At 39.7% G+C, this 144179-nt stretch overlaps 3 protein-coding genes across 5 annotated transcripts; 1 reads left to right on the forward strand and 2 right to left on the reverse strand.

Moving 5' to 3' along the window:
- Positions 1-2276: 2276 nt before the first annotated feature.
- On the forward strand, positions 2277-73504 carry SRFR1 (Tetratricopeptide repeat (TPR)-like superfamily protein). Of its 2 annotated transcripts, XM_088887186.1 has the most exons (24): positions 2277-2523; positions 2663-2772; positions 16497-16984; positions 18392-18436; positions 18554-18655; positions 18742-18822; positions 37611-37677; positions 43672-43772; positions 44072-44179; positions 46033-46103; positions 46182-46238; positions 49585-49693; positions 49796-49876; positions 52197-52283; positions 59131-59337; positions 62543-62865; positions 65674-65760; positions 65833-65932; positions 69970-70061; positions 70275-70313; positions 70404-70494; positions 72263-72360; positions 72448-72759; positions 73209-73504. In XM_088887186.1, the coding sequence occupies exons 1-23, from the start codon at positions 2402-2404 to the stop codon at positions 72734-72736; spliced, it is 2955 nt and encodes a 984-aa protein (XP_088743312.1). In that variant the 5' UTR covers positions 2277-2401; the 3' UTR covers positions 72737-72759; positions 73209-73504. The 2 variants fall into 2 exon arrangements, with proteins under 2 accessions (XP_088743312.1, XP_010271758.1); XM_010273456.3 differs by having other exon boundaries at positions 72448-73504.
- A 7638-nt stretch (positions 73505-81142) lies between these two features.
- Positions 81143-88684, reverse strand: LOC104607754 (glycine-rich protein). Of its 2 annotated transcripts, none has more exons than XM_010273453.3 (6): positions 88391-88684; positions 88238-88279; positions 88011-88093; positions 87855-87899; positions 81642-81674; positions 81143-81560 (listed from the first exon to the last, which is right to left on the reverse strand). In XM_010273453.3, exons 3-6 carry the CDS (start codon positions 88048-88050, stop codon positions 81391-81393), a joined length of 288 nt encoding a protein of 95 aa, XP_010271755.1. In that variant the 5' UTR covers positions 88051-88093; positions 88238-88279; positions 88391-88684; the 3' UTR covers positions 81143-81390. The 2 variants fall into 2 exon arrangements, with proteins under 2 accessions (XP_010271755.1, XP_010271752.1); XM_010273450.3 differs by having other exon boundaries at positions 88011-88125; positions 88391-88680.
- A 14133-nt stretch (positions 88685-102817) lies between these two features.
- LOC104607744 (3-oxo-Delta(4,5)-steroid 5-beta-reductase-like) lies at positions 102818-104902 on the reverse strand. Its single transcript, XM_010273442.3, has 2 exons — positions 104523-104902; positions 102818-104412 (listed from the first exon to the last, which is right to left on the reverse strand). The coding sequence occupies exons 1-2, from the start codon at positions 104559-104561 to the stop codon at positions 103282-103284; spliced, it is 1170 nt and encodes a 389-aa protein (XP_010271744.1). The 5' UTR covers positions 104562-104902; the 3' UTR covers positions 102818-103281.
- Between the last annotated feature and the right edge of the window lie 39277 nt (positions 104903-144179).

The raw sequence follows: 144179 nt of genomic DNA on the forward strand, positions 1-144179 counted from the left end.
GCAATTCCAGCTATAAAAGGGGCTCACACATTGAGGTAAACACACAGATTTAAGCTCTAATGAGTTTTCTTTTTTGCTTGGTCTGATCCCTCACAGCTCTCGACTAACTTGACTGCTAGAGTTTATGCCCCTGAGATAACTCTTGGGGTCTTTAACGCCTTCTTTCTCTCAACAAGTTGGACCCATCGGCTTTGAACATCAGAAATTATATTATTGCCCTTGACTTCATATTTAACACTAACAAGCATATACGGATCAAGTAATGAAACCAAGAGAAGATGACAATGCCAATGATCACAATCCTCAAAACAGCCAGCAGTACTAACATTATAACATACCTGTGCCTTGGATAACATCGAAGGATATGTCACGGTTGGATGTTTTGTAAGAAATTGTTTTAGGGCGTATTCATGGGGTCCATGCCCGTTGACACCCAGATTTCCTACTCACTTTATCTGCATTTCAATGCGAATAGAATGTAGGTAGAGACTAGAGAGTAGTGAGGCAGGAAATCAGATTTGAGCCTTGAGCGATAAAAGAGATGGCAATTATTCATAAAAAAAAGAGATGGCAATTAGATATTTGGATTAAATGCAAGAAATTATTAGGTGCCGCTGCCCAAGTTGCAAATGTGGATCCGGATTTGCTAGAAACAACATTTTACACACCTGTCTGGAAATCAATCATGAGTAGTGACTAATGAACACGCCAGTATTTCATCAAATTAACTGAAATTCATTATATAATATATAATATACAATAAATAACATTTAATATATAATATGTTATATATTTATATAGTTATATATTATATATAATGTATTATAATGAAATTCAATTTTATAATATATATTATAGGTTATAATATATAATATTTTATATATATTAATTAAATTCGATTTTTAATCAAAATAACCAAAAATCGAATCGAAAATTTCGGTTTTGATTATTTTAGTTTTTTTGTAATTCGATTTCAGTTTTTTAAAATTTCAATTTATTTGATTCGATTTTTAACTGAATAAACTAAATACTCACCCCTAAATTTGATCAATTTTTGTTATTTATCAGAAAACAAGAAAAAAGAGAAGACATCCCTCTTTTAGGTATACTTTAGGATGCCAGTATTTCTTTACTGCTGTTGAGTAGCTATTACCATTTAAAGAGGTCCGGTGGTGGTCCTGATAGAGTGATAGTAGTGGTCCAGTAGGTGGAACTTGGAAGCTAGGTTTTAGCTTTATCGTGACATGGTGTAGAGATCTCGACCTGCTAGTCACACAAAACGCTAGGCACTTCACAGTTCTGTGCCATACTGCCATTTCTACTCAACAAATGAATATCATGAATTTTTTGCAAATTATCTTCCTGAAAATTTTCTATAGATATGGCTAGAGGTGTAAACCGGGCCGTGCTGTCCGTGGCCCATCACGAATTTGAACTGGTCTGGCATGACGGTCCGTGGGCCGTGTTGGGCCTAGGATTTTAGGTCCATGGGCCATGCTGCCCGCGGCCTGTGGGCCGGCACAACCCACATATATATATTATATATAATTATATAAATTATACATATATAATAATATATAATATATAATATATTAATAAAATAAATATTTTTTTAATGTTATTATATTAATTTATTTAATTATTGCATATATAAGCAATTTTATACACAAAATTCATATAAAATTAAAATTTTAAGTTTTTTGTCAATTTTTTTTTTAAATAAATAACTTTGGCCTAATGCACGGCCCGACCTGGCCCAAGGTTTGGCCCATGGGCCAGCCCGACCCATATCACGGCACGGCTCAGGTCGACCCTCGAATTTTTCATCGAGGAAGGTGGCATGGCTCGTAATGGTCTGCAGACCAGAACAGCTCAGCCCGCAAAAAATATAGACCGCCCACGGGAGCATGACCCACTTTACACCTCTAGATATGGCGCAAAACTATTATTTGGACCAAATGAGATGTTTACGGTTACAGGTGACCGAGGGAAACGGTGTCTAAGTTGTATTTGTTGTGGTGGGCGTATGTATCGTATTGGTAAGACTGTTAGAAGTAGGTAAGAGGAGTAGTGCTGCTGGGGCCACCGTATCCTTTGGACAGCTTCCACGAACAAGATTTACAGGCACGGTCGCTACCCGGTGACACTGAGAAACAGATAAAAAGAAAAAAGAAAAAAGAAAAAGAAAAAGGAAAACGAAGGAAAAAAAGAATTGAGAAAGAAAGACGGCATTAACCTACTTAAAACCTTTTCTTTTTTAATTTTATACCTCTTTGGCTCTTCTTCTATTTCTTTTATCTATCTATCCATCTATCCATCTCTTCTTAATCGAAGAAGAGCAGCAAAAAGACGGGAGAGTAATAATAAACGGAGAGTGGGGGAGAGGGATCCGATCCGTACGATGGGATCACCCGTCTCCCAGAGGGTCGAGATTGCCAGGTTCTGCACCTCTCGGAACTGGTCTAAGGCCATTCGCGTTCTCGATTCTCTCCTTTCTCAATCTTGTACCATCCAAGACCTTTGGTAATCCTCTGCCTTCTTTTCCGTCTCCATTCTGCCTCTTTTCTCACTGATATATTATAATAATGATTTCGTCTTTCTGGTCTCTACTGATGCTGAAATCTTGGATTGACTGAATTATGACTGCAAATGTTGGTTTCAGCAATCGAGCCTTCTGTTATAGTCAACTTGAGCTGCACAAGCACGTGATCAAGGACTGCGACAAAGCACTTCAGCTCGATCCCACACTTCTGCAGGCATTTATCCTCAAAGGTCTGTTTGATCCAATCAACCCACCCTTCCTCTTTGTTTCCACTAGTTCTCGGCATCTCGCTTCTATATTCCGCTTCAGATAATTGAGTTTCACGGTTTTGTTTGATGAAATGACTTAAGGCAATCGCGTCAACCTGGTTTTCTGAATCCCTGGTTTTTTGCATGAATAGTTCTGTGGAATCGAGTCATAGCTTTGGGCAGTGGCAGTTTGGTCTAATTGTTTGAGCTTATTATCGGATTCTTACATCTGTTTGTTTTGAATTTGGATAAGTAACGTTACTGCGTTGAGACCATAGGGCATGCGGATCACATTCTGGTTGAACTTCCTGAAGTCCTCAATGTTGAATCATGTTTATCTAATTGCCACAGAGCTTTCTATGTAACAGTACTGTCCTCAATACTTAGAAGAGTATTTATCTCAAATCCACTGAAATTTTAATATTGAACTCATACCACTGTTACTATGCGATGGTTCTTTTGTTTAAATTTCTTGTTAATAACCCACATTCCTCGTAGTACCATTTATGAGTGAACGACAACTTATTGGTATTAAACATTGATGCATAATTTGGCTTGTAATCTCTTCTTCACCTGCATTGGTTAGGTTTCTTTTTGAAATCTTCTTTTGTAGTTTTCTGTTTACAATTAGGTCATTTTTTTTTCTTTTTTTTTTTCCTGCTCTAAGCCAATTGAGTCATACACAATCAGGTGTTTAGGACAGAGCAGACATATGTTGATGAATGCAGATAAACCTATACCTTTCCTATTGTAGTTTAAGGCATTGCCACTTTGGATGATAGGTCCTGCCTGTTTGCCAGTTGATGCCTGGGTAGTAGTTTAGAGTTTAGACTACTTTTCATGTTAAATTAAAACGATTGTTTTTTTTTTATATATATTTTTTTATATATGAAACCCTTGTTCAGTTGCATCCCTAGATTCATCAACTCTCCAGATGATATACTCGGGGAGGATGCTTTTTGTCTTTTTTTTTGCAGACCTGATAGTGACCATTTTGTATCATGGATTCTTTTTTTCCCCTTTGTAAGGAGTCTATGAGCTAAAAAATTCCTATACTTTTTACATTTTTTATTGGTTAGATCTTTACATTAATCAATGCATTACATTTAAAGTTGCTGATGAAAAAAAGACATTGATCCACTTTCTTACCATTTTTTTTTTGATCAATAACAGATTCATTAAATTCATTGAAATATCAAACTATTTACAGCAAGGAAGACAAAAACTCTTATCTTCCGAATACAACTTAAACCCTCTAAAGAAAGAAAAAGAGAAAAAGAAACAATTAAGTTACAGCTTAGCCCAAAACATTGCTTCCTTTTCTATCCCTTGTTTAGCTAAGCCATCAGCTAAGGAATTAGCTGATCTCTTAACCCAACTCATCATGATTTCCATCTCCCGTACCAGCCACCTGAATTTCCTCTTCTCATTTCTGTAGTTCCATAAACCGCAGTTGTCTTTAATCAGCCACCCTATCACCGCCTCTGAGTCTCCTTCAATTATGAGTTTCCTGACATTCATCTCCTTGGCTTTCTGAACTCCTTCCATAACTACCAAGATCTCAGCTCTAAGGGAATCCCCCACACCAATTGGGCCTGAGAACAGGGCAGAAATGACCCCGTTCTCATCCCTAAAAACACCTCCAATCCCTGATTGTCCCGGATTCCCCCTACAATTCCCATCAAAATTTAACTTTAAGAAGCCAGCAGGTGGGGGAGTCCAAGATACCCTTATTATTGGTTTGATCTGAGTGCAATTTGCAATCTCACCTCACTTTCTCAACATGTCTTCCATTGTGTAGTCTGTAAATAGCTATAGTGATTTCAGCCACTGTACTGCCCTTATGTGGATCACAACCCTCAATTCTTCAGCCCCTCTCTCATTTTCTGAGAAGATCCTAGTATTTCTTTCTTCCCATAATGTCCAACATACTGCAGCCCTCAAACCTCTCTACATAGTCCTTCCCCTTTTCATGTGCCTCCTGAAAAAGGAAAGGGAAAATAGGCTCTTCAAGTCTGATGGAGGGTTCCACCTATACCTAAAGAGAGAAAAAGCCCACTCCCAAATTGACTTAGCAAATTGGCAAGACACCAGTAAGTGAAAACCAGTCTCCCCATCCGCTTTGCAAAGAACACACCAATGAGGTGACAAACAAGTATTGGGTCTCTTCTTTTGGAGCAAATCCCCAATGTTGAATCTTTCCAAATAGGCTTCCCAACAAAAGCTACTAACCCTAGGAGGAATCGGTCTGCACCAAACCTCACTAACCGGGAAAGGGGAGGTTGCAGGATTGGTGGACTAGCAAAGGACTTTGAAGAAGGAAGCGCAAGAAAAATAGCCCGTGGGGGTAGGGGTCCAAATTCTAGAGTCCATCTTAGAAGGGTCCAAGAAAACATTATGAAGTTCAAAGAGGCTCGAAATACTATCAAGGTCTGAGTCCCTCACAACCCTCCTCAGACCTAGGTTCCACCCAAACCTCGAACTGGAAGAGGAAGGGGTGATGAAAGAAGAAACTGACTCATTTTTAAATTCAGAAAGATAATACAAAGAAGGAAACTATTCCTTAAGAGGAACATTCCCCACCCAAATTTGTTCCCAGAATTTTATGGAATTACCTGAATTCAAATCATACCTGACATGAGGGGAGAAGACTAGAAGCAAATCATGAATGGCTTTCCAAGGTGAAGTGCTTGTGGTCTTTGCTCTGATTCCAACATCCCATCCATCTTGTTCCAGCCCATGTATGCTTGCCACTATTCTAGCCCATAGCTTCTCCTGCTCCAGAGGGAACCTCCACAACCATTTCCCCAGAAGGGCCGAATTCCTCATCCCAATGTTCCCAAGCCCCAAACCCCCATAAATTTTACTTCTGGTCACCACCTTCTAGCTAACCCTGTGGTCCCTCTTCTCCTCTCCCTGGTCCCAAAGGAAATCTCTCATCAACCTCTCCAACCTACTACAAACCTTCCTTGGAATCTTAAACACTGAAAGAAAATAAATGGGTAAGTTTGCTAACGTGGTGACCAAAAGTGTAAAGAAAGCATTCAATCTTAAACACTTTCTTACCATTATTACCCAGAAAGCATTCAATCTGCATTAATTACATCATGGCATTCATAAACATTCTAGAAATGGAACTTGGACACTAGTTATTAATAAACAAAATCAATAATAAATGAAACTATATTTACGTGAAGATTTATTATGTCTATAAGTGTAAAGAAAGCATATAAACAAGTTAAGAAAATCATGACCTCCATTTCAATCCTCAAAGTCAGGAACCCCAATTACAAAGGTTATCAAGGCCAGCTGCAGAAATTGAGACATTGAAGAGATGGACAGTAATATAAAATTCAGTAGAACTGACGTGTTTGAGGGTTAGTTAAGTTATATTCATTGGAGACTTGTGTCAGCTATAGCCTATAGGTTATAACATTTGTTTTTTTGCTTTACTTGCGTCTTGGTTTATTTCTAGGGCCTAGATATTGCTAGGAAACAGAAATCATTCTAACGGAAGAAATAAGTTGGAGACAGAAATCAAGGGCCATTTGGCTCAAAGAGGGGGATAAGAATTCAACATATTTTCACATGTTTGCAAGTGTGAGAAAGATAAGAAAACTGATCACAGGAGTCAAAGTAGGAGATGAGTTGTTGGAAACTTGGGAGGGGATTCAGAGGAGGATAATGGAGTTTTACAAAAGTCTGTACAGGCTACAGGGGGAGAAGGTGGAGTTGGGTGTCCTTTAGGGGATTGGAACCAAAAAAATTAAGTGATTTTTCTGCAAACTGGTTGGAAAGGGAGATTGGGATTGAAGAAATTAGGGAAGCTTTTAATAAGATAAATGGGGACAAAGCACCAGGGCTGGATGGATTCGATTTCAATTTCATAAAGGTTGGGAGTTTTTTGGAGGAGGATTTTGCTCAGATGATAAAGGAGTTTTATGATTCAAAAATTTTGGAAAAGGCTCAATGCAACTTTCATTACTTTGATTCAAAAGAAGGATGGGGCAGTGGACAAAAAAGATTTCAGACCAATAAGTCTGATTAGCAGTCCTTACAAACTGTTGTCCAAGGTGTTATCTAGGAGGTTAAAGGGAGTAATTCATGAAGTAGTAGGAGAAACCCAAATGGCCTTCATGTTTGTGGAAGGCAGGCAAATCTTAGATGGGGTCTTGGTGGCCAATGAATGTATTGATTCCAGGTTAAGAAGTGATAGACTGGGGCTGGTTTGCAAAATTGACATCGTGAAAGCGTACAATCATGTGAAGTGGGGTTTTTTTGGAAGAAATGCAAAGATTAATGGGGTTTGGGGAGAAGTGGAGAAGATGGATGTTCGCATGTGTTTCATCTGTCTCCTTCTCCTTACTTATTAATCGAATTTCTTTGGAATTCTTCCATGCCTCTAGGGGTCTCTGACAAGGAGATCCAATAGCACTGTTGTTGTTTGTACTAGTAATGGAAGTATTGAAATTGCTCATGGTTAAGGCCTCACAACAGGGTTGGATTGAAGGTTTCAAAGTGGGGATGGAGGGTCCTAACATTTCACACCTCCAGTATGCTGATGACTCGCTATTTTTCTTGGATGCTTTAGTGGATCAGGTGCTGAATCTGTTAATCTATGAGAGAGAGAGAGAGAGAGAGAGAGAGTACAGGGAGAAAGCCAGGAGTTCAAATCTGTTAGAGTTGATCGGTATATTCGAAGCAACCCAGAAAGAAAGAATTTATATTAAGTAAGAGAATGGACAAGATTGTCCTTACAAAAGAAATAAAGGTACGATGCTGTACAAGACAAAACACTAATGTGCACGCCTACTAGATTACAATAAAGAAAAAGTAAAATTACAGAACTACCTTCCATCTTCTTTGCACTTCCCCTCAAACCGATGTTGGGGAACAAGCATTAGTTTGCCCATAAGAAAATTATGCTGGGCTTTGGTCATAGCTTTGGTGAAGAGATTTGCAAGCTGCAAACCCGAGGAGACATGTGGGAGAGAGATGTGACCTGCAAGGAGAAGGTCACGGATGAAGTGACAGTCCACCTCAATATGTTTAGTATGCTCATGAAATACCGGGTTGGATGCAATCTTGATAGCACTCATGTTGTCAGCAAACAAAGGGATGGTGGATGAGTGATCAATGTCCATATCATGAAGTAAAGCCTTGAACCAAACTATTTCACTGCATACAAAGGACATTGCTCTATATTTTACTTCAGTAGATGACTTGGAAAACGTTTGTTGTTTCTTGCATTTCCAAGAAATCAGAGTATCACCGAGAAATATACACCAGACAGTAGTAGAAGTATAGAACGATGAGTGTCAAGGCAACCTGCCCAATTAGCATCGGCATAAGCTCGAAGATGAGTAGAGGAAGAAGATGAGAAAAATAAGAAATGGGGCTGATGTGGAGCAGATAGAAACTGACTCACAAGCTGGACATCATAAGAAATATCTAGTCTAGTCATAGTTAGGTAGATAAGACTACCTACAAGTTATCAATATAAAGTAGCATCAGGAAGGAGCTCACCCTCATCCTTACTCAGCTTACGATTATTCTCTAGAGGTGTATCCACTTGTTTGGAATTAGTCAAGCGAGCTAGTGCAATTAAATCAGAGGCATATTTGTGTTGGTTGACAAAATAACCTTGAGGACATCACTGGATTTCAAGACCAAGAAAATAGGTGATCGGCCCAAGATATTCATTTTGAAGGAGTTGTTGAGAAGGAGCTTCAAGTTATTAATACCGTCCACATCATCTCCAGTGATAAGGATATCATCAACATATACCAAGAGGAGAGTCAACCCTTGTGCTTGCTTGAGGGTAAAAAGAAAGTAATCTGAAGCACTTTGCTAAAAACTAGCCTCCAACACCACTATACAGAAGTGGTCAAACTAGGCTCGTGGGGCTTGTTTAAGACCATATAATGATTTCTTCAGTTTACACACCAAAAGAGGATTGTCACAGTATCCAGGAGGTGGTTTCATATAGACTGTCTCTTGTAAATGCCCATGGAGGAAGGCATTCTTAACATCCATTCAATGAATTGTCCGTTGTCTAAGAGCAGTGATGGCCAAAAGTAAACGAACAATTGTCATTTTATCCACTGGAGCAAAAGTTTCTCATAGTCAATCCCATATTCTTGCTTGTAGCCTTGAGCAATCAAGCAAACCTTATATCTGTCTAGAGTACTGTTTGATTTTTCACTGAGTAAACCCATTGGCTATCAATGATGGAGGCATCTGGGGGAGGAGAGACAAGATCCTAGGTATCATTCTCCAATAAGGCTTGAACCTCTAAGTCCATGGCATCTTTCCAATGCTTAACTACTACAGCCTGGTTGTAAGACTTAGGAATGTTTGTGGAGGACAAAAACAACAGAAAAAGAGCTATGATCGGAAAAGAAGCCATAGCGGTCAGGTGGGCGAGAAATACGAGATGATCAACACAAAGGAACAGATGAAGGCAAATCAACAAGAAGAGAAGAGGAACTTACAGTAGTGATGGACGGAGAAGAATGGCCAGTCATTGGTGCTGGAGGTGGAGGAGGCATAGGCAATGAGTGAGCTAGATGTTTCCTGAAATAAACCTGAAGTTGTTGAGAGATAGGAGGAGGATCACCTGCAGAGCCAAAATGATGCAAAATAGAGAAGGATGGTGTAGGCAATTTACTAATATGTTCAAAGAAGGAAAGGTTCTAAAGAAAAATGACATTACGGGGTATGTGCAGTCTACAGACTTTGGGATAATAATAGAGAAATCCCTTGTGTTCCATACTATATCCCATGAATGCACACATAGATGATTGAGTTGTTAGCTTTGTGCATTCACAGGGAGGAAGATAGACAAAGCAGACACAACCAAAGACACGAAGCGTGGACAAATTTGGTGAATGATGAAACAAGGACTGATAGGGAGAGGAATTTCCAAGGACAGAAGTGGGAAGAATGTTAATGAGGTGTACAATAGTGTGAGCCGCCTCCACCAAGAAGGTAATGGGAACATGGGAGTCTTGTAACAAGGATTGCACCATACTAGCAATGTGACGATTATAGTGCTTAGATACCCCATTTTGTTGAGGTGTACCTGGACAAGATCTCTGGGACTGAATGCCATATTGTTTGAGATAGGTTTTAAACTCACCATATTCATCATCAAAGTACTCTCCCCTTGAATCTGACCTCAAGATGCTTATAGTATTTTTAAATTGGGTCATAACCATAGCATGAAAGCTCTTAAGTGTGGAAAAGACTTTTGATTTATTTCGAAGAAAGTAAACCCATGTGTATCTAGTGCAATCATCAATATACAACACAGAATATCTGTAACCCAAGTGTCAAATAACTGGAGACGACCAAACATCATTGTGAATAAGGTAAAAAGGTGTAGAAGCATGTTCAGTAGAAGATGGAAAAGGCAAAACATGACTTTTACTATAGCAGCAAGTTAAGCAAGATTTATCAACATTCTTAAATGAAGCAACAGTCATAGGCAAACAACCAGAAGAAAACAAATAGTCCAAGTTTTAGCATGAGTGTGGCCCAAATTTCTATGCCATAAGTGCCACACATTATTACAAGAAGTAGAAGAAACACTAGTAATAGACAACAAACAAGAGTTTGATGAAGCTTGCTTATTTTCAAATTCCAAGCAGACAGTCTCCCAAGCTTACACCCCTTCCCCTTCAGCTCCCGGTGTGTTGGTCCTGGATAAAACAACTATCACGAGTAAACAGAACATTATTGCCATCATCAACAAGTTGTCCAACGGAAATAAGACTAGTAGTCAACTTAGGCACAAAAAAGGTTTTGGAAAGATGTAAGGGTGTAGACTTAGAAGTGGAAAGAAATAAATCATCACACCCACATATAGGAAGAGAATCACCATTAGCAGTAATAATATGGTTAACAGAGGTATAGGGTTTAGAAGATTAACCAAAGGAAGCCCCAATCATGTGGTTCGAGGCCCAGAGTCAATAATACACGTGTGAAGGAGAAGAATACAAGCAAGCATACTTACTAGCCGGTCCAATAGCAGAAAAAATAGAGGAAATAGCCGAGGACATAAAGCTCATGAACCTTATCTTCAGTCAAGTTTCATTGTGAATCAGTTTTGTTAGCTAATGAGGAGGAAGCAGTATTAGTTAGAGTTGGTTCAGCTGAGGCTTGATAAGCCTTATGTTGTCCTTTCTTGGGGGGCCTAATTGGGCATTCCACTATAATGTGTCTTTGCTGTTTACAGTAGGTGCAGAAAATTTTCCTCTTGTAGTGGGATGCCACATGCCCAAATTCCTTGCATTCATAGCATTGAATCTTTGAAAAGTCCTTCTTCCCCTTCTGTTTGGTAGCCAGGAAGACGGTATCTATTCCATGTTCCTTCTTTTGATCAAGAGCAGTCTGAGTGAGAATACGGGTTTCCTCTCTTAATAACTCTCCAAATATTATGTCAAGATCAGGTGTAGGTTCTCTGCTGAGTATGCTAGATCGCAATGTTTCATAATCAGGTCTAAGGTGCATAAAAAAATGCATGGTCTTTCTCTTATTAAGGTGTTTCTTCATAGTTTTCACACAACAATCTGTAGAAAGATCCCCAAAGTGAGCCAGTTCATATTCAATCCAGAGGTTCACAAAGCCAACATAATATTCTTGAATTCGTTTCTCTCCTTGAACATACGAAAAAATATCAACTTCAATCTGATATTGCTTAGACATGTTTGATTGCTGATACACCTTGTCAAGGCATTCAAACATGTCATGGGAAGATTTGAGTCCCCCCATTGGAATACTAACATCCATTGTGATAGAACCAAGAATCCATGAAACAACCTGTGCATTCTTAATTTTCCATTGTTTCAGTCCTTTGATGTCACCAACATTGGGTATGGATGTGGAACCATCAATATAGCCCCACATACCCTTCCTTCAACAAAATATTGGATGTGAAACTTCCAAAGTGCATAGTTGCTTCCATCTAATTTGATTGAGATAATTTCACTCTTTTCAAAACCCATGTTGAGTAAAACACAAAACATAACTAGCTGAAGCAAGCAATATAAACTGAGAACCAATCCAAGAGAGTCAATAAATAAGAAAACAAACCTCTTACAGTCAAGAGAAAGTGTCCAAAGCACAGCAAGACTGAGATTTGAGAACACAGTCCAAAAAAGGAAAGATTGACTGCTGCTGCCTAGAAGAGATGTATAGAAACTTTCACTCTTCTTTTTTCTTTTCTTCTTTTCCTATATCAAAAATAAGGGTTCAGCCCCTATATTTTTAAAATTTTCTTTTCCTTCTTTTTCTTCTCATGAATATGTTGCTTTTCTATACTTCAGCATGAACTCTATACTTTTCTGATGAAACTTATGAATAATTATTAAGGAAATCTGGTTATGGTACCTAGGGAATTACCCTATGCTTTATACATAAAAAAAGGTGCCCCCCTGTCGCCTAGCCTCGCCTTGGCGCCTTGAAAACTATGCTTGGAATAGAGAACATTTTAGGAGGCTAGGGGAAACCAAGGAGAGGATATCAACTAAGATTGAGGAATTGGGTAAAAAAGAAGCCCAAAGAGAAATTTCAAGAGAGAAAAGAGAAGAGAGGTGGAAATTAAAGGTCAAAGTGGAAGAGATTTTGAGAAAAGAGGAAATTTCTTGGAAATAGAAATCTAGACGTAAGTGGCTTGCGGAGGGAGATGGTAATACATTTTTTTTTCACTCCTTAGCATATGGAAGAAGCATAAAAAACCTCATAACCAGCATAGAAGTGAATGGATAAGAAATAAGAAGGGAACAGGAAATCATTAAAGCTTTTCTGGACTATTTTAAGGGTATTTTTGCTAACATAGGAGGAATAAGATTAGAAATCCCAGACTTAGAGTGGGATAGAGTGGAAAGTGTTCAGTCTGTAGCCTTGGAGAACAATTTCAGTCTTGGGGAAATTAAAGAGGTTGTGTTTTCAATGGAGAGATCTAAGGCTCCAGGACTGGATTTTTTTATGGCATTTTATCAAGACTGTTGGGAGATATTAAAAGGAGACTTGTTGGAAGTCTTTAATGAATTTCACCAAAGAGGAGACATTTCCCCATGAGCGAATGCCACTTTTATGGCTTTGGTGTTGAAAAATAAGGAAGTTGAGATCCTAAAGGATTTTAGACCCATTAGTCTAGTGGGGAGTCTTTACAAAATCATAGAAAAGGTCCTCTTTGGAAGATTTCAAGAAGTCTTACCCTTGGTGATTTCCCAATTTCAGGGTGCTTTTGTTGAGGGACAACAAATTATTAATCAAATTTTGGTTGTAAATAAATGTGTGACAGAGAAGAAGATGCTAGGAAGAAAAGGCAACATATGCAAATTGGACTTAGAAAAGGCTTATGATTTATTGGATTGACCATTCCTCCTAGAGATTCTAGAGAAGATAGGTTTGGATGATTGATGGAGGATGTGGATCAAAGGAGGTATAAGCTCAGTGCACTATTTGATTATGATCAATGGTGTTGATAGAGATTTTTTCTCGGAAAAAAGAGGTTTGAGGCAAGGAGACCCACTATCACCTTGTTCACCTTGATTTTTGCAGTCCTAAGCAAAATGATTATTAAGGCTAATATGGATAACTCGATTAGAGGTTGGAGGGGGTTTGGGAGGAATGAGGTAGTAGTAACTCATTTACAATTTGCAGACGACATAATTTTATTCTTTGAGGAAGCCAATCAAGATAATTTGAGGAATTTGAAGGAGCTCATTAACACCTTTGATATTGTCCCTAATCTATAGGTGAAGATGGAAAAAAATTGGGTAGCAAGGATCTACTTGGGAGAGGAAGAAGTTCAAACAATGGCAAAGATTTTGGGTTGTGAGGTTAGAGATTGGCCATTAGAGTATTAGGACTGCTATTGGGAGGGAACCCGGGGGTTGAAAGCTTCTAGAAACTTTCAGTGGAGAGATTTGCCAAAAAGCTGGTCCTTTGGGCAAAGGATTTATGTCTCATTGGGAAGAAGAATAACCTTAATAATTTGTCAAAAAAACAAAGAATAACCTTAATTAAAGCCACAATGGCTAATCTACTCATCTATTTCCTATCTATCTTTCATATTCCGGTTAGAATGGCCAGGCAACTAGAGAAGTTTATGAGAGATTTTTTGTGGGAACAAGGGGAAGAAAGGAACACTTGGTGAAATGGGAATAGTTTAGCAAACCTAAGGAGCTGGATGGGCTAGGAATTGGACACCTGATTCATTGGAATGCAACTCTCTTAGGCAAATGGTTGTGGAGATTTCCCCTTGAAAGAGATAGATTGTAGCATACGATTATTGCAAGCACTCATGGTGTGCAAGACAATGACTAGGATGCAAAGGTAGCTCCTTTCTCCATTTTAGCATCTCCTTGGAAAGCAATACAAGAACTATACCCAAATTTCCTCATTTTTACTTGTTTTGATGTGGAAGTGGGAACAAGTTCTCTTTGGGAGGACCTCTAGTTGGGTGAGACTCCTCCTAAACTGCAGTTTCCTCTACTTTATACTCTTTCAAATTACAAACTTAAACCTATCTCAACTTTTGAGACCTTTTCCCAGGTGGGGTTAAATTGGGATTTTGGGTTTAGCTGTTTAGGGGGAAGCCTTAGAGATAATGAATGTCATTCCCTTGCTCAACTACTAGCTAAACTGGATTTAGCCTTTTTCGTTCAAAAAACATCAGCTTCTCCTGATTTTTTTTTATTATTTTTTTTAATTTTGTACTTGTGCTTTTTTCTTTAATACCCTTTTACAATCCAATACTTTGGGGGAGAACTTCCTAGTGAAAGAGATTTGGAGTAAGACTGTTGGGAAGTATTCCTTGGAAAGATAAATACCTGTGACATGCTCTAGAAAAGAAGGCCAAATAAATGCCTATCTCCTTATATGTGCTTCCTATGCAAAGCAAGTAGTGAAACTATCTCCCATTTACTAATCTCCTGCCTTTTTGTACTTTCTATTTGGGAATACTTTTGCTCTCTCTTTTTGTGCATGTGGGTCCCTCCTCCAGATGTGGTAAGTCTCTTTAGCTCAAGTTTTTTTGAGGCAGCCGAAGAAAAGAGGGAGAGCTATTTTGAGTTTTGTTTTCCTCTTGGGGAGGGTTAAGAGAGTTTACCTTTCCCTCTAGCTTGCTTTGTACTTTATCTTTAATTCTTTAATAAGAGGTTCTGTTATTGATAGAAAAAAGTGGGAGTGTTATGTAGAAGACGGTTAGAGCAGCAATGGTGTGGACTATATGGGAAGAAAGGAATGGGAGAATTTTCAATGAAATTAGTAGATCCAAGGAGAAATTAATATACACTATAAAGATCAAAGTGGCATGTTTGGTAAAGACAATGGAAAATTTCCTAGCTTTCTCGGTGAATGATATAATAAGAATGTGGGCTGAAGTGACACAATCATCTAAGGAAAAAGACAGGTTGGTTATGGAATGGAAATCTCTGCTAAGCAATATGTTAAAGCTGAAATTTGATGGGAGTTCTATGGCAATCCAGGGCCGGCGGGTATAGGGGGGTGTTCAGAGATTTCTGAGGAAGGGTGGTGGCTACACACTCAGGACCTATTGGAGTGGGAGACTCTTTGAAAGCTGAATTGATGGCCTTACTACAAGGCCTAAGATTAGCAAAGCAATCTGGCTTCCGCTGCTTGGAAGTAGTGGGGGACTCAAAGCTGATCATCACTTGGGAAAAGGCATTTGCCAAGTCCCTTGGATCTACAGGCATGTCTTCAGGGAAATAGAATGTCTCTCGAAATAGTTGAACACCTACATTTGGGTTAGAAGAAACTGCAAATGGGATAGCGGACCCATTAGCAAAACAATGGGTTAATAGACATCAGCTGTTTTGGGATTTGGTGTGAATCTTTTATTATCCTGGGTTGTTGGAATATCTCAATCTGATGTACTAAACTTCTTTCATATATTCAATAAAATATTCTTTACTGATAGAAAAATTAGGTTGTAGTTCTATTCATATCCCACCAACTATCCTTGGGCTGTCCTTTAACTAAATTATTAGATCCATTTAAATCGCATCCACTATTTTCGTTACACTTCCCAAAACAAATCTAAGATCATTCATGCTGAATACTGTAAATTGGTTTGATTTCACTGAAACTTGTGACAATGGTTTTGATATAAAATGTAAATTGTTTTTTTACCAAATAAAAACCCAACATCTGGGCATTTGGGCCTTGCATTTGGTATGATAGGCCAAAGTACTCATCAGGTTGACGGCATATGTCTCATTTGGTATGATAGGCCAAAGTACTCATCTGGGCATTTCCTATTCAACTTCTCGATATGCTTAATTATTTCTACAATCGGGCATATGTCTCATTATCTTGCATGTTTCTATCCTACCTAGTTCCCATTTCCCAGTAAAAACTCCAAAAAGTAAAGATTTTGACAGGACTTTCTTTGTGAAGAAATCCCTTGAGTGATAGTTGGTAAAAGTTCCTTTTGCAACCCAACACAAGAGCCATTATTCTTCATCCAGCTGAAACTCATGTGTCTCTTATTGATGTTCAGGACTGTTTCAAGTGTTTTTTTTTTTTTTTTTTTCAGTTGGTTATATGGTTTTACTGATTTAAAAACCTTGATCATTTTCCTTGAATCTAAATTATGAATTGAACTGTTATCACTTTTTATTCTTACTAACTTTTGTCTTCATCTTAGTTTTAACTGTCATTTTGTAATTCAGGTCGTGCGCTATCAGCTTTAGGAAGAAAAGATGATGCTCTTTTGGCTTGGGAGAAAGGTTATGAATGTGCTGTTCATCAATCTGCAGATTTGAAGCAATTGATGGAGCTAGAAGAGCTAATTACTTGTGCAAAACAAACAAAAACTATCATTTCTGAGGATCATGTTATGGAGTCCTCCAATCAAACTGTCCCTCTTTCTGATTCAGGACTTCAGAAATTTAGTGAAAACAATAAATCAAGTGATACATCTGAACTAAGCAGAAAGTTGAATGATACACATGAAATGTACAACAAATCAAGCGAAACATCTGAAATACACACCAAATCAAGTGATACAAATGAGATACACAAAAAGTCAAGAGATGCACCTGAACAACGGTGCAAATTGAGTGAGGAACCCAAGAGGAATAGTAAAATCTTTGTAACTGGCATTCCCAAAACCAAATCGATAAGCTTGGATTTTCGATTATCAAGAGGAATAGCACAGGTTTGTGTCAATTTCTCCTTTCTTGCATGCCTAAAACCTCAAAGCTTAGTGGTTTTTCTAAATTAAAATTTTAAATTCAGACTTACTGACCATTGTGTTAGTCTCTCCAGATCCTTTATTGAATCCTTTCTTATTTCTCTTAGATCATTTTGTTGTTGTTTGTAGTTATTTCTCCATATTCTAATTTCTTATCAGCACATATTTTGATTTTCATTCCAGCATATTATCTATATGTTGCATCCCTATTCAACACCTCTATCCTTGGCTAAGCATCTGTTATGCCCATTCTAAATCTATGCCCATAAACCCTGTTAGGCCATCCACAGTTAAATGATTACTTCTTATAATCCCTCTTTTCCACCTGATAGCTGTCAGACTCACCAAGGCATTTGATAGACTTATGCTATACGAATTAGATTTTTTTTTTAGTAGAAGATCAAGACTGTAATCAGTCTTGAATCCTAATAGGTTTTAGGTTTACAAAATAGAAGAAAAGTGAGAGAAAGAAGAGAGAATAGAAGAGGAACAGGAGAACACAAGTGGTTGAAAGGAGGAACAGATTCTAACAGTTCTGCTGCCGCCACTTTCTTATTATTTATAGGTTATGTTTAGTACACAATGGAAAGGACACATCTGCCTTTAGTACTTACATAATAAATAAAGTAAATAAGGCTGAAATAAATAACAACTGAATTAACAAACTGACTCAAACTGACACTACTATAACTGGAACAAATAAGTACACATGCTGTCCTACGAACACAGTGGGGACCACTGCAGTGGGGCCCACATCAGTGTTCTCTACACTTTTTTTCAGTAGACTTTTTTTCCCTTTTGATGCATTTTCTGGTTAAAATTTGATGGATGGGGAAAATTTGTATATTGAAAGAGTTTCACACCATGAACTTCTGTATCGACTGCATGCTACCTCCTCCCTATTTTCTTCCTGTGTGTTACATTGTGGTTCTGTTGGAATTGCAAACTTCTACTTTTTTTTTGGGGGGGGGGGACAACAATGTTCTCAACCCATCTTGTACCGGCCAGTCAGACTGGTGACCTGACAATCTGGTAATAATCCCAGTTTGTGTCAACCTCTAACCTGCCATATTACAGAAAATTGTTGGCTCGGTCAACAACTCAATCGAATGGTTGAACCATTGACCTGTTTAATGGGTTTCTGTTTTTTTGTAGTATTTTAGTTTTTTGATATTTTTTTATAATGATGACATCTTGGGTTGACTGTTGATCCGGACAGTTGAACTGCTGAACTGTCAACCTGGAGGGAAAAGTGATTCAACCTCCAGGCTAGGTTTTTAAAACACTCATGGACAACTCAACCAAGCCTTACCCCAACTATACTGTTTTGATGAATTCCTATTTGTAACAATGCAAGAGTGTTTTTTCCAGGTAAATGAAGGGAAATATGCAAGTGCTGTTTCTATCTTTGACCAGGTTATACTTTCTAGATACGTGTCTCATCATGCTTCTTTCAATTTTCATCCGTTTTTGAATTTGTCCATTTATGCTGTTTTTTGGTTCCTCTGATTATCATCAAAACTATGCATACAGATATTGAGAGAGAATCCTACTTATCCTGAGGCATTGATAGGAAGGGGAACAGCATATGCATTCCAGCGAGAACTTGATGCTGCTATTTCTGACTTTACAAAGGTACAAACCACCTGAATTCTGTCACAACTTGTTTTTGCAGATTTCTTCCTCCTAGTTATAACTGCATTGCATATTGTATTTTCTAGGCCATAGAATCAAACCCATCAGCTGGAGAGGCATGGAAACGACGGGGGCAGGCTCAGGCTGCCTTGGGGAAATCTGTAGAGGCAAGATTTCACTGCTTCTTCCTCGAATTCAGCTGCCTTTTTACTAATAACTTGGAAAAATTTACTAATGCTTTCTCTGGTCACCTAAAATTTGTTGCTTCTTGTTTTTTGGATCTGAGATAAAATTTAACTCTAATGAAATGGTTAAGAAGGGGAAAACAAAATGAGGAAGGAAAAAGAAAGGGACCATAGGAGAAGTTTATAATGATGATGGCAAATTGCAATACAAATTACCCCTTGGGACCAGTCATCCAACATGATAATCCTTCTCACTAATCAACGTTAATCAGGGGAGAACTAGGATTTTGTTTGGATAAGCTTTTGCTTTTGTGTTTTTCAGAGGACAAAAACACGAAATATATTTCATACTTTTACTGTGTAGTTTTGCAGTTTGGTAAATATTGTTTTCAAAACAAGGTTTTGAAAGTGAAAGCATAAATAAGCGTTTGGTTGTGACATATTGCTTTACCACAATCGACATGAAAAATTCTACATGTCAGCATATTATTTGTGCCGTGTTCATCTTGCCACGTGGCAAATCCACATGTTTTCAAAGAGCCTATCTCTTTTAAGCTGCAATGTGCCATCAAATCAGCCAGGCCATGTGCTGTGGTTTGTAAAACAGTTGTTAAAAATGACAATGGTTATGACATGCTGTACAAATTAATACCACGTGGCACAATTTTTTGCCATGTATCAACTATGAAATTCTTTCCAACTGAAAACTTTCATGACCTAGAGACATGACATAAGAGTGTCATGTGGCACAAAAGTGCAGCATGGCAATTCTAAATATGTGGCATAAAAGTGTCACATGGCATGCCATGTCTTTACAGTATATATAAATATGGCATGAGGGAAGGCTTTACATGCTCACGTCTTCCGTTTGGCTTTTTGCGAAAAAGAAAAAATGACCCAAGCTGGCAGCCAATGCATGAAGCATCCTATTCTTCATCATGCTTTTTATTGCAGAAGTGTTTTTGCGTTGAACAACACATGTTACCAAACTTTGAAGCAGTTTTTTGCTGCCTAAAGCACAAAGGTACTTTCAGAAAGCTTATCCAACACAATCCTAGCTTGAAGCTGACTCGTGGATATGGTCAAGTGTGAGATTATTCAATGAAGTATTTCTCTTTCATGAAGCTGAATTAGTCAAATATATACTGAAAGAAAATGGGTATGGATGGAGAGTCACAAGAAAGTATTGTAACCATGTAAACACATTGCAACACATGTCAGGCTACCTTGACAATTCTTGATTGTCATAATAAGGTAGTAGATGTTAGAGGTAGTCTCTATTTTTCATATTGTAGAGATGCAGTAAATTAGTTTGTTGTTCCGTTGGTTATTATATTTTTTATTGTTGTCTTGTTATTTTTATTAGAATGTTACTTTTCTTTCTTTCTTACTGGGCAGCAGGGGTATTCCTGTCATTGTATACGGCTTTTAAGTGATAAATATAAATTGTCTTAGGGGCGGTAGGTAGTTAGATTTTTGCACTTTTTTTATCATTCTTCTTCTCTTCTACCATCTTCTTCTCCTTCTCTTCTGTTTTCTCTGTTCTTTTTCTTTTACTGTTTTTTTCTTTACTAAAATGGGTCTGGGTACCATTGGTTACATCCAACTCATATATTAGTGGATTGTTTTGTATCATTTGGGGTAGGAAAAAGGCATGCACTCACAGAGTGATTTGATTTTTTATTTGATTGTTGGCAATTTTTGTGTTTTATTGTAGGGTTGCAAGAAAGTGTTGTGACCATGTGAACTCATCAAAACCATAGCCTAACATGTTGAGCAATTAGCTCAAACAACCATGGAACTTACATGCAACCCTCGAATAAAGCACACACATGCTATCAATCAAATGAAAAACCAAACCACCCATGAATGCACTCATTGGGTGATTTGTTTTTTCATTTGATTGATGGCATGTTTATGTTTTATTGAAAGATTGCATGAAGGTATTGTGGTCATAGTAAGGTAGTAGACCCTAGAGTCAATCTCTATCTTTTTATATGTTAGTGTGTCATTTGAGATAGCAATATCAGGATGCACTCATTGGATAATTTGTTTTTTCATTTGATTAATAGCATGTCTGTTTTATTAGAGGATTGCAAGCAAGTGTTGTGACCACGTGAAAACATCAAACCAAATCATCCAGGAAAACACTCACCGGGTGATTTTGTTTTTCATTTGGTTGATAGCATGTTGTGTTTTATTGGAAGGTCATGAGATCTCATTGCTCCACATGTTAAATTATGTTTGTATTTCTTGATTGTGAAAGTAAGGTAATGGACCCTAGAGGCATAGTTTTCAAGGCATCAAGGTGAGGCTAGGTAATGTCTTTTTTTTTTCCCTGAATAAAAGGATAAAAACCATGAATCATAGGGTATTTCCTTAGGTTCCATAGCAATCAACAACTATCTCTTTTATGGTAGTAAATTAAAAATAAAATTTATTAAAAACCATCTTTTGCTATTAATTGTCTATAATATTCATAAAAAATTTATAAGCTTAATTTGAAACATAGAAACTCAACGTATTCATGATAAAAATGGAAAAAAGAAAAGAAATTTCAGAAAATAGAGGGGTTGAGCCTCTACTTTTGTCCTAGGAAAAGAAGAAAACAAAACAAAGGGTAAAAGAAGAAGAAGAAGATGATGATCATGATGAAAATAATTGATATGTGTTGCTTGGATAAAATTTTGAGTTCTTCTGTGCTTATTGGTTCAAGTTTTGATGTGTTCGAGGGTTCAAGGCAGTATAAATGTTGATTGAGCCCTAACAAAAGAGAAGAATAATAAAAAGAAACTAGTATTTTAACTTAAACTGAATAATTTAGTTTAATAATGTCTATTTTATTAATATAATTTCAAAAAAGCTAAGAATATAAAAGTATCAATAGGACCATGTAAAATCATCTTAGCGATTATGCAAGCCGACCTTCCATGAGTGTCTTATTGCCTACCTGTGTCTTCTTCGCCTGTACTGGGTGACTCTAGTAAGGAAACATTCCAGTGTTAAGTGCTAGGATTGATCAACGACATTGGGTGTATAATAGGAAGAGAAGAATCTCTATACATGTTGGTGGAGGGGTTGGTGTTGAAGGGGGAGAAGTGTATGAACAGGGGGAGTCAAGGGAGGAAGATAGGGGGGCAAGGAGGTGATAGAGGTTCCTGAGGGAGATGAATGCTCAGGTAAGGGGAACATTAATGGGGGAAGGGTGGACATTGATCAACTAGTTGAGAGACAAGTGGTAGTGGGGAAGTCTCTTGGTCTATTCTTCTTGGGTGGGAAGAATGTGGTTAGGAAAGCAATTTATTTTAATCCCCAAACTTTACTCCAGGTGGAGGGGTGCCACCGAAAATTGTATTAAAAGATATAAAAAAAAGTACCTTTGAGGGCGAACATAAAAGCCTAATCCCTCTAAAGAAGCTATACATGGGGATAATCGGCTTATAAAAAACAACAAGAAAGCATCCAAGATACTCTAAAATCAATGTGAACGAAGAAAAGGGATCCCACACCCATCAACCCTGATCAGAGTGCTGACGTGAGAAGGGAGATCCTCCAGACTTGTAAAGAACTTTTGCTGCGTGTGAGAACATCTTAGCTTAGAGAGAGCACCAGCCGGCTGGTTTGCTTCCCTATAAATATAAATATGTAAAAAATTAGTCTCTAAGGCTCAGTTTGAAAGGAGTACAAATACAAATATGTAGAATGCAAAACCTTATATTTTGTATGTATTTGCACTGTACATATTTGTATTTGTACTCCTTCCAAACTGTGCCTAAGGTATTCACCATATCTGTAATCCGTATATGCTGTACCACAGTTTCTAAGGAGGTGAAGCTCTGCCCATGATGATATGAAGTAAAACCAAGGAGTCTGACTCCACCAAAATCCTATACAATCTCCCAAAGCTTATGCCAAAAGGAGCCCATCCAACAGAGCATTTGCCTCTGCCATTAAATATGTGTCAACTCCATATTGGTTATGAAAAGCTCTGATAAATCCATTGTGACCATCCCTTAGAAGCCACCTCCACCACATAGCCCTGGATTTCCTTGTGACGCACCATCAACATTCAGCTTCACAAATCTGCCACAAACTGGATTTAGGTAAAACTGTAGACCACCTTCATTCTTTTTGGCTTGACACGACAGGAGAAATATCAAGACCCATGGCTAAGATTGAGGTACATTGGCTATGACTAGCTGGGCACTGGAAGTTAATCAAAGGAGATATCTCATGAGCCCACCTCAAAATTAACCAAATCACCACCTGTGAACATCTATATCTGCCTTTTGACTGCTGTTGGTTTCTCTCTTTCCATATTTCCCACATAGTAAAACAATCCACCATGCCCAAAAGGGTTGCCCATTGGTTTGCCACTTCAGAAGCAATCTGGAACCAGCCAAGCAAGAGCTCCCTTGCTGATTCAGTACCCCTAAATTCCACACCCAGAATTCTACTGAAGTGACCCCATTACTTCTTCTCCAGGAAACCATGCACCAGAAGATGATCCATATCTTCCACACTAGGTTCTCTACGACAGTTATATTGAGAGACTAAAGCAATATCCAGTCTTTGGATATCCACATCTACTCCCAATGTACCCATCAATATTTTCCAGACAAAGAAACTGATTTTCGTTGGAATCCCCTTATTCCACACAAATTTATACCAATCCACTGTTGGCCTGGGGGTTTGAAGCATATTCCAAGCTGATTTAGTTGAGAAATCTCCTTTGGAATCCCTAGTCCAAACAATAGTATCCTTCCTATTGGAAATTGTAATATGGGAATTGCAAATCATCTCAATCACCCCCTGGCTCAAAATATTTGTGACACCCACTAGATTCCAGTCACCATTTTCATTAAGAGCATCATGAACTAGAATGCCCACGTCCAAGCCCTCTACATGCGTAACCTGATTAATTAATGGTCCCACTTCCAACCATTTGTTGAGCCAAAAATCGACATGACCCTCTCCAATCATCCAAATAGAAGAGTCAACAAGGTCCTGTATCATGTTAAAATTTCTCTTTCAAGTCCAGGTGGCATAAAAATGACAAGAAGCAATATAAAAGTGATTATGGGTGGAGGAACTTAGCCTTAAAGAATTCTGACCAAAGAGTAGAATGGAACAATACCTTCCAAAGGGCTTTCAGTCGAAGATTTATGCACATCTGCCAACTTCTTGATCTGCAAACCCCCTCTTGGTAAGGTCTCGTAATTCTTTCCCAGGAAATCCAGCAATGCTTCTTCTCTAAATCCATACTGGACCATAGAAAGGATGCAAGCATATTTTCAATTCTTCGAAGCACAGTACATGGGGTGTGCACTGCTGTGATAATATGGAGTGGAATGCTATTCAACACATGCCTTATCAACATCAACTTAACCCCGGCTGAGAGCAGCTTCCCCTTCAATCCAGCAATTCTAGCACCAATTCTGTCCACAAACTCATCAAAATGAGCTATTTTCAATCTTCATTTTGTAACTGGAACTCCAAAGTACACAAATGGCATTTTCTTGTGGGCATAACCAACGGCATTCTCAATCACCTGAATTCTGGTCCAGGTTGCCTTACATGACGTGAAAAAAAAAAACAACTTTTGGATGTGTTCACCAACTGTCCAGAGCAGGCCTCATATCTGTGGATCACCTCCTGAGGAGGGGGGTGAGGTGTGGGAGGAAGGAGAAGGATGAGAAGAAGGGTTTGTGGAGGAAGAGTGAAAGAAGCTGGTTGTAAGGTGAAGGTGAGTGGGCTGGGGGAGGTTTGCAGTTGAGGATGAAATTCTTGACATGAAATGTTAGGGAGTTGAGAGAGGGAAGAAGGACATTGGTGAGGAATGTGCTGCGGAAACACGTATAAAAAAAAAGAATGTGCTGAGAAAACATAACTTGGATGTAGTGTTGTTGCAGGAAACAAATCTGGAATTCTCTATTTGAAGACAAGACTTGGAGTTTGGAATTTGGATAGGTTGGTAGCATCTATTTGCAGGTCTTACCAGAGTGGGTTTTGGTTCTTTCAGATTTTGTTCTAGTTAATAAAGAGGATTTTGGGGATAGACTTTGGGAAGTGTTGGAATTTCAATTATGTAATGTTAGTGATTTATTTTAATTTGGTTTTGTGTTTGAAGCTGTTGTCTTAACACCTTTTCAGCTTGTAATGTTTTTCTAATAAATTTTTTCCTTTTACTATACTTGAAACACAGCTGCAGCAGTCCTAGGTTAGTTCGAAATCTGTTCAAGAGAAGAAAGGAAGAAGAAAGAAGAAAAGAAGAAGAAGAGGAGAGGAGAAGGAATGAGAGAAAGAGAGAGCAGAATGAATTAGTTCTGCTGCCCCCTCATTGGCTTTTATGTTAGTTGAGAAAAATAAGATACAATGACAAAAATACCCCTGTCGGCTGTGACAGAGAGAAAAAAACAAGTACAGCAGTCTGAAACAAAACAAATAAGGTATCCCTAGAACATATAGAACCAACTAGGTATCCCTAACTACATCTCTACACTCCCCCTCAGTTGGGAATAGATATTGAGCATTTCCAACTTGCATAAATCTGTTTCCAGCTTGACTTTAGGGACGGCCTTGGTGAAGATATCAGCCAGTTGCATATCAGAGGCAATATATGGCAAGCACACTTATTGAGAGGCTACTCTCTCCCTAATAAAGTGTCGATCCACTTTAATGTGTTTTGTCCTGTAATGCTGTATTGGGTTATGGGCAATATTAATAGCAACTTGATTGTCACAATAAAACATTAAGGGCTTCTCATGCTCAATTTCAAGTTCTTCAAGTAAGGATCTCAGCCATAGAACTTTTGCCACTCTATGAGCCATAAATTTGTATTCTGTTTCAGCACTTAAACGAGCTACTACATTTTGTTTCTTACTTTGCCATGAAACCAGATTTCCTCCATTAAAGGCATAGTACCCGGAGGTAGATCTCCTGTCATCTACACATCTAGCCCAATCTGCATTAGTATACACCTCAATCTTCATATGACCACTATTCTTGAGGAGTATTCTATGACCTGGACACCTCTTGAGATAAGCTAGTTTCCTTCATTGTTTGCTCTTTCTGATTTTAAAAATGAGCCAATCTCGTCTTTTACCACTCCGTCCTCTTCCATTTCTGGGATTGGGTGGAATTTGGGTCTAAGAAGGGATTTGAGGGACTCAGACTTTGACACTATTTTGAGCCTTATTGCAATTCTTGATAACGTTGTCTTAGACCCCACTAGGGCGGATTCTAGAATTTGGACACCTTCTCCCAATGGCATTTTTTCTTGTGCTTTTTTCTTCAAAGTCTTAAGTCAGTCCACCAGTCCTACCTTCCTTCCTTTTCCTGTTGATGAGGTTTGGTGCAGAGCAATACCTCCTAGGGTTGGTAGTTTTTGCTGGGAAGCCTATCTGGAAAGAATCAACACTGGTGATTTACTCCAAAAGAAGAGACCCAATACTTGTTTGTCACCTCAGTGGTGTGTTCTTTGTAAAGCGGATGGGGAGACTGGTTTTCACCTACTGGTGTCTTGCCATTTTGCGAGATTAATTTGGGAATGGGCTTTGTCCCTTTTTGGTTGCAGTTGGAACCCCCCATCAGACTTGCAAGGCCTTTTTTCCCCTTCTTTTTTCAGGTGGCGGATAAAAAGGGGAAGGACAATGTGGAGAGGACTAAGGGCTGCAGTGTGTTGGACACTTTGGGAAGAAAGAAACTCCAAGATATTCTTAGAAGCTCAGAGAAGAGCAACAGATCTGAGGGCTATCATTCAAATTAGGGCGGTACAATGGCTGAAATCTTTGGAGCTTTTCACAGATTACACTATGGATGACTTGTTGAGGAAGTGGGGTGAAATTGCAAGTTACACACAAACTAAGTCAGTAATGTGTGTGGCTTGGACCCCTCCACCTAGTGGTTTTGTGAAACTAAACTTTGATGGGTGTAGCAGGGGAAATCCGGGACAATCAGGGATTGGGGGTGTTTTTAGGGATGAAAATGGGGTCATTTCTGCCATGTTCTCAGGCCCAATTGGAGTGGGTGACTCCCTTAGAGCTGAGATCTTTGCAGTTATGGAAGGAGTCCAAAAAGCTAAGGAGTTGGACATCAGGAAACTCTTAATTGAAGGGGATTCAGAGGTGGTGATAGGGTGGCTGCTTAAAGATCACAATGGCTGGTGCGGGAGATGGAAGTTAAGATACGTTGGGTTAAAAGATCGGCTAATTCCCTAGTTGACGGTTTAGCTAAACAAGGGGCAGAAAGGGACTCACTTTTTTGGGCCAAGCTGTAACTGTAGTGTGTTTTCTTTCTTTCTTTCTTTTCTTTTTCTTTTTTTTTTCCTTTTCTTGAGGTTCTTTGTTGCTCTTGGAAGATAAGCGTGTTTGTCTTCCTTTTGTAAATCTTCTATTGATGAATTAATGAAAGTGTTATTGATCAAAAAAAAAAAAATGTCAGGCCAAGTCAGACAAAGATATAAAAGTTTCCCAACTAGTCGTTGATACATAGTCTTGTCATCAAGAGGTTCACCTTCTTCTGCACTTATGATGCAATTCAATGGGAGTATTTGTAGGTTTAACTCCCAATTTTCCTATTTCCTCTAAAAGGTCAATGACATATTTCCTCTGAGAAATGAAAATACCATGCTTAGATCTAGCCACCTCAATTCCTAGAAAATATCGGAGATGACCCAAATCTTTCACCTCAAACTCTTTGTGAAGTAATTGCTTGAGGGAATTAATCTCATCAACATCATTGCCTGTTACCACAATATCATCTACATATACAACAAGGAGTGTTAGAGAGGAGCCACTCCTCTTGATGAAAAGTGTGTGGTCTGAGTGAGACTACATATACCCTAATTTCTCCAGAGCAAGTCTAAACCTGTCAAACCAAGCCCTTGGAGATTGCTTTAAACCATACAATGCCTTCTTGAGTTTGCAAACTTTCCTACCTACATTTGTATCATAGAAACCAGGGGGCAACTCTATATACACTCCCTCCTGTAAATCACCATTGAGGAAAGCGTTCTTGACATCCATTTGGAACATGGGGCATGAAAAATTTGCAGCTAATGATAACAGAACACAGATGGTATTCATCTTAGCAGCTAGTGCAAAGGTTTCAGAGTAATTAATGCCATAGGTTTGTGTGTACCCCTTTGCAACAAGACGGGTTTTATATCTTTCAACTGATCTATCTACATTATGCTTCACAGTGAACACCCATTTGCACCCAACTGGTTTCTTTCCCTCAGGTTGATCCACTAGCTCCCATGTCTCATTTTTAATGAGTGCATTCATTTCCTCCTTAATTGCATCTTTCCACTCAAGCACAGAGAGAGCTTCCTGTATTGTTTTAGGAATGGATATAGTAGAAATGGATGCCAAATAGGATTTATAGGATGGGGAATGGTGGTCATATGAGAGAAACTGAGATATTCAATGAGCAGTGGATGTGGTACATCTCCGTTTCCCCTTACGGACTACAACATGAAGGTCAAGATCCTTAGTGGAAGGCAATGGCTCTACGGTGGTAGTCTCAAGAGTGGAAGGTGAAGTGGTAGTATCTAGATCAGGTGATGTAGAGGAAATTGGAACTGACCTGGGCTGATCAAGAGCACCAAAATCAACTTGCCTCCACCTCCTATGGAAAACCTTCAACTCCTTACATTTTTGACAATGATCCTCCTTACATAATTCCTTTTCAAGAACAAGAATAGGAAGGGGAACTTCAAGAACAAACACACCCACCCCTCTCTTCTCTCTCTCCCTGAGATGAAACTCTAGGATAAAAAGGAACATCCTCAAAAAAGGTAACATCCATAGACACAAACCGAGAACCAGAAGTTGGGTTATAACAACAATATCCCTTTTAATTTTGTGCATAATCGAGAAAAATGCATTTGGAAGCTTTTAGAACAAATTTAGAACGATTAGGCCCCAAAGTCTGAACAAAACATGTGCACCCAAAGACTTTAAGAGGGATAGTAAACAATTATTTCTCAAGATATAATAAAGTAAAGGGAGCTTTCATACCCAGGACACTAGAGGGAACTCAGTTAGTGAGATACACAGCCGTATGAATGGCATCCCCCCAAAAAACGTATAGGGACATTTGAATTAAGCATAATGCTTCTTGCAACCTCAAGGATGTGCCTATTCTTTCTCTCAGCTACCCCATTTTGCTAAGGGGTATAAGGACATGTGCTCTGATGAATAACCCCATATTCAAGGAAGTACGAGTTCAATGGTTTAGTGAAATACTCCTTGGCATTATCAGATCTGAAAGCTTTGATCCTCTCCCCAAATTGAGTGAGAACCATTTGGTGAAAGGCATGGGTCAAAGTAGGGACTTCATCACGGGAACGCATGAGATAAACCCAAGAGAAATGAGAATAATCATCAACAAATAACAATAAATACTTGTATCCCCTCATAGCTGTGATATGATATGGTCCCCAAACATCAGTATGCACAATTTCAAAAGGAACAATGCTTTTTTTATTACTCAAAGTATAGATTGATCTACAATGTTTTGCCAACTCACAACTTTGACATATTAGATTGGACACTTGGACTGATTCAAACAAAGTAGGAAAAAGACTCCTTAAAGACCCAAAAGACAAATGACCTAACCGATTATGCCAGAGCATAATCTGACTCACAGATTGAAAGACAAAAGACCTTCCAACTCCTTTATTTCTTCCAAGTGGATTCTCAAGCAAGTAGATCCCATTCGCCTCATAGCCAGTCCCAATCACCTTTGTCACCAGATCCTGGAAAACACAATGATCAGGAAAAAAAGTCATTGAACAATTCCGACTTTTAGTAATGCTACTGACAGAAAGAAGGTTAATACTAAGTTTGGGCACATGTAAAGTTGATAAGGAAAGTGAATCGGAAACTCTAATGTCCCCATTGCTAGAAATGGGAACAAGAGAGCCATCAGCAATAGAGACCTTATCTCTACCAGAGGAGAAATGATAAAAAGAAAACAATGAGGCTAAACTAGTCATGTGGTCAGAGGCACCCAAATCTACAATCCAAACAAGATCTGTGGTACCTAGAGTTGAGGCATGATAGGTAATAGCTCTAGTACTTGGGTGAGCAAAAGCTAAAGTAGAGGTAGAAGGGCCCGAGGTAGACTGAGATGGTCCATAAATGCTAGCCTCATTCTCCAACTGTGTCAGGACTGCCCTGATAGCAGTCAAGGCATCCAAGGAGGTAGGTCTAACTTCAGTAGAGGGTGAAACATCTGTAGCAGTGGCAGCATTTGCATTCCCCTTATTCTTAATTCTTAAAGGAGTCAACTGAGGATGAAGCTTCCAACAGGTCTCTTTAGTGTGCCTAAGCTTCTTACAATATTCACATATAATCCTCCCTTTTTTCTTCCTTCCTTTACCTCTCCCTCCTTGTCACCATAATGCTTCGGCTTCATAGCTGCTAAAGCTGTTTCAATCTGAGAGTTTTGTAACAGAACTTCCCTCCTACTCTCCTCACTGTGCACTAAAGAATATGCTTGAGACAAGGAAACACTCTCCCTAGTAAGAACTTCCCTCCTACTCTCCTCACTGTGCACTAAAGAAGTTGTTGTCTCACTGCAAGAAATTCAAAAACCTTATTCCTTTCCACCAATTTGTTATATGTTGCTGCGTCCTTTTGACTTTCCTATTCAATTGTCTCAAAATGATCAATTTCATGCCATAGAGATTTCAAGTTTGAGAAGTAAATCGAAGTAGGTCTCTCCCCCTGTTTCAGATTTGTCACTTCAACTTTCAGCTCATAGGCCCTTGCTACATCAAGGGGCTAAGAGTAGCTTTCTTTCATATTATCTGAGATGTCTTTGACAGTCTTTACCCACAGATAGTTTCTACTGATATGAAGCTGCATTGAGTTGCAAAGCCAAGTCATGACTAAATAATTTTCTTGAACCCACTTCACATAGGAAGGGTCTTCCTTGGCTGGCATCTTAGTGTCACCATTTACATACCTAACTTACCACTTCCTCCAATAGCCATCATTGCAGATTGAGCCCACTCAAGATAGTTTGCTCCATCAAACTTGTTGAAATAATTTAGTTGTTGGTGTTAGGGTCTGTTTGGCTAGTTAAAGTGTTTTTTATTTATATTTTTTCACTTCTGTTATGTCTGTTATTGTACTCACTTATAGCAGGGGCACAAGGGTCTTTTCCTTTCTTATTTCTGCTGCCCTATATATATTATAATAAAAGCTGGCGCCGCCAGCACTATTACATTGCAAATCCCTTCTCTTCTCCCTTCTCTCTTCTTCTTTTCTTCTCTTCTCTTCCTCTTATTTCTGGCTGGCCATACTGTCAAGATGGTATCAGAGCAAGAATACTGACTGAGAGAGCAGATCGAACAAGCTTCGCTGAGAGAACAGATCGAACAGACTTGCTGAATCTGGGTGGAACAGAGATCTGAATCTGGACTGAGGAAAACAACCCTATAACTGGTACAGTTCTTCCGTTTTCTCTTCTTTACCCTCCTTGGTCGTGTACCAAGTAAAAAACCAAATGAACCTGGACTGCTAAATGCTGTCGGATCTTTATACCTCTGTTATTTTTGGATCGTGTGATCCTGTTCATGTGTTAAGACGACTGTAGGTCAAGGATGACCTGTCATCTCAATAATTTGACTTGATTATAAGTGATAAGGATCTCTCCTGCTGATTAATGGTTTTAGACATTTTGGAAGGCTGGTAGGTTGGGACTGTTAAAACCGTACAGGTCTGAAATCTGCCGAATATTGCCTATGTTTTGTCCAGAAATTGGTACTGTTTGTGCTCAACCTGTTTTCAAACCCAAGTGTGTGGGTGTGGACTGAGTGGAGCATTTTTTTTGTAGAGTAAGGAGGGGTCCTAAGTCCGGTGTTTGGGACTGATTATCTGTTTTGACCATGTCGTCTGAGAATTCTGCTACTTTAGAGATTTCAGGGAGCCACAATGGAGTGAGTGGGGAAATGGATATGAGTTTTCCCATGGCTGTTATTCCCTTTGATGGTCTGAACTACCTTGAGTGGTCTAGGGGAATAAAACTCTACATCACTGCTAGGGGGAAAATAGGATACATCAATGGGAGAGTGAAGGAACCGAAGTACGAAAGTGTTGAATATGATAGGTGGAATCAAGAGAATAGTATGGTGATGTCTTGGCTCTTGGTTTCCATGCTGCCACAAGTAAGGAAGATTTTTATGTGGGCTGAAACTGCTTGTGAGATATGGGAACAAGCGAAGTCCACCTATTCAGAGCAGAGACACTATGCCAAGATATATCAACTACAAGTTGAATCCTCTACTTGCAAGCAAGGGGAGAGGAGTCTCTCGATGTACTATTCTGATTTGACATTGATATGGAAAGAACTTGATCACTATCAGAATGTGAATTGGAAGTGTGATGAAAGATGCAAAGGCATATAAGTCACTTGTATCTCAGCAACGAGTCTTTGCCTTCCTCCTAGGGCTGAATCCTTCGTATGAGTCCATCAGGGTGCTGATCTTGGGTAGTAATGACTTGCCGTCAGTTCAGGAGGTGTATGCCTTGGTGTAGTCAGAAGAGAGTAGAAGAAGTGTGATGAATGGTGTAGAAGGGGAGTCAGTTGCCCTAGCTATCTGGGGAAATTTAGATACAAATGTCGGAGGTGGTTTTAAAAAGGGTGACTCTCAGAAAAAATAGATGATAAGAGCAAACTTTGGTGCACTCACTGCCAGAAGACACGACACACGAGAGATACATGCTGGGATCTCCATGGAAAACCTAAGTGGGCACAGGATTTGGGTAAGAAGTCAACATCTGATTAGGGCAAGAAACCAGACCAGCAAAATCAGAAAAAGTATAACTCAACTAATATGGTGTCGACAAAGACTAGTCCTTTGGTAACTCAGGAGAGGCATCCTAGTTCTGACCCTAAGGAAGATATTATCAACTTCTTTCGTGAACATTTGGAATTGTATGGTAGGACTCCGCCAGATGGATTCTGGTCCTACTCCCTCTACCTCGTTTGCGTTTACATCAGGTAATGCTGCCACTGCCTTCCATGTGTCATCTCATACCATTGATTCTCCTTGGATTATTGACTCCGGAGCCTCAAACCACATGACCAGTAAGTCAAATTTGTTTCAGACATATAACCTTCTCTCTGGGAGAGATAAAGTAAGACTAGCTGATGGTTCTTTTTCTACCATAGATGGCCGAGGTACCATTACCTCTCCCACTTGGCCTTACCCTTCCTAATGTACTGCATGTTCCGAAATTACCTATTAATCTGCTATCCATTAGTAGTCTAACTCACTCCTTGAACTGCTCAGTCACTTTTTTTCCGTCTTCATGTGTGTTTCAGGATTTGGTCTCGGGGAAGACGATTGGTAGAGGAAGCATGGTGGATGGTCTCTACGTGTTGGAGAATAAAGCTGGTCTTGTGGCTATAGAGTCCATGAGTCCGTCAAGTGAGAGTCAAGCCTATTTATGGCATAGTCGTCTAGGTCATCTGTCTTTTGAGTCATTAAAAGTTATGTTTCCAAAGTTGTTTGAGTCCTTGTCAGTGAGTCAGTTACAGTGTCAGACGTGTCAATTGAGTAAGCATTGTAGAAGTTCTTTACCTTTGTGAAATAAAAGATCTGAATTTCCATTTCATATTGTTTATTCTGATGTTTGGGGCCCTGTTACTCTACCTACTGAGGCTGGCTATAAGTACTTCATTACCTTGATTGATGAATTTTCTAGATACACCTGGGTTTACCCTATGCGATCTCGAGATGAAGTGCCAAAAATTGTGAAAGATTTTCAACGCATGGTGTTCACTCAGTTCCAAACGGAAATCCATATCTTCCAGTCGAACAATGCGAAGGAATACTTCCATAGTGATCTCACGGAGTTTTTTGCTTCGAATGGGTCACTTCAGCGAAGCTCTTGTGCCAGGACACCCCAACAAAACGGTGTGGTTGAACGGAAGAACTGCCACCTTCTCGAAGTAGCTTGTGGCTTATTACTTCATATGAGTGTGCCAAAACGTTTTTGGATGGATGCAGTCTTGTGTGCTACATATATCATCAATCGCATGCCCTCTCGGCTACTAGAGTATAAGGCCCCACATCAGCTTTTGTTTCCTACAGCTCCGTTGTCCACCATTCCGATGCGTGTTTTTGGGTGTTGTTGCTTTGTCCATAACCTGTCCCCTACTCGAGGCAAGCTTGATCCTCGGGCTATTCCTTATGTTTTTCTTGGTTACCCTTTATCTCAAAAGGGGTATCGCTGCTATGATCCTACCTCTCGCAAGTACTATGTCTCCATTGATGTCTCCTTCTTTTAGAATCAACCTTTTTTCTCGGTTTCTCTTCAGGGGGAGAGTAGGGTTGAGGAGAAACAAGCGACTCAAACTCAACTACCTCCTTTACCTGATCCTCCTCCATTTCGGGTTTTTCATCGTCGCCATAAAAGCCAGCAAAGTTCAAGAGCCGTGGAACCTGACACTATGCAACCAACATCATCGGATTCACCCGAGGCAGATCCGTCTCATCAGCCAGGTACACTTGCTCCTATTGATATGTCTGTTCCTCTAAATGTTGATTCACCTATCATCAATAATCTTAATATTCCTATTGCTAAGAGAAAGGGTGTTAGGTCTTGTACCACTAATCATCCTATCTCTAATTTTGTGTCCTATGATCATGTTTCACCTTCATACCATGCATTCCTCTCTTCTGTGGACAGTGTCCCCATCCCTAAGAATGTGGCAGAAGCTTTGTCTAAACCTGAATGGACAGATGCAATGCAGGAAGAAATTGATGCTTTACACAAAAATGGCACTTGGGAGTTGGTGGACCTTCCTGAAGGGAAGGAACCAGTGGGTTGCAAGTGGGTGTTCACAGTGAAGCACAAGGCTGCTGGAACTATTGAAAGGTACAAGGCTAGACTGGTAGCAAGAGGCTTTACACAGGTATATGGAGTGGACTATGCAGAGACTTTTGCTCCAGTAGCCAAGATGAACTCTATTAGGATTCTTCTTTCATTGGCAACAAATCTTGACTGGGAACTTCACCAATTGGACATCAAAATTGTTTTCTTGAATGGTGACTTGGAAGAGGAAGTGTACATGACCCAACCTCCAGGGTTTTGTGCCAAAGGCAGTGAACAAAAGGTGTGCAAGTTAAAAAAATCTTTATATGGGTTGAAACAATCACCTCGGGCTTGGTTTAGTAAGTTCCATTTAGCAGTTCAACAGATGGGGTTCAAACAACGCTAGTCAGATCACACTCTATTTGTGAAAAGAGGTGAAGGGAGAATTACAGCTCTTATTGTGTATGTGGATGACATAGTGATCACAGGAGATTGGGAGGCTGAAATACGGAGACTAAAAAAATTCTTAGCCACTCAATTTGAGGTGAAAGATCTATGCCCCTTACGTTATTTCCTTGGAATTGAAGTTGCCCGCTCTCACAAGGGCATTTTTATTTCCCAACGGAAATATGTACTAGATCTACTAGAAGATACAGGCAAGTTGGGGGTAAAACCAATTGATTCACCAATTGAATCTAATCATCATCTGGGAGACAGTAAGGGAGAGTTTTTGAAAGATGTGAAGAAGTTCCAGAGACTTGTGGGGAGACTTTTGTATTTGTCTATGACCAAGCCTGATATTGCCTATGCAGTGGGTGTCCTTAGTCAATTCATGCACAACCCTAGGACAACTCACTTTGAAGCTGCAGAGAGGATCTTGAGATACCTCAAGAAGTTTCCCGGAGCTGGTTTGTTGTTCCAGAAACATGGTCACTTAAAGGTGGAAGTATATACTGATGTAGATTGGGCAGGAGCAGTTAATGACCGAAAGTCTACCAGTGGGTATTGTGCCTTTGTAGGAGGAAACCTGGTCACATGGAGAAGTAAAAAACAAAGTGTGGTGGCTAGATCTAGTGCTGAAGCAGAGTATAGAGCGATGACTCATGGGGTTGCTGAAATCATGTGGATAAGAAATCTGTTAGGTGAACTGGGTTTTGCAGTGAGCAATCCTATGTCACTCTATTGTGACAATAAAGCTGCCATCAATATTGCTGCTAATCCAGTCCTGCATGATAGGACGAAACACATTGAAGTGGACAAGCATTTTATTAGAGAGAAACTTGAAAATGGAGAAGTGTGTACTCCATATGTCAGCTCAGAAGAACAACTTGCAGATATCTTCATCAAAGGTCTTCATCATGTGTGGCACAAAGATTTGTGTGACAAGTTGGGCATGATTGACATCTATGCTCCAACTTGAGGGGGAGTGTTGAAATAATTTAGTTGTTGGTGTTAGGGTCTGTTTGGCTAGTTAAAGTGTTTTTTATTTCTATTTTTTCACTTCTGTTATGTCTGTTATTGTACTCACTTATAGCAGGGGCACAAGGGTCTTTTCCCTTCTTATTTCTGCCGCCCTATATATATATTATAATAAAAGCTGGCACCGCCAGCACTGTTACATTGCAAATCCCTTCTCTCTTCTTCTTCTCTTCTCTTCTTCTTCTCTTCTCTTCTCTTCCTCTTATTTCTGGCCGGCCATATTGTCAAGAAAACTTAATGGTGGTAATCTGGAAGGAGCTTTTGTCTGTCACACTACCAGCCCCTACAAGTCCTTCCCCGATTGATTTAGATTCATTTCCCATATTCTCCTTCCTGACTGAGCAAAAATATCACACTTCCCAGCACTTTTCTGATAAGAGAAGTGATTTCCTCTTTAAAAAATAGCAGTCAAGCTGAAACCAATCGGCTGCAGCACAAAACTGGTCGTTCCAGCAAGGAAAAAACCTAGAAAACAGAGGAGAACACAAGAGAAGTTCCAGCCGCAACTTCCAGAGACTTCAGAAAGCTCTCCACTTGCAGTCGATCTCTAAACAAATAAAAAAACTGCCCAGAAAATACTGAGCACCACTTTGGCCTGAGGTTTAACCCCTAAACCTCAATCGAACAAGTCTCTCTGATTCCTCCTGGTCACTGGGCAAAACAGAAAACAGGGAGGTGCAGAAACAGTGCACCGAACTCCACTGATCTCCAAGAATCAGCCAAAAAAGTTTGAAAACTCCAGCTCTAATGGAGTCTCATGTAGCCGGTTGGGCTAAGCATACATGAGACCTAAACCAAACCTAAACCTGCTTTGATACCAACTTGAAACACAACTGCAGCAGTCCTAGGTTAGTTCGAAATCTGTTCAAGAGAAGAAAAGAAGAAGAAAAAAGGAGAAAAGAAGAAGAGGAGAGGAGAAGAAGGAATGAGAGAAAGAGAGAGCAGAATGAATTAGTTCTGCTGCCCCCCTCATTGGCTTTTATATTACTTGAGAAAAATAAGATACAGTGACAAAAATACCCCTGTCAGCTGTGACAGAGAGAAAAAAACAAGTACAACAGTCTGAAACAAAACAAATAAGGTATCCCTAGAACATATAGAACCAACTAGGTATCCCTAACTACATCTCTACAACTATCAAAAAAAGAGTGCCTTATCATCTAGGTGTCACCTTGACAACTATCCTATGCACATGTAGTGATGAATATTAACAAAGATGGGTTGGTGGGATTCTATGCACAGAGTGCACCATTATTTAGATAGAACTATGCAACTTATATAGTCATCTCTACCATGTAGAGATACCAATCTCTAGCTATCTCTTGATTGTTGGAGTCTCTATACAAAGTGAACATCCTTTCTATGGCATTTAAATTTATTTGTATTTTATATAATGTTACTTTTACCATGTAAAGATGCTTCTATGATTCTATCTGATTGTCTCTTGATTTCCAGGCTATTGAAGATTTGACCAAGGCATTGGAGTTTGAGCCAAACTCATCAGATATCTTACATGAAAGGGGTATAAATGCTCAGCTCATCTTTCCTGCACCATCATTTCACATTCTTTCTCATGTACTTAACCTTTTTGCTTTCCCTGTCATTTTCATAATGTATTGAAGAAGATATTGGATTTGAGGATTATGGGAGAAGGCACTCCTTTAACTGTTGTTGTTATTGGTCATTTTTGTTGTTGATCTAGGGAGCAAGCTTGCTAGTAAGGTTGTTTTGTGAAGAACTCTAAACAAACAAGGAGTCTTCCACATGGCAAGAAGCTTTGGGGCCAAAAGGAGTTCCAATGTTCTTCTCCCATCCTTTGTAAATTTCAGCTGCAAAATACTTATGTCTTTAATATAGTTTATTCTTTTTAGGAGTATTTTAAGTTGAAAAAGGTTGAAAGTTCAAGGGTATTATTGGATGGAGTAAAGTCCAATACAAGGTGAGGTGAAGCCAATGTGGTATGCTAGCAAATTCGACCATGTTGTGGAAATAGGTGGAGTTGCCTAGGTAGTTTCACTACATAGAAGGCTCACTTGCATAGAAGACCACTCAAAGCACCAATGAGAAATGTGGTTCACAATTTTGATATTGATGGACATTTCATCATGTAGAAATGAAGAAATATTAGGGATTTCTTGCTGATTTTATTAAGATATCTAGAAAATCTAGAGAAATTGGAGAAAGATGCCTAAAGCATAGATGGTTTATTTTCCTGTGCATCTTTCTTTGGTTTGCTCACTCATATTAATCCTATGGGGGTAAACTTTCCAGTGAGAGAAATTTGGACTAAACCGATCCCTCCAAAAGTACAAGCTTTCTGTTGGGAAGTGTTCCTAGGGAAGGTAAACACTTGTGATGTGCTACAGAAAAGAATTGCTTCTCTCCTCATGTGTGTGTCCTTTGTTTGGGATGTGGTGAAACTCTAACCCACTTACTATTATCTTGCTCTTTTGCTTCTGGTATTTGGAATGTTGTTTGTTCTCTCTTTGGATGCAGATGGGCTCCCCCACAGGATGTGGTAAGTCTATTCAGCCCCTCTTTCCTGTGGCAACAGAAGAAACAGGGGAAAATGCATATGGAAGGCAGTGAGAGAAGCTACAGTATGGACTATATGGGAGGAAAGAAACCTAAGAATCTTTTCAGGAAAAAGCAAAACAATGGAGGAAGTTATTGAAGCCATAAAAATCAGAACTGCACATTAGGTGAAGAGCATGGAGATATTCAGAAACTACTCCATGAATGAGATACTAAGAAATTAGGCTGAAATAGCACAAACAGATGTACCCAAAGTTCTTGTAAGCATGGAATGGAAGCCACCAGCATGGAACAAACTAAAACTGAATTTTGATGGGAGTTCTCTTGGCAACCCTGGAAGGGTAGGCATTGGGGGTGTGTTTAGAAATTATCTGGGTGTGGTGGTGGCACTCTACTCTGGACCAATAGGTTATGGTGACTCAATACAGGCTGAATCTCTAGCCCTACTTCAAGGTCTAAAGATGGCTGAGCAGAGGAACAACAGACTTAGAAATTGAAGGAGACTCTCTATTGGTCATCTCTTGGGCCAAAAACATCACATCAGCACCTTGGAAGCTCAAGTTTATTTTTAGAGAAATTGACACACTTGCAAGGAAGTTCAACTCTCAGTTTGGTTGGGTTAAAAGGGATGCAAATGGGATGACTGATACCCTAGCTAAACAAGGGGCGAATAGATCTTCATTGTATTGGGCAGAATTGTAACTGATTGTTGGAGATTGCAATTTATTCCTATGCAATCTTTAGCTATTGTATGTTAATCTCTCTGTTATTAATGAAAGATTTTTACTGATTAAAGAAGATGCCTAAAGCATAGCATTTGTTAATGGGAGTCCTTGGATTGTTAGAAACAATATTTTAAAACATGAAGGCGTGACGTGAGGTGTTGCACTACCTAGAGGCACGAGGAAGAAGGAGGAGGAGGGGGAGGAGGAAGAAGAGGAAGGAGGATCTCATTTTTCTTTTCTCTCTTTTTCTCTCTCTCTCTCTCTTTTTATTTCCCTTCCCTTTCTTTTCTTTTCCTTTCCTTTTTTTTTCCTTTTTTTTTCTGTCTTCTCATATGAGGACGCCTCATGAAAAAGGTGTATGAGGTGTACATTGGTGACATTTTGGGTGTCAATGCCTCTAGCACGCCTTATAGGTGTCAATGGCTCAATGCCTCTAGTATATGCCTCAAGGCATTTTGGTGGCACCTTGCTTGGAGGCGCGCCTCCAGGCATATGGCTTCCATGCCTTTTAAAACACTGGCTAGAAGTATAATTTCATGTTTAAGACTCAAAAAGAACCATAGCAAACAATTGTGCATATCAATAAAGAAAAGATTGAGACTAAAATAGGTATGTTGATTACTAAAGGTGTTCAATTCATTACTATCAAAGGAACATGTATGACCATTAGAGTTTAGGAAAAGTTTTAGTGCCAACTGCAACTTGACACAACCCTCCTTTATCCAGACTTGGGAGTTGGAACCTGTGGTATAAGGCAAGCTCACACCAGTGGTATAAGAAAATATTTGGCTCCACGCCTTTTAAAACACTGACTAAAAGTATAAATTTCATGTTTAAGACTCAAAAGAACCATAGCAAGCAATTATGCATATCAAATAAGAAAAGATAGAGACTAAAATAGGTACATTGAGTCATTGATTACTAAAGGTGTTCATTCTTTACTATCAAAGGAACATATTTCATTGTCTTTTAGTTTAAATTAATTGAATGCATATGTTACACCGATATAATTATGTTTATCTTATAAGTTTTCTTAATTTTTCCTTTTCCTTTCTTTGTTATTTAATAAATTGATTTATATATTTACTATGGAACAACATTTCTATAATACATGAGATGTACAATATCAAGATCCATGACCATTAGAGTTTAGTAAAAGTTTTTAGTGCCAACTGCTACTTGATGCAACCCTCCTTTATCCGGACTTGGGACTGGTGGTATAAGACAACTTCACACTTGTGGTGTAATACATGAGATGTTGTGGTCACGCATAGAAAGACATGTCTGAGGTGGGGAGGCCAGAGGTGAGTGCTGATGGTTGGTTTTCGTCTTTCAATTCTGATGGCCCTGGGAGTGGGGTCCACTTCTTAAATTTGAAAGTCAAGTTTAAAGTTAGAGAACTCAAAGTAAAATTTTGAGAATTTTAAAAAGAAAAAAAGTTTTAAGTTTTCCGCTCCAAAGATTGTAGAAGGAAGACTGAGGAATGGGTTTGGAAAATTGTTAGATATGACAGCGTAGAGAAGGAAAATGTGCTCTCGATGCCGCGAGTTGCCTTTTGTGGCTAGTGATTCAAGTGCACAAAGTGGGGGTTTTCCTGTTGCAGACAAAGAGGGTAACCAGAAGGTAGGTACATTTAAGCTTAAGTTTTGGCTTGTTTTGGGTTGAGCTCCAAGGAAGCATTTCAGGGAGGGAGTTGGGATTCAGTGTCTCTGTCGGCTGTAGGTTTAGAAGGGGGGGAAGAGGAAAAGAAGCTAGATTTAGGAAGGAAAAGTGGAGGAAGATGGGACTGATAAAGAGGGAGATGGGGAGATAGGTGAGAGGTTTGAAGATTAAAGCTCGGAAGTAAGTTGTGACTCTAAGGATGTTGGTAAGGAGAGAATAGTGTATTTTTTTGTATTAAAATTTTCTTTTAATGAATTTTACTTTCAACTCTTAAAAAAATGGTTTCCTTTTCCTTTTAAGTTTCTTTGTAATCAGTTGAGAGAAGCTGCAGCTTGCACCTCTCCACGGGCTGTTGTATGAGATCTTCATTATCTTTTGAAGTAATAAAATTATCTTTATTCATAAAAAAAACTTGTAAATTTACACATAGTTCTCATACAATCCTAGGGATCTATATCACTTGAAGTAACCCCGAAAAAATTGGTTTTTGTCTGCTCCTTGTTTAGCTAGAGTTTCTTCCATGCTATTTGCCAATCTTGGTGTCCATACCACTTGAGCCCTGAGTTCTGTTATTAAATGATTTGTCTCCCTTACTATGTGCCTATACAGCCATGGTCCTGGTTTGTTTTGTGATGTCCAGCACACCATTACCTGAGTTTTGCCTTCCACCACAAGATCTCTGTAGTTACTTTAATGATTCTCCTAGGCCTATATGTCCTGGGAACAAAGCCAACATAACTCCATTATCATCTCTAAAACCATGATCCAAATGTGATCTTCCTGGTTTTTCAAAACTACATCTGTTAAAGTTGAACTTTAAACTGTTTATGCTTGGTGGACTCCAAATTGCTTGTATATGTCTCCTTGCTGGTATGGAATTCACAACTGTTATCCATCCTCTTACGATCCTCAATTGAAGATGGATTGAAAATCTCCATTGATTTTATCCAATGAGCATGCAATACATATATTATGTGTATACATACATACATACATACATATATATCATATATTTTTGTATATATTGATCTAGTATTTATACATACAACCAACAAAATATTTTATGAATCTCCATTTTTTCTTTTTGGGAAAAACTCAGATGATTTTGGTAATGTTAAAAAAATTCATTGATATTCTGATATTTTTGAATGTTAAATGTTTAATTGTTTGGTGACTTTTGAAAAATCTCCAATATATCAGCTATATGCCTATATGTTGGTGATATAAGGGGGAATTTTTTTTAGGACTCACTTTTCTGTTGTAAAAGGAAGTTTCATCAAGAAGAACACAAGCTCTGGTGATGAGACATCGTCAACATCTCCAAAGTGCACAAGCTGAACTCCCTCTTCTATCATAACAAAATCACCACAACAAACAGAAAAGGACAAAATAAAGAAAAAAGAAAAAAACACCTTCAGCACCTCCCCTACAAATTTCCAATTCCTATCAGTCAACACTAACCGGCAAGACTGTGCCACAATTTCCTTCAGATCCCCCTTAAACATCTAAAACTTGTTAATATCACCCCCTAGAGAAAGAGTGGGATTTCAGTGAAATTTCATTAAATCTCATTGCTATTGCAAACCATGCTGAGAATGAGTAAGCATGATACAGGTTAAGAGTCCTAGAATATCTAGGGGAAGATGGAAAAAGATACTGTGTGGACTGTTACTGATTAAAGGATTAAACTATAACTCTTTTTTTTTTGTATAATGAATATAGAGTTGAGATGGTCTTTTGTAAAGCTCTGATGCCAATCTTCTCATTTTTTTTAAAGACTGCTGTAATTTGGTCTTTTTTCTATAATGCAATCCTATACATTCCTTAAAAAAAAATATTGATTGAATCAGTGAAAAAAAACCCTAAGAACTCATAATTAAATAGGGGATGTGGTCCTTACAAAGTGGAATTGCAAAATATAATTCATATAGCAGATCCCAAATAGTTGTCATAAGGCTTTATTGAGTTGAGTAGGAATTTAATAATCCAGGCAATTGGTGATTGGAGGAGTTTCTATATAGATAGTAAAATCATGGTAATCCAAGCCTACTTGATTGTTGGGATCAGCTGACTTAGTCAACTGCAAGTGCCAAACTCTTCTCTCTTCTCAAAGGTTTCAGATTATCAAAATCCACGAGCCACTAGGGGATTTCTTAGGACTTTCTCAAATTGTCATAGGTTGGATAAATCCGAATTTGCTATCTTTTTAAAGGCAAGGCTTTTGATACCTAGATTGAATGCCTCATATTAGGCTCCAAGATTGGCCATTTTGATGGTAGATTATCAATCTATGCATTTTCGAGTGGGCTGTTAGCCTGTTATGAGGTATCCTTTGCCAAGCTGAGATTTTCCTGGGCATATTTGTATGAGTAACCCACACGAGGGCCTGAGATGTTCTGTCTTTTATTTCTTCATGAGATTTGGATTCTGTATTTATTCATTAATATTCTCATATTTTGACACTTTATTTAGTACTAAACAATAAAAAAAAAATTATTTTAGGCAAAGAGGTCATGTTATGTTTTCATTTGTATTTCATCAGCTACTTACAGGAAAATGGCATACAATGATACTCAAACCTGAAACTAATGCAGGAATTGTTAGATTCAAGTTCAAGGATTACAATGCAGCTGTTGAAGATCTATCTTCATGTGTGGCAGTTGATAAGAATAATAAATCTGCATTTACTTACTTAGTGAGTAGCTAAAACCTTATACTTTCAAGAGTTGAGGATTTGTTTTATTCACACAACATTGGTCCCTCCTATTTGGGAGGGGTGGAGTGGATACAAACTTAACCTTCAACATTTTTTGTTCACAAAGTGGAACCTCTCACAAATACCTTCATATTTTTTTTTGCACAATGCTGGTTCCAGTATATTCAAATATAAAGTATTTCCAGGAGTTGAAGATAATATTAATAAAGATCCATGCATTTATCTTCTGTTAGGATTTGTAAAATTTTGGATTGAGTGTTTTTTTTTTCCATTTGTAGGGTTTGGCATTATCTCAAATTGGTGAGTACACAAGGGCTGAAGAGTCACATAAGAAATCAATACAACTCGATCCAAATTTCCTTGAGGGATGGGCCCATCTTGCACAGGTATCCTTGTGAAGATATGTGCTATGACTTTGTTTTCTTTATTATTATTTTTTAATTTTTTGGTTTTGGTACAATATAACTTTGTTTTCTTTATTCTTTTTAATTTTGTATACAATCTGCAAGGTGACAAATGGATTGCATGTTCTATTGTTAGTATCCTGTGGTATAGTTGTTGAGAATAGATGCTTTGTGGAACATTTGTTTTGAGAAACATGGAAGTAGATCTTCCTAGTATCAAAATTTACTATGCAAGAGGGACAATTCCTGCTAAAACAAGGAAAATTAGTGGTCAACTTCCAAGGACGTGATAAAGCAGCTCTGTTGGAGAGTCCCACACCCTAGTCATAAACATTCATGAGCAAGACTATGAATTCTCCTGGTCATAAAATTCCATAAGCTACTTGCTTTGAAGGGAAGTCTCCAAGAAAAAGAAAATCAGGGCCTTAAATATTGAGTCATAGACAGGTAGGTTACAGAACATTGATTAGTTGAGCTTGACCTTTAGTAAGATGAAGTTCCTAACATAGTTCTGGTAGATGGAAGGTGTTATGTGCCTTGGGAGAACTTGCCCCTAAAAGCTAGCTGTTACCGGGAGGGAACCCAAGCACATATATACCCCACAACAGTATCCCATACTACCAATTTGGGATATCTCACATTAGCATCCCATATTACCAATGTGGGACAAATGGATCATAACATTCCACCACGCTCCGCAGTCCTGGCGCCCACGCAGATTGGCTTTGCACTAGTCCACCTAGTCCCAGCTGAACACTGCAATACCGATGTCACCACCTGCACCGCACGATTGCAACTAGGAGGCATAGTGTAGGCTCTGATACCATTTGTTACGTGCCTTTGGAGAACTCACCCCTAAAAGCTAGCTGTTAGAGGAAGGGAACCCAAGCACATCTATACCCCACAGCCACAAAAGCATCCCATAATACCAATGTGGGATATCTCATATTAGCATCCCATACTACCAATGTGGGACAAATGGATTGTAACAGAAGGCAAGGTCGATGGGTAGCCTTGCTTCAAAATCCAACAAAGTATGCTCTGAATCTAGGGGAAAATCCAGAGAATAGTTGCTGGTTTTCTTCTAAGCAGGGAACTACTAGAAAGTAACAAAAGAAAGAAGTAACCACGTGTTTCTCCAACAATGATTTCAAGAGAAGAAAGTAGCTATTGAGAAAAAGAAATTAACTCATTCAATTCTGCTGTTTTGGACAAATTTACATGTATATCTAGACTAGTAAAGCTACAGTTGACTCCTAATTAGAATCCTAGTACTCTTTAAAAAAAGAAACTCAAGAAAATAAAAACTTCTTACATAGAAACCAGAAAATGGAAACTCCTAAAATAGAAAGCAGAAAATATAAACTATTCAAAATAGTAGTTGCCTAAAAATTTCCTAAACAAGAAAAGGCAGAGAGACATGAATGAGGTGAGGAATCAGGGATCCTGGTGAGCTTGTTGATGTTTTACTTTCTAGTTGATTGTGGATGTCTAGAAGCATGGGTGATGCTTGTTGTGGTGCGTTGATTGGTTTTAGTGCAGGGTAGCCTTGTTTAAGGATGGTCAGTTGGATGTCTTTGGTTGTGAGGTTCGTGGATGCTTTTTGTGGCACTGGGGGGGGTGTTCTTTCTTTGTATGGAAATTGTTAGTAGAGAGAATTGTGCAGGCTTGATTCTTTATATTTGTCATTCCCTGCTTTTCTTTGACTTATTTTCTTTTTGTCTTTACTCCTTTGGCAGAGTCTTTACTTGTATACTTTTTTTTTTGTTTAACACATCTTTTGTAATGGCTCAAATAAAGATAGTTTTGATTTACATGTGAGATGTGACATGCAGTTTTACCAAGATTTAGCAAACCCAATAAAGGCTTTGCAGTGCCTTGAACATGTTCTTCAAATTGATGGAAGGTAACGTTGATACTAATATTCTTTTCCATTATTTTCTCTTAAAATATACTTTGTAGTCAGAATCTTCTGATGGTATAGGTTTGCCAAAGCTTATCACTTGCGTGGGTTGCTACGCCATGGAATGGGAGAGCACAGGTAGTCTTTCAGTTTTCTTTCGGATTATCTCAGATTAGTCTTAGCCACCAACACAAACCGAACAAGACTCACAGAGGCACAGACCTTTTTTTGATTTTAAGAAAGATAACTTGTATTATAAACAAAAAGAGGAAGAGTGTACATGAGAGGATGTACAGAGCCTTAAACAGATAATATGGCATTACATTTGCACTAACTCAAAGAGAAGAAAGACTACCAAGCACTTAACTATGAAAACAACCAAGAAAACACTAAAAACTAAAAATGAACAAAATACAAACTATATAACTGATTCAACAGAGACTTTGTCTTTGACTAAAACATTTTCATCCATTCTGGAACTTCACCCATGAGAGTTTTAGATTCAAATAGGCCAAGCTGGGCAGCCAAGTGTGCACAAGGTTGGCTTCTCTTCTCACATGTCTGAAGACCACTTCCAAGCCCTGGAATAAATATCTTTTATAAAAAAAATACAATCTCTTTTACAGGAAAAAGCTGCACCATGGTGGAGGGTTCAAGACCTCCAGTTGCTTGCAATAACTTTCAACTTCCTCTCATAACAACTTTAAAACATTGACCAACTCCAATGCCTCCATAACTGCATGAGCTTCAGCTTGTTGGGGAGTTGATGCAGAACATTTCCTGAACTTGGATGTGAAAAGAACTCCCTTGCTGTCTCTTACCAAATATCCAAAAGCAGCTCTTTTATTTTGCAAAAGGGTTCAATTTAGTCCATCCTCCATTTGGTCACTTCTGAAAGCAACTGACTTGCTTGTTCAAGTGGGTTCCAAGGTTGGCTAACGTGGTTGATGATAGCCTAGCTAAGGCAGGGGCCTCTAACCAATGGTTTTTGTGGGGTATTGCTGGGCCAGGTTCTGATTTGTAATTCTCAAATCTCAATATATAGCTTTGTTTGTATTGTCAGCTGGTTAGCTGTTCTTGGTTGTAATGGTCTCTTCTGATTTCTATTGTCTCTTCTGTTCTTGGTTGTTCTGGTTAGCAACTGACCTGCAAACCCCATTATTTTTCTTGACAGGTAGTGAATAATCATATTAAATTTATAAATTGTTATAAAAGGATGTGCAAGAAAAGATCCACCTAAAGATCATGGCTCTGACAAGGATAACAAGAAAAGATCCCCTAGCCAAGCCAGGATCCAAAGAAAAAAGATAGATCATAGAAAGTACAATATTTCATTGGGCTGCTTGTAAAAATATGATTTTGCTTCTTTTTTTTTTTATTTCTTGAGAAATATGAAGTACAGTTCATTAGTATGGTAGGGCAATAAAAGTACATAAGGGATACTTTTAACTCCCAGATACAGTAAGAGATTGCCTGCACATGGATAAAAATGGTGGTTTCCAGTTAGCTCAGGAAAGGGTGGATTTTGGAGATGGATAGAATCTCATGGATTTGCCGCTTCATGGGGAAAAATTCACATGGAGCAGTTTGAGATCATGCCCATCTTTATCCAAATTGGATAGATTTTTGATTGACAGTAGGTGAGAAGATCATTTTGGTGAAATTTCTTAACAGGCCTTGCCTTGGCCAATGTTTGATAACAAGCCAGTTACTGTACAGGTCAAGAACTCATTTAAGAAACAAGGAGCTCCATTTTGTTTGTTTGAGGTCTCAGGTTTCCTTGAAAATTTGGAGGGATGAGAAGTATGCTCGAACCCACAAGGGGTACAATATGAGAGTGGTGTTTGTGAGTTCAACTGAAGGAACTTTTGATAGGCTCAGGTTGCTAAATAGAAGTTTGGTAGGGCATTTTGTCAATGCTGAACCAGTTGTGGAAGAGATTTGGGCTTGGGCTTTGGCTGAATGGAAACTGAATGAGCCTTTCCAGGTGAGGAGACTTAATGTAGGTTCTTTTCTTTTTGCATTTAGTAGCAAAGATGAAACTCTGGATGTTCTTAATCGTGAACAACATCAAATACGCTATCCAGAGTTAAGGTTGGGAAGATGGAACCCTCTTGTTGGGGCTCTAAGAAACTTGGGGCCCTCAAGTTTTGTCTGGATAAATTTTTTTGGCATCCCTCTGCACGCATGGAGTTTTCAAACGCTCAGGACGATTTGAGAAATGTGTGGTAGTTTACGCTTTGTTGATTCAAGAACCATTGCTTGGAAAAACCTCTTTTCTGCGCGTATCCTAATTCAGGTAGAGGAAGCCCACCTTGTTCTTGATTCTTTATTGCTTCATTACGGTGGAGAACCGTATGACTTAAGAGTTGTGGTTGAAGGGTCTTACCCTGGTAGATGGCTTGAAAACATGGTTGCATGGACAAAGTGGTGTAATATCTTTGCATTGACTGGTCCGAAGCTGAGGAAGTCGATTGGGCTCCAAATAAAAGTTGAGTGAGAGGTTGAAGGTGAGGGCATTTTTGGAACAAAAGTTGCTAATAATAAGAGGGGGCAGTGGGTTGGGGCTGATTGAGTTTTGAGACATTGGGAAGGTGGAGAGGGCTGACTCTGGGGAGTGGGGACCACTCAAAGCTGGCTAAATAAGTAATTGAAAGTGGCACATGTGGCTTAGAAGTTAATATAGAGGGAGGGGAGCAAGAGACGAAAGGTCACATGGGGGACCAATTTAATAAGGGGTCAGGGCCAGATGAAGGAGTTGGAAAGGCTTCACTGCTTTCTATTGAGGAGATAACTGTTGGTTATTGTTTTGGGCTGATATCACTTGTTTTTATTTACATAACATAGTTACGGAGTTATTGGGCCCAAGGCCCATTAGTTTATGTTTAAGTTATAAGTGTTTATTTAGTTTTTACAAGTAGCCGACTTACTAAGGGCATACTTGTCTTTGTATTCCGTTTTTATTTGTGACTATATAATCTAATGAAAGGGGCGGCCAGACCTAATTTTTGGCTTCTCCCATTCTCTTCAATTTCTCTCCTCTTTTCTTCTCTGCACAAACCTTCTCTTCTCTTTCTTTTCCTCTTTCTTACACAGGTTTTATATCAAAACACATCTTCTAAACTTTTCTTCTTGGTAACTGCACCCTTCTTATACTTGATTAGTCCTGGATAAATCTATTTCCATTGAAAGAAGTGATTGAGTCTTTGATGTTTTACCAAACTAGTTATGTTACAGTAGGCATCTCCTGGAGGAGGCATCTTCTTGTGCCTGCCCTGGATTGTTGTTATTGTTGGTTGGTTTATTTAAAACTTTACCTTTTTATAAAAACAGCTGTCTATTAGGAAATTATGGTCTTACTAACACTAGAAGCTAAAAGGAATTTATTCTATCTGATGCTTATGGTCTAGTGCATAAACTTATTCTATCTTATTCTCTCCTTCAGCACAAAAATTTTGTGATTATTGGTGATTGTTTGTCGCAGGAATGCTATAAAGGATTTATCCCTTGGTTTAAGCATTGAGAACTCAAACATTGAGTGCTTGTATTTACGGGGTTCTTGTTACCATGCAGTAGGAGAATATAGAGATGCGGTATTGGATGGCCTTTTAGTATTATTGGTGTCCTTTTACTGGTATTATGACATTTATTGGTCTTCTGTTTCTTGTTACTTAAATTAGATGCAATTGTTACAGGTCAAGGACTATGATGCTGTGTTGGATTTAGAACTAGATTCTATGGAGAAATTTGTGCTTCAATGCCTGGCATTTTATCAGGTGTGTGATTTATAGCACATATAATGCTTTGTCAAAATTTTAGACTTTTCTCAGGCATTTTACCTTATCTTTCTTGGTTGAAAAGTCTCAGAGAGTTCCATTTTGGTGTTAGTATATAGAAGCAAAAGCTTGCTTACTTGGCTGATGGTCTTTCCAGGCAGGGGCTTGGGAGGACCAAGTTGTATGAGGTTTTAACTGTTCTATCCGATGTTCTCAACCCAGTGTTTTAAAAGCGCAAGGGAAAAAAATGTGCAAGGGGCTTTTTGCACCTGAGGCACAAGGTGCAAGGTGAGGCACAAACCTTTTGAAGTGAGATGCAAATTTTTTAAAATTTTTGAAGAAAAATGAAATTGCTAAAAATTTAAAAAATATTAAAAATAGATTAATAAAAATGTGTACTTAAATTTTAAACTAAATGTTTTAAAAAGCGTATTAGTTCAAATTAAAATAATAAACATAACATAAACACATTCAAGTATGTAAATCTTTCAATCTCTTTATTTCTTCCTAATTGCTTTACCCTAGTTCTACAAGCTGCTTTGTATTGAGCCCCTTGTGGCAATGTGTCCATGCTAGGGTCTTGAGTTCTTATGTCATTCATAAAAGATTGGTTTTTAATTTTAATTATAGTTCTTTATCTTTTAAAAAAATGTCTTGTAAATAAAGAGGAATGAACTGTATTAGTAAAAGGGGGGGAGGGGGGTCTGGGGGCAGAGCCCTCGGCCCAACTGCCATGCTTAACAAAAAGGTAAAAAGTGCAAACTTTAACAAAGGCACACTCCTGGGCTGAGGTGCAGGGTGCACCAGGCACATGCCTTTGTAAAGGTGCTGCACCTGGGTCTAGGCAAGGCGTAGTCCTTGAGATGTGCCTCACCTGTGTGCCTAAGCATGTCTTCTAAATCACTGAGTCTCAATGACCCACTTGACACAACCAGTGGGTTACAGGTTACAAAATATAAATTATAAGAAAACTCCGGAGGTCATAACTTTGCGCTCAGTTATCGGAAGGAGCCTTGGTCCACTATTTTTGCCAAAAAACACTTTTTTTTGCTCTCAAATCTTATTTTTTAGTATAAAAAATTAAACCCGAAATAACAAAATATATATGTTATATGTAGAATATAATTATATATTCTGAATAATGTGTGTGTATACATGCATACATTATATATTGACGTGTCACTGGTGACCCATGACCTGGTGGGAAACGGTTCAGCCTCCGGGTCGGTTTTTAAAACACTGGTTTTATCTGGTTGGACTGGTTGACCTGTAATGCAGCCTCCTCTCTGGCATTGGTGGCATTTTTAGGAGTCAGAATAGGAGATTGTGTAGGTGTAGTCAGGACTGGCGGTGGTGGGGAATGGAGGCTCAGTAAGGTTTGAGTTACTGTGATTTTTATGAGCTTTGTGGCTGATTTATGTTCTAGGATATACCACACATGTTGTGGAGGGTTCTCAAGTCATAGTGAGGTTAAGAGATGATGGATAGGGTTTTTCAGTTTAATGCCATTGTACTGAACAGACTAGATAATTGGCCACAGTGGGAACATCTCATTCAGCTGGATCAGGAGATCTACTAATTATTTAACCAACTCTTTAACTTCTCTCATGGGTATACATCTTGTTTTTTATTGGCAACTTCCATTACAAAAGGCACAAGTAATACCCAGCCCATCATCATATTCACATGGTTCCCTGCCTTAGCTTTTAAAAGGTTCTGTTTACATTACATCAAATCTCCATCAGTGTCTGTGACACCACAAAAAGTTTGCTCTTACTGGTCCCCTTTCTTGCTAGTCTTGGCCATCCCATTTGCTGATCCATGTATCCAAAGAAAATTGCATACAACTTTCTTGCCTCTCTGAACTTTTGCCTCTGTTTGGGCTTCATGTTGATCCAGGTTGGTAATATGTATATAGCTTGGGTTTAAAATTTTAGTTGCTTTAATCAAAATGAGCTTTTTTACCCAAGTATATTTTCAAATTTTGCATCTCAGCACTAAAATTATTGTTGCTGTCATGCCATTATGTTATAAATATTTGAATATCATGCATGGTGGTTTTTCTCCACTTTAAATAAATAGTGCATTTCAGAGCTTGATGTTTATGAATTTTCTTTGTTCTTTAAAACTCTGTACTAATTCGCTTTCGCTCCATCTATCAATTTTTTTATCATTTTCTGCATAAATATTTGTGCACTTTCTTTTCTCCACTTTGTCATTGCATTTTTTTACTTTTCTTTGGAATGGTATCATTTTGATTGTTAACCTTGAAGTTTACAGATATTTTTGCTCAGCATTTCATATGCAACTTTACATGCAGAAAGAAATTGCTCTCTACACTGCTTCTAAGATCAATAGCGAATTCTGCTGGTTTGATATTGATGAGGATATTGATCCCATCTTTAAGGTAACATATGTCAATGAATACTTGTTTCAATTGAGAACTAGGCTCCATTTATTCGAGATGGAATCTACTTAATTGCTGCTTTAGTTTGCAAGTCAATGTCGCCTTTTCCATCTAGCCATGCCAGGTATTTCAGAGTACAATTTTTTAGGCTCAATCTGTATATGTGTACTTTAGATTAGAATTTTTTTCTTCATAGTCAAATTATATTTGTCCTTTTTATTACATATATATTCTTTTTAATGTAAATCCTTTGTTTTTGAAAATTTATTTTTTATTTTGTTTATAACCTTCTTGTAGAGAGACTGGACCGAATGGGCCCTAATATTTGTTTTATGTTTAAGTAGTGTTCTGTCTGTTTTATGAGTTGATGGGCCTTTTCTTAATGGGCCTGTTAATCTCTTTTTAATTTCTTTTAAGTTCTTGCTTTGCTGGCCGCCCACTTAAAGGGCAGACTTGTAATTAGCATAATTTATTAAGATTAGTGAAGGGAGAGAGAAACCCATCGAACTCTCTTCTTCTTCTCCATCTTCCTCTTCTATTCTGCTGTAGCTTTCTTTTCTCTCCCACTTTTCTTATTTTTTATCAGTTTTATATCAGATTTGAAGGACAGATTCACATCCTGGTATCAAAGCAGTTCTTCCTCCTTCTTTTTTTTTTTCCCATACACCCTTCGGTTAGAAGAGTATATGGAGAGATAAGTTTCTGATCAATTAGAGGACTATTTGCCTAGTTTGTAGAGGGTTTGGAGTGTTAGAATCTGGCCTAAAATTGCCAGGAATTGAAGCTGTAATTTTTCTGCCCAAAACCCTAGCCGACTAGAGAGATTTCAAGTTACAGGTTAAGGAGAAGGATTGGGTGTGGCGCTTAGGTCTTGGGAGGTGTAGTTTGATCCCTAGAAGTGTGCGGTTGAGATTTGAAGAAGGTTGGGAAGCTTTGGTAGGAGCAACTACTTCTCTCTTCCTTCCCGATAGCCAAGTGCAATGAAACCCTAGTTTTTGAATCTCTAGGTACTGTACTAACCTCGGTTAGGTCTATAAAGACTGAAAAACTAGTTTGATTTTCGTTTGATCAATGGAACAATTTGGAAGTGAAATGAAGCAAATGCTGGTATCCGGGGTTGGTCCAATAGGTTCCTTTTTTACTGGTGTGACCACAATTAAACTAGATAGAACCAATTATCTTGCCTGGGCACAGTCCATACGGATTTACATTTGCAGTAGAGGTAAACTAGGGTGTCTCATAGGTAGTAAGGTGAAACCTCCAGGGATAGACCCTACATATGAGAAATGGATGCAAGAGAACTACACAGTGATTAGGTGATTGGTCAACTCTATGCAGCCCCATATAAGTCAGCATTACCTCTGGATGACCTCAGCCAAGGAGATTTGGGATAGTGTTACATAAACATATTCACAGAGACATTTAGAGAACTGGTGGAACGAAACAAGGTGTTTGAGCTTCTCATAGGACTCAACCTTGAGTTTGACATTACTAGGCAAGAACATCCAGGCAAAAGATGAGGTCACTCTTGCCCAAGTATATGCCATGGTAAGTAGTGAAGAGAGTAGGCAGCAAGTCCAGTTACTAAGGATGTCACTTTTGTTGAGTATATTCCTTTCTTTGGTATTCCTCCTAAGGGGGAGCATTCTATGGAACTATTTGCTATGTGTCCAGTTGTTCCTCTTCTAGTTCCTTTTGAGTCATCTTCTTCTATTGCCTCTCCTTCCACTGTGTCTACCTCACATGTTCCTGCTCCCCCTCCTCCCCTAGGTCATCCACTTATATTTTCCTCACATCTTGTTCTCCAAGGGTGGTACCAAAGACAATGATCCAGGCATGGGCAAGTTGTTTCCACTCCTTCATCAGAGCCTCTTGCACCTCCCATCACTACTAAGGTAACAAGTCAGCCTTCCTCTGACCCACCTACTACCTTCCCAGACCTTGACCTTCCTATTGCCCTTCGCAAAGGCAAGCGGAAGTGTACATCACATTGTATCTCTAAACATTTGCCCTACAATCTTCTATCTTCTACCTATTATTCTTTTCTTGCCTTTGTTTCTACCCATGTGATTCACAAGTCTATACCAGAAGCCTTATCCAAACTTGAATGGAGGAATGCTATGATGACTGAGCTAGATGCTTTGCATAAGAACCATACCTGGGATATTGTGGATTTGCTTGAAGGGAAGGAACCAATGGGTTGTAAATGGATATTCAGTATCGAATATCATTTTGATGGCACTATTGAGAGGTTTAACGCTCGATTGGTTGCTAAGGATTACACTCAAATGTATGGTATTGATTACCTTGAGACTTTTTCTCCTGTGGCTAAAATGACTAGTTCAAGTTTTGTTGTCTCTAGCTACTACTTTTGATTGGTCCCTTCACTAGTTTGATGTCAAAAATGCCTTCTTGAATGGAGACCTACATGAAGAGGTCTATATGACTTTACCTCCTAGCGTGTGTGGAAAGGAAATGCAAGGGAAGGTGTGTAAATTGAAGAAGTCTCTTTATGGTCTCAAACAGTCCCTTAGAGCATGGTTTGAGAGATTCAAAGCTGCCCTTATTTCTTTTGGTTATACATAGACTCGACCGGACCATACTTTGTTTGTGAAGAGAAGTAACTCTTTGGTGACTTTTCTGATTATTTATGTTGATGACATTGTGGTTACGGGTAATGACACTCAGGAAGTGATTAAGCTCAAAAGATTTCTTAACACTGAATTTGAGATAAAAGATTTGGGGGATCTCAGATACTTCTTGGGAATTGAAGTTGCTAGATCTAAGGATGGTATCTTCATTTTTCAACGCAAGTATGTTCTTGATCTCCTTGCAGAGATTGGTAAACTTGGTGCTAAACCGGCTTCCACCCCTATAGACCTAAACAATAAGCTTTCTGATACTGATGGTGAATTGTTGACTGATAGGGGAGTGTTCCAGAGACCGCTCAGGAAGTTGTTATATCTCTGCATGAGTCGGCTAGATATTTCCTATGCAGTAAGTGTTATTAGTCATTTTATGCATTCTCCCAGAGATACACATTTAGCAGCTGTAGAAAGAGTTTTGTTCTACTTTAAAGGCACTCCAGGGAAAGGTATTCTATTTGACAAGCATGGACACATGAAGCTAGAGGCATACACTGATGCTGATTGGGCCGGATGTATTGTTGAGAGGAGATCCACTTCAGGATATTATGCTTTGGTGGTAGGGAACATTGTCTCATGGAGAAGTAAGAAACAGTTTATAGTTGCTAGATCCTCAGCTGAAGTAGAGTACAGGGCAATGGCACATGGAGTGTTAGAATTATTGTGGTTGAGATCACTTTTGGGAGAGTTGGGCATTGACTATGAAAAGCCAATGATGCTCTATTGTGACAACCAGGCAGCATAGTTTTCAAGGCGCCAAGGCATGGCTAGGCAACAAGGGGGCGCCTTGTCGCTTAGTCATCTAGGCGATGGATTTTTTTATGTAGAAAACATAGATCCTAGGGTAGTTCCCTAGGTACCATAACCATATTTCTTTAAGAATTATTCATAATTTTCATAAGAAAAGTATAGAGTTCATGCTAAAGTATAGAAAATCAACATATTCATTAGAAGAAAAAGAAGGAAAAGAAAATTCAAAAAATATAGGGGCTGAACCCTTATTTTTGTTATGGGAAAAGAAGAAAAGAAAATGTGTAGTAGTAGTAGTAGTAGTAGAAAATGTGTTGATTAGACACAATTTTAAGTTCCTTCCTTATTTATTGGTTCAGGTTTGAAAGTCTTTGGGGGTTCAATACAGCATTTAGCAATGTTTATATTGATTAAACCCTAACAAATAAGAAAATAATAAAAAGAAATTAGTATATAAACACACAAAATGAATATTTTAGACACAAAATTAATAGTGCCCGCTTAGGCACCGCCTTGACAACTATGCCTAACAAGTATCAACATTACACATAATCCTGTTCAGCATGATAGAACTAAGCACATAGAGGTTGATAGACATTTCATAAGGGAGAAAGTTGCTTAAGGGGAAGTTTATTTGCCATTTATTACTTCAAAAGAGCAATTGGCCGATGTTTTGACTAAAGATGTTCCGAAAGGAAAGTTGGCACACTATATAAGCAAGCTGGGCATGATTGACATCTATTCTCAGCTTGAGGGGGAGTGTAGAGAGATTGGGCCAAATGGGCCCTAATATTTGTTTTATGTTCAAATAGTGTTTTGTCTGTTATATGAGTTAATGGGCCTGCTAATTTCTTTTTAATTTCTTTTAAGTTCTTGCTTTGCTGGCCGCCCACTTAAAGGGCAGACTTGTAGTTAGCATAATTTATTAAGATTAATAAAAGAATAGTGAAGGGAGAGGGAAACCCATCGAACTCTCTTCTCCTTTCTCTTCTTATTTTCCATCTTCCTCTTTCGTTCTGCTGTAGCCTTCTTTTCTCTCTCACTTTTCTTATTTTTTATCAGTTTTATATCAGATTTGAAGGACAGATTACATTTCTTCTTTACCTAATTGGATATATGGTTTATTTTTTAATATAAGCTATTTATAAATATCTTCATATGAATATTTTTTACTATATAAAACTTCTTTAATGGTGCTAAATGGCTTGTAAGTGAGAGTGGTCAAAAAGAGATTGGCAAATTTGTCATGCTTAGGGCTTCCATTAGGGGCCAATCCTAGGGAGAGTAGATTTTGGACCCCAATGTTAGAAAAGTTTGAAAAGAGATTAGCTTCATGGAAGAGGAAATATATCTCTTTGGGAGGGAGAATTACCTTAATAAGAGCTACCTTGGCTAACTTACCTACCTATTTTTTTGTCTATCTTTAGGATACCAGTTAGGGAAGCTAGGAAGCTGGAGAAATTGATGAGAGATTTCCTATGGGAGCCGGGACAAGAAAAAAAGGATCATTTGGTTAATTGGGAAATTGTGTATGGAAGTAAAGAAGAGGGGGGTTTGGGACTTGGAAGGGTGACTAAAAAAAATCAAGCTCTATTGTGGCGATGGCCATTGGAAAGTGAGAGGTTATGGCATGAGGTGGTGCCGTGGTGGGAAGCATTCATGGGAGATCAGAGAATGGATGGGATGCTGGTGTATCAAGGCAAGCTAACCTAGCAGCACCTTGGAAGGCCATTCACAATACCCTTTCTCAATTCTTCAAATTTATCAGGTATGAAGTTTGTTCTGACAACGCTGTTCACTTTTGGGAGGATATCTGGGTAGGAGACACCCCTTTAAAGGACTTGTTCCCTTTGCTATTTTCTGTTTCTTTGTATAAAAAAGAGGTGGTCTCAAAATTTGTCTCATCACTGGGAACACCCTTGGCTCTTGATTGGGATTTTGGGTTTCATAGAGGACTAAGGAATGATGAAATTGAATCTCTCCATGTCTTGCTTTGTTGTCTTAATCAAGTTTGTTTGGGTACCTCAAAGCCAGATAAAATGGTGTGGACTCCTAGACCCAATTGAACCTTTACTTGTGCTTCTTTCTTCAAGTCCATCTCTCAACATTCTACTCAACAACCCTTTCCGCCAAAGGAAATTTGGTGCAGGCCAGTTCCCCCAAAGATTATGGCATTTTGTTGGGAAGTATTCCATGGGAAAGTAAACAATCTAGATAACTTACAAAAGATAAGACCTTTCCTCTGTATTTCTCCCAATTGGTGTATCCTCTATAGAGCTCACAGTGAGGATTGTTACCACCTACTAATATCTTGTCCCTTTTTTGCAGACCTTTGGGCTTGGCTACTTTCGTTGTTTGGGAGTAGTTGGAGTCTACCAGCAGAAGTTCGCATGCTCTTCAACCATTCTACTTTCTTTTGGCCTACAAAAAGAGGGAGACTTATGTGGAGATGTGCTCGCGCTGCCCTGATTTGGACTCTTTGGGAAGAAAGGAATGCTAGAATTTTTCAAGAAAGGGAAAGAAACAGTCAGGAATTGAAAGACTATGTGCTGAATAGGGCAATACCTTGGCTGAAGACCTTGGAAATCTTTCATCAATTCTCTTTTAATGATCTTTGGAGAAATTGGTCAGCAATAGTGAGGTGTTCATCCCTAAAGGACAAAGCAATTACAAGCTGGTTTCCTCCATCTGAAGGCTCACTGAAGTTGAACTTTGATGGAAGTAGCATGGGTAATCCAGGATTATCCGGAATGGGGGTGCTTTGAGAAATGAGAAGGGAGAGATTCTGTTGCTCTACTCAGGTCCCTTAGGAGTTGGGGACTCTATCAGGGCAGAGCTATTAGCTGCTGTACAAGGGGTGCAATTTGCAAACCAGCTGGGGGTACAGCACCTAATAATCGAAGGGGATTCCAAAGTGGCGATGGGTTGGTTGAAAAATCTTGAAGAGGCTATATGGCACTACAAGAATGAAATGAAGAAATTCAGTTGGTTGACAAGGAATATGTTGGTCACTGTACAGTGGGTGGGGAGATCAGCAGATACTTTATCAGATGTGTTGGTCACTGTCCAGTTTAATAGGCTATTTGGATCAGGCGTATGCCTCACAAAATTTGAGGCTTAGGCCTTAGGTAACATGCAATGGTGTTTGAAGCTGGCACTTTGGCTCTGTCTCACCTTAGTGCCTTAACTATGGTCCTTCTATCAGTCTTCTTGGTAACTTGTGAGCATCAATATTAATAAAATTGGTTGAAGAATATAATTGCTGGATATACTTTATATTGGTTTGATGCTTTTCATTTAATTTATACCACATATTTTATAAAAAGGGAAATTTCTCCCTCCAATTATTATTATCAGTATTTTTATTATTTATTTATGTAATTTTTTTTATTTCTATTTTGTTTCAAGCATGTTCATTACTTGATTGTGTGTTCATTACCTACTTTCTTCAGGAGTACTGGTGCAAAAGATTGCATCCAAAGGATGTGTGTGAAAGGGTTTATAGACAACCTCCTCTTCGTGATTCTCTGCGAAAGGGAAGCCTAAAGAAGCAAGATTATGTTATTACAAAACAGAAGGCTATGCTCCTACAAGCTGCAGATTCTATTGGCAAGAAGATCCAATATAATTGTCCAGGCTTCTTACCTAATAGGCGTCAGGTGATTTAATTTCAACAAATATTGTGGAAATATGATTTGTTATTTTGGTGGGATTTTAAGCATTTTACGTCTTCTTTTGAACTGAAAATCTAACCTATAAAAACAATTAAACTTCCTTAATTTTCTGGTTTCTGGTTCATATTTCATGTTGTATAAATTTGTGGTAGCTGGATGAGGATCTGTAGCAATTATTATCAAGTATTGCACCAAAAAATAAATGTGAACAAATATGATATACATTGAACTTACTGTTTGGATATTCTCAATCTAAAAATAAAATGGATCTACATCATCTTCATCTAGAATTAGTATTAATTTTGTCCATTTAGTTAAAATAGGTAAAATTTCAAAGACGAATGAAGGAACCCTAATCCTTTTCAACCTAGCACCAAACAAAAATGTTCTTTGTTTGTGGAGTATATTTCTTCAAAGTTACTACAACTACAGAGAAGCATAGATGGTTTACTGTCATTCTTGTATAATTTTCCTTTTTGAGAAAGAGAGTATACACATTTACTGGATAAGGAATTTCTGCAGTGGACCAAATGAAACTAGAATATATTCACACATAATCAATTGTAGGAGCACTTCTGCATGTTGCTGAACCTTGATAGACACTGTTGGCTGGCCTACATATTGTTGATGGTAGACACTGTCAGTAGTGCCTGATGATGCTTATCAAATTTTGGCTGTAAAATCTTAATCTACGCATTGTGACAAGGGAGGCCATCATCATCATTATCCATGCCTTATGCTAACTATATGGGGTCGGCTACATGAATCCTGTTTCATCAATCCGTTCTATTTAAAGCCATATCCACTGTGAAATTATTAGTGCTTAAATCATTCCTTACTACTACCCATGTCCTTTTTTGGTCTACTCCGAACTCTTCTAGCCCCTTCGATGTGTAACAAAATCACTTCTAACTGACACAGTTGATGGTCTTCTATGCACATGCCCAAACCATCATAGTCTACTGTCTCATTTTATCACCTATTGGAGCTATTCCTAGGTCCCTATGGATAACTTCATTCCTAATCCTATCCTTTCTAGTTTTTCCATTCATCCATCTTAGAATTTCCATTTTTACCACGTTCATTTTCTGGACATGTTGTTTCTTGACTGCCCAACACTCTGCTCCATACAACATAGCTGGCCTTACAACTGTCATAAATTTGATGAGGGAGACCAACTTCTTGGAAATATATTTCTGCTGGTAAACAATTAGCAACATGATATCCCTTCTACTGCATCTTCAACTAAGTTGGCCCTGATTGGATCTAGTAAGAAAACCTATTAGTGATGAAATTGACCAATTTGTTTAAAGTTTATACCTTATTAGAATAGACTTCCCCTACATGATCAGCCACTATTTTCAGAGTCTACTCCCAGACATACCATAGAACAAACTGCACTTAAACACCTTTACACGATCTTTCTCTTCTTGGTTGGGGTGAGAACAAAGATATGTAAAATAGTCTAGAAGTGTAAGCCAATGCTGGCCATTGCAAGTAAGTGGTACAAAGGTTTTTAGAGAATAATTTCTAAATAAGTAGCATATAGAGACACCACTAGCCCTGCATAAGAAACACTTGAAAAGAAAATCAGGTACTTCTCTGGAAAAGATGGAAGCTGGAAAGATGATTTCAACTTCCATTTGGTAAGCTGGAAAAAGGTTTGTGAACCTATAAATGCAGGGGCAGCAAGACTTCTTTGGATAGATTGCAATAATCTGGAACTAGAGCCCGGGCAACAAGAGGTTTGCTGACAGCTTCCATTGACCACACCAAAATCACAGCTTTGGCTCCGATAATTCTTCTACTTCTTTCCTTCCAAAAATTCCAATATCTTGCAGATGGAATGCAGCTCCAAACCAGCCCTGCTTTCTTGATTCTACGGTGCGACTTATTTCCTCTCTCAAGCCCCTACCATACCAAGATATTGACTTCAACTTTAAAGACAGCCCCCAACTACCACCTCTATCCTTCATGCAATCTCTCTCTACTCTTCATCAACTATTCCTTCTTCCCCCTTTCTTCCTTCTCCCATGCTTCTCTCCCTTCCCCAATATTTTTCTTTTTATCATGTTCTTCCCTTTTGCTTCTCTCGAAATGTTCTATTGCCTTCCTCACTACCCCTTCTCCTCTTAGGAAAAATAGGCCAAGAGCTTTCCCAATCTCCATCTATCTATCAATCATCTGGTCAATACTCACCCTTCCTTTCTCAGTATTGTCTTCCCCATTAACCTTTTCAATTTTGATCCCCACTCTCTTCTCTTCTCCCTCGCTTGTAACCTCTCCACACTCCTTTTGGTCCTTTGTTTTTGAACCTTTAATTCCAACCCCTGAACTTCCTTGCCTCACTATCCTTTTCCTGTTATAGACCTTGCGTTGGCCTTCCCCTGATTTTTTTCTTCTCACATTGTTTCTCCTTTCATCTGTAGCTTCAAAACCAACTCCCTTTTTTTCTCCTTCTCTTGCAGGAGTTTCTAAACCCGAAGAAGTAAAAGAAGAGGAGAAGTGGAAGAGCCAAAGTCCAAACCTACCCCATTGTTCAGTTGAGCTATGATTTCCAGAGATTTCACTCTAGTCGACGTTTTGTTTATTTTTCATCCCCCAACCTCAGAATCTCCACCATTCCATTCGACTTCCCCTTGTAAACCTTTTTCCTTCCCCACCTGTGGAATTAATCAAATGGACTCTAGGCATTGGAGTTCTTTGTCTTGAAGAAGTTGCTTGATGATTTCCTCTCCCTTACAGTCCTTACCCACTTGAACCAAACACCCACCTCCCTTGTTATGCTAAGAATTTCCCTTATCAGCTGTCTATATTGCCAAATTCCCAGTTGCACTGATTGCATCCACCCAATTACCAATTTGAACTCTCCCTCTACCTCAATCTGCTGTAGCCCCAATTGTTTGGCCAGTTTTACACCTTGATGTAGTGCCAAGATTCCGCTCTTAAGGAATCTCCAACTCCTACTGGACCCGAATACAGAGCCGTTATCTTGCCTTCATAATTCGAGGCATTCTTACACCATTAGTTGTGTCAGCAGGTATTTAACTAGTTTTCTTATTAGTAGTTAAGTCTGCCCATGATTGTTAATCTTGTATTTTTATGTATTTAATACAAATACATGCCTTCTTTTCCCTAATTGATTGGCAAAAATAAACCTTGCAACTTATTGTGTAAACATGTTATCCAGCACCGTATGGCAGGATTAGCTGCTATTGAGATTGCACAAAAGGTCTCAAAAGCTTGGCGAGCAGAATGGAAGAATTCAAGTAAAAGCCTAGCAAAAAATGGTAAGAAAGTCAGGAGAAAGGAAAAAATCAATTTGACTTGCCAGAATAGAGGTGGTGCTTGTAGTACCAGCAGTTCCTCAGAAACATCAACTTCATATGGTGTTACTGAGGATAGATCTTCAGGCCGTTCCCTAATCCCTTGGCAAGATGTATATTCATTGGCTGTTAGGTGGAGACAGATTTCTGAACCTTGTGACCCAGTTGTGTGGGTAAACAGACTCAGGTAAAATCACTTTCTTTCATTTTCTTCTACTTTATTATGTCAAATTTGGCAGCATAATTGAAATCATCAATTTTGTGAATCCATGCTCCATAGTCAGATCCTTTTCTCTTGGAACAGAATTAGAACAGTGCAGCTTTATAGCAGAAATTGGAATGACATCAAGAGAGTAGTTGTTCCAGTTCCACAGAATTGAGGTGGCACTGGAATTCAAATCCAAATCCAAGTCCACACCTTTGGTTAATATATAATGACTTTTTCTTTTTGGGTAGGCAAATGGGATGCACAACAGCGGTAGCCCTCTACCAAACCCCTAACCCCCCCAACCATGGTGAGGGTGGGACTCAATCCCAGGTCTCTGCTACAACCAATTAGAGACTTTACCAGAAAGCTAGCTGTTACCTTAATTAATCAATAATAGACATACAAAAAGGGCCTAGAGTTAAGTAACTTTAAAATATCCCACCCTCCACACCCAAAATGGTGTTTAAGTAAATATTGAGTCTCTCTAATTTATGTCCTTGAAGCCATTAAGCACTAAAGCTCAATTCATATGAAAGGACTATTTGCATCTTCAGCTAACTGCAACAAAGGCCTCTCTGGACCATTATAAAAAATCTCTTTCTATTCGTCCCAAACCTCCCAACAAATAGCAAATGAAACCATGGACCAGAGAACAGAGCCACTACCATCCTTTGAAATCTTGGGAGAAGGGAGGATGACTTCCTAAATCAAGGGAAGGAAAATCCAAGAGCTCTGGAAAAGAGAATAAAAGATTTCCAACAGAAAAATGGTACTCAGGGAAACACCAAAAAAAAAAAAAAACTTCCATTGACTTTCTTGTAATGCATCTATATGTAGCTCCAAGCCCCTATTATTTAGATGATCAACAATGAGCAAGGTTCAAAATGTTGGTGTTGGTGGAAATGCTGGCTATCCAAATATAGGAAACATGCCAGATATGTCAGAAATGTCATATGGAAATTTTATAAAAATTATAGATCAGGTGGAAACACTGTTCCAAACCAGCGATAAAGCACAGAAAGTGTAAATGATTCTAATAGATCAACAAAATAATCTGTTACACCAAAAACTAAGATTTAACTTCATATATAAAAAGAATTTTGAGCTAGCTCAATGTGGCAATCATGCCTATTAGGCAGGTAATGATGCTTCTACTCCATATATCTACAACATTGTTGCTAACTTATGTAATAATGCCATCATGTGTACTCCACATGGTGCCAGTAATTTTACTCTGGGGAATATGTTGATTCCAGTAATACTTTGTGTTGGCAACTTGGCACCAATGGAAATGGAAATATGTCCTAGAAATATTAGGAAATATGTGAACATTTAAACCATGACAATGGCATCTTATAGACAAAAAAATAAAAACTTGAACAACTGAACTCAAGGCAGGAAATGCCTCTCTAAGGTGTAGCTTGATTAAACTGAATGAGAATCTAATTGAGAACTTCCCCTTTGATCTAGCATAATGACAACATTACATTGTCAAGTTTTTCGCAAAACAATCATCAGATCTCCCTAATGTGGTCCATGAAAAACCACATTCCACATGATACAGATAACTTTGACAATAGAAAAAGGCCATAAAGGTTGCAAAGGCTATTACTCTATGTTGGCCCCAGCTATCAGGGGTCTTGGGAGGGGTAGGCTGAGTAGGGGCTGAGGCAACCCTACCTTGAATTCTGTTAGTGAGTGTACTCATTGTAGACTTTTATGATTCCTTCCATACCCAACATTGTGTATTTGATACCATGATGTTTGAATTATTATGTCAATGTTTTGTGCTTTGGGCAATGGTATTTGTAATAAGTGCTACCAACAGAACCAGATTGTCCAAGTTCAGATTTGAAACCCAAAACAACTGAACTGAATATGAATCCTAATTTTCAGATCTATTTGTAATTGGATCTAATATGGATAGATCCCAATCCAGTCTGATAATATTACTTCATGTACACATTTATTAGCAAAGTTGGTTGAAGTATTTTATATTTACTGAAGAGTTGTAGGTTCATGTCTCTAGTTATTTTTAACTTTTTAATGATATATAATATCAAAGTCATTTAGTTTATTTTATTAGTAATGCATGATATTTCTGGCATTTTTAGTTTATTTATGATATATACCAAATCCAAAGTCTTTTCTCTTTGATCCATAATTTATGATGTTATTTGATAAGTGAGCCCAAAATGTTTGAATTACATATTGTTTATAGCAAAATTATGGTTTTCTATGGGTATTGATTATTTTCTAAAAGAGTTGCTCTTTGTAGCCCTTAGTATTCATCAATCGGAAATTCAAGACTGTAGCCTACCTTCTAGTCATTTTTAATGCAAGATTATCTAGCCTTTGTGGAAAGATTAGCTACCTTCTAGTCATTTTTAATGCAAGATTATCTAGCCTTTGTGGAAAGATTAGCTACCTTCTAGTCATTTTTAATGCAAGATTAGTTACCTTCTAGTCCTTTTTAATTCAAGACTGTAGCCTACCCCTTCTTTATTGGTAAGAAATTTTGTTTAATTGGAAGGAACTGCAGATACTACAGCAGTAGGGAACTTAACATGCTCTGTTAGTTTATATTTAGAAAGGTTAGATCTATCTTTTGACTTAGAATTTTTGGTTGTCAATTTTTTATTATTTAACACATCAATATTCTCTTCTCATTTCTCAGTTGTTATTTTTTTCCCTGAAGTTAAAATCCTTAACTTGCTTGTATCACCTTCATGGTATGCATGTTTGTGAAAATGATGTTGGATATGTTTTTTTTTATCTGCAACCCAGTGAAGAGTTTAATTCTGGATTTGGGTCTCATACTCCAATGGTTCTTGGACAAGCAAAAGTTGTGCGCTACTTTCCAAATTATCAAAGGTACAATCTGTTCTCAATTTAGTCTGGAGCCGAATTGTTTGAAAGACTGCTTATTATTTATTAACGTTGCAGGACACTAACTGTTTTAAAAACTTGCATAGAGGAGATGAAGAATGTAAATAACAAGACAGATAACATTATTGATCTGTCAGAAGATGGGAAGTTGCAAAATGTGAGTTTTTATTTTTAATTTGATTGTCTATATTATGTGCTATACATTGTTGTTTCATCAATGCTGTTGACGTATTAGTTTTATTCTTTCTTCATTTCTACTTGCCTCCACCTGATAGGAATACTATTCTGATATCCGTGTAGTTCAATTCTCAATCAAGACTCTTTTTCATCTTACCTGTGTGCTTTCAGTGGCTTGATGAAGCCAACATGGGCCATTAGTATCTAATCTTCTGTGAGGGTGGAGAGCAAAATTTGGTAAGGAATTCGAAGGAGTTGTTTGAGAATTTTGAGCTCATCTCTGATATGAAAGTCAATCTGGATAAGAGTCACGTAGCAGGAATCAACTTGGAGGAAGAGGAACTAAATTGTGCTGCAAATATCTTGGAGTGTTCCATCGCTAGTTGGATGTTGACCTACCTAGGACTTCCTCTAGGTGCAAATCCTAAGGAAAGCAGGTTCTGGAACCCCATAGTGGAGAGATGCGCAAAGAAACTAGCACCTTGGAAGAGGAATTATGTATCGTTGGGAGGAAGGATTACTCTGATCAAATCCACACTTGCTAACCTACCAATTTATTCCCTATCAGTGTTGAGAATTCCTCAAAAAGAAGCCAAGAGAATTGAGAAGATTATGAGAGACTTCTTGTGGGAGCCAGGCGATGGAAGGAAGGATCATTTGGTTAAATGGGAGATTGTGTAGAAATCTTCAACAAGGAGGATTGGGTATTGATAGCATGGATAAAAAGAATAAGGTTCTGTTAGGGAAATGGTTTTGGAGGTGGTCGGTGGAAAGGGACAGATTGTGGCATGAAGTAATAGCTAGCATACATGGAAGGTTGGGAAATGGTTGGGATGCAGGTGTATCTAATGGAGCTACTCTGGCCTCGCCTTGGAAAGCTATTCACAACATCCTACCTCACTTTCTCCACTTCGTCAGGTATGCTCTGGGATTTCTATTAAATTTTGGGAGGATACTTGGGTTGGTTCTTGTCCGTTAATGGAAAATTTCCCCGCTTTTTACTTGGTTTCTTTGTACAAAAATGAGTTTGTTGTTTCCCCTTAAAATCCTGTGGAGCTCAATTGAGAATTTAGATTCCGTAGAGGTCTTAGGGATAACGAAATTTTGGCTTGTTCGGACATGCTACAACTCCTTCAAAGTGTTTGCTTGGAACCCAGTAAACCTGATAAGTGTTTGCTTTCTGCTAGGAAGTAGTTCACGGGAAGATAAATACTATGGACTTGCTTCAAAAGAGAAGACCTAATTCATGCCTCTCTCCAAACTGGTGTGTCTTATGCAAATCCAGTAATGAGAGTTGTTGTCATTTACTGATTTCCTGCCCCTTTGTTGCAAAATTTTGGCTTTGGTTTTCTTCTTTGTTTGGATGCAGGTGGACGTTACCTACGGAGGTTACTATGCTATTTGATCCCTCCTGTTTTACTTGGCCTAAGAAGAGAGGGAGGATAATGTGGAGATGTGTCAGAGCAGCCTTGATTTGGACCATTTAGGAAGAGAGAAATGCAAGAATCTTCTCAGAGAAGGAGAGAAGCAAGGAAGAAATCAGGATTTGTGTGATGGTTAGGGTGATCCACTGGATCAAGACTCTGGAGTTGTTCTCCCAGTTCTCCTTTGGTGATATTTGGAGGAATTGGGAGATAGTTGCTAAAAGTTCTAAGAGAAAGGACAGAGTGGAGGTGGTCTGGACACCACCATCTGAAGGTTTTGTTAAACTGAATTTTGATGGGAGTAGCCGAGGTAATCCAGGCCCATGTGGAATTGGAGGGGTGGTGAGAGATGGAGAAGGTAAAATTATAGCAATGTTTTCTGGCCCTGTGGGTATGGGGGACTCTCTCAAAGCTGAATTGCTTGCTGCAATTCAAGGGGTGCAGATAGTGAGCTAAACGTAGACAAATGTGGTGATAGAAGGGGACTCGAAAGTGGTGGTAGAATGGCTAAGGAATCTGGAGTCTATAATGTGGTGCTACAGGAGTGAAATGAAAAAAATTATTTATCTAACCAGGAATATGAATTTAAAGATACAATGGGTGAAAAGATCAGTAAATGGGATGTCAGATGCCTTTGCTAAACAAGGGGTGAACAGGTCTAGTCTATTCGGGGTACAATTGCAATACTTGTATGAGAGGTAGCAGCTTGTGCCTCTCTAAGGGATGATTGTAAAGTCTTTACATAAAGTTTTTAATAAATCTCTAATTATTCATTAAAAAAACATGGGCCATTAGTATCTATATATTCTAGTAAACACTATAGCAACCTTGTAATTTTTTATTTACTTGATCTTTTTATGAAAAGAAAAAGGAAAAAAAAAACATTAGAGAAACTGCATCCATTCCATAACAAATGAACTGTGGTAGTTGATCAAATGGCACCCCTCAAAAATAAACTTCTGGTAGAATTGTATCCAACTTTATATTGCCAGGAAAAGCAAAAATAAACAAGAGGGAAAGAATAAAAAGATAACCTTAGACCTTCAGGTGTTGGAGTACTCTTCAGAAATGATAATGGAGTGATCATCCTCACGTCTTCTGGACCCATTGGATCAGGAGACTCAGAAAATGCAGAGTTTCTATCTATCTTCAAGGGTTTCAACTATTGGTTTCTTTGGGCCATAAAGGACTTCTGTAAGGAAAATGGAGAGTTGACCCATCACCTTTTATTCGAGTGAAAAGTTGAAAAGTTACCTGTCTATTCACCATAACTATGCATTCCAGGTTTTCCTATCAATGTATTTATTCACACTATCTACCGTGAAGAGGTGTAAAATCATTTTGAGGTATACACATGAAGCTCATTTTTGGAGCATTGAGGATAGTTCGAGATCCACAGAGGAGAAGACTTTTGATTTGATTATTATCTGAGTAATATAGTGGATATTGATAAGGGTTGAGTTCGGAGACTTCAAAGTAGATAGTGTGATCAGTGGATGTTGCACAATTGTGAGATCATCATCATTAGACATTGCACCATACAGGAGTGGGTTCCTGCACCACATAGAACCATCAAGTTTAACTCCAATAGTGCCCAGATCCCTCAGATATAGGGGGCACTTTACAGACCCCAAGGTAATGATAATCATGGTTTATTATGGCCTGAATTAGGTGGTTGATTTCAATTAAAACGAATACTTTGCCACTGCTTTTGGAAGTCGGACTAATTCTTCATTAGTCAAGAGAGTATAGTTGAGAGAGACTTTCTAGAGGAGTTTCCAGGATCTCTTTGTATTAGGGACCTGATTTTTGAGGATAGTTGCTATTTTTTCTACTTCCTTGCTTCTTTTGTTATATCTCATGTTTTAGGGGACCCATGAGCCCAGACTTCTTTTGTATCTTCTTATCAAGAATCCCCCTTCTTTTGTATCTTCTTATCAAAAGGGTAGAGTTGCTAATATTGCAAGAGACTAAATTAGGGTGGGTTGGTGTTTTGGGTAGCTTACTAGCTTCTTTTTGATCATTAACAGGTCAGAATCAGTTTTGTTGAATCTTGAACATAAGGAATTTACCGCAGAAATAGAGCCTCCAAGGCTCCAACATTACCCATTATTAGTAAAATTGAACTCTTGGACCACCCACCCCAAAAAAATTGTATAACCACTTCTCTTACGACAATTGCTGCTTTTCAAGATCTTAGCTTTTTTGCGTATTTGGTGATCTCTTCCAACTTTTGCTCTTAGTAGTTCAGATCTCAAAACCAAGATTTGAAACTTTTATTGCCTTTGGAATTCCCCTGTTTTTCTATGAAGTCATGAAGAAAGGTTGAAAACATCATAGATAAAACCTAATGATGCCTGTAAGGTTGAAAATTAAAAGTGCCTTATGTGCGTATTGGAATTTTTGTGTTGATTATATGTGACAAATATTTTCATGTTTTCAAGTTTAATTCATTTTCCCCATTGATTCATTCATTCACCGACTTCTATTTTCCATAAGCATATCTTTGCACTGCTAGGGGTTTCTGTCTGGTATTTATTTAGGTTCAGAAATTTTATCCGTTTAGTACCTAATTTTATTTCACCATTTTCAGGTAATGAATGCAGAAACATGTTGTGATCTTTACAATGTTGTTGGGGAAGACTTCTGGTTAGCAACTTGGTGCAAGAGCACAGCTTTTGAAGGGTAATTATGTCCATTAATCTCAACTTTCCATTCACTTTCAGTTGCAAGGGCACGGCTGGACATGGTGTCAGATACAAATTTTCTGCTAAAAATTGAAGTATCTGACACCATAGAGCAACCTTATACGGGTACCGAGATATGATAGAGAAAAAAAGGAAAAGAAAAAGTTGCACTAGCATCATCTGAATTTCTAATTGTCTCTGTGCATTTCAGGAAGCGCCTTGAGGGGACAAGGATCACTCTACAGAAGATGTATTGTAAAAAGCTTGATGTTATATAAATTGCAACCTTTTTTCCCATTTTCCCTATGAAAAACATCATGATTGGAGAATTTCCATGCAGGCCTGAATGTGGATTTGACTTTGCAATTAGAACACCCTGTACACCTTCTAGATGGGAGGATTATGATGCAGAAATGGGAATGGCATGGGAAGTATGTCATATTTGAACTTAAGCTGATAACTATTCTTCCTCTTCATCTTCTCTGGCATATATACCTTTGCATAACTAGTGTTTTGGTTTATAGTGACTACGAGGTTATTTTCACCACTGTCACAGTTGTCATCTTATATTTATCAGACTGGTGTAATTAGAAGATATTGTCACATAAATATGATTGGACCTGCTTATTCAGACAATATGTCAGTGTACCACAAATAGGAAAGACTACATCCAAAACAAATGTGCAGTACAGAATATGCTTTGTTATCTTTCAGGACATCTTATCAATAGAATGTAGTTGATGGAACTTTCATAAAATGTGAAGTTCTTTTCCTGTCATTCCAAGTCAATTAATAGCTTCTTCAAGTATTAAGAAAAAATGGATTTGATTTTCTAATGCCTTTTCACCATACTGAAGCACTGATTGATGTCATTATCACAATTCAAAAAGCCTGTATCCATTTCATATTTACTTGGACACAGAAAATAGTTGTCAATCACTGAAGCAAGTTGCCACAACTTTTTTTCCTCCCCTCTAATCTCAAGCATCTGATTTCTTCAAAAAACCCCATGTCAAGAACTCCTAGATTTCTGAAGTCTAGCAGTTCAATTCACAGTATCAATACCATCAACAATAACACGTGCCTCTCCCATTTTTTTTAAGTTTCATTTTATTTATTCATTTTGCTTTGGAGCAGTGACATGAATCCACTAAGGTTCAGTTTAGGAAGAGTGCAAATACAAATATATACAGTGCAAAACCTTATGTATGGTATTTCTAAACCCTGTATTTTCACTGTACACATTTGTATTTACACTTTTCACGAACTAAGCCTAAGGAAACAGATAAAAATCTATGTAAGTGGTATAAACAAAGAGGCAAAGTAAGCTACACCAATACCCAAGATCCTAGATAGTAAAAACCACCCAACCAAGCAAAAGACACCAAGAAAAGCACACCCACTGGCTACCCCTTCTTCAATGCACACCTAATATAGCCCCTACTTTAACAGCATAGAGAACAATAAGTTTTATTTTTAATTTCACCTCTTTATATTTAAGTCCCTCTAACACAAGAGTTATTCTATAAGAGTAAGTTAAGGTCTTAGAGCCTATAAATGAAATACAGATAAACCAAAGCAGATAATTTGTTTTGAATGAAATTGAGTTCTTGCTTACTTTCTCTTTTGGTAAGAATGTTTCTCGTGAATATTCATTACTTCTTGCTTTTATTTGCTGGAGTCTATCAAGATTTTAGCAACATTAAGATCAAGAATGAAGATCTTGCTTTCTTTCATCAACCTTTCCAATAAACAATTCCAAAGTTAAGAGAGCAAGACAATACACTGGATGGTAAACTAAAAAAAAAATCCGGATGTTTCTTGGGGTATGTTCAATCAAACATATAAATTTGTAAATATTAGATTTCATGAACCATAATATGATTTGTCAAGATCACATGAAGATATGACAATTTCATAGCTATTTTCCAGTATGTAACTACAAACATACAAATTCTAAGGCCTGGCAGCTCTGTCATCTCCCAATCCTATGCTTATTGTGGATTCTATTTTTGAAATCATAAAGATTCAAATTCCACAACACTTATTTTTCCAGTTGTGAAGTATGCCATCTCTTAACTGATGACCATTAGAAAGTATACCTTTATGAATCAAATGAAATTCAGGAGCTCTGAACTAGGCATGATATGTAAATAAAAACATCTACTTGTGTGACTGCTTTTAAATCTACACTTTCAGGCTTTGTGCAATGCTTATTGCGGGGAATTATATGGATCTACTGATTTCAATATGCTCGAGAACATCAGAGATAGTATACTAAAGATGACATATTACTGGTAAATGATGGTAATTTCAACATGTGCAAATATTTTGTTTCCTAGAGAATTGGTGAGCTGATTGTGTGAAATTGAATGACTTTACAGGTACAATTTCATGCCACTGTCAAGAGGCTCTGCTGCTGTTGGGTATGTAGTTTTGCTTGGATTGTTTCTTGCAGCCAATATGGAGGTCACAGAAAATATCCCACAAGGTGTGCAGGTGGATTGGGAAGCTATTCTAACTTCTGACCCCAACTCCTTTGTGGATTCCATCAAATCTTGGTTGTATCCACGCCTCAAAATTACAACATCTTGGAAAGATTATCCAGATGTGGCATCAACTTTCAGTACAACAGGATCTGTCATTGCTGCTCTGAGCTCTTATGATGATTGAGTTTCTTTCAAATCCATGTAGATGTGAGTAGCTGCAAATTGCAATAATAGGTTGTGGGCAAATATTCTAATGCTTATGTAAATGATGGAATAAGATGGATCATAACAGGGTTGATGTAGAGGTATCATCCACCATTGTTGATAAATGTCTCATAGTACAGAAGGTCTCTGCTCACAATAAAAGGATCCGACTTAGGATATTGTCTATGCTGGGAAAAAAACTTAGATTATTTCCTGTCTGCTAAATGGATCCTATCATCTGTTTATGCTGATTTCTGAAAATGGTGAGCTCTTTTATGGAACCTATTCAATGGAAGTGCCTGTAACATGAGATTTGTTAAAAATTTTCAAGTCAATACCTCTCAAGTCAACCCTGTATCTAACACAAGCATTTTTTTCATGTTTTTTGAATCTGCTGAATGTTGACAAGGACTAATGAGAAGTTGGGGATTGATTTAATTTGTCGTTGACAGATCAGATTAAGGAGCAATTAGAAGCCTTGGACCATTACAATCTGGCATCAGTTGAGGCAGGATCAATGCTTCTTGTTCATTGTTGTAGAAAATATGGTTTATTTGTTGTCAGTGTACGATTTTGTGTTGTATCATTTATTTGCAAGCTTTTCAAATTGTCTTCGTCTTAAATTGCTTTTGAAATTTTCGTGTAAAAAATCCTGCCTCTTGGTGTAGTTTGACCCGTATAACTACATGAAAGAGTGCGAACTTAGATTGTGTTTTACATGGTCTTTTCTATGAAATTTCCACATAAATCAGATGTGCATGCTTTTAGGCTGTCAATGGGTCAGTTCTACCTGGCTGACCGAACAGAACCAAACCAGTTACATCGGTTCTGGTTCTGTGATTTTGTCCTGGTTAATAATTGGGTCAGTTCTGGATTTTGCATGTTCTGAAATGATTAGTTTGTCAATAATATATAAAGGTTTTCTAGTGTTCTTGTAATTTTTATTCTGTCTACAAGGGTATATCTTATAGATAATATATTATATATAAAATAGTTTTATTTAAAAATACTTTATTTATTAACATATAAATAATTTACTAATTTACTGTCATTTTTATTTAGGTTAATTGTAAAAAAAAAAATTATTTATCTATGCTACTATTAAAAATGTAAATGAGAGTGGAATTTTTGTTTAACTAAAATACCCAATTTTTGAATTTGGTCCTCTAATTGTTAGGACAAATATAATATGAACGATCACTTTTTTCATTCAAATCCCTCTCATTAAATCTTATATTTAAGGTATTAATCCCCATTAGCATTTATTGAATCCTACCCTTGAGTAGAATACCCTTATTTGAATTTGGTTTATCTCTAATTGTGAAAGCAGTCAGAGCACAAGATCCTACCCTTGACCGACATTTCTCTTCATTCAATTCTCTCTCATTGGTCTTCTAGTTAGGGTATTAACACTTGTTCTTCTATTGAATTGTATATTAATTAATCAATATTAAAATAGAATAATTGTTTTGTTGATGATAGAAATAAAATATAAATTTAAAGCCAACCCAAAAATGAAGTTGTTTTTTCTTTTGGTGACAAGTCAACAATTCAACCTTTTGAGTCAAATGTGTTAACCCTTAATGCCATAGTTAAATAATAATAAAAGTTAAAAAAAAAAAGACAAACACATAAAAGATACAAAAAAAAAGTTTGTAGAAAACATTTGATCACATCTCCAATACTGTATATTCATCTCATTAAAAAAGCTGTAGAAAATTTTCGAAACATATTATTTACAATCATCATCATAAAAAAAAAAAAAAATTGTCACGTTTAATATACATATACTATAAAATGTGGGTATAGCTCTCCATTGTTTGTGGATTTTTTTCCTCAACCAAACTGCTTTTTGTTTTGAATTTACTCCACCTCTATTTTGAGGGTAGAAACTTTAATTTGAATACAATTATTAAATTCATTTTATTCCTTCATATTAAACCTATATTTATGGTATTGACTTTTTTTTCTCTTTCATTAAATCCTATGTTTAAGTTATCTTTGTTTCCCATCATTAAATTCCGCATTAAATTCCGCTAATTAAATCCATAAACAATAATTTCAATGGTATAAAACCCTGTATTTTTAAAACAATCCACAAACCCTGTATTAATTATTTTATTAATGATATAAATGAATTACAAAATTTTAAAAACCTAAAAAGGAAATTATTTTTATATCTAGATGGTGAGTCAATGGTCCAACCTTTTGGATCAAATACATCAATCATGATGTCGTGATTAAATAATAAATATTTAAAAGGATAGAAACACAAAAATAAGATTTGTTTTCACTAATAATAAAAATGGAATACAATAAAATTGACCCAAGAGTAAACCAGTTTTTCTATCCATGCAAGCAGTGGGACACTTGTTCCAATCATCTAAATCAAATGGGTATACTATGATGTCATAATTAAATAATAAAAATATAGTAAATTGTAAAAATTTGAAATAAAAAATTGTTTTTATATATTCATCATATTAAGAGTATAAAGGTAATGAATAAAATGCTTTTATTGATGATGAAAATGAAATACAAAAAATAAAGGGAAAAAAAGAATTAATGATTAACTTGTGACCCCACTAACTTGGTGAAATCGTTCAATGACTCGAATAGTTAGGTCACCACATTGTTAATCAAGCTAATGGTTTCTTGAAAACAAATAATTTGATGATAAATGGATCTGAAAAAACACTATTAAAGTATGAAAAAACACTTGATAGTTGACCAGTTGATTTTACTATGAGATGAAAAAACACTATTAAAAAATAATATTCTAAAAATCAAACAAAACCACATTTCCCTCGTGACAAACAAGTGAACTTGTGATGTCATAAATTAAAATAAAAATATAGAAAATATTATAAAATTTACAAAAAAATAAACATGTTTTTAGTATTATATATTTATCATATTAAACAAAAATACTTCCAAAAATGAGAAATATTGTAATTAATTATGGAAATAGCTAAAATAAAAAAAAAAAAAAAAAAAAAAAAAAAAAAAAAAAAAACAAAATATCTTATTCATAGCCCGTTGACTTGGTCAAATAGGCCATCTAGTTCACCAATAGACACCATACTTCAATTACTGTCTTTGTTACATGGGTTTTAATAATAAATTATTATGTTTCTTTGTTACCAGTATAATTGACTCTATTAGTTCAGAGTCTCAGACCCCATTATCCCAATTAATAATCAGAGGGTTCTAGGTCTATCATTTGTGCCGATCGATGAATAATTAGGACCAACTACCATAGCACTTACTGTTGAGTTGGGATCTGCTCCCAAGCCCCAACATAATCTATCCCAAGACATGATCCGTCTCTGCACATCTCATACATGTTGGAAACATGATGGGACAGTTTTTGTAGGGCTGTCAACAGGTCAGGCCTAGGTAGAATGGGAATCAACCCAACAAGAAATAAGGAATTGGGGTGGAATCAGACCCTAGTTTTAGACCTATAACCAAATCAATCGATTCTCAAGACAATCAAGTCCGATTCAATGGGCCCGATTATAATAAACCTATTTATATAGGAAGAAGAAATTGATGTTAGTGAGGTAACTTAAAGGTTCTTTTTCCATTTAGAGCCTTTTTGGAAATTGGAAGTGCCATGTAAAGAATGGGGGAAAAAGCAAGGTTTCATCCCAAACGATCAAATTGTCACCTGTAATCAAGGTTCAAAATATTGATACGTCTGAAACGTCGATAAGGACGTATCGGGTGAATCGATACACATTTTGGTCCCTTTTTTTATTTTTCTTTCACAACTGGTTCAGGGGAGCCGGTTTAGGTCTCCTCTACCCCCTGAACCGGTCAGCCTCTGATACACCCACTGTAGGGGCGTATCGAAAGGGTTCCGGAATAATATGTATTGATCAATACAGGCCGATACATGTCGATACTTTGAACCTTACCTATAATAATTTCGAGTTCAATTTTCCTAAAACCTCTATTTGACCAAAAATCGTTGACTTGGTTAAAACCCATTCTGTTTAGACAGTACACCGTTGATCTATTAGACTTGATCACCAGGTCACAGATAACATAAGATGTATATATCAACTTCCAGAGTCTATAACTTGTGCTCAGTTGTCCAATTAAAATGTTACGGTCTGACCGCTTGACCTGGAGACACCTTCAGCCTCCAACATAGTTTTTACACTGATTAAAAGCAGCAGGAGGCATATAATTCTGTGCCCCTTATTCTTCGTCTTCTGTTATAACAACTGTTGTTGTCTATTGAAGCTTTGGGGATGCATTTTGGCCATATCAAAGATCTTTTATCTTAATGATGGCTTAGTACTTCATCCATTCTAAGGTTATTCTCCAAATGGACCCTAAAGGGCGTATAGAGGCATCAACATCAATGGCCCCAGCCATCACATGTCGGAAATCAAAGATTGTTACGTATTTGACCAAATATATGAAAAGCCTTAACACATCAAGCCAATCACTTTAGAATTTAGGATCATAGCATACCACCATGCTAACTACTTTAGCGTAGTTCTCTCCATGACGATTCACATTCTGGAAACACGTAGCCCTCCTAAGTCCTATTCTGTTAGCGGTTTTCACAATGAAGGTTTTAAAAATCAACTTGGAAATAGAACCACTTTGATCATCAGTTTCTGGGTCAGTGGTTCGATCATCCGGATTGAACGGTTTAGACAATTTAACCTTTAAATTGGAAATTGAGTATATTAAAGTTCTCTCTCTTCTTTTATGAGAAAAAGGAGAGGGCTAGAATTAGGTGGCTGCTGGCTGAAAAAAAAAAAGAGAGAAAGGAGGGAATGAGAGAAGGAAAGAAAGAAAGAAATAAAGGAATGAAGGAAGAAGAAGAATGGACCCAGATACATGACCAGTTCTCAGGTCAAATGGTTCGACTATCCAATGTAATCCGATTTTTAAAACAGTGTTCACAACCCTTTTTGTGTTCTGAATTTGAGACATGGTGATTAAGCTCTGATACCATATATTTAACCCATTGACCAATATGCCAAAAGCCTTAAAATTGGAAACACATCAAACCAAGTACAGTCAAGTTTAAACATTTAGAACCATGACAGAGGTTTGTCCTTAGAGGAGCCGAGGTCCAAGTTTTCTGACAATGTTTTTTTATGTTTAGAACATGTATTCAAACTTTATGTTCTTTATTTCACCTTTAGATCGTAGAAGGTTCCGCTTGGTTGCCTTGTGGCTGTATGGAGTTGGCGTGTTGCTTTATTTTACAATGCACATTTGGGGCTGTTTGAATTAAAGCCAACAGCAAGAGCTAAATCTGGCCCTGGATTATTGTCACCCGATGTCATGCCGCCCCACCCAAGTGTCAGCACCCAATTTCCCCCTCCCCCCAAGCCCAATCTCATCCAAAGCCTCGGAGTTTAGTCCTCTAGAAAGTTGCTTAAATACCCCCTGAAAATTACTTACAGATTCCCTACAACCTCTCCTTGGAAATCAAGCTTCCAAATGTTGCCATTAAGCCTTAAATACCCTAAATTCTCCATCTGATAGATTTCAACCCATACCTCCATTTTACCCCTTAAAGCCCTTCTTATTGGTTGAAACCTTCTGTGAATCCAACACTTTGACACTACTTAGACCACTCTAACACTTTCATTAGGCCCCAAACACTCCCAAAAACTTCACCTATCAAATTTCACTTCAAAACACCCTCATTTAACCCCTAATTAAACCACAATTACATTGGTCAAAACTTTCCAGTTTCAAATTTGTCATCATGACACCTTTCCTAACCACCCCTATCATTAGACTCCTAATCTCTTGAAATTCCTACTTGCCAAATTTCACTTCAATATTCTCCCATTTGACCTTTGATGGAACTAAGATTCTAATAAATGTTACCAAAATACCTTCACTTTCTACACTTAAGCCCTAAATTATCCACTTACCCCTACAGATGTACAAAAGTGCCCCTAGACCTTAAACCCTAAAGATAAAAAGACTAACATACCCTTCCTACATACACTCTCCCTAAAATATCCATTATCCCAAACTTAAAAAGAGGAGAGGGGGGAACTCATTAATGTAGGGAACAAAACAATGCCCCAAGCGGCTAAGTCTCCCAGGACCCCACCCCTTTGCTCGGCCATTCCAATACAACATCCAGATATCTCTCAAGGACACTCCCAAATCGTAGGTAACATTAGAAAGAACACCCCCTAGCTTTTTTTTTTTTTTTTTGTAAATTCTTGAGTAAGGATTGCAGGGTTTTAAGTTGAAAGGCCTACATTAACTCTCATTCCCCTCGTTTCTCTATAATATTTAGGATTCAAACTTCAAAGGAGGTGGAAAAGAGAGACATGAGAATTGAGAACCAACAACCTGCTAAACCTTAGACCAAAACCGGGAGAAGTGATGGTATAGGAGTGTAGGGATGCAGGCCACGCCTTCCCATTAGCATGATTGCACGAACATATCTAAATATTTGTTCATTTGCTCTATTCGATTAAAATTAGTCTTTGACAAATGTTAGAATACGCTTTTTTTTTCTGTCAAGAGAATGTGACGCGGGAAAGGGAATTCACTACGTTTAGGAGAGGGGTGCTAAGTGCTAACCCCTTCCCTCTCCCAGCCTAAAGCCTAGGGTTCTTTTGGTAGATGCATACCCAGTTGGAGTTAGGGGTGAGAAAGAAAAACCAAAAAAGCTGGACCAAACCAAAAAATAGACCAAAACCCAACTGAAAATCTAGTTAACTGGACTGGTTGGTTTGGCATTTTTAAAAAACTGAAGGTGCAAGTTTGGTTTTGATTAACCAATATAGAAAACCGGCAGTAAACCAAACCGACTGGTGGTTTGGTATACATGTATTTCTATATATTTTATGTATATATACATATATAATATTTTCTATATATTATAAATTAATAAATATGCATTAAATATATTAATAATATATAATATATTATTTATTATTTAAAATATAATATTTTATATATTTTTTTAATTTTTATTATATATATTTTATAATATATATTATAAATATAGAAAAGCGAAAAACCAACAAATCGAACTGATAATTAACCAAACTAGTCAACCAATCAGCTTCAATTACCAATTTTCCAAAAACTGATAATACCGGTTTGGTTTCAAAAATAAGCCCACAGTTCGATTAACCAAACCATGAGCACCCTTAATTGGAGTCACTAGTGTATCACAAAAAATAAATGAATTTTTTTAGGGACTCACCACCCTGCAATGGTGAGTGTCGACTTCATCCTTGTGATAAAAAGGGAACTAATTTTTGAGGTCTCACACCATATCCCTCTAATTTGTGTACTCCCAAATAAAATAGTCTCAGTTTTTTTTTTTTTTTTTTTGAAATCGCCCTTAGGCATCATATTTCATTCAATCAAGAAATTTATACAAAAAAAGCTGACAAGGCCAATCAGAAAACCCAGAAACAATTTCTCCAAAATATAACAATGGATGAAGGAGAACCTAAAGATCTTCTGTAATCGAGAAACGGTGAAGTCAAATCACCAACAGAAGTAAACGAGCACATCTCCAATCCACCACAAATGGCGAATGAAACTGACAGGGGAGGATTCCAAAAGGCTACCATCGCTGAAAAACAACGAACGGATCTCACTATGAACAACATCAACCGGAGAACCACGAACGGAACTCACCATGAACAGCAACTGCCAGAGAACCGCGAACTGACAGAGGAAACCAAAAGACTGTCTTTGCTGGCGAACAATGGACTTGAACGAGAACCACGAACAGAAAAACAAAACCTTGAGAAACTCAAGAGGAAAATCTCGAGAAAACTCGAGAGGAAGGCTCTCTCAAAACAGGGAGATGGAGGGAGAGAAACCAGAAGGAGGAAGGTGAAGGAGAGCCCAGATGAGCGGCTCCCTTCAAGATTCCCTGAAGGGAGCCACCTCCAAAGAAATCCCTTTGAGAGCGCCTCTAATGAAAAAACCCTAGAGAAAAAATCTCCACTCTCTTGGGACCTTTCCCCCGCTTTTCGCTATTTGTTTCCCCCCTAGTCTCAGTAACCATAACTACAAGTTTGTAATTAAAATCTGTCCCGGACTCCCAGAGTTTGGATGACATCCTCCTGGTCCCTTACCAGTTGAACTTGATCCTTATTAGCTTATCTCTATCAAGAAATGGCCTCTAATTTATGGCCCAATCGGATTTTTCACTTCTGTGGCATTGATGAAGCTTATTTCATAAACAGAAATCAGTAGAAGCCAATGCTGTGTTTAGTTTCTAGTTTCTTGGATATGAATTGAGAATGGGAGAGTCGTAAGAAAGTTCTCAAGGAATTTCATAAAATACCTTAAAAGCATTTATCAACTTTCCCTTTTCAAATAACTTCCCGAGAAACCAAATAAAGCCAAGGTGGGAGGTATCCCCAATTGTAAGTAGAAGCTCATTCCAATTTCACCACAAATTTTCCAGGCACTTGACTGATACATATATCAAATATCATATTGATATTGCATCCTTTTGTTGTTCAATAGGAAATCATATTGTACCATAATTGTCTAAAAAATAGAGATCATAAAATACTATGCAAGTCTAGTTCTCTGAAGCCCACACACCTTTGATTGATAAGGTTACGGCAGCATTATGACGAATGAACAGTGTGAAAGCTACTTTGAAGTACAACCGTCCTGCCTATTTGACAAAGCTGTAGTCTCATTGGCTTGACTTGTGGCATTGAAATTGATGCCCTGAAATGTGATCTCACTGGAACGGTATTGACTACCAAAGGCAGATCCAAAGCCCCATCCAAGACCAAGTCCTACCCCACATCCACCACCTTCATGAATAATTCAACAAAAATGAGGCATGCGATATAAATGTTAAATTATTGAAAATATAACCATTTTGTAGAATGTACCTATACCAAGACCCATTATATGCAAAGGCATGCCTGAAGCAAATAAACGTCACCAGTTAGTAATAAAATGGTTGGAATAAAGACAAAAACTAACTCAGAATTTGCAATGTGTTGGGAAGAAAATGCACAAAGGTTATGAAGGGCAAGCATCTAATAAATTGGTGCTAAACTTGATGCACCTTACTCCCACTAATAATATCATCCATTTGCAGAATATGATTTCACATGAACAAAAAACAAACAAATTGCCAAGAATTTTATCTGTTTTATTGATTAAAATCACTGTCCATTGAATGAAGTAGCTGATGCAAGCAAAACATTGATCATATGCATGTCTGAAAACAAGAAACTACCACTAATATCACTAGCCTTAGGAAATGTATCCTGCACTTGCTTGAATAATCAAAATGTGATGTGCCAGATTCCCTCAGCAAAAATCAAATGGCAAAAAGTCATATACTTGAACAATAGAGGGGTTGGGAATTCCTCTTTCCTCAGCAGAAAAATAATAAACCATATTTAATGGTCCCATCAGAGAACATGTGAATGATGAACAAGCAATGGACAAAGCTGGGTTATTCAGGACCAGCACCAGTCACAGCAACTAGTTTTTCAGGTCTTTGGATTCTCTGCAACACACATGAAATTGATTTCAATTGTTAACTTCATTTTGGGATAACCCAAAACTTCAATGAGCATCTTGTATCTCAGAAATTTGTGGCAATATAATCCTTACAGAAAGGCCATCCTCTCCAGCTTTCTATAAGAGATTCCTAACATATCACAGGATTTCTGTTCTCAAAAATCTGCACTTTTCCAAATCTAGGATGTTTCCAGTCATTTATATAAACCATCAAAGGATTCCCTCTCTCTCTCTCTCTCTCCCTCCCTCCCTCCCTCCCTCTCTCTTCCATGTCTTCCCGCCACTGCCGCTGCAAGTTGCAGCGGTGGCAGTTCCCTCTCTCTCTGCCCCCTGTCTTCCCATCATCGCCACTGCAGCGGCGGTGGTTCTCTCTCTTTGAGAAGAGGTAACTGATTTATTACTAAAAGAGAAGGTACATACTACCTCTTCTCATATGATTTTTGCATTAAGTGATACAAGTAAAAGCACATTTAGCCAAACAAGCATATTGGAACTAGACCTTTTTTTTATCAATTACAGTAAAACTTTATTAATGATGTGAATATTTGTGAAGGTTTAGATACAATAGGGGAGGTAAAAAGACTTAACTTCACAACAACAGAATACAAAGACAGAAAGTTAAAAATTAGCCCAAAAGAGAGCCTCCCTATTCACCCCCTGCTTGGCCAGCCCATCTGCAAATGAGTTGGCAGACCTCTTCACCCAGCTATAGTGCATCTCAATGTCTCTGCCCAACCAACAGAATTTTTTCTTTTCATTGTTATAGCTCCACAAGCCACTGTCCTCTTCTTTCAGCCAGCTAATCACCACCTTCGAGTCACCTTCCAAGACCAAACGTCTGATATTTAGTTCCCTTGCTCTTTGAATTCCTTCCAGAGCTGCAAGAATCTCAGCCCTAAGAGAGTCTCCTTCCCCAATGGAGCCTGAGAACAAAGCAATAATAACCCCCTCCTCATTCCCGAACACTCCCCCAATCCTAGAACGTCCTGGATTCCCCAAACTACTGCCATCAAAATTCAGTTTTATAAATCTAGAGGGAGGAGGGGACCATGAGGGACTAGGAGTCCTCTTACACAAAGCAGAAGTAGCTATCTCTTTCCAATTTCTTAATAAGTTAGCCACAGGAAAGTTTGAAAACAGCTCCAGAGATTTTAGCCAATGGACAGCCCTTAAAAGTATTAGATCTAATAGGTTTGCCAGGGATCTGTCCTTGTCTGAGAAAATTCGTAAGTTTCTTTCTTCCCAAAGGAACCAACATACAGTTGCCCTAATGCTCCTCCACATAATCTTCCCTCTCTTCTTAGGCCAACTGAAAAACGTAGAAGAGAACATCCTCTGGACACTCTCGGGAGGATTCCAAGAACACCCAAAGAGGGAAAGAGCCCACTCCCATACAATTTTAGCGACCTTACAAGAAACCATAAGGTGGTAACCAGTTTCCCCATCAGCTTTACAAAGAGTACACCAATTAGGAAGTAAGCAAGAATTGGGTCTCTTTTTTTGAAGTAAATCATTTGTGTTAATTCTTTCCAGGAAAATTTCCCAACAAAAACTATCAACCCGAAGAGGAATGGGCTTGCTCCAGATCTCTTTAACTGGAAAGGACACCCCAAATGTGACAAGAGGCTGAGTTAAAGTTTCAAAAAACGAAGCACAAGAGAAAGTACTTGAGGTGGAAGGAGCCCAGAATCTAGTGTCTTCCTTATTAGGATCCAGGAAGACATTCTCAAGGATGGATAACAAAGATAAGATGTTGTCCAAGTCTGTATCCCTAATTGCCCTTCTCAGGCCTAGGTTCCAACCAAAACCAAAGGTGGAATCTGAAGGATCTAAGAAAGAAGAAATAGATTCATTTTTCAAGTCTGACAAAGCATACAAGGAGGGGAACTGGTCCTTCAGAGGTGAATCCCCTACCCAAGTCTGTTCCCAAAATTTTATTCGATTACCAGAGTTAAGACCATATCTGACCCAAGGGGAGATGGTTGTGGACAGGTCTAATTTGAACAGGCCCGGCCTTAAGCCAGAGCCCAATATAGTGTAAAGTCAGGCCCGAAGCCGAGCTCGTGAACAGGTCTAATTGGAACAGAAAATATCAGGTAATGAATAGGTCTGGTCATGGCAAATGCAAAGTCTAATGTTGAGTTCCTCTAAACCATGCCCTTCTGGGATTTAATATATGTGGGTACATGATAAAATGTTTGATCAAATAGTTGAAAATTCAAGGGAGTCTATTGTTTCTGCTACCTTAATTCTGATTATTAGAGTTGGCCACATGAATTGTCTCACCATTGCACTCTATCATGTCCTCTGTCAAATTGATGCTTTTCTGGTATATAATAAAAACCAAACCTCTCCAAAAGCATGAAAGAATGTGGAATAAGTATTTGGACATATACAGAATGGTACGGATGGTGTATTTAAGAATCTTCACTCAATCCAAACTTTTCTTTGGTATGTAATCCAAGGTTAATTTTCAAGGTACTGTTCTCTTGAAGATAAGATATGTGCATCCCTCACTTCTGCTAATTACATGAAATATCTTAAAATGGAAGAGGTGATGTAGGCCCGAAAGACACATCCAAAGCTTAGGTAGGATGTTGTTAGAAAGTTTAAGGTTTGCTAATTATTCGATTGACAGAACTATGACTTTTACAACCACTCTTGGGCTCATATAACCCTGAAGGTAGACAAGGCAAGGAGATATCATCCCTTTACCTATTTATTTTGTGCATGGATGTTCTATCTAAAATGATTGAAAATAGGATACACCAGAAGTCACCAAAAACTACCAAAATTCCACAAGGAGCTCCAAATCTATCTTATTTATTCTTCAAGGATGACTGCCTAATCTTTGAAGCTGCTAAAATTTCTTGTGGGTGTGTGCTTTTATTTATAAGAATTTAGGTGTCGGTAGTGTTGTATTTGGAAGCGGGATCATGTGTTGTCAGTAATTATTTTTGATAGGTTTGGGTTTAATGCTTGGCAGTTATGTTATAACTGGGAAGAGAATGGGTAATGATTGTTATGGATTTGGATTAGCAGGGGAAGTTGCATTGTGCTGGGAGGAAGTTGTTTCTTTGTCTTTTATGATCTCTTTCAGTGTTTTGTATCACCCATTTTTTATTGTAACATTGTTTGTATCCTTTATTGTCCAAAAAAAAATCTCTATGAAGTGGGTGTTTCCTAAGAAGGTAGTGGAGGTAATGTGGCAATGGAAAGGTACAGGTTTAGGTAGAAGAGGAAAGCTGTATTGGAGGGCTGGTAGTTCAAGCTGTTATGTGGGGTGTATGGGAAGAAAGGAACAATATGGTGTTTGAGAATAAAGCGAGAACATAGAAGATATGATCTCCTCTATTACTTTCCATTACAACCTGTGGGCCATAAATTCTAGAGCTAGACTCTCTTTGAATGATCTCCAACAAAACCTAGTGGAAATCCTTTTGCCTTCCCCAAGACAGATACTCCTAACCTTTGCTATAAAAGGGAGGAAAGGATGATGAGATTAAGTTTCAACGGGAGTGCTCAAGGATCATCTAGTCTAGCAGAGGTTGGAGGTATAATCCAGGACAGAGAAGGGAACATATGTTGGGCCTTTAATGGCCTGATTGGTTGTGCTATATCTACAAAGGCAGAAATAGTGGCAGCCCTCACAGGTCTTGGTTGTGCTAAAATGTTAGGAATTTCCTCCCTAGCTATTGAAGGTGATTCAGCCAATACGATAAGATGGCTAAAGGAAAAAGACAGCAGGCCTTGGAGTTTGGCTCATCTCTTGGCAAAAGCTAGACATTTTGGACTCAATGCAGACTAAGTTGAACTGGATCCCCAGGGAATTGAACACTGTAGAAGACGGGTTACCTAATAGAGAATGTTTATTTAGTGATAGTGCTCTACCTCTGTAGTCCTTTCTCTGTTTCGCTTTGGTGTACATCTTCTCATGTATCTCCTTATTTTTTAATATAATCATAGTCACTTTTTACTCAGAAAAAAATAAATAAATCTCTATGAGTCCACTTCAGTTATTGTTAAGAAAATCCAGGCAGACTCAGGTCTTACCTTAAATTTAGTGAAGTAACCATTATTTTTCAAAAACAATATTACAAGAAAGCATACTAAAATATTAACTGATACTTCCAAAATGAAAGGTTTACAAAAACCTAGGAAATGTACAAATCTAACTATTTTGCAGGGAAGAACTACAAAACAAATGTTTACCTTTTTATTTGAGAAACTATGGCTAGATTGCTAGGGTGGAAAGCCAGAACTTCAAGTTTAGCTGGCAAAGCTATTTAAGTATGTCCTTGAAGCTCTTCCTAATTATGCTATACAAAGACACAAAAATACTGAAGGAATTCTAAGACATTTGAACAACTTAGAATATGATTTTATGAAGGAGAAGAAAACCAAGAATTCATACTATGGGCTGAAGCACCTTCTGATAATCTATAATGATCATATCAAATTTCAAAGCTACAAGGATCCAAATATCTGTGGATCCTGGATCCTACCCCTAAGGTGCTAAGAATTTAATTCAGAGGAGAAAATATCAAATACACACAGCTGTGGAAGGAGACGACTTATCACTCTCAGTTGTCATTGATTGACTCAAAGCACCTAAACTAAAATGGAGAAAGACCATCAGTTGAGGGAGACCATTGGTCGACAACTGAGAGCCAACAGGGTGGGACATGAGGGCTGGGTGGGGAGGGGAGCTGAAAAGGGGATGGAAGCCATGCTAGAAGCTAATTCTAAGCTATAAGGAACATTTAACAGGGAGGCAATAATCATGTGACACAGAATGTGGAAGGTGCATCTAAATATCAGGAAAATAGGCCAAAAATAAAGTATAAAAATATGCACAGCAAGGTTAATTTTGAGGCTAACTGGTGAGCTTAACCTTCTTTCTTTACTTTTCTTTTCTTTTCCCTTTTGGGGAGGCGGTTTGGGGAATAACTTTTGTTAAAACATCTTCTTTATGTATCAAAAAGGAATCAATAAAGAATATTCACATTTGCATATGCAGTGTTATGAAAAAAAGTTAATCAGGCAGGAGAACAGCAGAACAACTACCTAGCAGACCTCTGGATCCCATTTGGTCACGTGGATTACAGGAACTGGTTATTTACTGATTTTAACTTGCTCTTTTACTTTTTCATCAACAATAAAAAATATAATGAAATAAGTATTATCAGAAAGTTTGCAGACTCACGAATCAAAGATTGAGGAGAAAGTTTTGTTTTCATTCTTTTCTTAAATCCTAGTCTAACTCTAACCTAGATCCATCAATCCACTACAAATTACCTTAAAGGTATACTTCTTAAAGTTCATTTTTAGTTGGTTCCTCAGAGGAAGGTATTTAGTCCTGCATATCAGGGTGAAATCATTAGGTGTGCCAGTCATTGGACATATATCTTTTTTATTTAGACTTTTGGCTCTTGGTTCTGCAGAGAATATAAGATCGATTTACCAAAGGTTTTACATTATTATAAAGGAGAAAGCTGAAAAAATGTCGTGCAATGTACAATAGACACATTATATGGTGCATCGGTAAATTGAATTGGAGTAAAACAGACCTCCAAAACCCCATCCAATACCAAAACCACATCCAACGCCGAAACCTGTAGCAAGGAAACGGCATAACAAAAATTCTCATAAAGAGTTATTAAGTAGTCCAAAAGCCATAAAATTAAAAGGAATGGCAGAATAATAAGTCAAAAAGTAGCAAATACCAAATCCAACACCGGTGCCATTGAAATTTGTGAGAACCATTTCCTTCTTTTTTCTTTTTCTTTTTTTTTTTACCTATGCCTCACTGACAACCAAACAAAAGAACTTGAAACGAACCTAAGAACAGGAAAAAACAGCACGATAAAACAAATAATGTGGGTTTACGGAATTCAGAGAACTGCACCAAATATGGAAAATTGAAACATCAGAAACATATAATTTGAAATACCTAAGGTGAAATGGTGGAATTTTGAGTAACAAGGTGTTTGAGCTGTTAGAAACAAATAGTGTAGAATTAAAAGAAATAGATAAGCAGAAACCATTAAGAATACCAAAAGTCAATAAATAATCAATCAGTTAAATTATCAGAATTGATACTCACATAAATGAAGTCTAAGAGCTTCAGCATAAAGCACTCCAAATTGGCTTTGGCGTGGAAAAGATGTAGGAGAGTAGGGAAGTTAGAAAAGAATGTCTCTGCGTGTCGATAAATTGTCCAAATACCTATATCGGCGTTCGGCGACCATAATCCTCAAATTGGACACGAGTCCGACAGTAGTACCTCAGGGTTCGGAAGTGATGCCAATTTATGGGCAGGCGTTGGTGCATTGAGTGAGAAATCTGTATTGGGCCTCTCCGTACTTTTATTCGAATGAAGTCGGATTATATTTTTTAGGGTAAATTGTTAACTTTTCCTTACTTCATATAAGCTTTTTGATACAATTGAAAGTAGACCCTGTTTGTTAGAATTTGTTAATAAAAGGTAAGGTTCAAAGTATGGTATCGTATCAGTACTTAGAAATGGTCGAAATTCTATTTTTTTAAGTTTTTTTTTTCAAATTTTGGTTTTTTGGGAAGCTTTTAGTATATTTTTTATTACTAAAAAAAATGGAGGTCTGAAACCCTGCAAAAAGGCGTTTCAAACCGTATCTTTTTCAAAAGATACGATACGTTACGTCCCGTATCGGGCGTATCATATTGACACTTTGAACCATGATAAGAGGTATAAAAATGTTCAACATACTCGTGCAATTACTATTAAGGCTGGTTTCTATGGAAAAACAATAACAATAAAAAAAAAAAGAAAATTTAAAGTTGTAACCAAGGTTTTAAAAATTGACCCAAAAACGAAATCGTTCTGGCCACCAGTTTCCAGGTTAGCGGTTCGACCGTCCGGATCAAACGGTTCGAATGTCTTACTCATTAGATTGGAATATTAGGGTAAGATGCATACTATATAAGAGAAAATAAGGTTTGAATGAGAGAGATTTGAGAAAACTATCGACTAAAAGAAGAAGGAGTTGCAGGTTGCAATGGCAACGACGGCGATGGCGAACTACAGCGGCAACAGCGGCACGATGGTGGCAAATTGGCAATGAAAGTAGATCTGAGATTTCTCAGTCTCATATCTCACTCTCTCTCACTGTCTCACACATCTCAAATCTCTCTCACTGTCTTACGCGAGAGAGAAATTTACGCAAATATGAGATTTCTCAGTCTCAGATATGAGATTTCTCAATTTTTAAAACCTTGTCGCAAATCATTCTCTAGATCGAACAGTTTAACAGTCAAACTGTTTGGTCAATGGTTCATTGATTCAACGGTTTTTTACCAAATACTGGGTTTGGAGTAAAATGGAACCAGTCGCCTAAACGGTTTTCGATCCAAAATGTCTAACCGTCTGGATCAACGACAGTTCAAAAACATTGGTTATAACTTTATCTTTGAGTGATTAGTATGAAGGGTAAAGTTGAAAAATAAATCAATTAAAAAAAAAAAAGAGATTGGAAAGGTTTGGGCTAGTGATTCATATGAAAAAAAAATTAAAAAATAAACATTTTTGGTGAAAAGTAACCACATAGGTATTTTGAACATTTTATACCTCTTTTTAAAGGATTTTAACAAAAGGGGCCTATTTATAACTGGGGAGATGATTGCAATTATCAAACTTCAGAAAATGTTTCGGCAATAACTAAAACTTTAAAGGAGGTTTCAGAAATTTACCCTTTTTTAAGAAAAGTAAAATTGCAATCAAATATTGAATAAATTAACAAAATATTATCAAAATATTATATATTATTTGCAGCTAAAAAATATTAGACTATTAATAAAATAAAATGCATTTAATATTGTATTACAAAGACAAAATGAAAAATTCACACCTACGGCAATTGAGTCAAAACACAACATTCAAATCATAATTATTAATAGACATGGTATTAAGCATTTATGAGCATATTTATATTTATACTATATAAAGCCAATATTTGCCTTTTTAAGTATGTTCAAGTCATAAAAATTAAATTCATTAATTCAAATATCATATTTCATATATATGACTAATAGCCTAATACTTATAAATATATATAACGCGTGATCTTATATTAGCATATTTAAATCAAATCACATCTCCAATTAAGAGAGCTCTGAAAAAACAAAATTAGAAAATGAGGGTTCTGACAACCCTTTTGTTATTGTATCTTCTTTTATAAATCCATTGCAGAGAGAGAGAGATAATTTTCTTATACTGTGAAAAGTAATAAGGTTCTTTAAATCATCCTTTCATACTTGTAGCTGCAGTGCTGTGGCCTACGCCAGTGTGCTGTCAATCGTTTGGACGAGCAACTGAACCGAACCAATCCGATTATATAGGGTTTAGGTTACACTGTGTTCTAACTATAATAATTAGGTCAGAATCTTTTGATTGCTGACCCGACCCATTAACGGGCACTACATGCTTGGAACATCCTGATCGACCCCGTTGGAATAATGTATTTTCTATAAGAAAATAAGCATAACCATGAGTCCATGACAATTCAGGTGTTAATTGCAAGGTGCCGGTTAGATAGTAAGGGTCGAATTCCACCTTCATCAGGTGTCATAGGTTTGCTGTGTAGTCCCATCCCCAATAACCAATAATGCTATAAAATAAGTATTAAATCAAATTTCTTTCTTATATTTGAAACTGAACTCTTTAATATTATATATTTATTATAATAAATAAAAAATAAGTATTATATGTAAGAAGTAATTTTATTAATGATAAAAATGGAATATCAAATCTAAAATTAACCTAGAAATGAAATGATACCATAATTAAATAATAACATTTTTAAAGATAAAAAAATACAAAGAATGGCAAAATTAAAGAAAAAATTAGAAAAAAAAATATGGCCACTTATTTACTTTTCTAATATTATACGTTCATCATACATAAGAACTAATTTTATTAATGATAAAATTTTAATACAAAATTTAAAGTCAACTTAGAAATCAAACCATTTTCTTTTTTCGGTAATGGGTTAGTGATTTGGGTCAATTGGATTAATCGATGATGTGATAATTAAATAATACATTTTTAAAAAATAAAAAAGAATTAAAAGAACATAAAATATTATAAAAAATTGGACACATCTCTAATATTATATATTAATTATATCAAATAAAAATTAAGTGTGATAAGAAAAAAATATTTATATAGTGTAGATTAAATATAAAATTTAAAATTGATATGAAAGAAAACCTATTTTCCTATCTTGATGGTTGGTCAATGATCCAACTAAGTATTTTGTCCAAAACATTTGATAACATTTATAATGTTATATACACATAATATTAAATAAACATAATTGTTAAAATAAATATTTTTATTAAATGATAAAAATGGAATACAAACTCTAGTAAAATGCTAATAATAACAACAATAATAATTAATAATAATAATAATAATAATAATAATAATTTAAAATTTCCGTGTGAATTACACGTGCACATTTACTAGTATTTTAAAATTTCAAAATTATCCTTAAAAAATACTATTCATCGTTTTCTTCTTCTTCTTCTTCAAGACACTATTCATCATCTCTTTTTTTGAGTTAATTGCTATGCCTTGAAATTAATAGCATATTGTGTGTAGCAGAGGCTCACAAGACACAAGTCCTTGAGGGTTTTCTACCTTTCTCCTCTTCTTTGTCATCAATTGTGGCCGAAAGCAAAGAAACAGCCATGGGAGCCACCACAATAGAGAAGACTACAGAAGAGCTCGGAAAGCTTCATCGTCAACAGTGGGAGGTTCGTCTTCCTCTCTCTTCATGATATCTCTTTAAGCGCTTTTTTTTTATTTGATCAGTTTCTGTGATGCAGATCATCAAGCACCTTCGAGACCCAAGGAGACTCCGCCAAGGAGGATTGACCAGCAATGGACCTACAGAACATTGGCGCCAACGAAGCAGACCGTCAACGAGACATCTCCTTTTTGGCTTCTCTTTTATCTTGATTTGCGCTCTCTTTACTATCTTTGTGATAGCCATATATATAAGTCTTTCCTCCAACGTTTCCTTCCTTGTCGATGCTTCTCTGCACTTTTGGTTACATAAAGCTTTGATGTTGGTTTTCTGTTTTTCTGTATTCAGGTAGATTGAAGATGGGGAGGCCATTTCGGATTTGGAAGTAGCAAAAGATATGAAGGAAAAGGATTCAGTTATAGAAGATGGTAGTGATGCCAAGACTTCTACTGATGAGAATGAGACATAGAAAAGGTTATCGAACCCACAACGAACGAATCAGCGCAGTGGGTTTAGCCATTGCTATCGGGGTAATACAGACAGGAAAATGTTCGGAGAATCCCAAAAGTGTTTGCCAAAGATGGTGTCGGGATTGTTCCTCGTCCCAAGGAAGTTGAATGACTGCGGTCGGTTCCTGGTATGAGCTTTTGTTTCTCTGCATTTTGGTGAGCTCGGATCGTCTGTCCCCTGGGGACAGAATTTTTTCTGTCCCAACCAATAAGAACCGAACACACCACCCTCTCCCTCTTTTGTTTGAAACTAACGGAATCCAGACTTAACGACGATCTGCACTCAAAAAAATTATCAAATTCAATTAACCCGCTTTTTTTCATTTCCTTTCTATTCTCTTCTCTTCCTAGTCCCTCCCCACCGCCTCCTCACCCTTATCGACACACAATGAATCTCTACCGCCGTCGGAGATGCCTCTGCAACCCCCGCCCCTGCAATTTTTTCATTTCTTCTCTTCTCTTCTCCTCCCTCAACCGTCGGAGACGGCGACGGCAAGGTTCCTTCAATATTCTACGTCATGATAAAGGTTTCTACTTCATTGTTTGAGGGCAGCAATACTCTGATTGATTTATCTAATGTTGTATCTGAATCTTGTATCCGCCTTTAAGATGACAACATCCCTTACAATGTCCACATCTCTGATTCTGGAAACGAATTTTCCTAGGTAATAAACTTTGGCACCATTTTTTGTCTGTTCTTTGCTGCAGTTTATGGTTATACCCTTTGAGCCTTTTTATCTATGCACATCGCATCTGGGGTGCTGATTGACTTTGCTGCTTGAAACAATTACAGTGTTATGCTGAGAAGCAGGCACTTGGGGAAGTAAACCCATTCTTGACTTTCAGGTCAACCCGACTTTGTGGAAAATTAATCACTGGCCACATGGTGTTAAAAACAAAACAAAACTATGAGGAAGCAACAGAGGAGAACGCTTGGAGGCTCCTTGTAGAGGCCTCCCGCTCTGAAGGGAGGTTCCAGGAGGTGATGGGTCTGATTTTTGAAGCCATTGCTTGCAACGTCTATGTAAGTGGAAACATCGCTCAAAGCATTGGAGAGAAAGCAGTTGATGGGAATTGATGTAACTGTTTCTGGTCACGTACCAGTTTTTGTGATCTATAAATTTTTTGGCTAAGTACCTCGTTGTTTGACCCGGTGGTGATGTGCCTTGGTGATGAGATACTTGGTGGCGAACTGCCCGGTGGTGAGCTCCCTGGTGGAGAGCTACTTGGTGACGAACTGCCTGGTGGCGAACTGCCTAGTGGCGAGCTGCCTGGTGGCGAATTCCCTGATGGCGAACTGCTTGGTGGCGAGCTGCCTGGTGGCGAACTACCTGGTGGCGAACTACCTGGTGGCGAACTCCCTGGTGGCGAACTGCCTAGTGGTGAACTCCCTGGTGGCGAGCTGCCTAGTGGCGAACTGCCTGGTGGTGCTCCCTGGTGTAGTGCAACCCGACTACCCTCCGCGTGAGGTGATTTCCTCTCCTTTGTAGGCGGTGGAAGCTGAGGGACCTGCGAGAACTGAATCAGAGGACCCAGGGGTATTTTCCCGGCGAGGACTCTCCGATGCCTAAGTTAGCATTCTGATTACAGAGAGCTTGGAGAGAAATGAGAGAGCTAGAGAGCAGGGGTTACCATCCTTTTTCCTCTCCCTTGGCTTTGGGGGTCAGAGTCCTTATATAGTGGTGTCCTCGCGGGTTAGGTGGGTGAAAAGCCTTCAAACGGTAAGACTCGTCATATCCCGTCAGAACCGGGGTACGGTGATGAACTCCTCGAGGTTGTCAGGCTGGCGCTTGTGTCAGGCGGCCAGGTCCGCGCCTGGGCCAGGTTGTCAGGTCGGCACCTGTGTCAGTCGGCGGATCGGTTTCTGGGCCAGGTTGTCAGGTCGGTGCCTGTGTCAGTCGGCGGGTCGGTGTCCGGGCCAGGTTGCCAAGTCGGCGCCTATGTCAGTCGGCGGGTCAGTGTCTGGGCCAGGTTGTCAGGCAAGAGATCTTCCTGCGATACGCCAAACTACTCTTCTATACCGAGCTACCCTACAAGTGGCGAGAAGCCCGGGGGAGCTATGCCGAGCTGCTTGGCTCCTTGGTGGCGAGCTCCTTGGAGAGCTACCTAGCTCCTTGGCGAGCTCCTTAGTGAGCTACCGAGCTCCTTGGCGAGCTCCTTGGTGAGCTACCGAGCTCACGGGGTATGCCATTAATGGTTCTCGGTGGGCATCTTATAGGTTGCCAGGTCGGCCAGGTCGGATCATGTGCCAAGCTGATCCGGCCAGGTGGCGCAGACCGCGCCCGGTCGCGCGCAGGCCGCGCCAAGTCGCGCCTGGTTGTGTGCAGGCCGCCCGTAGGCCGCGTGCAGGTCGCGCCAGGCCAGCCAGACCGGTGCCCGGGTGGGACACCAACTTGGTAAGTTGTTTGCCTGGGTGTTTGCCTAGTTGTCACGAGGTGCCATGTGTCGCAATTTCATTGGAGGGCCAAATCTGCCCTCATCAATTGCTCCCCACTCCCGAGCTGAGAGTAACTCAGCATTTCTTTTGGCCTGTAAGTCGACGAGCTAGTAGGTGCTGATCCAATTCTTTAGGCTTCGGGAGCTGCCTGTATGTGGCGAGCTGCCACTAAGGCGAGGGGGTCTCCGCCAGTTCAGTAGTGTAGCCCTTAGGCTCTAGGGCAACTTATAGTTCACTTTTGCTAATTTTGCTCATGTTGAGGAAGCGACTGGATATTTAGTAATAGTATGGCCTGTAGGCTTTGGGAGTGACTCATAGTCTACTCTTTTTTGACTTTGCCTGCGCCGGAGAGGCGACCGGGTCTTGAGCAATAATGTGGCCCGTAGGCTTTGGGAGTGACTCGTAGTCTACTCTTCTTTGACTTTGCCCGTGTCGGAGAGGCGACCGGGTCTTGAGCAATAATGTGGCCCGTAGGCTTTGGGAGTGACTTGTAGTCTACTCTTTTTTTTACTTTGCCCGTGTCGGAGAGGACGACCGGGTCTTAAGCAGTAATGTGGCCCGTAGGCTTTGGGAGTGACTCGTAGTCTACTCTCTTTTTTGACTTTGCCCGTGTTGGAGAGGCGATCGGGTCTTAAGCAGTAATGTGGCCCGTAGGCTTTTCCTATGAGGTGTCGAGCTATGATTGTGCTGCATCAGCTTCGTAATGCCGGTCACCCGCTCCTACAAGAAGCTACTAGGAGCTCGACCTTCGGGGGCAGCACTACTAACTTTAGGTCGCCAGCTCACACAGGAGCCTTGGAAGGCTCGACCGGTAAGGGCGCCTATGTAGTCTGTTGGCCGTCAACTCCCGCGGAAGCCACGAAGAGCTCATCTTTGTAGGGGGGACCTTGCGGAGAGGATTGATGAGGCATTATCTGAATTGAAAGTAAGGTTGGTAGAGCTACTTAGTCTGTTAGCTCCCTGCATAGTCTTTGAGTTCATAAAAAATGTAAACTATAAAGCGATAGCTTCAATTTCTAAAAAGTGAGGACTTAGCTTTGGTAAGATGAGAACTTAGCTTTTGTAGGATGAGAACTTAGCTTTTTGTAGCGTGTTCCCACAGACGGCGCCAATTGATGTAACCGTTTCTGGTCAAGTACCATTTTTTGTGATGTATAAATTTTTTGGCTAAGTACCTCGTTGTTTGACCCGGTGGTGACATGCCTTGGTGATGAGCTACTTGGTGGCGAACTACCCGGTGGCGAGCTCCCTGGTGGAGAGCTACTTGGTGACGAACTGCCTGGTGGCGAGCTGCCTGGTGGCGAACCGCCTGGTGGTGAACTGCCTGGTGGCGAACTGCCTGGTGGCAAACTCCCTAGTGGTGAGCTGCCTGGTGGCGAACTCCCTGGTGGCAAACTGCCATTGTGGCGAACTGCCTGGTGGTGCTCCCTGGTGCAGCGCAACTCGACTACCCTCCGCGTGAGGTGATTTCCTCTCCTTTGTAGGCGGCGGGAGCTGAGGGACCAGTGAGAACTGAATCAGAGGACCCGGGGGTATTTTCCCGGTGGGGACTCTCCGGCCTAAGTTAGCATTCTGATTACAGAGAGCTTGGAGAGAAATGAGAGAGCTAGAGAGCAGGGTTTACCATCCTTTTTTCTCTCCCTTGGCTTTGGGGGTCGGAGTCCTTATATAGTGGTGTCCTCGCAGGTTAGGTGGGTGAAAAGCCTTCAAACGATAAGACTCGTCATATCCCGTCAAAACCGGGGTACGGTGATGAACTCCTCGAGGTTGTCAGGCTGGCGCTTGTGTCAAGCGGCCAGGTCGGCGCCTGGGCCAGGTCATCAGGTCGGCGCCTGTGTCAGTCGGCGGATCGGTGTCTGGGCCAGGTTGTTAGGTTGGCACCTGTGTTAGTTGGCGGGTCGGTGTTCGGGCCAGGTTGCCAGGTCGGCGCCTGTGTCAGTCGGCGGGTCGGTGTCTGGGCCAGGTTGTTAGCCAGGAGATCTTCCTGCGATACGCCAAACTACTCTTCTGTACCGAGCTACCCTACAAGTGGCGAGAAGCCCGGGGGAGCTATGCCGAGCTGCCTGGCTCCTTGGTGGCGAGCTCCTTGGAGAGCTGCCTAGCTCCTTGGCTCCTTGGTGGTGAGCTCCTTGGCGAGCTCTTTGGTGAGCTACCGAGTTCCTTGGCGAGCTCCTTGGTGAGCTACTGAGCTCACGGGGTATGCTGTTAATGGTTCTTGGTGGGCGCCTTATAGGTTGCCAGGTCGGCCAGGTCGGATCATGTGCCAGGCTGATCCAGCCAGGTCGCGCAGGCCGCGTGCAGGGCCGCACAGGCCGCGCCCGGTTGCGTGCAAGCCGAGCCAGACCGCGTACAGGTCGCGCCAGGCCAGCCAGATCGGTGCCCGGGTGGGATACCAACTTGATAAGTTGTTTGCCTGGGTGTTTGCTTAGTTGTCACGAAGTACCACATATCGCAATTTCACTGGAGGGCCAAATCTGCCCTCATCAAGGAATCAAGGAACAACACTACGATGACTCATGGGAGGCAGGAATGCCTTGTCCAGTATTAGTTGGTGTGTGCAAAGAACTGGGTGATTGTGGTAGATGTATCGTGGTCATTCCTGGTGGTAACCTAAATAAAGGAAACCGTATTTGCTTTTCACTATTGTCATTATTGTTCCGGTGTCTTGTCTTGGTAATCAAATGTGTTCTATGCACATCGGTTTATGTATACTGTATTGTACTAGTTTTAGATGAATTTCCTTGTACTTGAGCCTTGAGGATAGTTAAAAGGTTATTTATATGGTTCTTTCTCCTGTAAAAATTAATGGATATATATTTTCCATTGAAAGGGCCTAATTCTCTCAAAATTAAAGGCTGAACTGAAGCTTACAAGAGTTGAGATGCCAATTATAAGAACTCCCAAAATTCAGATGGGTTAATCAAGTGCTCTAACACAGGATACCAACGTTGTTAGTCCAGTTTACAAGAGTTGAAGACTTAGAAGCAGTAGTGCAGAAGCCATAAGAAGTAGAGCGCCTTGCAAATTTTTCTTTCCATACTAGTGCAAAACCGGGTAGTAGAACTAGTTGGGTTGCAGAGGCATCTCTGACGGCGGTGGAGATTCGTGAGAAGAACTAAAGAAGAGAATAGAGAGGGAATAAGAAGAGGGTGCTGTATAGGCATCTCTGCGGCACCGACAGTTGTCTGGAAGAACTGCGAGTAACAGAGAGGGAATGAGAAGAGAAGAGAAGCAGCGCCAGTTCCGATGGTGGTGGAGATTCGGGTTGTGTGGGGAGAGCGGTTCGGTGCTGAATAGGGGCGGCGGTTGGTTGTAGTAGTGGCGGTGAGAAGGAAGAAGAAAAGAGGAATTCAATAAAATTGAGCGGTTAATAAAATTTAATGCTTTTTGGAGTCCGGACTGCCGTTTAAGTTGGACTCTGTTAAATTTGAGTTTCAAACAAATAGGTGCCGTGGCAGTATTTCATTGATTGGGACAGAACTAGGGGACAGACGATCCGAACTCCATTTTGGTGGCGTAATTCAAGCTATTCAGAGTCGCATCGTCTGTCCCCTAGGGACAGAAACCCAACCAACAAGAATTGAACACGTTGCTCTCCTCCCCTTTCATATCAAACTAACGGAGTCCAGACCTAACGGCTCAAAAAAAAAAAAACATAAAATTCAATTAATCCTCTTCTGTTCCCTCTCTCTCTGATATTTTTTTCACATAACGTTAATGGCAGCTAAACCCATCAGGCCATCATCTTAACAAACATAATATTCCTCTCCATCTGCTCTCTCTTCTTTTCTCTCTCGTATCCTCAAGCTCAAATTCAAAAAAACCGCAGTTCCAACACCAACCCTATGGCCCCTCCAATTTTAGTCATTCTCTTCGTCAATTACAACGGTCCCCGGAGATTATAGATCTCCGGTACGTACGACTGGCTAGAGGTGTAAAGTAGGTTGTATCGGGCTGTGCTACGGGCCTGAGCCATAAATTGGGCTAGACTGAATGGATATTAAGATATGAATAATAATGAATTTAGGATTATCTAAAAATAAATAAATAAAAGTATAAAATAATTCAAATAGGAATTTTATTTCATTTAAATTTGAATGAATAATGATATAAATTACAAAGCATACAAATATTGAAATTATGAAATATACAATTGTTGGATACTTCATACTTTATACTTGGACGAATGAAATATGAAAATGGAATAAATTAATAAAATATAAAAAATACAACATAGTTACAAATTGAAAATACAAAATTACATTAATAGAAAATAAAATAAAAAAATTACAATAATTTGAAAAAAAAATTGTGAGGTATTTGTTAAAATTTACAATTTAAACAAAATTTACATAATACATTAATCATTATGACGAAAGCATTCACACACACTTTCATCATCTGCTTCAGGTGAAAAATGAAATCCGATGTATGTAGTAGTATCATGCCCTCCTTTGTCTTGTAATTGTAAAGTTGTAATCTATATTCTGCATCATGATTCATGACTGCATCTAGCCAACCCTGTACCTGCAGGTCCTGCACTAAAACAACTAAACAAGACTCTAATGGAACTATAGCCTATAGACACTAGAGGGGTTAGTAGATCACGGATCGCGTGCCATGGTGGGATTGGCGGTGAGAAATGTTCACTAACTTCTCGCAATATTTTTAAAGTTTATTTTCCATTATTTCAAAAATTCATTTAAATTGTGGGTTAGTTTTTCTTCCTTCTCATGTGAAAAAATGTCTGGTCAAATGGCCAATACCACCCTTACTACAATAGCTGAAGTCTTTTCTACATTTTTGGTAAGCTACTCTTTTTCCCTTTCCCTCAACATCCTTTATTTTAAATGTTCTCCAAATCGGACTACTAAACTTGGGGTTCTGGGAAGAGCTGGCCATTTTTTTTTTCAAATTCTTAAAAAATAAAATTAATTTAATTGGACTTACTTCAAATTGTCGGTTCAGAATGCCAACTTGATTTCAACAGTTAAAGCCTTTCAACATGACAACATCCAAAGCTCCAAGCCTCCCAAATTGCTAACTTGGAGAATCAGACAATCAGTTATTCAAACTATGAGACTATCAAAGTTCACTCAGATTGTAGAGAATGTATAAGAGACCGAGAGAGATTGAGAGACAAAGAGAGTGAGAGACTGAGAGAGGGAATGAAGACTGAAGAGATTAAGAGAATAACTTAATAAGAGAATTGTTGAATGTTGATTGTTGAATTGGTGAGATGAGAAGAATGGTGGAGGATAGGGCTATTTAGAGGAATTGAAAATAATTCAATTGCCCAAAAATACCCTAAAAACTAACTATTTTTTAATTGTTGGGAAGGGTATTTTGGTCATTGTAAACCCAAAAAGCCCCCCTAAACTAGTTATATAATAGTTGTTGGGGGGCATTTGTGTCATTTTTCTCTCCTTCATAAGCAAAATACATAAATACCCCCCTATATAGCTGTTTATAGCTATTAGGGGGTATTTATGTAAAAAACCCCCAAAAGGTTGAAACTAGCTATTGGGGGGGGGGGGGGGGGGGGGGGCTACTTTTTAAAGGAGCCGAGTGTGGCCCGCTATGGGCTGGGCTGTGTCGGCAAGCAGGCTGTGGGCGACACAACACGAACAGTCATGCCATGCCATACCGGCCCGTGAATCTCGAACCCTTGGCCCAGCACAACACAAACCATCGTGTTGGGTCGAGCCGCCCCCAATGGCCGCAACTTCAACATCATCCAGGACTAGCTGGGCCGACTTCTTTACCACCTCGAATGGAACAACGTCACTTCCTTCTACTACACCTCAGACTCTTCCAAGGTGTGGACGTTGTCACCAGGAGGGTTGTTCATTGGCTCTTCTACACAGGGTGGTTCTCTGCAAGAAGATCCGTTCATGTTATGACCTCTGAGGAGGGAGCAGTACTCAAGGATGAAAAATGGCAAGCAAGCAAAGAAATGGGGGACAAGCAAAGAAAAAGATCGAGAATAGGGGTGAGTAAGCAATGTCAGACAGAAGACGAATACACCAATGAAAGTTGTTGAATGGAGTAACTGCAGTTAAGTCTCCCGTTGCTCTCCCCAATCGTCGTGGTATTGTCACCAAGAAATGGGGCTATTGTGTGCTCCGGCTCCGACGCAGGTGGTAGTTGAGGGTCCAGCGGTGGCCCCACTAGCGTCGGACATGGTTTGAGAAATCGTTTTGTGGGTGGTTTTGCCGTGTTGGAGAGTTTGTTTGCGATGGTTTTGCTTTGAGCAACAAAAGCTTAAAATATAAGTAAAAGTGGATTTTCATTTATGTATACAAAGATTTACCAATATATATATACGGTTTGCTATAATATAAGTAAAACTGCAATTCTGTGTTCTGTATATGACCTCTCTCTATGATTGAGAAACCATTGAGATAACGAAATGCAGGTTCAAATTTACCTTCTTATACATTAACTCATAAAACAATCAAAATCTAGTTGCAAATCGAGAGCAATCCTTTGTCTAGAGTTCACACTTGTTGGTGGGAACTATCACCTTTCAGAATTAACAGAGTACCCCACCTTGTACAGTTGTACATTGCATGAGTCCTCGGGTTCTGATCCAACGGTGGGTTGCTAGAAAATGGGTCATTTTCCAGTGAGAGGGAAGAAATGGAGGAGGGGAGGCGAATTTCATATAGGAGAGAGGGAAGAAGAAGCGGAACCAAAGCGGGTGGGCCTGGGAGAGGGAGAAATGAAAAAGGTAGACAAGGAGAAACAAAAGCGAAAATAGCGGGTTTACAAAATTTAAATTGTTTCTGAGTCCAGACTGCCGTTAGCCGCCAGGATTCCATCAGTTTCAAAAGAAAGAGGGGAGGGTGCCCGTGTTCGGCTCTCATTGGATGGGATAGAAAAATTTCTGCCCCCTGGGGACAGACTATGCGAACTCAGCTATTCAGCTACCAGTGGTTTTGGCATTTTTTCATCTTAATTTGTATTGGGTATCTTTCCTTTTTATTCTTATTATCTTCTGCTTATGCTTCAAAATTATACTCTATATTTAAAAATGTACTTTCTATTTATAAGGCATGAGCTTCATTAATAATAGAAGGGAAAATTTTGGATTAGTACCTTGTACTTTGGTTTAAGTGACAATTTGGTCTCCGAACTTTAAATGTGATAATTTAATACTGAGGCTTTCAAAATGTGATAATTCAGTACTTGAACTTTAAAAATGTGACAATCTAGTATCTGCCGTTAATCAGCCGTTAAGTGACATTTGAAAAGTCAAAAATGCCCTAAGAATGTCATCTAATTCTCCTTATCAACTATTCAAGCATTGACAATAAAATGAATAATTCCAAATTTTAGATAAATCTAAACAGTCACCAACTTTTTTGAATAGAAGATATTAGAATTTGGGATTGTTCAGTTTTTTAGTCAATGTTTGGATGGTTGATAAAAAGAATTAGATGGCATTTGAAAGGCATTTTTAACTTTTCAAATGTCAGTTAGCAGCTAATTAACGGACAGGTTAACAATAGGTACTGGATTGTCATATTTTGAAAGTTCGAGTGCTGGATTATCAAATTTTAAAAGTTTAGGTACTAGATTGTCATATTTTTAAAGTTTGGAGACTAAATTGTCACTGAGCCAAAATACAGAGTAATGATAGAAAATTTTCCCATAATAAAATAAACAGGAAAATATACAAGAAATGTTATTTATAGACCATATGGGACGACTGTCTTCTCAGGCTATGAGATTGTAAAGAGATGGAGTGACAAGAACAGCAAGAGGAACTTTATACCAGAAACAGATAGAAAAAATTAGGATGAGGTGAATTCAATATAGTTGATTGATAAAGAAAATTACACATATAATGACAATTTTCACAAACCCAAAATTACACGTTACTACATTTACCCAAAAATAAAAGACAATTTAGGTGTTAATTTTTCATTCTCTTATTAATCCCCTCTTTGTGTGATCTTGGAGACATTTTTTTTTTATGGCAAGAAATGCTTCTTACGATAATTTTGGTTCAGTGAACAAATGCTTCTTTCTTAACTTAAACACATACACAGATAAAATAAAATTGCATCTTGCTTTTATTCTCCACTGAAATGTGAAATCACCAGCAGCAACGTTATACTTGTGAAGTATGGACAGCAGAGCAAAACATTCATCTTCATCGTTATTAGTTATTACCTTCTCTCGCCTCGTCCTCATTTCTTTTGATTAATCAAATGCCAATCAATCAAGAATCAACAAGAAGAAAAATGCCATGAAATTAAGGCACAATTTTATAGGACTTCATCTTGTCTATCCAGGAAATAAAGGAATTGGTGGAATTTCTGAACCCCAGGAAGCCATGCTCTTTACTCTTGTTCATGCTAGCCAAGTACGACTCCTTCAACCCAAAAATGGCGTCCACGAACCACCATACTCCCACCTCCTCCAGCTTGGTTGGCACCAATTCCTTCTCCCTCACAATCTCGTCCCACACCGGACCCTTATCCTTCATCATCTCCTCCAAGCTCAGTCCGCCCTCCTCCATCATCAATTCCTCCACCCCGAACTGCTCCCCCAGCACCTTCCACAGATGCTTCCACTTGAATACATCTCCGTTGCTACAATTGAAGGCTTCGTTCTTCGCGTAAGGATCTACCGACGCCCATATCTGATGCTCCGCGATCATATCTGCATCCGATGCATCGGAATAACCCTCCCAAGCAATTCTTGTCCCTGGAAACCTCAGCGGCATACCCTCGTGCTTACAGATGGTCGCATAAACGCAGAGCGTCCCGATTACGTTCATCAAGCTATAAGGAGAGAATCCAAAGATATGCCCGGGACGGTGGATCGACCACGTCAACCCTTCCTTCTTCTGCACCTCTTCCAAGAGGATGTCCTCCATAGTATAATAGAAATTGGGGACGTTTAACCTGGGGAGATCCTCGTGGAAGGGAGGATCGTGGGGTTGAATCCTACCGAAGGACTCGAAGGGGCCGACGTAGTGCTTGAGACCGGTCTGGAGGCAGATATGATTTAGATTTGGAGCGTTCGGGATGACTGCTGTGAGAACGTTACGGAGCATGGCGCCGTTGGCTTCGCAATTGGCGGACTCGGTGTGGCGATTGGTCCAGGTAACGTAAAAGATGTGGGTGACGTCGGTGAGTGGTGAGAGCTTGCTTTGGGTTTCTTCGGGGTCGGAAACATCGCATTGAATGTATTCGATAGGGTGATCGGCATTCCAGGAGGGACGGGGCCGGCGGGCGACGCCGTAGACCTTCCATGGGCCGCCTGGGGTGTCGGAGAGTGGGAGGATTTCGGCCAAGCTGTTGCCGACGACGCCAGTCACGCCGATGATCAGTCCTACGCTCTGGTGCTTGAGAGGAACCACATCTTCTTCGAATTTCTTCTGTTATGTATAAAATTAATCAAAATAAAGAAGAAAATCAACCACAAATAAATAAAGAAGGATGTTGAAATAATAAAGGGTAGAGAGAGAGAGAGAGAGTGGATGCATGCCTTTGCAGCTCCAATAGCTCCTGCCCACCACCAACTCATTTTTACAGATAGGAATCGAAATAGACAGGCAGACAGAAGAGAAGAAAGAAGGAATTGAAGGGCGAGATCAGCAGCTAGCAGGCTACTGGTCCGAACTGATTGTTGTCGAGAAATGAGATGGCACTGGCTAATATGAAATATTATACAAAAATGAACATCATATGATGCATTAATACATCAATTGAAAAACAGAACAGGCTTGCTTTGCTGTCGCAGACTCGCTGGTTGCCTTGCTGCTGACTCTCTCTCTCTCTCTCTGTCTGTAGTTTAATCTTTATTTATTAATAATCATACCAAAGAGAAAGAGGAATTAGTACTCAGAGAGAGAGAGAGAAGATGGATACGTGATAACCATGGCCACATCACTTATGAACTTTGGTGGCAGTCAGCACAAACCAGTCAGTCAAACCAATGGGCATTTCTCATTCATAATTTCTTTCGGGTCACAATCAGTCGCATTCACATAGGAGACATATATCCCACGTGGCATCTATTGTAGTTATCCATAGACGAACCGATGAATGATGAATGGTGAATCTCTTCCTGTGGAAATTGGAGCACCCGCTTTCTATTTTCATTTTCTAACATGTAACATCCAGTCACCCACCCCCTTCAGACCTTTGAACCTGAACCAGCAACCGGTGCCAAACAGGTGTTAAAATTAAAGCGCTTGTAGTTGTCGCGATCAAAACGTTAATAATTGTTTGTTCTAATTCTAACCGGCTAATTGGCTAATTAAGCTAAGCCAGAATCAAATATGGATACGGATTTTGCCACCGCCAATTTATTTATTTATGTAACAACTAGTTGATAAACATAAAACAATGCATATGCTTGGGTGCAAGGTTAAAAATTTCGATACATATTACATCATATATATATATTCATATATTGTATCACGGGATTCTTGGTATGTCGTTATAGAGAGTGTTTCGGGGTTTCGATCAATTCATAGGCTGAATACACCTTAAGCCAGCCCCTCTGAATTAGATTCGAAAAAAATACATCTTTACCGATGTATCGAATGTATAGATAATTTTGAACCTTGTTGGGGTGTTGATTCACATATAGAAACAGTTTAACCAAATTGATGACGAGTAAATATGTTGATTGATATCACTACTCTACACTATGCTCCACTCCAGCTAGAGGCCAGGGCTACAGATGGGCCGGTCTATAGGTAGCTAAAGCCTACATTTAATCATGGTTACTATTAATAGCTAAAAACCAAGAAATAAAAACTATATGTACCTACAGTAGTTGCAAAGTTGTAATTAATGTGCATGGTTACCTTTGGAAAAGATGATCGATCATTCATTCAGAAATAAAAGAAGCCGACCGATACACCCAGGCGCTGCAGTACATATTGGCCCTGTCCATGTATACCATATTTGCATGCATTATATGGCTAGACTCCAGAGTATGGGCGGCCATTATATTCCTATTTCTGTTTATATAATAGTAGACTGATAGCAATTTCATTCAGAGACTTCTTCCAGCTTCCTTAGAGACCAAAGTCATACATACTATTTACTATAATTTGTTATGAGCACTCGCACCATATGACAGCAGTTGAGGCAGTAGTGCGTACACGATCGGCATCGCACGGCAGCGGTACCATGAGCCGCGCACACGTACTGCGCAGCAGTGGCACCGCGCGGCACCGCATGGCGGCGGCACCATGAGCAGTGCGCATGCACACCAGCAGCAGTAGCAGAGCGGGGCCCACACGACAACTCATAGGGTGGGCCCACCCTTATCTGGATACGTCAAGAGAACACGCCTTATCCCTTATCCCATACTCCCTTATCTTATCCCCTATTCTTAGAAGGAATTGTAGTACCATAAAAAGAAAAGTAGTTTAAATAGAAGTAGGAGTTTGAGTCCGTTTAGGACTAACCTAGCCAAAACCAACAAGGAACCCTCCTCTTGTAATCTCCTATTTAAGGAAACGCCATTATTGAATGAGGATATCGAATATTCAGTTAAGAAAGAGAGTAAAGGAGAGTTCGGTGATCTCTTGGACAAATCACCGACGAGATAGTCAAAAAAGGGCCTGTACGCAAGTCCAAGGGCAAGGAAAGATCTGAGGTTCTTGCGGTGGAGCGACTTGTGACACAATCCTACGCTCGGGCCCATAACATCTTGGTATCAGAGCCTACCGTTATGGGGGAACAGGAGCCACTGTCTTTCAGATTCCATGAACTGGAGCATAGGCTCGCAGAAACCAGTATGGAGGTCTGAGAGGTCAAAGATGACGTTCGGGAGCTGCGTCGCCTGTTAGAAGCGTTCCTCTCCCACAAAGAAAAGAACTCGGAGGGACTAGCCTCTACCAGCAGTCGCCGCACGGACGGGACAGAATCAGCCAACGAACATCAAGCCACAGCACCGACGACTGCAGTTGTCCCCAAGTACAGCCGGCTTGAATTTCCATCTTACGACAGCACCGGAGACCCATTAGGTTGGTTGTACCGCTGCAAGCAGTTCTTCCGCAACCAACGCACGGATGACAGAGACAAGGTCAGCCTAGCAGCCTTCCACCTTACGGAAGAGACACAGCTCTGGTTCTATCGCGTGGAGCAAGAAGAACCCGGGCTCAGTTGGGAGCAGTTCAGGTCCTATTGCCTCCTCAGGTTTGGACCCCCGATGACGAGCAACCCGCTGGGTGAGCTAATCAATCTCAAGCAAATGGGAATTGTGGCTGAATATCAACGCCAGTTCCAAACCTTGCTTGCCAGAGCCGCCACGGTTAGACCAGATCAGCAAGTGGACATGTTCACAGCAAGGCTGATATAACCCTTAAGGGTAGATGTAGAGATGCAGCACCCCCCAAATCTGGTTACGGCGATGAACCTCGCCCACTCCTTTGAACGGAAGATGCAGCTTACTCACGGACCCTTCAGCATTGGACGGCCAGCCACGACTTGGGCACCGTCAAGGCCAACGGGAGTGTCTACCCCTGCGCCCAACAGGGAGCAGAGGACCCACACCGGTAACCCCTCCAGATCAGTATCACAGACAGGGAGCAGCAGGGTGTCACCCCCCATCCAGCGTCTGTCTCGAGTCGAGATGGCAGAACGGCGCGCAAAGGGGCAGTGCTTCAATTGCGATGACCTATACTCCGCAGGGCATAGATGCAAGAAACTATTCTGCCTTCTAGTAGATGAGACTGAAGAGGATGAGGAAGAGCCATCACCAACTGAACCCGATATCTCACTTCACGCAATCATAGGGATCAGAACCTCCCAGACAATGCAACTAAGGGCGCTAGTGACGGGGAAACCAGTGCGCATTCTGGTAGACTCCGGAAGCACCCACAATTTCATCAGCAATCAGGCGGTCCGCAAGTTAGAATTGCCCATGGAAGTCAGGCCACAACTACAGGTAGCCGTGGCAAACGGGGAAAGAGTCCACAGCCCCGATATCTGCAAGAACACTAGAATTCAGGTTGAAAAAGAGTCCTTCCGAGCAGATTTATTTGTACTATCCTTGGACGAATTTGACATCGTCCTAGGCGTCAAATGGCTGATCACGCTAGGCCCAATCCTGTGGGACTTCACTGCCCTGACCATGACCTTCCACTTAGATGGCAAACTGGTTACTTGGCAGGGAACCCAGACAAGGACCAAGACACAACTACATGCACTCCAGGGGGAGAATTCGCGCACAACTGATGTGGAGAGACTTCTCACCGATTACTCAACCGTTTTCCAAGAACCCAAGGGCCTCCCACCTCCTAGAGCCTGCGACCACCAGATCCCTCTAATTGTAGGATCAGACCCGGTCGTGGTTCGGCCCTATCGCTACCCCCACCGACAGAAAGATGAGTTAGAAAAGCAATGCGCAGAGATGCTACAACAGGGGATCATTCGGCCCAGCCACTCCCCCTTTTCCTCCCCAGTCCTGTTGGTACCCAAACATGATGGGACTTGGAGATTTTGTGTAGACTATAGGGAACTCAATAGCCGAACCGTCAAAGATAAGTTTCTGATCCCCATCGTAGACGAATTATTGGACGAACTCCACGGCGCATAATTCTTCTCCAAATTAGACCTTAGGTCAGGCTATTTCCAGGTCAGGATGTCTTCCGCAGATGTAGAAAAGACAGCCTTCAGGACGCATCATGGCCATTTCGAGTTCCTAGTTATGTCATTCGGCCTCTGCAACGCCCCTTCCACATTCCAGGCTCTGATGAATGAAGTCTTCCACTCCCACCTCCGTAAATATGTACTGGTCTTCTTCGACGACATCTTGGTCTATAGCAAGACGTGGGTGGAACATATTCAACACTTGCGGGTCGTGCTCGAGCTCCTAAAGCAGCACCGACTCTTCCTTAAAAGATCAAAGTGTTCCTTTGGGGAACACCAAGTCCTTTACCTTGGACATGTAATCAGCGAGCAAGGTGTAACTGTGGACAGCTCCAAAATTCAGGCCATCAAGGATTGGCCCCGACCACAGTCCGCCAAGGCCCTCCGTGGGTTCCTAGGGCTAACAGGGTACTATCGAAAGTTCGTATAGAATTACGGCCTGTTAGCAGCCCCGCTTACCAACCTGCTCAAGAAAAATGCCTTCCATTGGGATAGCACAGCCGGTGCAGCCTTCGTAGGCCTAAGGGAAGCCCTCTCTTCCACACCAGTCCTCCAGCTACCAAACTTTGATCTTGTGTTCACAGTCGAGTGTGATGCTTCCGGCACAAGCATAGGAGCCATCCTTTAGCAGCAAGGGCACCCGATAGCCTTCTTCAGCCGCAAGCTAGCTGATCGCCATCTCAAATTACCCGCTTATGAACGCGAGCTCATTGGCCTAGCCAAGGCAATACAACACTGGAGGCCATACCTATGGGGCAGACCCTTCGTCGTCAAAACAGACCACTACAGCCTCAAATACTTGCTGGAACAACGACTGACCACCTCCCCACAACAACATTGGGTCAGCAAGCTTCTGGGTTTCGATTTCCGAGTGGACTACAAGGCAGGATCCCTGAACCGTGCAGCAGATGCCCTGTCCCGACGAGAAGAAGATAGTATGCTCCTCCATGCGATCTCCCAACCACGAGCCACCCTGTTAGAAGACTTCGGAACACACTGCCACAGTCATCAGAATGGAACAACCTGGTCCAAGAAATACAGTCTGGGTCTGCTAACCCGAACTGGTCTCTCCACGATGGGCTGGTATTCTACAAAAAGAAGTTCTACCTACCCGCCGATTGCCCCCTAATTCCCTCCATCATCGCCAACATACACCACTCGACACACGAGGGCATTCAAAAAATGCTCCATCGCATTCATGCTAACTTCCACTGGCAAGTTATGAGGGCCTCGGTGCGGGACTTTATCCAGAACTGCGTAGTTTGCCAACAACAAAAATGGGAAAATCTGCACCCCGCAGGCCTGCTCCAACCCTCTCCCTCCCAACGCAGATCTGGGCCGATGTTGCCATGGATTTCATCAAAGGGCTGCCCAAAGTCGGGGGGAAGTCAGTCCTGTTCGTGGTAGTGGACCGGTTCTCCAAATATGCTCACTGACTTCCACTGGCAAGCTATGAGGGCCTCGGTGCGGGACTTTATCCAGAACTGCGTAGTTTGCCAACAGCAAAAATGGGAAAATCTGCACCCCACAGGCCTGCTCCAACCCTCTCCCTCCCAACGCAGATCTGGGCCGATGTTGCCTTGGATTTCATCGAAGGGCTGCCCAAAGTCGGGGCGAAGTCAGTCTGTTCGTGGTAGTGGACCGGTTCTCCAAATATGCTCACTTCCTCCCTTTATCCCATCCTTATACCGCAGTCTCGGTCGCCCATACCTTCTTCACCCACATTTTTCGCCTGCATGGACTCCCCGAGTCCATCGTCAGTGACCAGGACCCGATCTTCACAAGCACATTCTGGAAGGAGCTCTTTAGATTACAAGGCACGACCCTCGCCTTCTCCTCAGCATACCATCCACAGTCAGATGGCCAAACAGAGGTGGTGAACCGGACAATTGAGATGTACCTTCGTTGCTTCGTGGGTGACCAGCCACAACGCTGGGTGGAGTACCTCCCATGGGCTGAATACTGCTACAATACATCCTATCACTCCTCCCTTGGAATGACTCCCTTCAGAGTTGTGTACGGTCGAGATCCTCTATGCCTTCTGTCCTATGAGCCGGGCTCAACGCGGTTGGAAGAAGTGGACCGCAACCTCCATGCTCGTGATGCCCTCCTGGCCGAAGTCTCCTTGCACTTACAACAGGCGCAGGCACGTATGAAACACGCCTACGATCGGCGGCACCGCGAAGTCACCTTCGAACCAGGGCAATACGTTTGGCTGAAACTCCGACCATACAGGCAGCTGTCTCTCAGGCGCCGGGGGCCCCCTAAGCTGGCCCCCAAATTCTACGGGCTCTTCAAGATTCTAAGGAAGATAGGAAAGGTAGCTTATCAACTTGAGCTCCCAGAGCACAGCAGGATCCACGACATCTTCCATGTGTCCCTCCTAAAGCTTTATGTTGGCACTCCTCCCGACCATGTGCCTCCCCTACCCCCCTTGCAGGACGGAAGACCTATCCTCCAGCCCCGTGCCCTTATCCGGTTCCACATCCATCAAGGCACCTTCGAGGTTTTAGTCGAATGGGAAGGACTACCTCCAGCAGAGGCAACCTGGATCCCCTGGACTGATCTCCACAACGCCTATCCAGACCTCGAGCTTGAGGACAAGCTCATAGTCCAGGAGGGGAGTGATGTTATGAGCACCCGCACCACACGGCAACAGTTGAGGCAGCAGCGTGCACACGACCGGCACCATGAGCCGCGCGCACGCACTGCACAGCAGTGGCACCGCACGCACCGCGTGGCAGCAGCACCGCACGGCAGCGGCACCGCGCGCGCTGCACGGCGGCGGCACCATGAGCCGCGCGCATGCACACCAGCAGCAGCAGTAGAGCAGGGCCCACACGACAGCTCATAGGGTGAGCCCACCCTTATCTGGATACGTCAAGAGAACACACCTTATCCCTTATCCCATACTCCCTTATCTTATCCCCTATTCTTAGAAGGAATTGTAGTACCATTAAAAAGAAAAGTAGTTTAAATAGAAGTAGAAGTTTGAGTCTATTTAGGACTAACCTAGCTAAAACCAACAAGGAACCCTCCTATTGTAATCTCCTATTTAAGGAGACGCCATTATTGAATGAGGATATCGAATATTCAGTTAAGAAAGAGAGTAAAGGAGAGTTCGGTGATCTCTTGAACAAATCACCCACGAGATAGTCAAAATAGGGCTTGTACGCAAGTCCAAGGGCAAGGAAAGATCTGAGGTTCCTACAGTGGAGCGACCTGTGACGCGATTCTACACTCGGACGCATAACATAATTACACCCACATTTAGCTTCCAAGCATTGTGTAGCTCTAATATCTTGAGCTACAGCATAAATGATAGATTCATTACTTGGGGGAAGACGACCTGCCGTTAAAAGTTTTACCGTAAAAACCACCGTCATTAAAAGTTCTAGCGACAGTTCGCTTTGACGATTGCCAATAAAACTCAAAAAACTGTCACTAGAAATAGGACTTTTAGGGATGCACCGACTGCCGCTGTTTGGCATCCTTTTTTGACATATTTTTAGTGGCAGTCGAGCCACTAAATCTCTAACTTTTTTTTTTTTTTTAATTTGTTTCAAATTCATTTTCTTAAATAAAAAATGTCATTGAAATTTTGCAAAATTCCTTTCATGAATAATATAATAGATACATGAGTCCCAAGGCAACCAATTGTATTTTGTTTAAGGTAAAAATTACTCCATTGCTCATTTAAAATCCAAACGTTATCAGGAAATGATTTTGCAAACCTAAATGCATGAGATTGGGGTATACAGTAATCGAACTTCATATATGTGATGCAAGAAAAATGCAGAATATAAGTAGATCCTAGATTCCCTGCATTGGGTACTGAAAACCTTTGCCATATATTCCCTCTTATTCAAGACCCAGGTTCAAATATTTTGAACATAAACCACCTGAGTGTACCCATTAAATACAGAAGTCTCGAGTCTTGTTAAGCCAAGCCTCTGAATACCAACTTCAACAAGAGATGTCTATGTACGAGCAGGATCATATCTTAGTTTGATGGGTAAGGGAAGGACCTGCCACCGGAGGAAGTTTCCAATAGACAATCTAGTACCGGTTCCACAAATTTGCTGTTCGGAAAATGTTCAGCATAAGTAATTGATTTGTTGATCATCCCGCATCTGCCCTCTAACACCCCACCATGCTCCATCTGACCCACATAGTTCTATGTCCATAGCCTTTTCCCATAACATTTTTTTTGCATCCTAATCCTAGTTTCATCACTGTGGGAATCAGCTGTGGCCTCCACCTGCAAAAAATGAAAAATCCAATAAGCAAGCTTCAGGTTTTACCTATCCCAAAAGCATTTTTGCAGAACACCAAGGCTATGACATCCCAAAAGTGAGATAGGCTAAAGACAAATTAACTCATCTTTGCACTATGACACCCAAAGAATACAAGATCAGAATTATGTGCAATATCAGAAGGGAAATATTATTATGAATTCAAGACTATGCAACTTGAATTTGAATATGCTCTCTATACATTTGTTCTGAAGTTGCTAATTAAATCCTGGAATTTGGTGACCTGTTTAGTACTCCATTATGCTGACTTTCCTACTCTATCAGAGATATGAATATGATGCAGCTGGATACATTTTTTGATGCATTGTCTGGGCAGCAGGATTTTTGGCTGCAATTCTGAAGAAACACAGCAGCTCTTCAACATACTCTATTCAGAGGTGGCTGTAGAAGGAAATGGATCAGAGAATGATAAGATCACATCGAAGGTGCCAGCAGAGGCACCGCTGATTGAGACTACACTTCTGACTATCTTGAACAAGTTCTTCCCTGTTATCCTGAAGATTCCTGATGTGAATCAGTATGTAATATGTTTAAATTTTGAAATCTGTGCAGGAGATGACCAAATTGTCCAAAACATTAATATGACTAATTGCTGTGGTTGATTCTATGCTGTGTCATAGGAGGTTAAACAGGATCATCAATGTCCTTTTGAAAAATCAGCCTTCTTGTCCTCAGCTATATCTGTATAGCACAGCTGACAAAGTCATTTCATTTAAGTCAGTAGAGTGTAAGGCCCTGTTTGGATAGACTTTTATAAAGTACTTTCATACTTTTGAAAGTACAAAAGTATGAAAAGTATGATATAGTGTTTGTATTGTATACTTTGTGTTTCTGTTTTTATACTTTTTAAGAGTACAAAAACCCCCAAAAGCACGAAACAGGCTTTTTATACTTCATGCTTTTGGTGAAATAGTACTTTCATTTTCGTGCGAACGGGTGGTCACGTGTGACCACCTTCCGGTACAACTCTTGGCCCTACCTCCGCTCGCCACTACAGGAGTTATACCACCATCACTGGTCTCAGCCACCAAACCACCGGAAACCGTCATCGGAAGTACGGACAAATGTGCTTTTACCAAACAGGAAATGGTTCTTTTGTTCCGGAAAGCACACTTTGCAAATTTTTTTACTTACATGGTTTTCAAAGCAAAAACACCAAAATAAAAATATTTTTTGTACTTTGGTACTGTTAAAAGTATAAAAGTAGAAGTTTACCCAAACAATGCCTTAATTATTGCATACCAGAAAGGGATGGGGAGAAACATATTGGCATATAACTTTCACACATCACCCCATGTAGACTATTATAGGACTTTCCCTCACATACATGCCGAAGAACTTCAAAAATTCTTGAAAGAATGTATCAACAATGCGAGCCATACATCAAAGCTCATGCCATCATCTAAACCTGTTTGATGAACTGCCAGGTGATCCCTTTAACTGCTAGAGGTAAATTCTAATTCCCTTTTATCTACATTCCATTGCTTGGTATAATGATTGTTTTTGCAATGACACAAAATTTCAAGTATATGTGTGCATTTCAGATAACCAAGCCATATGCTGTTTTCAGCATAAGATTGTGTCTGTCTCTGCAATTGTGCATTGCATGTTTTTGTTTTGAATTGCTATTTGGTTGATGGTACAGTACAGTTGAAGATTGGGATCCATCACAGCCACCAACCATCACTCGTGTACTTGGGCCTTCATGTTTTACCTTAGAAAATGAGGTATCCTATCTCCACCAAGTTTGCCTAGTTGGAATATGTTCTTTATTATTTGAAATATTTCTATGCTATTGTAGAGCCTATGTTCAAGAGGGTCATATAGCTAGTCTGATCCTTCAAACCAATACAATAATGCCAGATTTTATCCTTGGTCTTTTAAGGGTCCAGATAACATAGAATTTATTTCAAATAATCTCTAAACAATTTATTTGAACTAGACTGTGAGACGCATTTATACATTCTCATTATAACATAAGAAGATTCATTGTTTAAATCGTTATTTATATTATGTTCTTCTCCTTTATGGGAAGTATAAGGAACATGAATTGGATCTTTTAACCACAGGCTTGGTTTCAGATGGGACTTACAGACAATAAAAGGTGTGGTGTGGTGCTAAACAAACTCCAGTCTGATATCATAAGAGTGCCCTTTAGCATGAGGGATCCTTTTCCCTCATTAAGTCAATATTCTATATAGTAAAGGACATATTTTAATAGTCTTCCAGCAAAAGAAAGAACCTATATTAATAGTCAACCTCCAAATTTCGAGATTGTTACTCATTTCTTTCACATGGACAAAGTGAGTACTCTTTTTTAACCCAAAGCTGACTCTGTATCTATCCATTTATTTTGGGTAGAAAGGAGTTTATTAATGAAATCGCTATGGTTACGTATTAAAATGATCTTAAAATTTTGTTAACTAGAGTAGTTCCAGTACCACATTATTGAAGGGTTTTTGGCTTCTATATTAACCTGACACATCCACAAATGATCCTGGGTTTGGTAATTTATGGTATACAATTTTGTCTCTGATACCTGACACTATTTACTAGGGAATGGTAATTCAACCTGGGATACCACTTAGTGTGTATGCTTCAGTTTATCCAATGCAATGCAATGCAACTTAATTTTGATTAAGCCTGTCTACAATCAATTTATTTCCAAACATCATCATGCCAAATCACCTGCCTGTGTTTAGATTATTTTTCTTTTTACTATCTTAAATAGTTTCCTATTTTATTGAGGCTGCATTTTGTAAATATTTTGTAGATATTTCTACATGTAATGAAAATTTCTTACTCTACACACCTCTTGTGGGAGACACAAGAGATAATCTTGTTCTTTAAATTCAATACATGATTCTAGAGCATGCTATGATCTATGTGTTTTTGGTGTCAACTATTTTGCTCGGTTTCTTTCTCTTTTGTTGGTTCTCCTTCAATGGCAATCTGGAATATCTTTTCCACAAAATGGCATCCCTATCTCTTTTGGCTGCATTTGTTTCCAGTATAAATTTTGTTTGCACTAGGCAAAGTGTTGAAGTAAAATGAAGGTGAATAAAATCTTTGTTCACTATGATTCAGATTACACTTGTTTGTTTGTCTCACTACAATAAAAATGACTTTTAGCAGCAGTCCCTAAAACTGCCACTAAAAGTCCCTAAAACTGCCACTAGAGACTTTACTGGCAGTCGGCAAACTGCCACTAAAAGGATTGTCGCTAAACATTCTAGCGGCAATTTTTACAACTGCCGGTATAAATTTTAAAATACCGCTAAAAATTTTTTAGCAGCGGCCGCGACTGCCACTAATACTGGTTCGCCTACCGCTAAAAGTTTGGTGCGTGTTTTTTACCGGCAGCCGTGAACTTCTTTAGCGGCAGTCTTTTTTCAAATAACCTATTTTTTTTTTCTAGTTTTCTTCAAATTACCTGTTTTCTCTTCTCTGTATTCATTTAAATCAAAATAAAATACAAAAATAAAAAAACATCAATTACAAATAACATTTAAAAAAAAACATTCTCCATTCAAAATATTTGAGTCACAAGTACATCTTAATTTCAATTTGATAAATTCTTGGTTTGTAACAAATTTTCTATTCTCTGTGCTTTTCAATTTCTCCATTCTCAGCTTTTGCTTCTTTTCAATTTCTTTTCTCTGTACTTCACTCTGTCGTAGTACGCCTACGAGTTCAATCAGTTGCTCTTTCATATCCTTAAGTTCAATTTCCTTCTCCCACAACTGGAACATGAGGACACACAAACCAAAACATAAGAATTAACAGGGAGTAGGAAATTGGCATCAAACATACAGAAAAGAACTACCTTTTCACTGCTAATTTCAGTTACCGAAACTCATCTTTATTCATGCAAAATACCTAATATGCATCCCATGTTCCCTTGTACCCCAAAAAAGAATGTATCTTCCCCAAGTAATTAAGTCAAGAAATAATCCACTTCTTCTATTTTACTTTGTAATTTGATTTTTTTTCCTTTTATAGTTTTGTATGATGGAATTTCCTATAAACATTATCAATTTTAATCCATTTGGTAGAGTTTCTAATCATCCATTAGGCGCTGAGTGTAGCTAGATCAGTATATCAGTTCTCAGGTCAATTTCAATTTTGAACTGAAGTAATTGGGACCAATACTAGATAAACACCTTGCATCTGGAGCTGCATTAAACATGAGACAATAATTTAATTATGTACATAATATAAGGTTTTGTACTCTTTCGGCCCAGTTTGGAAAGAGTACAAATATGTACAGTACAAATACATACAAAATACAAGGTTTTGCACCTTGCATATTTATATTTGTACTCCTAAACTGAGCCTTACGGCATCAGATGGGCATTTTGTTAGGTAACTACCTAACTCAGGGCTTTTCGAGGAAGCCTGCCTCCTGAAACGAGAGAGAGAGAGAGAGAGAGAGAGAGAGAGAGAGAGAGAGACTGAACTCCCAAAATCAATACCTCCTTTTCTGGCTTCCTTTCCTTATTTATAACACTTCCGTTACAATTCTGTTATATCAGCCTCTCCACTTGTCCAGTTTGTTATTTAGTTTGTTCGAGTGGTTGGTTGTCAGTTACATTACTTAAAGGCTGACGTGGCCTTTTCTTGTACACTTATCCCTCTGTTCCCCTTATTGGGTCTTAACAGTCCCCCCTCCCTTGAAAGCGACCTTGCCCTCAAGGTCAAGATGTGAAAATCTATTCTGTAAGTCCAAGTAAGGTTCCCAAGTTGCATCTTCAAGTGGGAGACCTGACCATACCACCAATGCCTCAGGTTCGATGTGATGCCCTTTGTGTATCCACCTGAAATCTGTTATCTGGGTGGGCTCAGATTGAACTTGGCCATCTTCCGAGAATGATGGGAGGGTTGTTGTTGTTATTGCTCCTGTTTTTGGCCATTTCTTTAATAAAGATACATGAAATACAGGGTGCAATTTTGATGTTGCTGGAAGGTCAAGCCTGTATGCCACAAACCCAATGTGTTTCACAATCCAAAATGGGCCGAAGTACCTTGGGCTCAGTTTGTTCCACCCGTGGCCTGCTACTGAAACTTACTTGTATGGTTGTAGTTTAAGGAAGACTTGCTCCCCAACCTAGTGTTGGACAGGCCTATGCTTTCTGTTGTAAGAGTTTGCCATCCATTGTTGGGCTCGACGGAGGTCGGATTTGAGTTCTTGTAACACCCTATCCCGCTGGAGGAGTTGGTCTTCCACTGCTGCTACTGCTGTAGACCCTTTCTCATATGGGAGTAGGGGAGGTGGGTCCCGTCCATATAGAGCCCAGAAGGCAGGCATTCCTGCTGCACTGTATGCGTGGTATTATACCACCATTCCGCCCAATGAAGCCACTTGAGCCACTGACGTGGCCTATCCCCTGCATAGCACCTTAGATAGGTTTCCAAACTCCGGTTGACCACCTTAGTTTGCCCATCTGTTTGAGGATGTAGCTGGTAGATTTGAAGAGTTTCACTCCTTGTAATCGAAAAAGTTCTGCCCAAAAACGACTCATAAAAATTGGGTTGCGGTCGAGACAATAGAGTTAGGGGTACCATGCAGTCGTGCCACCTCCTTAGTAAAAATCTCAGCCACCATTGAAGCTGTAAAGGGGTGGGAAAGAGGGAGAAAATGGCAGTATTTGGTGAATCTGTCAACAACTACGAGAATGACGGACTTGCCATAGGAAGGGGAAGCCCCGTTATGAAGTCCATGGATATATCTGCCCACACTTGTGTAGGAATTGGGAGTGGATGCAGCAAACCTGCTGGACATTGGGTATCAGCCTTATTTTTCTGGCAAATGACACATTCGGTTTTGAATTTTTGGACCGAATTCCGCATGCCTTTCCAATGGAATTGAGTGGCTAGTCTCTTGTAAGTGCGCAAAATCCCTGAGTGTCCTCCTACTGGTGATGAGTGGAACAATTCAAGAAGCTGCTGAATATGGGCTGAATCCTGTGGTATCACCATTCGATGTTTATACAACAGCAAGTTATTCTCCACTGTGTACACTGGGTGGCTAGTAGGGTCCTCTTGGACCTGTGAACGCAACTTGCTCAGTTGTGGGTGTCTTTCAGCTTCTTCCCTTAACTGACTCATGAAGGAACACGTTGGGCCCGTGAGAAGTAATGGAAATAGTTGTGGTTGGCATGACAGTGCATCTACCACCTTGTTAGTGTGCCCTGCCTTGTATTCAATGACATAATTGTAGCCGAGTAATTTGGCTATCCATCGCAGTTGTTTCGGGGATAACACTAACTGTTCCAATAGAAATTTCAAGCTATGGTGATCAGTTCGTATGATGAACCTCCTCCCTAGAAGGTAGGGTCGCCGCGAGAACAATTGCTATCAGTTCTCGTTCATATACTGACTTGGCCCATTTTTGTGCTATCAATGCTTTGCTGAAAAACGCTAGTGGCCTTCCTTCTTGCCTGAGAACCGCACCCACTCCTTGGCTTGACGCATCACATTCAATGATGAAGTCCTTTGAGAAATCTGGAAGTGCGAGCGTCAGTGGGGACGAGACAATTGTTTTGAGCGTTCGAAGGCCTGTTGGGCCTCCCTAGTCCAGCAGAACCCATTCTTCTTAAGTAAACTTGTCAAGGGGGCAGCAATCAGTCCATACCCTCTGATGAATCGCCGGTAGTACCCTGTTAGACCCAAGAAGCCTCATAACTCCTTAACATTTTGAAGTTGGGGCCAATTTATCATGCTTGAAATCTTTTCCGGGTTTGCCGCTACAGTGCCATTTTCGACTATGTGCCCTAAGTAGTGTACTTGAGTCTGTCCGAATGCGCACTGACTCCTTTGCAAAGAGTTTGAGTCCTTAATAGTTCCAGTGATTTGTAGATGCACTAGGTGTTCGTCCCATGTAGCACTATATACAAGTATATCATAAAAAAAAACTAGTATAAATTTGCGCAAATGGGGTCGAAATATGTCATTCACAAGTGCTTGGAACGCAGTTGGCGCATTGGTCAACCCAAACGGCATAACCAAAAACTCATAATGCCATGTGTACGAAAGGCAGTCTTGTGGATGTCACCCTCATGGACCCGAATTTGATGATATCCTAATCTTAGGTCTAGTTTAGAAAATATTGTGGCTCGGCCGAGTTCATCGATTACCGGTATGGGGAATCGATCCTTCATAGTAATGTTGTTCAGGGCCCTATAGTATATAAAAAACCGCCATGTCCCATCCTTCTTTTCACAAGTAATACCGGTGAGGAGAATGGGCTATGGCTGGGTTGTATAATTTTTTTATCAAGCATATCTTGCACTTGTCTCTTCTTGATAGTAGATCTAATTGAAGGTTACAACAAAGAGAAGAAAAGATAAGAGAAGAGGAGAGAAGAGAAGAGAAGAAGGAAGAAGTGTTGAGGCAATGGAACAGTGCTGGCAGCACCAGGTTCATTATAATATATAGGGCGAAAAAATAAGAAGGGAAATGACCCTTGTGCCCCTACTAAGTGATAGTACGATAATATATGAAAATAAAAAAGGCTTTAATCATCCAAACAGACCCTAACAAACATAAAATCAATTATTTCAACACTTTCAACACTCCCCTTCAAGTTGGAGCATAGATGTCAATCATGCTCAACTTGTCACACAAATCATTATGCCGCACATGATGAAGGCCTTTGGTGAAGATGTCTGCAAGTTGTTCTTCTAAGCTAACATATGGGGTGCACATTTCTCCACTTACAAGTTTCTCTCTAATAAAATGCTTTTCCACTTCAATGTGTTTCGTCCTATCATGGAGGACTGGATTAGCTACAATGTTGATAGCAGCCTTATTGTCGCAATAGAGTGCCATAGGGTTGCTAACTGTAAAACCTAGTTCTCCTAACAGATTTCTTATCCACATGATTTCAACAACTCCATGAGACATAGCTCTGTATTTTGCTTCAGCACTAGACCTAGTCACCACACTTTGCTTCTTGCTTCTCCATGTGACTAGGTTTCCCCCTACAAAGGCACAATATCCACTGGTAGACTTTCGGTCATCAACTGCCCCTGTCAATCAACATCAATATATACCTCCACCTTTAAATGTCCATGTTTCTGGAACAACAAACCAGCTCCAGGAAACTTCTTGAGGTATCTGAGGATCCTCTCTGTAGCTTCAAGGTGAGTTGTCTTAGGATTGTGCATGAACTGACTAAGGACACCCACTGCATAGCAATATCAGGCCTGATCATAGACAAATACAAGAGTCTCCCTACAAGTCTCTGAAACTTCTTCACATCTTTCAAGAACTCTCCCTGACTGTCTCCCAGATGATGGTTAGGTTCAATTGGTGAGTCAATTGGTCTCACCCCCAGTTTGCATGTATCTTCTAGTAGATCTAGTACATATTTCCGTTGGGAAATAAAGATGCCCTTGTGAGAGCGGGCAACTTCAATTCCAAGGAAATAACGTAAGGGGCCTAGATCTTTCACCTCAAATTGAGTGGCTAAGAACTTTTTTAGTCTCTGAATTTCAGCCTCCCAATCTCCTGTGGTCACTATGTTATCCACATACACAATTAGAGCTACAATTTTCCCTTCACCTTTCTTTACAAATAGTGTATGATCTAACTGGCATTGTTTGAACCCCATCTGTTGAACTACTAAGTGAAACTTACTAAACTAGGCCCGAGGAAATTGTTTCAGCCCATATAAAGATTTTTTTTAACTTGCACACTTTTTGTTCACTGTCTTTAGCACAAAAACCTAGAGGTTGAGTCATGTACACTTCCTCTTCTAAGTCACCATTCAAGAAAGCATTTTTTATGTCCAATTGATGAAATTCACAATCAAGATTTGCCACCAGTGAAAGGAGAATTCTGATAGAGTTCATATTGGCTACTGGGGCAAAAGTCTCTGCATAGTCCTCTCCATATACTTGTGTAAAACCTTTTGCCACCAATCTGGCCTTGTACCTTTCAACAGTCCATCAGCTTTATGTTTCACTGTGAACACCCACTTGCACCCCACTGGTTCCTTCCCTTCAGGAAGATCCACCAACTCCCAAGTGCCATTTTTGTGTAATGCATCAATCTCTTCCTTCATTGCATCTATCCATTCAGGTTTGGATAAAGCTTCTGCCACATTCTTAGGAATGGGGATACTATCAACAGAGGAGAGGAATGCACGATATGAAGATGAAATATGATCATAGGACACAAAGTGAGAGATAGGATGGTTAGTGGTACAAGATCTAACACCCTTTCTCTTTGCAATAGGAACATCAAGATCATTAATGACAGGGGAATCAGCATTGAGAGGAGTAGGCATATCAATAGAAGCAAGTGTACCTGGATGATGGGAAGGATCAACCTCCGATGAAGCCGATGATGTTGGTTGCATAGTGTCAGGTTCCACAGCTCTTGAACTCTGCTGGCTTTTGTGGCGGCGAAGAAAGACACGGAATGGAGGAGGGTCAAGTAGAGGAGGTAGTTGAGTCTGAGCCTGTTTCTCCTCAACCCTACTCTCCCCCTGAGGAGAAACCGAGAAGAAAGGTTGATTCTCAAAGGACACATCTATTGAGACATAGTACTTACGAGAGACGGGATCATAGCAACGGTACCCCTTTTGAGATAGAGGGTAACCAAGGAAGACACAAGGAATAGCACGAGGATCAAGTTTACCCCGAGTAGGTGACAAGTTATCAACAAAGCAACAACACCCAAAAACACGCATTGGAATGGGGAACAACGAAGCTGTAGGAAACAAAAGCTGATGTGGGGCCTTATACTCTAGTAACCGAGAGGGCATACAGTTGATGATGTACGTAGTACACAGAATAGCATCCATCCAAAAAGCGCTTCGGAACATTCATATGGATTAACAAGCCACGAGCTACTTCAAGAAGATGGCGGTTTTTTCTTTCAGCAACACCGTTTTGTTGAGGTGTCCTAGCACAAGAGCTTCATTGAAGTGATCCACTCAAAGCAAAGAATTCTGTGAGATCACTATGGAAGTATTCCTTTGCATTGTCCAACTGGAAAATATGGATTTCAGTTTGGAACTAAGTGAACACCATGCATTGAAAGTCTTCCACAATTTTAGGCACTTCCTCTCTAGATCGCATAGGGTAAACCCAAGTGTATCTAGAGTAATCATCGATCAAGGTAATGAAGTACTTATATCCAGACTCGGTAGGTAGAGTAACAGGGTCCCAAACATCAGAATAAACAATATGAAACGGAAATTTAACTTTTATTTCTCGAAGGAAAAGAGCTTCTATAATGTTTACTCAATTGACATGTCTGACACTGCAACTAACTCACTGACAAAGGCTCAAACAACTTTGGAAACATAACTTTTAACGACTCAAAAGAAAGATGACCAAGACGACTATGCCATAAATAGGCTTAACTCTCACTGGAAGAACTCAAAGACTCTGTAGCCACAAGACCAGCTTTATTCTCCAACACGTAGAGGCCATCCACCATGCTTCCTCTACCAATCGTCTTCCCTGAGGCCAAATCCTGAAACACATATAAAAACGGATAGAAAGTAACTGAACAGTTCAAGGAGTGAGTAATACTACTAATGGAAAGCAGATTCATATGTAATTTAGGAACATGTAGTACGTTAGAAAGGGTAAAGCCGAGTGGGAGAGATATGGTTCCTTGGCCGGCTATGGTGGAGAGAGCCATCAGCTAGTCTCACCTTATCTCTCCCAGAGAGAAGATTGTATGCCTGAAATAAATTTGACTTACCGGTCTTGTGGTTTGAGGCTCCGAAGTCAATTACCCAAGGGGAATCAGAGGTACAAGATGACACATGGAAGGCAGTGGCAGTGTTACCTGAAGTAGATGCAAAAGAGGTAGGAATAGGACCAGTATCCATCTGGTGAAGAGTCCTACCATATAACTCCAAATGGTCACGGAAGGAGTTGATGATCTCTTCCTTAGGGTTAGAACTGGGATGCCTTTCCTGGGTTACTATGGGACCAGTCTCTTGAGATGCCATATTAGCTGAGTTATACCTTTTCTGATTCTGCTGACTTGGTTTCCTGCCCTGATCAGTTGTTGACTTCTTACCCAAATCCTGTGCCCATTTAGGTTTTCCATGGAGATCCCAACAAGTATCTCTGGTGTGTCTTGCCTTCTGGCAGTGAGTGCACCAAAGCTTACTCTTATCATCTGTTCTCTTCTGATAGTCACCCTTCTTAGAACCGCCTCCAACATTAGTATCTGAACTTCCCCAGACAGTTAGAGCAACTGGCTCCCCCTCTGTAGAACTCATCACATTTCTTCTACTTTCTTCTGACTGAACCAAGGCATAAACCTCCTGAACTAATGGCAAGTCTTTTTGTATGCATTTGCATCCTCATCACACTTCTAGTTAACATTCTGATAGTGATCAAGTTCTTTCCGTATCGATGTCAGATCCAAATAGTACACCGAGAGACTCCTTTCTCCCTGCTTACAAGTGGACGATTCAGCTTGCATTGGTATATCTTGGCATAGTGTCTCTGCTCTAAATAGGTGGACTTTGCTTGTTCCCATATTTCACAAGCAGTTTCAGCCCACATAAAAATTTTTCTCACCTATGGCAGCATGAAAACCAAGAGCCAAGACATCACCATACTATTTTCTTGGTTCCATCTATCATATTCACCACTTCCACTCTTCGGTTCCTTCACTTTCCCATTGATGTATCCTATTTTTCCCCTAGCAGTGATGTAGAGTTTTATTCCCCTAGACCATTCAAGATAATTCAGACCATCAAAGGGAATGACAACCATGGGGAAACTCATATCCATTCCCCCACTTACCCCATTTTGATTTCCAGAAATCCCTGAAGTAGCAGAATTCTCAGAAGACATGGTCAACACAATTTTTTTTTTTTTTTATCAAAAAACTTCAACTTAGGATCCCTCCTTATATCAGAGCAAAAAACTCCACACACAACAAGTGATTAGTCCACCCACACTGCAGTTTTTTGGACTTAATCTGAGCACAAGACCAACACCAATTTCCAGAATAAACAAGATGACAGATCTAATTTTCAGACCTGTACGGAATAGCAGTCCCAGTCTACTAGTTTTCCCAGCAGGTCTACAAGCAATAATCACAAGGGGAGATCCTTATACACAAGGCATCAAGCCAACAAGTAGAGAAAACAGGTCATACGTGACCTACAACAGCCTTTCACAGGTACAGGATCACACGATCCAAAACAAACAAAGGAAAAACCTCACAAGGGTGTGCCAACATTCAGTGGTTCAGGTCCATTCGTTTTCCTCTTGGTACACGACCAAGGGAAGAGAAGAAAAGAAAAAAAATGGGGCAGTACCAGTTGTAGGTCTGATTCGAACAACCCGAATGTACTCCTCTATTCCGCCCAGATTCAGCATCTTGGAGAAGACACTTGATCGCCCAGATTCAATGGCCACGCTCTGATACCATCTTGACAGTAAATCTGATTGAAGGTTACAGCAAAGAGAAGAGAAGAGAAGAGAAGGAAGGAAGAAGTGTTGAGGCAATGGAATAGTGCTGGCGGTGCCAGCTTCATTATAATATATAGGGCGAAAAAATAAGAAGGGAAATGACCCTTGTGCCCCTACTAAGTGATAATACAATAATAGATGAAAATAAAAAAAGGCTTTAATCAGCCAAACAGACCCTAACAAACATAAAATCAATTATTTTAACACTTTCAACATCTCTCAATCTCTAGTTTCTGAAAATAGGGGTAACGATAGGGCCTTACATTTGTGGGTGTCGTTCCGGGCAGCAAGGGAATGTAATGATCACGAGCACATTCCGGTGGTAGTTCCTTAGGCTCTTGGAAGATCACCGAAAACTTCTGAAGTAACTGCTGTAGTTGTATGTGGGCTTCTTCGGATCTGCCGGATTTACTTCCTTGGGCTAGAATTGGGCCGTTCCCATGGGAGTCTATCTGCATTAAAATGATGTGGGCTGGGTTTGCTTCCTGTTTTCTTAGGGTGACGAGACTAATGGGCCCTGGATCCTTGGACATGCACCCAGAATGTTGTACATGGTTGGACCGGAATCCCTAGTTGTCTGACCAATGTTTGAGTAATGAAATTGAGAGTGTTGCCACTGTCTATAAGAACCGATACATGGCGCCCTTGTACCAGTCCGGTTGCTCTCATAGTTTGAGAGGAGGCAAGACCAGTCAAGGCTTGCAGGGATACTTCCAAATATTCTTTTGTCCATTGCCCCCATTCTTGGTTGTCCACTGGCTCGTCAATGTCTGTTGATTCCCGGACGTTTTCGGTTTCGGGCTGAAGGAAGAATACTTGTGGGATCTTACAGCGATGGCCCGGTCCAAATTTGTCTCCACATGCATAACAAAGGCCCTTTTCTCGTCGGGCTTGCATCTCAGCCCAAGTTAACCTCTTGGTTGGACCGAGGCCTGAACCGAAGTTGGCTTCCTTGCTTGTGATTCCTACTCCTGGTCTGGACTCCAGTTTACCCAAGATACCCGGTTCTAGATTCGATATACTTGGTCTGACCGCAGCTCCCAGGGATCGATTAATCCTTCTTGCTCGATTCAGTTTATCTTCGTGGAGTCGAGCTAAGGTTGCTGCGTCAAGAACGGTGGTGGGTTGCATGGCTTTAACCTCCAGCCGCAGTTCTTCCCTAAGTCCACCAACAAAACTGCCGACCAGTGCATTTTCTGGCCACCCTTGCACGTGCATAGCTAACCTCTCAAACGCCATCTTTTAATCTTGGGCGGAGCCAGTCTGTCGTAGCTTAGCGAGTCTTTCGTCATAGTTTTCAAAAGCTGAGACACCAAATCTCATGGTTAAGACATCGATGAAGTCCACCCATGTGGCTCTTGGGTGTCGTCGCCGGTACCACTGGTACCAGACGATCGCCTCTCCTTCTAGGTGCGCGGAAGCTAGTGGAACACCATCAGGTCCAGGCATATTGTGGTAATCGAAGTACATTTCAGTTCGCAAAATCCAGGACGTGGGATCCCCCCCTGCGAAGACGGGAAACTCGATTCTTGCCGTTCTGGTGGTTCCTGATCCGCTTCGATGACTGGTGTCACTGCGTTCTTCTTGCCCTTCCCAATTCGGAACCGGTGGTGTCTGTTCCAGTCGCCCAAGCAAGGCCACGAAGCTCTCTTTTATTTCTTTAATGTCCACCGATAATCTTTGCATTTTTCCTTCCATGTTGTTGACCCTATTCTCCATCGCGGACAACCTTGTGCTCAGCATCTCAGCTCTGATACCAACTTGTTAGGTAACTGCCTAACTCAGGGCTTTTCGAGGAAGCCTGCCTCCTGAAACGAGAGAGAGAGAGAGAGAGAGAGAGAGAGAGACTGAATTCCCAAAATCAATACCTCCTCTTCTGGTTTCCTTTCCTTATTTATAACACTTCCGTTACAATTCTGTTATATCAGCCTCTCCACTTGTCCAGTTTGTTATTTAGTTTGTTCGAGTGGTTGGCTGTCAGTTACATTACTTAAAGGCTGACGTGGCCTTTTTTTGTACACTTGTCCCTCTGTTCCCCTTGTTTGTGTCTTAACACATTTGTGGCCAATTACAGTCTGAAAAGCCAAAAAAAAGCTGGTTATATATTAAACAATTAAAAGTTGGTTATAACCAAGGGAAAAGCAAGTTCAATATATACTTCCTGGTCAATTAGTTCATTGCAAACCTGAAATCATCTCCTATAAATATACCATTATTCTTCTCCTTGTTCAAGGTTCTCAATCATCTTCAAAAGACTCTTACTTCTCTCTCTCTCTCTCTCTCTCAAATCATCTCCTATAAATATATATGTTGGAAGAGGTCTCTTGATCCATCATTCTAGTACGGGAATGGATTTAATATAGTTGCCTAGAGCAAGTTGCTGATTATGGAGGGGCGTGCTTCTGAGCTTTTCTCACCAGAGCTGTGGGAAGCAGGGCCAAAGGAGAATCAAGGACGGTGGAGGCACTTTATGTGAGACCATCAATGAAACATGTTGTAGAGAAACTGAAGCAGTTACAGACCAACTGACAACTGATCTTACTCTCAGTTCTGAAGTGCCAGGACAGTGATAAATCATGGTTCTGATGTCCTTAAGTTCATAATTAAGGTCGGTTCATTAGCTTAATCATAATAACTGATGACAAATTCCCATGTTTTCTTCCCTTGATTAATCAAGGACGGTTTCATTAATATAAATTATATAAGTTCCAAATCATTGATCACTGTCTTAGACAAGGATTTATCACTCCTAGTATACTCTTATGGAACTTATATTCTTGTGAACTTATTTTAGCAAGTCAAATGTGGACTTACAAAGTCAAAGTAATTTCAAAATTGTTTTACTTTTTCAAAGCTCAAACAACCAAATATGTTTGCAGTTGCATGATTGTACCCATATAGTTCTGATAGGTTTGGATTATGTATGACTTGGACTTGTTGTGTTGATACAAACACTGTACGCTATGGATAAAAATGTGCTTGGGATATGTTTTGGACACCAAGTATGTTAATTTCCAAAGCAGGAATAGATTTAATGTCTTAGACTCATCATGATACATGCATGTTTACTAGCATGATTGCAACTTGGGGAGGCCAGTCCATGTCAATCTGAGTTTCTTTTTTTTTTGGTTTTTTAACAACTCAAGTTTTCATTCATTATAAACAGAAAACAGCCAGAGCTGAGGTTAATTCAAGTTGAGCCAGATCTAGATTAATTGGGTTTGGTCTGGCCTAGACCAGAATTCGGCTCAAGATAACTGGCAGAAAGTCTTATGGTAACTATAATTTCATGTAAATATTATAGTATTTAACTAGATTCATGAATGGAGCTCTAGATTCAACTAACTCAAAGGATTCTTCATGCAATGACTGAAGACAAACATAACAGTAGATAAACCATCTGACCTGCTAATCACAAGGGAACAAAGCTTTCATAGTCAACAACCATACAGAAAATATAGTTAGAAGTTTCTTGGATGGTAAGAAGAGGTAATATTACCGTGGTACGATCCAAGTGAGATAATAATGAAATCCAATATAATGATTCAAAAATTGACTTGCTACTGTAGTTCCAAAACAATTGCCCAGAATGGCTGATTGGATAGTTTACCCATACTCCATACAGTCTACGAAGTTGCTTAAAGTCCATTTTGGTAGAGCCCTTTCTAGTCCATAAAGATGCAGACAACCTGATTAGGTCACCACATCACACATTGAACAAGAAAGAATAGTACCCTCCCAAAAGCAATCATGACCCAGTAGACAAATGATACCTGAAGCAGGACCAACAAGAAAATATATCTAAAAATTATGAGCACTGTATACTCAGGCTCTAGGTACTGTAGCTTGATTCTGGAACCGAGGATGCTCTTGCTATCTGCAGAAACAAGAAATGCTCAAAAGCATTCATTTATAAGCACTAAAATATATTGGATGAAAATTTTTATCACAGAGCAAGTCATCAGATGACTTTTAAGTAAAACTAACATAAATAGATTTGATCAGGTGCAGGATTCAAACTCAGCATGATAAACAAATCTAAGGTTAGCTTCTAACACAACTTTAAGTAAAAAAATTACCAAGTTGACCTTTTGTTCTCATGGTGTACAGAAGTTCTCTAAGCTCCAATTATTAATATGATTTTCTATTTAATTTAGGTTCAGTCAAGTAAGAACATATGTGATATGTAAAAGACAAGAGCTGCTATTACCATTACCTCTTACTACCCCTAAGGATCAAAACACATACCAGTAGCAGCTTTTCCTATGGCAAGACGAAACAAACCATCGACAAAGAGTTTAATGGAACTTTGCATAGTATTTGAGATCTCTTTAGGTATATGAGTTGGGTGTGGGCCGGTCTATAGTAATCTCCAACTCAAATGCAAGTGCTCCATCAATCAATTGGTTGGGAAGAATACATTTTTTATCATTATTGTAGGAACTCCTCTGATCCCTGATTAATCTGAATAGGATAAAAAATCTTTCCATAAACAAATGCTTATCCTCTTTGGCCAGATTATGAAGTTCTTGTATGCACCAGTTATGGACTAAGGTAATCTTGAGCATTCATGGTCAGACTGATGATGGCTGGGATACTGGGATAGTGGCAAGATCTACTGGAGCCTACCCTTGGAATTTATTCTGGCCATTCTCCCATCTTCTGCAACACATCAGGTATGACCTCTAATCTGAAAATCAGATAAAGTTCTGGGAGCATATTTGGGTGGGTGATATACCTTTAAAGGACCAATTTCCGTCCTTATTCTCCCTCTCCCGGTACAAAGGTAAGGTTGTGTCTAATTTTCTAGTCCCTTCTGAGTCAAACTTTGGTTTTGACTGGGATCTGGGTTTTCAGAGAGGAATAAGGGATTCAGAAATTGAGATTGTCAAGAACCTGATCCAGTTATTGAATAGGGTGGGGTTGGATACCTCTGAAGGGGATAAGAGAGTTTGGACTCTTACCTCCTCAGGAACCTTCTCTTGTGCTTCATTTTTTTAAGTCCCTTTTGCCTTTAACCAGTAATTCTGCACAAGTTTTTCTAGTAAAGGAGGTTTGGGGTGAGCCAATCCCTCCAAGGGTTGGAGCCTTTTGTTGGGAAGCTTTTTGGGAAAGATGTAATACCTTCTTGGTGCTTGTCTCCTAATTGGTGCATTCTGTGGAAGGCTAATGGTGAAAGCTCCCGTCACTTATTAATTTCTTGCCCCTTTGCTTCTGATATCTGGGTGGTTTCTTGCTCTATTTGGTTGTACGTGGTCCCCTCCGACAGATATTCAAGGTTTGTTTAGTCCTTTCCTTAGATGGCCTAAGAAAAGGGGACGGATTATGTGGAGATGTGTGAAGGCTGCAACATGCTGGAGTTTATGGGAGGAAAGGAATTCCAGGATGTTCTCTGAAAAGGAAAGAAATAAAGAAGGCCTTATTGAAGTAATAATGGTTAGGGTGGTAAAATGGTTAAAACCTTTGGACATGTTTGATGAGATATATTTGGATATGTTGCTGAATAGCTGGGTGGAGGTGGCAAACTCTGCTCCTGCTTGTTCTCCACCATTTCTTGGGTTTGTAAAGTTAAATTTTGACAGGAGCAGCGAGGGCAATCCAGGTCCTTCAGGTGTAGGGGGGTTTCAGAGATGAGAATGGGAAGATGATTGCAATTATTCAGGTCCCATTGGGGAGGGGGACTCTCTTAGAGCTGAGGTTCATACTGTACTGGAGGGTATAAGGAAGGCAAAGGAGCTGAATATACAAAAGCTTGTTGTTGAAGGTAATTCCAAGTTGGTTATAAGCTGGTTACAGAAGGATAGTGGACTGTGGAAATTTGGTAATGAGAGGAGGGAAATTAAATGGCTAACTAGGGGGCTGGAAATCCAATTTCAGTGGGTGAAGAGAACAGCAAATGCATTTGCAGGCACTTCAGCAAAGAAAGGGGTGGGAAGGGATCAAATATTTTGGGCTGTTTTGTAATTTTTTATCTTGTTCTCTGGGGGAGAGTTAAGTCTTTTTACCTCTGTCTGCAATGCTGTAATTATTTCTTTAATTAATTTAATGTGAGTTTGTTATTGATAAAAAAAAAGTTATGTATGATTTCATGAAGGTAAAGATCTTTACATACTGACTTAGGATTAATCCCTAGTTGAGACGATAGCCACACTGCTCTAGCATAAGGATAAGTGAAGAAAAGATGTCTCCATGTTTCTTTATGTTGATGGCACAACGCACATAAAGAATCCTCTGTCGATAGGAAAACCATCTTGTCTTTGGTTGGAATACCATTCCAGCAGGCTTTCCACATAAATATTTGGAATCGTATGGGCACTTTGGTTTTCCATATCATATTCCAGTGTATAGTATCACCAAAACTAGATGGTAAAAGTTTTGTGAACCTCTTGTGGCCAGATTTGACAGTATACAACCTGCTCTTTTCCTTTTCCATAGCAATGCATCAGGCTGAGAAGATCTTAATAAAGGAATTTGCAGAATACGAGGAGCTGAATCAGGTGTAAACAGATTATGAATAGTACATTCCATGAACCATGCTCATCTACAAAATCCTAGCTAAGGTCCTAGCAGAAAGGCTCAAGAAGGTTCTAAATGCAGTAATAGAAAAGAATCGGTTTTCATTGTGCCAGATAGGCAAATGCTAGACAGTGTGTTGGTGGCAAATGACTTGTTAGACTCTAGGAAAAGGCAACACAGGCCAGGATGTAAGCTGGATTTGGAAAAGGCCTATGATCATGTTAACTGGAAATGTTTGGATTTTGTTCTGGAAAGAATGAATTTCGGCCAAAAATGGAGAAACTTGATAAAGGTCTGTATTACTTTCCCAAAATTTTCAGTCTTAGTGAATGGACAATCGGCGGGCTTCTTTAAAAGTTCCAGAGGATTAAGACAAGGGGACTCCCTTTCCCCTCTTCTTTTCATCTATGTGATGGAAACTCTGTCTCTTTTTATTCATCAAGTGGAGGAAAAGGGCATGTGGAAAGGGTTTGAAGTCACTCCCGGTGGGGAGAGGGTAAAGCTCCTACAATTTGCTGATGACACCCTTTGCTTCATTTATGCAGATTTTGATCAGTTGGGTGTGCTATTAGGGGTTCATACCTGGTTTGAAGTAGTGTCGCATTTGAAAGTAAATTGGTCAAAAAGCAAAATGTTCCCAGTGGGAAGGGTTGAGAATTTAGAAGAACTTGCAGAGGTGTTAGCTTGTCAGATTGGTTTTCTGCCTGCTATTTATTTAGGTCTTCCTCTAGGAGCAAAGTGTACATCCTCCCAAGGGTCCTAGAATCACTCCAAGGATTGTAGGAATCACTCCATACAGAAAACTTGAAAGAGAGCTCTAAAGAAATCTTCATTAGCTTCAAAAGGAAGAGAATACATCTATTTCTATTTATTGGTAGGGTTTAAGAGTTTTTACCCCATCTCTAGTATCTTTTTCTATTAATATCTATTAATAAAAGTTTCTGTTATTTATCAAAAAAAAATACATCTATTTATATTTTATAGAGTGACTTGTGTGGCCTGGAATACTGTTCACCATAATTACAAAAAAGCCACTCCCTGTCTTGTGCATCAAGAAACATAATAATTTTCTACCTACTAAGGCAAATAAACTGAAAATTGAAAGAGAAACACTACTAAGCTATAGGAACAAGATGCTGTGGCCCAAGCCCACATGGGACTGGTCAAAATGACGAAAATACCCATGCTGTCCAAATATACAGAAATACAGAAATTTTCAGAAATTTCCAAATTTGATTCGTCAGCTCCTGCATTGGTTATGGAGCTGGCTAATGGGAATACTTTCCAAGTTACTAATGTGTATGGCCCTACTGAAACAAATCTCAAAGGCATCTTTTTGGAAGGGCTTGAAGCAGTGAGAGGTTCTTCTTCTCTGCCGTGGGCTATTGGTGAGGATTTCAACATTATTTTATCAGTTGAAGAGAAAAACATCAGAAGTAGGAGATCAAGGGGAATGGGTCTTTTTGCTGAATTTGTTAACAACTTAGAGCTGATGGATCTTCCCCTCATGGGGGGAAGTTTCACTTGGACCAACAATCAAGACAATCCAACTCTTGTCAGACTGGATAGATTTCTGGTTTCTGAAAATTGGGATGATCTCTTTTCAGATTTCAAGCAAATAATTCTGCCGAAACCTATCTCAGATCACACTCCAATTCAGCTCATTTGTGGAAGCAGGAACAGGTTTAGAAGTCCTTTCAAGTTTGAGAATGCATGGTTTGAAGAGACAAGTTTTCTGTCCCTTTTGGAATCCTTTTGGCATGAAGTGCAGGCCGAAGGGTCAAGTTCATTTATTTTAGCTCATAAGCTAAGGGCTGTTAAAGAGAGGCCGAAAATTTGGAAAGTGGAAAATAATTTGAATGCTGAAACAGAGAAGAAGGCCTGTCTAGGTCTTATTGCTGAAATTGATAGAGCAGAGGAAGCCGGTCCAATTTCTGAAGAACTCAAGCTGAAGAGAATTCAAACGAAAGCAATTTTTGACAAGTTGGCAGTCAAAGAAGAATTAAAATGGAGGCAAAGAGCAAAATCTGAATGGCTGAAAGCGGGAGATAGGAACACTCACTACTTTCACAAACTGGCAAATGTAAAGAACAGACTTTCCACTATCAACAAGCTTATTTGGGATGATAAGGTGGGTGATACAGATGCTGAAATCAAGGTAATTGCTACCTCTTTCTATGAAAACCTATATAAGGAGAGCTGGAAATATAGACCTTTTCCCATTGATCTCCCTTTTTAAAGGCTTAGTGAAGATCAACGGATTTATCTTGAAAAACCTTTTTCTGAAGAGGAGATTAAGATGGCAATCAGCAGCTTGGACAATGAGAAATCTCCTGGCCCAGATGGCTTCTTCAATTTATTTTATGTTAAGTGCTGGGATTTTGTGAAGCAAGATATCTTAAATGCCTTCCAGTCATTCCATTCTAATGCATCCCTTCAAAAGAGCCTGAACAATGTCTTTATTACTCTCATTCCTAAGATTGAAGGGGCAGTTCATGTCAAAGATTTCAGACCAATTAGCCTTCTGAATAACTTTTATAAGATTGTGGCTAAAGTCCTAGCTGAAAGGATGAAAGGAGTTTTGGACAGTGTGATCTCTAAAAATCAAAGTGCTTTTGTGCCGGGTAGGCAAATGATTGACTCAATTCTTATTGCAAATGACCATGTTAACTGGAATTGTTTAGACAAAGTCCTGGAAAAGATGAACTTTGGACAAAAGTGGAGGAATTGGATGAAAGTTTGTCTCTTCCCCTAGATTTTCTATTCTGATCAATGGTCAATATACAGGCTTTTTTGAGAGCTCTAGAGGGTTAAGGCAGGGAGATCCCCTTTATCCCCTTCTCTCTATTTGTATTGCAGAGATCCTTAGTCTATTTAGTCAGAAGGCAGCAAATTCTGGTCTGTGGGAAGGGTTTGCAATTTCCCCAGGGGGTGAAAAAGTGAACATCCTTCAGTTCGCGGATGACACCTTATGTTTTTTATATGCTTCTCTTGATCAGTTGGATAATCTGCTTGGGATCCTCAGCTGGTTTGAAGTAGTCACAGGACTGAAAGTCAACCTTAACAAAAGTCAAGTCATTCCAATGGGTGATGTCCCTAGCCTTGAAGATTGTGCTACTGTTTTGGCTAGCCAGGTGGAACAGCTTCCGGTAAAGTATTTGGGCCTTCCATTGGGAGCTAAAAGCTCATCTGTTGCCATATGGAATCCAATTATTGAAAGATTGGAAAAGAAGTTGTCATCTTGGAAGGCTAAATACCTCTCTTTTGGTGGTAGAATGACCCTTCTTAAAAGTACTCTCTTCAATCTCCCCACATATTTTCTGTCCCTTTTCCCTATCCCAAATAAAGTGGCTAGGAAAATTGAGACTCCAAAAAAACTTTTTGTGGAGGGGCTGGGAGGAAGAAAGGAAGATCCATCTTGTGAATTGGAACCAAATCTGTCTTCCTAAGGAGAATGGGGGTCTTGGTCTGAGAAGAATCATGGTGACAAATTCAGTTCTGCTGTCTAAGTGGATTTGGAGATTTGCAACTGAGAGAAGTGCTTGGTTGAGGAATTTAATTGCATCTAAATTTGGGGTTGAGTGGGGTAACTGGAAAACTAAACCCCCCCCCCCTCCTAACTTGAGTTATTCTCTGTGGAAAAATATCATGAAAGTTGCTCCCTTGCTTGATGAGGGAATCAGCCTCAAAGTCAGTATAGGGGACAGAATTAAATTTTGGAAAGATCATTGGTGTTGCAATCACTCCTCGGCAGAAGAATTCCTTCTTATTTTCAAGTGTGCCTCCAACCAAGATGTCTCAGTTGCTGATTCTTATTCAGTTTTGGGTAATGAAGTGGTTTGGGCTCCTCAGTTCAGAATAGGTCTTTTTGACTGGGAAATACAAGAAGCTTCAAATCTGTTGGAAACTCTACAGGCTCAAATCTTTGACCATAATCAAGATGACCAATGGATTTGAAATTGGTCCAAGGATGGTGTTTTTTCTGTCAAAACAATGGCTAATGGGCTTGGTAGCAGAGTGGCGGTGGAAGGTTTTCCTGCAAAACAGATTTGGAATCCTATCTGCCCTTCTAAAGTTAATTTTCTTATCTGGACTAAGGCTTTGGACAAATGTCTGTCCCGCACCAATCTTGAAAGAAGAGGGCTGCATATTCAGGATAAGTCTTGTGTCCTTTGTGATGACCATCTGGAAACTACAGACCATTTATGCATCAATTGCCCGTTTGCTGCTCAGGTGTGGCATCATTTCTTGAAGACAGTTTGGATTTGTTGGGTCATGCCTAAATCAACTAAGGAGTTACTTTGCTGTTGGAAAATCAGCAATTTGAAGAAAAGAGGGAAAGTGGTATGGACCACTGTTCCGGCAGCTGTGATTTGGGCCATTTGGTCTGAGAGAAACAACAGAATTTTTAATCAAAAGGTGAGAGAGGCAGAGGATATAGTTCAGCTGGCTGTTGGTAAACTGATTTCTTGGATCTGTCACTCCTGAATTCAGAAACTCAAATGTAACTCATCTATTGAGAACTCAATCAATCTGGTGTCTGTAGTGGGAGTCTTTCAGACCTGCCTGTTTGTGGGCAGGTTCTGTTCTGTACTTTTTATGAGTTAATTTTAATAAATTTACCTTACCTTTCAAAAAAAAAAAAAAAAATCTTCAGCTCCAACATTAAGTCATCATTTGTGCTTCTTTAGATAGTTTTGTCCCAATGAGACCACTAATGTCAAGATTCTCTTGGGTAACAGAGTCATTATTCTCCATAGCTTGTTTCTTGAATAACTTGGCTATTTCATCTACATCCACAACTTCTCCATTACCATTTTTTAGGAAGTCAATAGAGTTGTGTTTTCTATGAAAATTTGCAATCATATGAAAATACTTTATATTTCTGTCACCCTCTCAACCAGATCTCCCTTGACTTCACCCTCCACATTTGCTCCTCCCTGCGAAGCCACTTATCATATTCTTTCCTTAGTTTTTCCAACTCCCTGTTTCTATGTGAAGTTTCTTCAATATTTCGAATGATGCTTATTGTAGATTCTAATTGCTTCAATTTTTCTTCTATAACCCCAAATCTAGACATGTTCCAAATCTTTAGACTCCTCTTACATCTTATGTATGAGATGGTCCATTCCATTCTTGTTAGGCAGGCAAGGCCAGTTATCTTTAATTATATTTTTACACTCATCTTCCTCTGTTCACATAGGAAGTGAAATTGTTTAGGACCAGACACTACAGGATTTGTGCTTAAAATTAATACAGAATGGTCCAAAAATACAGAGGAGAAAGATTGGCTTTTAGCTTCTAGATACTTAGAACACCACCAGGAAGTAGCCAAACCACGTCAAGCTTTTCTTTTACTAACCTTTTCCCCCTTCTCATTTGTCCAAGTGAAATGGTTACCCACCATTTAAATCTCTTGGAGCATATAAGACTGAATTAATGTTTAAAGTGCTTTGGATGCTTTATTAGAGGACAGTTTACTCCCTTGATAATCTCATCACAATCAATTATACCATTCGAATCCCCCAACATCATCAAGTGTGAATGATCTATGAATGCAGAACCCCCCCCCCCAAAGTTTTTGTCTTTTTAGCTAATCAGGATAACCATAAACTAAACACAACAACCAGCTTCCCTCATTTTGACCCACCGATATATTTGCAGCTATCATTCTATCATCTTTTGAAATAATATCCAATCCCATATGATGTTTCCAGGCACAATATAACCCCTAAGGCAGTCTCTGTGCTGGCACTCCACAGTATTCAGTATATCCAAGTTTTTGATAAGTCCCAGAGACTTGACACGCAATTTGCAGACTCACATCAGAATCCACACCACTAGAATATCAACAGGGAACTGGTAGTCATTCAGAAGAAAAGAAGATCACTTACAGTGGGTTGGTTCTTCGAGAGACCGCCGGCTCTCCCAAGCATTCACATAATTCTTTACTCAGCAAAAGTCCCCCTCCTCCATCCCCCAAAGCCCCTTCTTATACACATCTTACAGCATAACTGCCTTCCATAATAAATGCCCAACTAGCCGAATTATAAATGCCCCACATTCTTCTTATTCCCAACTAACAGGCTATAAATGCTAAATGCCCCACACTCTTCTTATTCTCAACTAACAAGCTATAAATGCCACAAAACTCTCCTTATTCCCTCCAGCCATAAGTTCCCCCATGTTCAATTATTTCCCCCCCCATGGCCGAAAGCTGACCTTTCCCCTTCCTGGCATACGTAAAATTAATTGGGGGCCTACCATTACCCGCCGCCCAAAGTCTAACCTTGTCCTCAAGGTTGAAATGAGGAAATTGGTCGCAAAGTAAGTCAAGAGGCTCCCATGAATCTTCAAAATCAGGCAGGTCCTGCCAATGGATAAGCACTTTCGAACCAGTAACTCCAGGCATAGTGGATGGATGCACCCCTGAACGGCAATTGCCAATTGCCTTCTTGAGTTGCGAGACATGAAAAACAGGGTGAATCCTTGCCTCTGGAGGAAGTTGAAGTTTATAAGCGACAACGCCAATTCTTTCCACAATAGCAAATGGTCCATAAAATCGAGGGGCGAGCTTTTCATTGGCTCGGCGAGCTAGAGACTGCTGGCGATAAGGTTGCACTCGCACATACACCAAATCCCCAACCTCAAAATTAACATCACGGCGGTTCACACCAGCCGAGTCTTTCATCTTTTGTTGTGCACGGTGTAGATGAGCACACAGCTCCCCAAGTATAGCATCTCGCTGAAGGAGAATAGCTTCAACATCAACATTAGCTGTAGAGCCAAGCTCATAGCGGATTAATGGAGGAGAATCGCGCCCATAAACCACCTTGAAAGGTGTCATGCCAGCAGTAGTGTGAAAAGAGGTATTATAGTTGTATTCTGCCCACGATATCCAAGAAGACCAGTGGGAGGGGGAATCAGCCGCAAAGCACCTCAAATAAGTTTCCAAACAGCGATTAACCACCTCCGACTGTCCATCTGTCTGAGGATGGTAAGCTGAACTACGACGCAATTCTGAACCCTGCAGGGTAAAAAGCTCGCGCCAGAAGAAGCTCATAAAGACTTTATCACGATCAGATACAATCTAGCAGGGAATGCCATGTAAACGGACTATGTTGTGCAAGAAGGCCTGAGCAACCGTGAGAGCTAAGTGTAGAGAACATTGATGTGGGCCCCATAGCTGTGGTCCCACTCTGTCCATAGGGTAGAATGTATCTAGTCACAGCTGTGGTTATTTTGTTGTTTTGTTATTTCTAGTTTCAGTTTTATATTGGTTGTTATTTGTTAGCAGTTATGATGTAAACACCAAGGGCAGATATGTCCTTTCATGTAACTAGCATAACCTATATATATTAACTTAAAGTGGCGGCGGCAGAATATTTGACATTCTGTTCTCCTCAAAATCTGTGTTCTATTGCTCTTCCATCACTCTTCCTTCTACATCTTCTTCACCTTCTCTTCTCATCGAACCTGAAATCTCTTAGTGATCAAGACTGAATAGCAGTCTTGAAAACCTACATGGTATTAGAGCCAAGTTAGGGTTTTTCATGTGAGTCTAATACCAACCGACCACATGAGAATCTCCTAGGACTGAAAGCTGAAAAGGAGGAGTTCGCAGACTGATTCTTGAAGATCGACAGAGGTACTAGCAGCTGTTGGAAACTTGCTAGGGTTGCAGAGTGGTCAGGAAGGATCAGAGAAGACTAGGGTTCAGGTAACCCTAGAAGCAGCGAACTATTTTTTCCTTCTGTTCTCAGAGTTCTAAGGGGGTTAGAGATCTACGGACAGCTACTGCTGTGTTGGCTAGTTGGTTTCAGATCAGAATTACTTCAGTTTTGTGCACATACACTGAGAATACAGATCAGGCCTATACTGTTTTGATTGTGATTGGTGATTCAAGTACTGTTTTGAGACTTGACAGAAATGGAGTCTAAAATTCAGGCAGAAGGCAGTCTTGGGAACATCAGTTATTGTGGTATTTCTGAGATGGGTGGTCAGATTACGACCGTAAAGTTTGATGGATCAAACTATTTGGAATGGGCCCAATCAGCCATGATGGCTATTGGTGGAAGAGGTAAATTAGGGTACCTCCTGGGAGATATGAAAGAACCTTCCACGGGAGACCCGACATATACCAAGTGGATGCAAGAAAACTACTTGGTTATGACATGGCTGTGTAATTCTATGCAGCCTCATATTAGCCGGAATTATTTGTGGGCAAAGAAAGGAGATATGGAATGTTATGAAAGAAACTTACTCCCAACCCCTTAATGTTGCCAGAGCATATGAATTGAAATGTGAAGTGAACACCCTTAAACAAGGAGAGAAACCGGTATCGGTCTACTTCTCTACCTTGAAGTCCCTGAGGCATGAGATTGATCACTTAGAGACTCTTGAGTGGGAGAGTCCCAAAGATGCTCAGACCCATAGAAAGCACATCGAGACAAACAGAGTGTTTGAGTTCCTGGCGGGACTGAACTCAGAATATGATATTGTGAGGCAGCAGATTTTGACTAGAGACATTGTGACTCTCTCTCAGGCTTACTCATTTGTACACAGTGAAGAAACCAGAAGGAAGGTTATGATGCAACCCATATCAGCCTTTGTAGCGGCTACACCCAAATCAAGGGGTGATTCAGAGAAGGACAGGAGGAAGGAAGACAAGAAGGATGTAGTATGTGAACATTGTAAGAAACCCAAACATACAAAAGAGATGTTGGAAACTGCATCCCCACTTGGTTCCTGCGAAGTTAAGAAACAAGAAGGGCACTGCTCATGTAGCCATGAACACTGATTCAGCATCCTCATCTGGCACAAAAGGAACATCTTTGGAGACCTTAGCTGCAGTTCGGGCTGCCCTAATACAGCTAGAAAAGGAGGTTGGAAATTCAGCTTAGCCACCGCAGCCTCCATCAGCCCCTGTCACATCTGCCTTCGCCCATTCAGGTACTCGAGCTTTAGCCTATCATGCCTCAGCTCCAGGTACTACTGAACCTTGTTGGGTAATAGACTCGGGTGCATCTGATCACATGACTAGCTTGCCTTCACTGTTTACTACTTACCATTTGTCTTCTGGTAGGGATAAGGTATCTATTGCTGATGGCTCCTTGGTTCCTATTTCTGGGAAGGGTGACATCAAGCTTTCAGATACTATCTCCCTATCATCTGTTTTGCATGTGCCTAAGCTTGATACTAACCTTCTTTCAGTCAGTAGTATTACCAAGCATATGAACTACTCAGTAACCTTCTTCCCTGACCGATGTGTTTTTCAGGACTTGGAGACGCAGAAGGTGATTGGGACTGGCCGTGAGACGAATGGGATATATCTGCTCGGGGAGCAGTTCCGTCAGGGAGAGTCAGTAGAGAAGTTGTCTTTTGTTTCTAAGAGTGTGAGTCCGGTTATGCTTTGGCATAACCGATTAGGTCATTTGTATTTTCAATCTTTACAGAGTCTGTTTCCTACTTTATTCGAGTCTATTGAGTTGTCTCAACTACAGTGTGAAAGTTGTGAGTTTGCTAAGCATTGTAGAAAGCCTTATTTATTGAGTAATAAAAGGAGTGATAATTCTTTTGATATTGTGCATACTGACGTTTGGGGGCCTTATCATATCCCTTCCATGGGTGGGTACAGATATTTTTTGTTATTTGTTGATGACCATACCCGCTTTTCTTGGGTTTATCTCATGCGTTCACGAGATGAGGTACCTTCCCTAACCCAAAATTTTCACCAAATGATCCTAACCCAATTTGATGCCAAGATCAAAGTTCTCCGATCTGATAACGCAAAGGAATACTTTGCTAAATCATTGACATCTTATCTTCTTCATCATGGGGTTATCCACCAGAGCTCTTGCCCTCATACACCTCAGCAGAATGGAGTTGCCGAGAGGAAGAATAGGCACATTTTGGAAGTGGCTAAAAGCCTCATGTTTACTTCCAATGTCCCTATTCGCTTCTGGGGGGACGCTATCCTCACGGCGGTATACCTTATTAATCGGGTCCCTTCCAGGGTCCTTGATATGCGATCTCCTTTTTTGCTTCTACACCCACATGAGGACTTGTTTTCTATTCCCCTTAAGACATTCGGTTGCACTTGCTTTGTTCAGCTTCTCGGACCCCATCCCTCCAAGTTCGAACCCAAAGCCTCCAAATGCATCTTCCTTGGTTATGCACAAACTCAAAAGGGTTATTGTTGTTATGATCCTGTCTCCGGGAGGAAGTTTGTCTCCATGGATGTCACTTTCTTTGAGGGGACACCCTATTATCCTTGGGTTGCCCCTCAGGGGGAGAGCAGTGAGAGTGGGGCAGTTCCTTTACCTATTCCATTGGGTGATGGGAACTGCAATGGTGAGGGTGGTCAGAGGGATCAGGAGTTAAAAGAAAGCTGCAATGGTGAGGGTGGTCAGAGGGATCAGGAGTTGAGGGAAAGCTGCAATGGTGAGGGTGGTCAGAGGGATCAGGAGTTGAGGGTTTATCACAGGCGGTGCAGGCAGGTTGATCCTGATCATCAGCAGTCCAGACCAGCTCCAATCTCATCTACAGCTCCAGGTCCAGATACTTCAGTCCCAGAGACCACAGAGACTTCCCCTACAAATGATCTTGACCTTCCAATTGCAGTCCGTAAAGGGAAACGACATTGTACCACATCCACAACCCACTGTATTTCCCATTTTTTATCCTATGATCGCCTATCTCCTACCTACAAGTCCTACCTTAGCTCCATTTCCAATGTCCCTATTCCAAGAACAGTGCAAGAAGCCCTATCCGTCCCTGAATGGAAAGATGCAATGCAAGTTGAGATGGATGCTCTGTTGAAAAACAACACCTGGGAGGTAGTTGATTTGCCAAAAGGAAAGAAACCAGTTGGATGCAGATGGGTATTTACGGTGAAGCATAATGCAGATGGATCTATTGAGAGGTATAAAGCTCGGTTAGTTGCAAGAGGGTTTACACAGACTTATGGCATAGATTACTTGGAGACATTTGCACCGGTAGCCAAGATGACTACTATTCGAGTTCTCTTGTCCCTTGCAGCAAGTCACACTTGGCCTTTATACCAAATGGACGTGAAAAATGCCTTTCTGAATGGAGATCTGCAGGAAGAAGTTTACATGCGTTTGCCTCCTGGATTCTATGATGCAAAAGTAGGTAAGAAGGTCTGCCGGCTCAACAAAGCTTTGTATGGTTTGAAACAGTCACCTAGGGCTTGGTTCGATAGATTCAGACTAGCACTTGTGAAGTTTGGATATGTACAGGCCCAGTCAGATCATACCCTATTCATCAAGAGGGTGGAGTCCTCTTTGACACTGTTGGCAGTATATGTTGATGATATTGTGGTCAAAGGGAATGATAGCCATGAGATTGAGTCTCTTAAACAGCTTCTTCACCAAGAATTTGAGGTGAAGGACCTTGGTGTACTCCGGTATTTTTTGAGTATTGAGGTTGCTAGATCCAAACAGGGGATCTTTATATCTCAGAGGAAATATGTCCTAGACCTGTTGGCAGAAACTGGAAAGTTAGGTGTCAAGCCTGCAGATACACCAATTGAACAGAATCACAGGATTAGTGCCGAGAGTGGGGAGTTTCTTGAAGACAAAGTTATGTTCCAACAACTGGTAGGAAAGCTCCTATATCTCTGCCTCACTCGGCCAGATATTACTTATGTTGTTAGTGTTGTCAGCCAGTACATGCATTCTCCTAGAACCACACATCTTCTTGCGGCAGAAAGAATCTTAGCCTACTTGAAGAGATGCCCAGGTAGGGGTATACTTTTCAAGAACAATAATCACATGAAGGTGGAGGTTTATACTGATGCAGATTGGGCTGGGAGTGTTGATGACAGAAGGTCTACCTCGGGATATTGTGCCCTTGTGGGAGGAAACCTTGTCTCCTGGAGAAGTAAGAAACAAAGTGTGGTCACCCGGTCAAGTGCTGAAGCAGAATACAGGTCCATGGCCAATGGAGTGGCTGAAATCCTATGGCTAAGATCTCTACTTGAGGAGTTGGGTATTGAGTATGAGAAGCCCCTGATGTTGTACTGTGATAATCAAGCCGCCATTAATATAGCACATAATCCAGTACAGCATGACAGAACCAAACACATTGAAGTTGACCGTCATTTTGTGCGAAAGAGGGTCTCATCTCAAGAAGTATGCCTCCCTTACATCACATTCAGTATGCAACTAGCCGACATTCTTACTAAAGCCGTATCAAGAAAGAAGCTAGAGGCGGATC

The sequence above is a fragment of the Nelumbo nucifera genome, chromosome 5, assembly GCF_055504915.1.
Source record: "Nelumbo nucifera cultivar China Antique chromosome 5, China Antique-T2T, whole genome shotgun sequence".
Taxonomy (NCBI): Eukaryota; Viridiplantae; Streptophyta; class Magnoliopsida; order Proteales; family Nelumbonaceae; genus Nelumbo; species Nelumbo nucifera.

Excerpts from the sequence above, each read along its gene's own strand:
- SRFR1 (XM_010273456.3), top strand. The coding sequence starts at position 2,402 with ATGGGATCACCCGTCTCCCAGAGGGTCGAGATTGCCAGGTTCTGCACC. Across the intron at positions 46,104-46,181 it reads GTTCTTCAAATTGATGGAAG|GTTTGCCAAAGCTTATCACT; the intron begins GTAACGTTGATA and ends CTGATGGTATAG. Across the intron at positions 52,284-59,130 it reads ATATTGATCCCATCTTTAAG|GAGTACTGGTGCAAAAGATT; the intron begins GTAACATATGTC and ends TACTTTCTTCAG.
- LOC104607754 (XM_010273453.3), bottom strand. The coding sequence starts at position 88,050 with ATGGTTCTCACAAATTTCAATGGCACCGGTGTTGGATTTG. Across the intron at positions 87,900-88,010 it reads TGGCACCGGTGTTGGATTTG|GTTTCGGCGTTGGATGTGGT; the intron begins GTATTTGCTACT and ends TCCTTGCTACAG. Across the intron at positions 81,561-81,641 it reads TATAATGGGTCTTGGTATAG|GTGGTGGATGTGGGGTAGGA; the intron begins GTACATTCTACA and ends TTATTCATGAAG.
- LOC104607744 (XM_010273442.3), bottom strand. The coding sequence starts at position 104,561 with ATGAGTTGGTGGTGGGCAGGAGCTATTGGAGCTGCAAAG. Across the intron at positions 104,413-104,522 it reads GAGCTATTGGAGCTGCAAAG|AAGAAATTCGAAGAAGATGT; the intron begins GCATGCATCCAC and ends TATACATAACAG.